The sequence below is a fragment of the Meles meles genome, chromosome 10 (assembly GCF_922984935.1).
Source record: "Meles meles chromosome 10, mMelMel3.1 paternal haplotype, whole genome shotgun sequence".
NCBI lineage: Eukaryota > Metazoa > Chordata > Mammalia > Carnivora > Mustelidae > Meles > Meles meles.
The window spans coordinates 74,823,011-74,967,189 of NC_060075.1; the positions used below are offsets into that span (position 1 = coordinate 74,823,011).

The 144,179-nt window shown below is 37.5% G+C and overlaps 1 pseudogene; it reads left to right on the forward strand.

Moving 5' to 3' along the window:
* Positions 1 to 34,810: 34,810 nt before the first annotated feature.
* LOC123951532 lies at positions 34,811 to 75,164 on the forward strand (annotated as a pseudogene).
* The last annotated feature ends 69,015 nt before the right edge of the window (positions 75,165 to 144,179 follow it).

The following is a 144,179-nucleotide window of genomic DNA, read 5'->3' on the forward strand; positions in this document are numbered from 1 at the left end:
GTGAGGGTGAATTGAATGTCAATATATGAGTGAAAACCTGAATTTTTGTTCTCATAGAAATGTAAAGTTTCCCTTCAGCGGTTCTGTTGAGCATTATTCGGAGAGGCCTATGCTCAGATCACCCTTCATTGGCCTAAAATCTTCCCAAACTCTCCAAACTGGGAATAAACAGTAATTTGGCAACAAATATTTATTGTTCATAATAAAGTCTTAAAATTGGGTTATTATCTGTGTGTGCATTCCCCAGAAAACAACATGTATTACCACAAACAGAACATGTAATTCTTATAAAATTCCTGTGAGAAATGCTGTTTGAGAAATTAGGGCTGGATGCTGTTTGATATTGCCACTGGAAAAGCAACACTTGTCCCTAGAAACTGCCCCAGTGAGGAAGTGAGTTAGAATTGGTTGTCATCCCTATTCCTAATTCTTCTCCAGAGTATATAATGAAATGATCAGAATAAATCCTGCCTTTGAAGTCCCTGTTCCACGTTCAGGTGAAACTATAGGTTGCAGACAGTTTCCTCTGTGTCTGCCTCCAAGACCAAGGAGGCCAGCTTAAGGTGGAGACTGGGGAAGGTCTTAGATTGCTCAGTATTTTCCTTTTTCAGCAAAAGGCTGAAATGCAATGTGAGATATATCATAATTGATTTTTTTAAAGCATTGCTTCAGGGGAAGGAGTAAAGGGAAGAATAGAGGGGCGCCTGGGTGGCTCAGTGGATTAAGCCGCTGCCTTCAGCTCAGGTCATGATCTCAGGGTCCTGGGATCGAGCCCCACATCGGGCTCTCTGCTCCGCAGGGAGCCTGCTTCCTCCTCTCTCTCTGCCTGCCTCTCTACCTACTTGTGATCTCTCTCTCTGTCAAATAAATAAATAAATAAATAAAATCTTAAAGAAAAAAAAAAAAAAAAGATTAAAAAAAAAAAAAAAAGGGAAGAATAGAATGTTCCTTTGACTTTTTTTTTTGGTCTCATGATGTGCTGAAACATCCGTCTTATTATTTATTAAAAAGACAATCAAAATAGGCCTAATCCTGAGAAGATATCATTTCTGATTTTGACAAAGGCCCTAAACAAAGTTGTTTTTAAATGCCATTATGCAAGTTTTCACAAAGCATGTGTTAGCAGCTTTGTCCTATTCTGTATTACTGGCAAAAGAAAATTTTCTTGATTTTGTTAATGAAATCTACAAATCAAGAACATTTGAATAGAGACCTAGGAGAGCACTTCTATTAATGTTTTATGATACTTATTTAAAAGAACATAAAGGAACCTGAGAGATTTTGTGTCAGGATGGAATTGAAATGCATTATTGCTTACCAATGAGAATATACAGGAGTTTCTTCATAAATTGGATTCCAGCTAACCTAATACTCTGCTATAAAAGGGCTTTTACCTTATGGATGTGTATTATTAGCAAACTTTATGGTGCTAAGTATATTGCATTTATATGTCTAGTGGGGCCTGATCCAGCTTTTGAAGATTGTGCTTAATTAAACACTTGCGCCTCACTGAACATGCTTACTCTGGAGCAAGGAAGAGAATGTGATCACACGAGCCAATACTGTGGGTGAGATATGGGTTAGGTACCAGTGTTGGCTTATCCTTCCTTTTGCAGAAAGAAACTGTACTGTGGCTAACCTTTTTCTTTTCTTCCACACTTGACAGATCTTGTTGTATGAAAAACCTAACTTTTTTCAGGAAAACAAACAAAAACAAAAACAAAATTCAAAGTGGTCCCAAACCACAGCTCTTAGGATAAATTCCATAGACATTTTAGAAAATGTAAATGCACAGTCAGCAACTTTAGATGGTCTAGCAAGTGTAAAATGAAGTGGAAGTCAAAACTTACCCTCCATTCCCATTCATATCCCAAACCTGAAGCTTGCCACTCTTGGAACTGCCTTGGTGTATACATTCACAAAAACATTGTGTACCTGAATACATCCTTATATACCAATAGGAAAATATGCTTTAGGAATTGATCGTGAAAGGCAAAATGCTATCACAGTGTGATAAACCAGACTTTTAAAATTTAGTTCATCCTGGAGAGCTTTTCTTAGCAATGAATATAACTCTACTTCAGTCTTTTCAGTCAACGTGTACTAATTCCATCATGTGGATGGACCATAATTTATTCAACCACTCTCTTATTAATGAATATTTAGATTTTTTCTTTTGCCAGGGCAAATAATGCTGTGTGATACACAAGCATATATCTTTCAGTGAGTATTACAGAGAATAAATTCTCAGAAGTTGAATTGCTGGGTTGAAGGGCAGCTACATTTTAAATTTTGGTGACTTCGCCCAATTCCACAATAAAAGGTTGTATGTGGTTTACAATTCCATGAGTCATAAGCTAGAGTGACTCTTCCCATAATTTTTTCAGAACTGGCTTTTAACTAGTCTTTTAGTTTCTGCTTAGGGGTTTGGACGAGTGTAAACTGCTGAGTGAAATATTTGCAAAGTAAATTAATAGAAAGGTACTCCTTCATATAACCATAGAGGATTTGAAAGCTGAGCTAAAGAGTTTGTCTCTTGGTCATTCAAAAACAGTAGATGCATACCAACCCAAGGTAGCCTGTCTGACACTGTATCCTGCTTGCTTTCTTGGAAACATGGAGAGACCCTTAAATGTGTCTTTAGTTAGTCTTGGAAGAAAACTTTCTTGATGTCTACTGTGATTTTTAAACTATTTTCTAGCCAACTCATTTTTATTCATGTATTACTTCTCTGAAACTTTTGCTGCAAATGAATTTGGTTATTATAGGTATTAATGCTTGATATATTTTCTAGTCTTGTCTTGATGAAAGATTTAGCAAAATAATAGTGATCTTTATACCAACAACTACAAAATAAAGAGTTTTATAAAAGTTTATTTTACTCCATGACTTTATTTTATCATTTCAAGCTAGGCATAAAATCTTCCCTTCAAAACTGGATGGTCTTTAAATTGTTCTGTTAGCCACATCTGCTTCAGTGGAGGAATCTGGTCCTGGTTGGTTGGTTGGTCTTAATGTGGTTCCTCATCTCAGGTAGGTTTTCTTTGTTATCAATATTATTATTTTTGTTTCAATTTATTTGTTGTTGTTTGTTGGAAAAAGATCAGCAAACTTTTTCTTTTCAAAGGTTCTCACTGAATCCTGGGAACTAGCAGAGTATTAAGCAATTTTCTCCTTAAGCCAAAATGAGTTTCAGGGTTCCTTTTATCTCTAAAAATGGTGATATTATGAAAAGTTTCATTTTGGATTTTCTGTCTACTTGGGGAGGACCGCTTTCATGCAAAGCATTTGCATTTCAATCACTTAGAGGGTTGGTCTGTGAGGACAACCTTTTGTCCATGGTTAATTTTAGTGGGTTCTTTCATTTGCTGTTATCTACACTGGCATTTCCACTTGGCTGACTTCTATCTCTTCTCTCATCTGGGCTTTCATTAGGCCTGGTTGACCTGAATTGGCTCTGTTCTCTGTCTTTTATTTCACATGTGCTCCTCTGACTCCCTCTGTCAGGTGGTCTTGGCGGTGGGCATTCATTTCGTTCTTGGCAGAGTTCCGTATGTGGGGTTGTGGTGCATGCTTGTGTCTTGTGATGACAATGCTCAGTCTCCTCCTTTATCTCTACACCTACCCTTCAGCCAACCTTCACTGCAGTCCAACATCTTTTATTTAGTGGTAACTGGGTCATTTTATAGCAGGAACTGCCTTTTCAAAATTTAGTTCTGAGAGTCAACTCAAGCATTGAAAAAGATAAAATAAGATAAAGCCTCAGCTGGTGAAATTTCCATATTTTCTGGCGTCTTTTGCCTACATTGTTAGACTTAGTCTTTGACAAAATAAAATGAAGCTACAAAATAACTTTCTTCTTTCCGGGGATAATATTTTTTCTAAATACCGGATATCTGGGTTTTTCCCTCCAGTTTTAGTGTTGCATAATTGACAAATAAGAATTGTATCAATTTAAGGTGTACCAATTGATGTTTTCACATATGTATACATTGTGAAATGGTCACCAGAATCAAGCTAATTAACATATCCTTCATCTCACACAGAATTAAATTTTTCTTGCTTTCTTTCTTTTTGTGGTGACAACACTTAAAATCTACTTTCTTAGCAAATTTCAGTTATACAATCCAGCATCGACTCTAGTCCCCACCTCTGGAACTTATTCATCCTGGATAACAAATTTTGTGCCCTTTGACCAACATCTATTTCTCCCTTCTGCCCCGGCAATGATTGTTCTACTCTCTACTTTTATGAGTTGGAGATTAGATTCTACGTATAAAGGAGATCATGCAATGTCTGTCTTTTTGTGTCTGGCTTATTTCACTTAATGTACTCTGGGCTCAACTGTGTTGTCACAAATGTCAGGATTTCCCTCTTTTTTCATGGCTGAATAATATTGCATGATGTGCATGTAGGTATATATCGCATTTTTAAAATGCACTTATTTGGGGCACCTGGGTGGCTCAGTGGATTAAGCCTCTGCCTTTGGCTCAGGTCATGATCTCAGGACCCTGGGATGGAGCCCTGCATGGGGCTCTCTGCTCAGCGGGGAGCCTGCTTCTTCCTCTCTCTCTGTCTGCCTCTCTGCCTGCTTGTGATCTCTCTCTCTCTGTCAAATAAATAAATAAAATCTTAAAAAAATAAATAAAATGCATTTATCTGTTAATGAACTTTTAGTTTGTTTCCGTATCTTGGCTATTGTGAATAATGCTGCAAATGGGAGTGCCAATATCTCTCAGAGATACTGGTTTTATTTGTTTTTTTAAGATATGTACCCAGAAGTAGAATTACTGGGTCATACAGTAGTTGTATTTTTAATTTTTGAGAATCTTCCACGTGCTTTTTATAATTGATATACCAATTTACATTCCCACCAATAATATGCAGGGGTTTCTTTTTCTCTGTATCCTGGTCAACTCTTGGTATCTTTTGTCTTTTTGATAATAGCCATTCTAACATGTGTGAAGTGTTACCTCACTGTGGTTTTCATTTGTGTTTTTCTGATGATTAGTAATGTTAAGTACCTTTTCATATATCTGTTAGCCATTATCATGTCTTCTTGGGAGAGATGTCTATTCAGGTCTTTTGTCCATTTTAAATCATTTAAATCCATTTTGTCATTTTAAGTCATTTTAAATCAGGATCTGTATATATATATGTATTATGTATGTATACATACATTATACATATACATATATGTATACATATATACATACAATATATATATTACTATTGAGTTGTATGAGTTCCTTATATATTTTGGATATTACCCTTTATTAGCTATATGGCTTGCAAATATTTTCTCCCATTCCATATATTGGCCTTTGACTGTGTTGATTGTTTTCTTTGTTGTACAAAAGTTTTTTAGTTTGAAGCAATTCCCCTTAACTATTATTTTTGTTGTTGTTGTTATTGTTGTGTGTGCCTTTGATGTTATATCCAAGAAATCATTGCCAAGACAAATGTTAAGAAATTTTTTCCCTACATTTTCTTCTAGGAGTTTTATAGTTTCAGGTCTTATGTTTAAGTACTTAATCCATTTTAAGTTGATTTTTAAAAAAAAAGATTTTATTTATTTACTTGACAGAGAGACAGCAAGAGAGGGAACACAAGCAGGGGGAGTGGGAGAGGGAGAAGCAGGCCTCCTGCCAAGCAAGGAGCCCAATCCCAGAACCCTGGGATCATGACCTGAGCCGAAGGCAGAAGCCTAACAACTGAGCCACCCAGGCACCCCTGATTTTTGAATATAGTGTGAGACAAGAGTCCAATTCATTTTTCTGTGTATGGACATTCAGTTTTTCCAAAACCATTTATTGAGGAGATTTAACTTTCCCCATTGTGTTTTCTTGGCATCCTTGTCAAAGATAAGTTGACCTTAATTGCGTGGATTTCTTTCTTGCTTGCTTTCTTTTCTTTCTTTCCTTCCTTCTTTCTTTCTTTTTTAAGATTTTATTTATTTGACAGAGAGACACAGCAAGAGAGGGTACACAAGCAGGGGAAGTCGGAGAGAGAGAAACAGGCTTCCCGTTGAGCAAGGAACCCGATGTGGGGCTCAATCCCAGGACCCTGGGATCATGACCTGAGCTGAAGGCAGACTCTTAATGACTGAGCCACCCAGGTCCCCCTGTATATTTATTTCTGAGCTCTCTACTTTGTTCTGTTGGTCTGTATGTCTTTCATTATGCCAGTATCCTACTGTTGATTTCTGTAGCTTTGTAATATATTTTGAAACTAGGAAATGTGATGCCTTCAACTTTTTAAAATTCTTGCTCAAAATTGCTCTGGCTGTAAGGAGCCTTTTATGTTTTCATATGAATTTTAAGCTTGTTTTTTCTATTTCTGAAAAGGATGCTATTGGGATTTTGATAGGGATTGCACTGAATCTGTAGATCATTTTGGATACTATGGACATCTTAGTGATATTAATTTTTGCAGTCCATAAATATGGGCTGTCTTTTCCTCTATCTATGTCTTCCTTAATTTCCTTCATCAGTGTGAAATTTCCAGTGTGAACATCTTTTACCTCTTTGTTTATTTCCTAAGTATTTTGTTATTTTTGTTACTATTGTGGATGGGATTTTTAAAAATACTCTTTTGGATAGTTTGTTGTTAGTATATAGAAAGGCCACTGATTTTTGTTTGTTGATTTTATATCCTGCAACCTTACCGAATGAGTTTTAGTTCTAACAGTTTCTTTCTTTCTTTCTTTCTTATTTTTATTTTTGTTGTTGAGTCTTTGGGTTTTGCATGTATATAATCATGTCATCCACCAACAGAAATAATTTTACTTTTTCCCTTCTGATTTGAATGGATTTTATTTCGTTTTCTTCTCTAAATGGTCTGAGAAGGATTTCCAATATTTTGTTGAATAGAAATGGTGACAGGGGGTATCCTTAACTTGTACTAGATCATAGAGGAAAAGCTTTCAATGTTCCATATTGATTATGATGGTAACTGTAGATTTTCATATAGGGTTCTCATTGTGTTGAGATAAGCTTCTTCTTTAGCTTTTTTGTTGAGAGTTTTGTTTTTTGGTTTTTAAATCATGAAGGGATGTCAAATGCTTTTGTTAGCAAAAGAGTTAAGGGTCTTCAGAAAAAGAAGTCACTTTGGGCCCCCAGCTGTTTTCCGTTTTCTATGCCTTACTGGCTCTTTTTGCCCTAGAGTACTTCTTGCGGAACTTCCCTGGTGGTGTCAGAGTTACAAAGAAATACAAAAACTTGAACCGTAAAGGATTTTAAGGGAACAAAGAGAATGCAAAAACTAACAGTCTCTACCAGGCCAGGAAACAGCCTAGCAATAAAATTAGTGGTAAAACTCCCAGTGCTATTTCAAAAGTAAGCAAAACCCTGCTGTATTCCTTACCTGAGATAAGGAGCCCCAGACCCCAGTTTACACGGGCTCGCTCTCAGGTCTGTCCATAGCCCCATCTCCTTGTCCCACAGTTAACCTCTGCCTCATGGTAACGTTAAAAACTCTGCCCAAGGAGGAGCACAAACTTCATTAACATAACATAGGATGCCTATAGGAGCCTGTTAGTGTTCTCTGCAACCTAATGTCTGCTTTTACGTTCCATGACAAAATTCCCTGTATTGCATGGAGCGCTGGGTGTTATAGTCAAACAATGAATCGTGGAACACTACATGAAAAATTCAAGATGTACTGTATGGGGACTAACATAACATAATAAAAAAACACACACAAAAAAACAAAAACAAAACTCCCTGTTCTGAATATTCATCCTAACCCTATATAAAAGCAACCCACTCAATCTGACTTAGGGAGTCCAGGCTCTGGAAATTATTCCCCATAATTTGCTGCGAATAAAGTTTCCTTTGTGTGACAACTCCACCTGGTATAGTCTCTTTAACTCATTATGTTAATGTGGTGTATGACACTGATTGATTTGCATGTATGTGTTCAGTCATTTTTTCATCCCAGGGATAAATCCCACTTGGCTGGTGGTTTACGATTCTTTCAAAGTACTGTTGATCAGATTTCTGTTTTTAAACATTTATTTTAATTCTATACTGGGATCTCTTTATAGACCTTTGTCTCTCTGTATGTCTGTCTGTCATCTATTTATCATCTATCTCAGTTTAACCTAAGATGATTCTGGCTTCAATCTTACTCTAAACTGTTTGTTGACTGAAACTCCAAAAAGATGCTTTTAAATCTCTTTATAAAGTAATTTAGTTTTATTTGAGTTTTGAGTATCAGGCTTGTCACTTAGAGATTATTGACCTTGAATAAACCACTTAACCCTGGGTTCTCCATCTCCTTATTCATAAAATGGAGATGATGATCCTTAAGTGTGATGAAGTTCTAGAACCTAGGTGAGGTTCCGTGGGCTGAGGTCGGGAGCCGATGACTGAAAAAGAATTCTTGAGACATCTTTGGTGCAAAATGGTGGTTTATTAAAGCACGGGGACAGGACCCATGGGCAGAAAGAGCTGCTGCCCCGGGTTGTGAGGGATGGCAGGTTATGTACCCTGCGGTTGGGGGAAGGTGAGAGGAAGGGAGGTTTCAACGGAGTTTTCATATGCTAAAGAGGGCCTAGGAGGTGCCCAGTGTGGAGGTCTTCTGGCTTGATCAATGTTGTCTTTTGGCAAGCTATTAACATCAAGATAGTTGGGAGATTCCTGGTGGAATGTCACATTTCGGCTATCAAGCATCTTTGTTAGTGAGATTTAGGTTCAGGAGAGATTTAACTATATTTACATTTCCTTCTACCTCAGCCTCCTTCAGTTTTGTGTATGGAGGGGAGGGCGACCTTAGGGCTTGAGGAACTGAGTTATTTGCCTCTGGAAATTATCAATAGCACAAGGTAACTTCTTTGTTTGTAGATCTCTAGGACATTTGTAAACCAAGGGGAACTATTTGTTTCTCATTTATGGTGGTCAGGGGGTGCCTGAGGAATGCTACACATATTACTGAGGGGAGCGGATGGAGAGGGGGTGCAAGGTGCCACCTTTTGCTTTGTCCTCAGCCAGCCTCCTGCTCCCTCATCAAAGTGCTTTTAAAAATAACAAGTGAAATTATATATATGGAGGTGCTTTGTAAATAGAAGTACAAAGCTTGCAATAGGGGAAGCCTTCACCTGTGTACATTCTTTAGTTCTTCTAAGCTTTTCTATTGTGTTAGACTTTCATCCAGGGAAAAATGATTAGCTGTTGAGACATGTTAAACCAGAGACTGACGTAATTAGACCTGTGCTTTTGAAAGGTCACTCGGGCTGCAGCCTGAGAAAGGCGTAGGTGGCAGTGGGAGTGGTGGCAGACAGAGTGAGGAGATCATGTAGGAGGCTGTTTGATGGATCACACAAGGAGATCATGACATTCTGTATTTGGCAGCGAAGACCAATGGAAGTGTCAGCTTTGCAAAATTCTGAGGAGGTGGAATTAACCAGATAGGAAGAAGAAGAGTTATAAACAACATACAGGTTTTTGGCTTGATTAGCTAGTGGGAACTTTATAGCTTTTGCCTGGAGTGGGAAACACAGGACAGTTCTTGTTAGCAGGATTTTTCTGCTTTGCATGAGGATAGGAACCACAGAATGAGGAACACATTTGTGGGAGCAGTTATTGGTTTATTTTTGTACAAGCAGAGACTGAGACATTGAAATGGTTAAATGTCATTGCAATTGCATAACTTTTCTGAAACTTAGGAGGGACACTGAACTACTGGTAGTCATTGTGGCCATAAGAATAAATGACATTCGGGTGCCTGGTGGCTCAGTGGGTTAAAGCCTCTGCCTTCGGCTCAGGTCATGATCCCAGGGTCCTGGGATCAAGCCCCGAATCAGGCTCTCTGATCAGCAGGGAGCCTGCTCTCCCCCGCCCCCACCTCTGCCTGCCTCTCTGCCTACTTGTGATTTCTCTCTCCATTGAATAAATGAATAAAATCTTAAAAAAAAAAAAAAAAAGAATAAATGAGATTGTTTAGGGAGAGAGTTTGTAGACCAGAAGAGGGCAAGGTCTAAGACTATGGACATTTAATCGATGAACAGAAGAGGTCCACCCCTGCCTATCCCATCAGAGAAAAAGTAGCTAAGATCATCAGGAAAGCATGGCACTTACCTACATCAAGAAATAATGGAGTTTCGTGTAAGATACCAGACATATGAGCATGTTAAAATTTTCTTAGGGTGAATGACTGAAGAGCAAAGATATCATAGGAAAAAGAGAGAGGGGATAAACAGAAAGAGGCCCCCAAAGAGGCAGCTGTGGATGGATCCAGAGCACTGGGGGAGGGAGGCATTAGTCATAGGAAGTTAATTTATGAGAAGGAATAGGAAATAGAGTAGGCACAGATGCAGAGAATTGAGGTAGTTTCCATCTGCTGGCTTCTGTTGTTCTCTGTAGAGGAGGAAGGCAGGCCATTTATTGAATGATGAGGGATTTGGTGGGGTTTGAGGGTTACGGAGAGATTTGAAATACGTATTTTGCAGAGTGAAGGAAAAAGCTGAAGAAGGAAACATGAAGACACTTGCCTGCAAGTAGGGCCTTGTCTGCTTGGAGACCTCCAGTGTGTCATGAGATCAGGGTGCCTGTTTGTGTCATTTTGCTTGAAATCCTACCAGTGTGTGTGCAGGCACAGGGAAGATGAGAAGTTGGCTGGATCATGTATTGGCATTTAGTTCGGAAAGACTTTCTAAGGAAAACAGAAAACAAGCATTACAGATCATGGCAAGAGAGTTACTGATGTGATTAAGTGTGATGTCTGGGAATAATGGAGAAGGAAGTCAAGGCTGAAGAGAAGAGGCCTCCATTGAGAGGATGGAGGACCAGCGGTCTCAGTAAGTCAAAAGAACAGATGCTGTGCAAGTTAATGGTGTGAGAGATCTTGGAGGAAAGAAGATTGTAGTCAGAGAGGTTAACATTTGGTCTTAGGTGGTTTGGAGTGGATCAGTGGCTTGTAAGAAAATCTGGACCAAGAAGGAGGTCCAGGATGTGGCTGTTGGAGTGAAGATGAATGGATGTCACTGGAAATGAGGATGTTAAAAACCAATGGGATTAATGGGATGCATGAGAAATTCTTTTCTTGTGGAAGCCACCAAGACTGATGGCCATGCTTGGGACATATGGGATGACTGTGATCCCAACCCTAAAGTTTTATTGTAGAAGAAAGGGTTGCCAGGTAGTTAAAAGATGCACAGAATTAGAGAGAGAAATGATAATCCAAAGTGGGGAACCCAAAGTGGGTGGTCTGGGGTCAAATTTGGACTATAAATTTCTTTTATTTGGCTCATATTATGTTTTTAAAATTTGGTTAATTTGCTATCATTTAAAGATGTGAGTTTTCATGCACAGGTACACACATGCACATGTATATACAGGCACACGTGTACACACAATATATTTCCAGCTTTGCTTATAAGTTAGAACAATCTGGAAACAACAGCACACATTTTCCTAAACAAGAACTGTATGAGGTAGGTGCTTAGCAAAAATGTGAATCAATAGCAATTTGGCATTTAAAGACTGGTTCCCCCCTTGCTCTCCCTTTGTCAGTAGGCATATATATTAAGCTTAATAAGATATAAAGAAATTACATAGATTTTTTTTTTAAGATTTTATTTATTTATTTGACAAAAAGAGAGAGAGATCACAAGTAGGCAGAGAGGCAGGCAGAGAGAAAGGGGAAACACGCTCCTTCCTGAGCAGAGAGCCCGATGTGGGGCTTGATCCCAGGACCCTGAGATCATGACCTGAGCCAAAGGCAGAGGCTTAACCCACTGAGCTACCCAGGCAAGCCAAAAATTACATAGATTTGCAACAAGATATGAAGTGAGGTCTGCTAAAATATAGTGAAATTTTAAAGATACAACGTTTAAATATTGTTATATTCTATATAATTTCATGATTTTAAAACAGATTATAGAGCTTGTATCAAAGTTTTGCTTTTTCTATTATGCCTTTGATAATATTAATCCAAAAGTGATTTTGTGTTCTTAGCTAGGTAATTTACTGTTCTATTTTTTTAAGTTTTTATGTAAATTCCATTTAGTTAACATACAGTGTTATATTTGTTTCTGGTGTAGGAGACAGTGATTTAACACTTCCATACATTGCCCAGGGCTCATTACTCTTCTATGTTTGAAAGGTCATAGACTTCTTAGCTCCTCCTGGCCTTGTTTTCTTCTGGACAAAGAATTGCAAGAGTTGTTTGTTATGTTTCTTCAAGATAGGCCCTCTTCCATCAAGAACTTTACTATAAAAAGAAATTTGGTATCTGACATAAGATTTAAAGATTCTACTTCTGTTCTTCTGACTTGTTTTCTTAGAAACATATGTTTCTGTACTCTCTGAATTCCAAATTTAATCATTTTCTCTTTCTACACCTGAAAAATCTTGTTCATAACTTCCCACAAGGAAAGCATTAATTTATGCATAAAATTTAAAACATCATATATATTTATTTGAAAAGATGTTGTGATGGTTATTTTTATGGGTCAGCTTGACTGGCCCACAGGGTGCTCAGACATTTGGTCAAATCTGGGTGTGTCTGTGAGGGTGCTTCTGGAGGAGATTACCATTTAAATTGATAGGCAGAGTAATGCAGGTTGCCCTCCCTAATGTAGAAGAATCTCATCCTATCCATTGAAGGCCTGAATTGAGCAAAAAGGCTGATCCTTCTTTGAAAAAGGAGGAGCTCCTTCTGCCTGGAAGTATAACTGGGAGATTGTTCTTTCCCTGGTTGCAAACTTGAGCTGAAAAATCGACCCTCGGGTCTGCAACCTGCTGATTTTTAGATTAGAACTTACACCATTGGCTCTCAGGGTTCCCAGACCTTTGTACTTGACTAAAACTACACCATTGGTTCTCCTGCGTCTCCAGCTCGCCGATTGCCGATCTTAGGACTTTTCAGCTTTCCTACAATGGGAGCCAATTCCTTATAATAAATCCCTCTCTGTATTGTTACATTGGTTTCATTTTTCTGGACAGTCCTGACTAATACAGATGTCAAATGGAGTTAAGAACTCTTCCAAAATTTGATTTTTTTGTTTGTTTTTTGTTTTTTTTTTTTGGAATGGAGAACAGGGGAAGGCAAGTATCTGTGCGGAGAGAGTCTGAACATAGCTGCTCTTTTATGTTTTACAGAACCAGTTCTCAGGAGATGTCTTGGGTAGTCAACATTACATGGAACTGTAGAGTAAATATGTTTTAAATTTGAACTTTGACTTGCTCATTTGAAAATGTAGAGATAACTAACTTTTATGTACTAAGGTTTACCATACTACTGATCTATTCAGTGTGCTTCCTTATAAATGATTGCTTCAGGTAAATGACTAGAAAATTATTCTGATAAAAAGCATATTTTATTTTTTCTAATCCATCAAATACTTATGTTTCTTCTTAGAATCATGACAAACATGAAATTCACTATTCAGGTTAAAGTGCTTCATTTCTTTTTGGATCAAGTGTCCATGAAGCTCTGATGTCTTCCCTAAAAAGTTTTCTTTTAACCTTTTAATCTCTTAATCTGGTGTTATTCTTAATACTTTCAATAAAGGCCTTGCAATATAACTTTTACTGGGAAATAAAGGTATTCATTGAGTAAATAGATAGTCTGACAGATAAGATATCTGATAATAAGATCAGAGATCTAAGGGTCAGTCCTAAATATATGCTTTTCTCAAGCAATAGTATTATCATTCATCTTTCAACAAGTCAAAATCATTTTGTTCTTGAACTGCTTTGCAAATTTCAAGTCTTATGAATTCTGTCAGGATTTTTTAGTACATTAAAGAGGTACATTAGCTAATGATATCCCTGTCACAAATATAAAGGGGATCATGGTCCTTTTGAGGACTTTAATTTTGTTTTATTTTTATTTCTGACCCTGCAGAAAGTTATATCCATTTGTTACTTGGTTAAAAAAAAAATAGTGCAGGAATACAGAAACTATATGTTCTAGGAATTTTAAACAAATTCATAAGTAAAGATTTCACTTTGGCTCTGTTCCTTTTTTCTGTAACTTTGTTTTTATTTATTTATTTATTTATTTATTGACAGAGACAGAGATCACAAGTAGGCAGGCAGAGAGAGAAGGAAGCAGGCTCCCTGCTGAGCAGAGAGCCCAATGTGGGACTCGATCCCAGGACCCTGAGATCATGACCTGAGGTGGAGGCAGAGGCTTAACCCACTAAGCCACCCAGGAGCCCCTGTGTTGTTGTTTTTTAATTCAGCTCTAATCATGAGCACTGAGTGGCATATTCGATCCTGAAGTTTTACTTCAGCATGTTTGTGTCCGAGTGTGCTCACACTTTGTGTAGCTCATTGCTGAATTGCTGGTGGAGATTGTTTTTAGCTTTCAAAATCATGGTATGGCTTGTTGTTCCATTGGCCTTTTAACTTAGAAAAAATATATTTTTTAATTGCCAGAAATACTCTGAAAATATTTCTATGACTGCCAAATTACAATTATTAGGTGGTAGTAAGATACCTTGATTTGATATAGGAGTGTTTTTAGCAAGACTGTCGCTAGGATGTGCAGAGCCCTAGGGGTCATGGACTGTGAATTGTGTAAGACTGATATTCACAGACCTATACCCCTGAAGCAAATAATACATCGTGTATTAATTAATTAAAAAAATAAATTTTAAAAATGAAATTGTATGATGTAGTTTTCTATTGTAGTTGTAACAGATTACTAGAAATTTGGTGAATTAAACCATACAGATTTATTATTTTATAGTTTTCTAGGTCAGAAATATGACACAGGACACAGTGGGCTAAAAGGAAGCTGTTGTGGGGCTGGTTCCTTTGAGAGACCTTGGGTTAGAATCCATTTCCTTGCTTTTTTTTTTTTTTTTTTAAAACTTCTAGAGGCTGCCTGCATTCCTTGGATGGCGGTGCCTTTCTCCATCCTCAAATATGACAACATTGCATCTCACTAACTGTTTTTCCTTAACCGCACCTCTCTCTAATTACAGTCTGGAAAGGTTATTTGCTCTTAAAGATCCATGTGAGGAGATTGGACCCTCTTGGATAATTCAGGACAATCTCTCCATCACAGTCCTCAACCTAAATTACTTTGCACAATTTCTTTTGCCATACATGGTAACATATTTTCACAGGTTCTAGATGATTATGGTGTGGGCATGCTTGGGAGGCTACTAGTATTTTGCCTACCACAACTCTTTTAACAATAAAATAGGCTGGCAGGATCTTTATGTTACTTAGAGTACTGCCCCTCTACTGACAGAAAAAATCGTGTTCAAATCCTTTGATCATTCACAGGTAAAGAAATTTCAAAAAGCACCCAGGCTATATGCTTACAGTTTTTTAAAGATGATTTTTAAAAATTTTTTTAAATATTTTATTTATTTATTTTGACAGGTAGAGATCACAAATAGGCAGAGAGACAGGCAGATAGAGGGGGAAGCAGGCTCCCTGCTGAGCAGAGAACCAACCCAATGTGGGGCTGGATCCCAGGACCCGAGATCATGACCTGCGCCGAAAGCAGAGGCTTTAACGCATTGAGCCACCCAGGCACCCCGATTTTTTTAATTTTTATTTTTAGGTAATCTCTACCTACAATATGGGGCTTGAACTTACGACCTCAAGGCCAAGAGTCACACGCTCTTCCGACTGAGCCAGTCAGGTGTCCCCCCCAACTTTTTTTTATTAAAAGATATGAATATGTCACAAATGGATAATTTTGTTTCATTTTTAGTGCCCTGCAGTGCAATTTAAATGATATAATATCAATAGTTATTACTGACAATTTTCTTTTCATTCTGTGAACTGGAAAAGGCCAGTGTTGACATTTATTTAATATTTAGTTATGTATACAGAAAAATTAGAGTCCTACATTTACCACAACCCCCAAAGCCAGAGGAAAATTTTAGCCTCTGACAAGCTAACTATTCATCACCTAAGGCATGTTGTTAATCTGAATTTGGGATCAAGGAAGAGAGTAATGATAGCCTCGAGTGCCTCAAAACAGGGCTTCCTGGGTCTGGTTGATTGGAAATGTAGCTCAAAAAATGTGGGAATTTTTAGCTAAGAAATAAAAAATATCTTTCAGCGTCTTGAAAACACATAGAGAAAATGATCTGATGTCATGAATGTTGGTACTATGATGGGATAGAATTAATAAAATGCCCTCAGCACTGGATTAGAAATCAAGATATTTTTATCTTGACACCATCACCAGCTTGTGTAAATAAGGTGTTTCACCTGAGCCTGTTTCTTCCTATGGGTAAATGAGGAACTTGAGATAGATTATCTCCAAGGTCTCGTTTAGTTGTTAAATTTTATAATTCCCTATGTTAAAAAATAAATTGCCTTGGAATATACTTTACACTGATTACCATTTTCAAAAAATTAGTCTCAACTCAAAATTCATCCTCCTTCAAATATAATGCTTGATATTCCCATTTGTGCCTTACCATATCAACTTGCACATATGTCTAGTGTAATAGTCATATCATTTAGTAGTCCGATTTATGGATATCACTGTCTTCCATTAGGTGATTTGTTTCTCTAGGGCAGCTACTCTGCTCATTATTCCTTATGTCCCTGGAAATCAGAATAAGGTTTGTAATGTGGTAGGTCCTAAATAAATATTTTTTTGGAATAAATGCATTAATGTACTATTTTTCAATGTATATTCTGCAAAAGGAATACTCTGCAAAAGATATGCTTTTGCAGAGAGAGTCTGAAAAAAGAATGCCATATTATAACGCTTGTTGAATGTGACTTCTCTTTCTCCGTATGAATATTTACAATTAACTAAGGGTTTGAGAAGTTCTGCAGAAAGGAAAATAATTTTGTACAAGCTGGAATTTTGCACACACTGGACTATGAAATCATTTAAAATAAAATCCATACAAGAATCTTTGTGAAGCAGTACATGGATTGATTAAGTATACAATGCGGATAAATGTGATCTATGATTTTGAAGGAATTCCGTACTCTTAAGAAGTGTATTATATCAATTTTAAATGATTTCTGGCTACCTCATCTCAAAATGTTCTCTCCAGACATTATTACTCTAGTTCCACAGGCCTTCTCAAATAATAATCGCAAAGAATTTCCTTTGCACCAACCTTCCCACATTCGCAGGTTGCAAAAATTCATGTTCTCTCTTACAGAAACTTGTTAGTGTCCTTCATGAAATTTATCACTATTGGTGGCTTCATTAGACTCCATGACAACATTGGTCATATACATTTTGCTCACCATTTTTACCTGGCTCCTAGTCCATAATGTGAGTTTAATAATACTTTTTGAATGGAGAGAATAATCTAGTTGTTTATGCTGCCAGTTCGAATAAACTATGCTGAATGATGAGCTTGTTTTTTTTTTCCTAGCTTCACAGGGAATAAGTGACAAATAAAATTGTAAGATATTTAAAATGTACAATGTGATGACTTGATATATGTATATGTTGTGAGAGGATTCCCCCCAACCAGTTGATACATGCATCACCTCACATATTTCCTTTTTTTTTTTTCTGGTGGGAACACTTAAGTTCTAGTCTCTTAGTAAACTTCGTTTATACAATACAGTGTTATCAGTTATAGTCATCAAGTTATGCATTAGATCCTCAGCCCTTATTTGTCTTTTAACAGAAAATTTGTACCCTTTTTCAACCTTTCCCTTTTTCCTTCACCCCCAAACTTCTGTACTTTGTTTCTCCGAGTTTGACTTTTTTTTTTTTTTTTTTTTAAAGATTCCTCATATACGTAATACCTTGTGGTATTTGTCTTTCTTTGGCTTGTTTCGCTAGCATGCTCCCCTCCAGTTTCATCCATGTTGTTGCAAAGGACAGGATTTCTTTCTTGGCTCTAAGATTTAATAATATTTCATTATTTTATATAAATATAAATTATATATATACACATATATATGTACACACACACACACACACACACATATATATATGTATATATCCATCCCATTGTCTTTATCCATTCATCTGTTGATGAACACTTAATTTGTTTCCTACCTTGGCTATTGTGAGTAATGCTGCTATGAACATGGGATTATAGATATCTCTTTAAGATAATGGTTTCATTTCCTTTTGGATATATACCCAGCAGTAGGATATCTGGATCACATGGTAGTTCTATTTTTAATTTCTTGAGGACTCTCCATACGGTTTTCCATAGTGGCTGCACCAGTTTGCGTTCCCAACAACAGGGCAAGAGGATACTCTTTTCTCCACACCCTCAGCAGCATTTGTTACCTCTGAAGATGAAATTTAAATGATGAACTTTTGGTTATTTTTTATTCTTTAAAATATGTATTTATTAGAACATTCTAACTGATAAGATACTAGAAAATGGAATTTTCATGGCAGCATGAGAAAAGTGAAGCAAAATGAATAGTTTGGTTTATAGCTTAGTAGAATGGAACTTCATCCCTGGAACAGAATATAAGAAGGAATCCAAATTTCAGAGGCCTCTTTTTATGCTATTCCTGTAATTAGAAGTTCCTACATGAAGTTGAATGTGCAGAAAGTTGAAAAGACTTCAAAACTTTGAGAACTTTATTACTTTATCAAATATTTATGGAGATAACCAGGAATTTTACAGAGTGTTCAGATAGATTGGGCATCAGAACTACAAAGCATCACTGTTTATTTTGTATGACTCACAGTGATGATGATAAAAACACCAAACTATCAAGAGACTGTGACCATTTTTTCAAATAGAAGTTTAACAATTCACTCTCTCTGAGGCAGGTGGAAATGAACAGTGGATTAGCTCCTTTGGGCAAGAGGAAAGCAAGGCTCAGTGGAATTGTGACTTTGATCTTGTCAGCAGTGCTTACGGGTTCAACTGGAAGCAGCCCTGTATTTGCTGATCTGTTCTGCCGGACTGATGAGTTTCTTTCTCTCTCTCTTTCTTTCTCATCAGCTTGATACTTTGGAAAACACATTAGCCTAATATTTTAGGCAGGGTAGAAAACTCAGGACCTCTTATTTCAAGATTTATTTCTTGGGAAAAAAATGGAATCAGGCATCAGTTTCTCTAAGAAAAGTCCTCTTGAGGCAGCTGAGAGTTGGTGGGTGGAGTGGATTCCATGCCATGTGCTTTAAAGCAGTCATTACAAATGAGTCCAATTCTATAATAATATGTTAAGCAGTTTCTAATCCCCAAGATGCGTGAATTACAAAGAAAATATCTACCTATCTATCTATCTATATGCAAGAGAAAGATTAATTCTAATCCATTCCCCACTTCTGATATGTATTTCTGTAAACTTTTACATGTCTGGCAGTCCTGAGAGCTCTGTGGGTTTCTCTAGGGGTTTCTTTTGTCTGAAGCATGAAGTGCAGAGAGCATATCATTATTTTGCTGCAAATTACACCTTTTCATCTGGGTTGTTTTCATTTAACCAGTTTTGGTTTAGAATGTACTTAATGCTTATGATCACAACTGGTATCTCATTATTGGCTGTTAGATGCTGACTCAAAGCTCTTTAGCAGGGTTTTCATTACTTGAAAACATCATTTGTTCACTTAATAAACATTTCTTGAGCTGTGTCTGTGTGCTAGGTAATCACTGTTCTATGAGTTGGGACATTACACTGAAGAAGCAGGCAGAAAGCCCTGTTCTGGCAGAGCAAGAGAAAGAAGGAATGTGTACTATGTGTCAGACAGTGATCACTGGTAAGAATATAAATCATTGAGGGGCGCCTGGGTGGCTCAGTGGGTTAAAGCCTCTGCCTTCAGCTCAGGTCATGATCCCAGAGTCCTGGGATCGAGCCCCACATCAGGCTCTCTGCTCTGCAGGGAGCCTGCTTCCTCCTCTCTCTCTGCCTGCCTCTCTGCCTAGTTGTGATTTCTCTCTGTCAAATAAATAAAAAAGTATTAAAAAAAAAAAAGAATATAAATCATTGAAAGGAGGTATAAAACGTCAGGGGTGGCCACTGAATGGGTCGCAGAGAAGACTTTTATGTAAAGACTTAAAGCAAGTGAAGGAGCTGGATATCTTGGAAGAACACTGAAGATGGCAGAGCAAGTGTAATGCCCAGAGGTAAACGCTTGCCCAGTGTCTTCGGGGATCAGAGAGGAGGCCAGTAGATCTGGGAAGGTGTGAACAAGGAAGCGGAGTGAGAGGTGAAATTAGAGAGGGAATGTGGGCCTCATGTTGGGCCTTGAGATCCCTGTAAGGCCTGGATGGCAGGATCATCTGGGAAGCTCAGGACACTCCCTGAACCAATGAAATCAAAATCTCGGGGGAGTAAACTCAGGCATCAATGGTTTTGAATCACTCAGTGTGCAGCCAAGGTTGAGAAACATCACTATTAACAGTGGAGTGATATGATCTGAATAACACGATGAGATAGATGTCCGTTTACAAATATTCACCTTAGCTGGCCCTTTGAGAACATTCTGAAGGGGGAAAAAGAGCAGGGATTATTAGTTGGGAGGTCACTGTAAAATTCTAAGCAAGAGAGAACTGCAGTGCGGGATGGCAAGAAGTGGTAGCATTCTGGATATGTTTTGATGTATGACTTATATCCTCTGAAAGTTCTGGATGCTAGTCTACAATAAGTAGCTTATATAACTCACGTACGCTGGCACTGACTCCTTTGTAACCAACCTCACGATCATGGTTCAGAAGAGGAAACCGGCATCCGAGGTGCTGGTGGTGTTCTGTTTCTTGATCTGGATAATGATCACTGGTGTATTCAGCTCGTGAGAATTCATCAAGTCATACCTTCATGATTTCAGCACTTTTCTGTATATATTGTAGTCTATGTAATAAGGCGGAAGAGCCCATTTTAGAATTAAAAAAAAAAACAAAAAACAACCCTGAAGAGACTTAAACATGCATTGGTAATGCCCCTCTCTTTTTGATAGCTGCAGGATGGTGCAGGTGATTATAACCATTTGGCATCTCTGATGAGCTGTACCATTCACGTGTGCCAGTTGTCTATAGAAGACTTTGTTGACCTTTGCCGTCATAATGAACTTGTAAGATGTCTGTCCTGTTGTGATGAGCGTAATTACTTGGATGAAGCTCTTTCCTTCTTCGTTAGGATCAGACCTGGTGGGATTGAGGCCCTTGTAGAAGTGAGATGGATCTTTGACTTGGTTGGGTGGTGGGGAAGAAGGGGCATGTCTAAGGTCACCAAAGAGCAGAGAAATCAGTTAATTTGAGAATCTTTCCTCCCTTTAATACTGACTTTGCAAAGTGACCTTGCACTTTACTAATCCTGCTACTTTAAAATCTGGCTCTGTACTTCGAGGGTGTTCGGCGAAAGTTAATATTTGAAAAGGTTGAATGGGCCCAAAAGACCAAGTAGCATAATTGGATCATAATCTAAAATGCACTAATGTCTTTTTTTTTAATAGACTTTAGCAAAGTTTACATTTATAAACAAAAGTGAGTAGAGTGAAAGATTCTTGTCTCGTAGGAAGGAATTGACATACCAGACATAATTCACTGAGATATTCATTTGTTGGTGAATCCAATGCATGAAAAGAGCCCATTTGCAAAGAGCCAAGTCACAGTAAATACGTTGGCACTATTTCATGGACCTATACCTAGAAGGAGTAAGCTTGGAGGGAGCTGCCAGCATTTGCTTGGCACTGTGAGTAGGACATTTGAAGGGACAAGTTGGATGCTAGTGCTTTTTGTGATATTAAGGAGAGACTTATCTGGATAACCATACTCAATTCTCTTCTCTATTCAAGTTGTTTGAGTTGGTTTTGAAGATAGAGTTTCTCAGGAACTGAAAAGGATGCCTATATGACTTTCCAGGGCAATATCTGATAATCCCTCTATGTCAGCTAATCAACTTAAAAGCAATCTCAAAGAGGATTTTTATGCAGTTGTTTTTTTGTTTTTTGTTTTTAAACTCTGCCTTTGAAAACTTGTGAGAAAGGAAAGAGGAAATCTTTTCTGTACTGAAAGAGACGCAAAGATACCAATCATTGGCTTTTGTTGGGCTGACGGTGCACTTAACTTCTGCTGCAAATGCATTTTATTGTAAGAGGATGATGTGAAAAAGGACGTTTTGCCACATACATACAGGCAAATATTGCACCACAGGGCTTGTATTAATTGCCATCTACACCATATGCTCTGCTTAATCAAATGCATCGCCTTGTGAAAATCGCTTTTCCTGATAAACTTGGTGTAGCCATCTTTCATTTATTTCCTTTTTAGGATTTAGTCTAGGCATTGAAGCTAGTCAGTAATACGAACACTTCATATATTGAAAACATGGTCATTTCTTTTCTTTATTTTTTCAAACGAAATGTTTTCTAGACCTGAAACATATAATAAAGAAAACATTGGAGATTTTGAATATTGTTTATATTTTTGCTCAATTAAATTTTGTGGGCTTTAAGAATATGTTCAGTATCTGTAATTTTGAAGTTAAATTAGTGTTTTCTTTTTTCTTTAACCTTTGACTACTGAGTAAAATAGATCTCTCTGGACAAAATTCAAAATAGAAGCAGGCTTTTCTCCTTTCTGGAAAAAGGGGAAAGTGGTGCCAAATGTGGCTTGTGCTTTTTTGAACTTCCATAGGAATAGAACCATGAGGATGTGTCTTTCTATTGGTTCTGGATTATCTGGAAGTATTTTTTTGATCTGATAAAATCTAGCAGCACGAATGACACTGTTGCCAAAAAGAAAGGGGATGCTGCAGTCCAAGACATGCTATGGGCAAAATGCTGATGCTCCATGCTCCCCATCCCCCATTCAGTCTTAAAAGAATGGGCCTTGGGCCTTGGATAGTTCCTTACCAGGAGTCCAAGAGCTCGCACAGCTTGTGCCAGGCTTATCATCCCATGGGTGATACCTTTCTCTATTGTGAGCCCAAAGTATTCTCTTTGTTCTGCTTAAGAGTCAGCATCATTTGGACCTTGGCTAACCTCACTGCTGTATCTGTCCTATGGGAGGAGGGGTTGGGATCCTTCCACTGGGGCACAAGAAGGACATATATGCCCTGTGTTGGCTACCAGGAGTCACCCGTGAGGCAGCAACATCCGCTATTGAAGCTGATCTTGCTCACTCTCTCTCTCCTATGTGTGAGGAAAGCATTGTTGCATCCAGTGCTTGACTGCATTGTGTTTTCCTGGTGACTCGTAACTTGGATGCCAAGATGCAGTGGGCAGAAGTGTTTGGGGTCCTCCCCTGCAACTGGTAACTCACTGTGTTCTGCTAAATACTAGGCTGTTTCTAAGTGGACAGGAAAGAAAGAAAGAAAATGGTGGTCTCAAGTCTCCAGTTGGACTAGAATGCATTTGACTAGCCTAAGTAAATTTTTATTTAACATAGACAGAGGGCTGAGATTTCCAAAACCAAACCTAAACCTTGCTAGTCCTGAAGTTGCCTGAATTTTAATATAAACTGGATTCATCACCTCACAGATTTTTTTTTTTTTATCTTGGTTACATGGATTTGGAAGAAGTAGAAACTAAAAAATCGAGATAGGGACATATAGAGAGATCCTGATAAAACTGAAGACATGGGATTTCTTAATTCCATTGAGCCTCCTTTGCTAGAAGTCTCTTCATCCATTTTGTGTGGAGGTTGGTTTCCACTCCTCTGAAGAACATAAAGTCTCTGAGGTAGAAGCCTTGCAAAACACTGCTGATCCTTCTCAAGACTTATCTACATTCAATATCTTTTAGATCTATAACCAGACTAAAATCCTGGGGCCAGCCCTGCGGGTTAGGTACAAAATGTGAAACATGAAATAGTGCCAACCACACAAAGATAACTGCAAGATTTTACCACTTTTTAATTTATTTTTAAAATATTTTATTTATTTGAGAGAGAGAGCAAGAAGACATGAGCAGGGAGGAGGGGCCAAGGGAGAGGGACAAACAGGCTCCCCATTGAGTGGGAAGTTCAATGTGGGACTTGATCCCAGGACCCTGGGATCATGACCTGAGCTGAAGGCAGCCACTTAACTAACTGAGCCACTCAGGCACCCTGATTTTACCAATTTTTATTGAAGAATCCTGGGGCACCTGTATGGGAATGAATCCTAAAGTAGAACAGTGTGAGAGAAATACAATCATGGATTGAACTGAATTTATCAATATGGATGAAATAAGCAGAGATTCTGGATTTCATGTTTTAGTTTAAGCAGCTGTTATGGCTCTAAGAGTACTTGGTTAGTTTACTGAAACATGGGTCCAAAGATGACCTATACCAATTGAAGCTGAAATTTCAGGAGTTCCTTGATGTACTGTAGAAAAGGCTTGGGAAATTGTAATGCAAGAGGTGGTATGCTATGTAAGATCAATGCAGCCAACACTGATCAATAGATCTCATAGAGAACACTCTATGCATTTATTTACTAATTTTTAAAAAAGATTTATTTTTTTATTTATTTGAGAGAGAGAGAGAAAGAGCAGGGGGTGGGTAGGGGCAGAGGGAGAGGGAGAGAGAAAAAGAGCAGGGGATGGATAGGGGCAGAGGGAGAGGGAGAGAGAGCATCTCAAGCAGACTCTCTGCGAAGCACGGGCCCCTTTGCGGGGCTCAGTCTCACAACCCTGAGATCATGACCTGAGTTGAAATCAAGGGTTAGATGCTTAACTGACTGAGCCACCCAGGCACCCCCACTCTTTGCATTTAAAGTATAAGAAATATATTTGTAAAGGAGCCCAGTTTCCTTGAAGACCTCTGTAGGAAGCTATTCTTTATAGATTAGAACTGACAGTGGGTATGCTGTCACCAAAATGGACTGTTAGAACTCAAAGCAGATGTTGAGATACTGGGTGGCAGGGACCAAAATGTGGCCCTTAATTGTCAAAAGCAAGGTTGGAATAGTTACCATATTAGACAGCAGAATTGAATCCGTAATCAGAAGTTGACCTGCAGAGAGAGAGAGAGAGAGAATGAGAGAGAGAGATGTCTTTGATAATTATCGTGTCTGTTGAACTGAAATATTTTTACAGCCTCTTATAGTCTTACTTGAACTGTTTAAGTGACAAACTCTAGGTCTGGGAATAAAAGTCTGACTTGAATAACAACAATAGAGTCATGTCCTTTTGATTAATTCCCATAAGCCAGTCTCCAGATCTACACAGAGTTCCTTGAATGAAGTCAAAGCCAAGTTCCCTTGAGGAGTCATCCTTTGACATAGCCAACATCTTTTCTGGAAATCTTGATGTTCCTTAAAGAGACCCATTGTTATTTACCAGGGTAGTGAATTGAAGAAGGGGAAACAACCAGTGTTTTTGGCAGTGACTGGATACTGGTCTCATAAGGACACTATTTCTAGAAACCCCAGATGCCATTGTGGTCCATAGTCAGAGGAAGGGCTTATGGATGCAAGGTAATCAGTGGGATTTTGATGTGGATATGAGTGGACCAATGGGTCCTTGAATCCATCTATGATTATTTTCCCAGTTTGGGAATGCATCATCGGAATATGCATCCTCACCTCAGCGACTGGCAGAGTCCCTACATTAGTTCCCCAACCAGAGGAATAGTGGTTATTTTAATAAGAAAGGCCATGTAGTAGCTCACAGAAGTTTTTCTTGTCTACTGAAAGAGTAAGTCAAAGGCAATAGTACACATTTGAAGCGATTATAGAGAATATGGCAACCACTGGGCTCTTGCAAAATGGTAACTCTCATCTTCACACAAGTTGCCTATTGACTTGTTCAGCAGATAGATGCATTTTGAGGATATCAGTGGATTAGCATACCATTAATTGGGTGTTAACTCCAATTCTAGCTGCTGTTCCAGATGTGGTTTCATTTTTGGAGAAACCTGTCATACCCTCATAACTAGGTATATTGCTATTTACCTGGAAAATGCTTTTTTAAATGATTTTTATTTAAACCCTCTAGCTGGTAGAGACCAGATAGAGTGGTGAATGATTTTTTGAAGATGTTATTATAGCACCAGCTATATGGCAACACACTGTAGGGTTGGGACAGTATTCTTTAGGATGTGGGGGTATATGATTTAAAGACTTATTTATTTGAGGGAGAGAGAGAGAGAGAGAGAGAGAGAGAGAGAGAGAGAGAAAGAAAGAAAGAAAGTGTGGGCAAAGGGGAAGAGGGAAAGGAAAGCAAAATCTTAAGAGACCTGGTGCTGAGATTGAGCCCTGTGTCCAGCTGAGCCTTGGGATCACTACCTAAGCCGAAATGGAGAGTTGGACACTTAACTGACTGTGACACCCAGGTGCCCCCATGGTGGTGTATGCTTTACATCAGTGTCTGATACATGATCCTGGTTCCCCCAGATCCAAGATTCATGGGTCCTGGGAATCAAGAACCGAAGATGGGAGGGGATCCTCTCACAGTTCCCCTAGTGATCCACTAGTGAAGTGTTGGCTCGCTGTCCCAGTGACTTTGGGCTCTGCCAATTTAGATGTCCAAGATCCAAGGGGGTAATGCTTCTACCAGGGACACCGTGCTTGGTCCCTTAATTTGGAATTTGAGACCGGCCACTTTGGGTTTCTCATGCTAGTGAATCAGAGGGCACAGAAGGAGGTGCTATGGTGGCTAGCTTGTTTATCTTGAGTGTTGCTATGATGCTGTGTGGTGTTGGGAAGAGTTGGAATACTGGCATGTTGGAATGCAGGTATCCTTGGAGTGCCTCTTAGAACTTCCATGACCTGTGATAAGAGTCAGTGAAAAAACACAATAATCTAATACAAATAGCCCAGACACTTTAAGAATGAAGGTGTGAGTCACCTTATCAGGCAAGGAAACTTGAGGAGCCAATGATTTCTGAGGCAAAGGGAACGTGTGCTGGGTCATGGAAGAAGGAAGGTACAAACACCAGCTACCACTGTATGAAAAATTAGAAATAAAACTGTGATAATTATGCTGATTTCTTAATTTGGTAAGAATTTGTTTGCATGTATGTTAGCAGTTGAAATATATATATTTAAAGATTTATTTATCTTAGAGAGAGAGGAAGTGAGCACAGGTGGTGGGGAGGGGCAGAGAGAAAAGAAGAGAGAAAATCTCCATGCTGAATGCAGAGCCTGATGTGGGGCTCAATTTCACAACCCTGAGATCACAACCTGGACTGAAACCAAGAGCCAACACTTAACCCACTATGCCACCCAGTTTATTTAATATATAAACACATGTATATGTGTTTGTGTGTGTATGTGTGTATATAAATATATATATACAAGTACATATACTTGCATGCATATATTTATAAATATGCAAGTATATATATTTGTGTATAATATATATTTATTTTATATATTTTATTATTATATTATTATAATGTAATAATATAAATTGTATTATTTTACTATATAATATAAATTATATAATATATATTTATTGTGTATTTATTATATATTTAATATTTATATATACATTTATATGTGTGTGCATATATATATTTTATCTAGATAAATATATATATATATATAAAAGTTCCTTTCAATTCCTTCCCCTTCTATTCCTTTACTCTCTAACATAAGATGTACTCATAGTGGTTAACCTCTACTGCAGAACAGCAAATAGGGAGTTTAGATGCTGGTCTGTTGGCTCATCTTGTTGGATGGAGGAGAGCATCATCTGTGCTTGCAGCTTCTCCGGATCACCCCTTTAGCTTTTCTGAGGCTCATGCCAGGCACACATGTTGTTCTGTGTGCCTGAGTAAAACATACATAAAGAACCAGCTTATGTAGGTCACCAGTGTGATGGAGGTGATAAGCGTTGAGAGCCATACACACATTCCAGTGGTTTCATTGATTTAGCTTCGTCTTTGAAGATTTCACTCTATCTTGTTCTAGTCCTTTTTATATCCAGCTTTTCTTCCTCACCAGAGGCCCCACTCACCTATAGCGACTTTGGGTTCACCAACAAACATGGAGTCAACAGTCATCCATAGATGTCTTCGTCAGGTCCTCTTCCCGTTCAATGGGGCTGATCCTCCAACCCTTGCCTTCTGGACTTAGACTTTGTCTTATACAGGACTTACACTCCCACCATTGGGTAAAGTCTAGTATCTATAATAAATGCCTTAGTCTGTAACACTCAGATTGCTGGGACCCTGATACAGTACTCATCCTCCTCATTAACATTTACTGTATTGCCAATATTGTTACAGTTTAATTTTTTCTAGGTCTGAAATTAAACTATAACAATGGATGTTTTGAGTATTATTATTAGGATTTTGCTTTAATTGAATAAAATACTGTTGGCTTCAAAAAAACATTTAACATTTGTAACTGTGAGGCTCAAATTGGATTTTTACTCTTTCTTCATCCCTCACCTGCTGAACCAAAACAGACCATTCTGAGCAAAACTTAAAATTCAAACAGGATTTTTCTACTTAATTCTCACTCCCTAGAGCCAACTGTGGGTCGTGATTTTCTTTTTTAGTTATATTATTGACTTCTCAGTGAACCTGTAACTCCTGTGTCTGTATTTTTTGAAGGTTGACATTAAGAGTCTACTGTTACAGGATTGTGGGGAGAAAGTGTCAGTTTTGCTGTGGTGGCTTTTTGTGCCTAAATTGTTATAACATATTTAGATGTTAGTAGTGCCCCTAAGCATGTGCATTTCGTTGTGCCTGGAGACCAGTATTCTTGCTAGGTCACAGACATATTAGAAAAGGAAATGGAGGGGCGCCTGGGTGGCTCAGTGGATTAAGCCGCTGCCTTCGGCTCGGGTCATGATCTCAGGGTCCTGGGATCGAGCCCCGCATCGGGCTCTCTGCTCAGCGGAGAGCCTGCTTCCCCCTCAATTTCTGCGACTCTCTGCCTACTTGTGATCTCTCTCTCTCTGTCAAATAAATAAATAAAATCTTAAAAAAAAAAAAAAAGAAAAGGAAATGGAGAGGATTTTTCTATGATTTTTATCCACTGTCAATTTGATGTTACATTACATGCTTCTTAAATTTAACAGAGAGTAATGTTCCCCCTCACTGTATTTTTCACCTAGGAAGAAACCTAATAAATAAAACTATCTGGGTCCTAGAGAGACAAGCCCAGGTAAATTCATCACAGCAGAATGCACTTTTGACTTAAGACTAAAAAAGAAAAGAAAAGACTAGTATATCCACATTACATTACAATGAAAGAATCAGGCTATGTAGAAGCAGTTAAATACACGTTATAACCCAAGCATCCCAATGGCGACCAAAGTTACATTAAAGAAGCATATTATAATGGTATATTTGCATAATACCCAGTGTTTCATGTTTTCTGATTATCCTTGTGCATCATCCTTGTTCATATGAAGTTTTCTAGAAATTGCATTGCATTGCACGGGGCTTTATGTAACATGGTTCCTTAGACTATAGAAAAAAAGATGAAAGCTTTCTTATTTCTTAAAAGGTAAAAATTGAGACAATTTCTAAGAGGTCAGAGAGTGTCTTATTTTTGCCGTCTCCTTTTCACATCCGGAATGGAAGTCATTCAGAAGTCAGAAGTAAAGAGGAAAACCATTTCTTGAGCTTTGGCCTGATTAGATGCAACTCTTATTTGGTATGGCATTCAACCATTTGCCAGTTGAACCTGGCTGGGATGTAACTCAGCTAGAAAACAAAAAGTTAAAAAAAAAAAAAAACACCACATAATAATAGTTGTCTGTAATGTTTATTAAATTGGTCAAGGACTTGAAAGTCATATCTTTGATAGGTCAGGTCATAATTCTCTAAATTTGACAGTCCACTCAAAGGGAAAATGCAGGCTTTCAGGCAGCTGCCAACTGTTAAAGAATTTTGATCACTGACTAATCTTACGTTGTGATTTAGGAGATGCTAGGGATTACATGAGGCTTAAGTTAGGCCAACTTCCATTACTTTATCTCCTGTATCCTCTTTTCAGTATTTTGCTGTCATCAAGAAGTTATATAAATATTCCCAGGGTATAATCAGTCAGGCAGCCCATCTTGTCCTTTCAGCTGCCTGTCAGGTCATTTTGGGGAAAATGAAAGCTTTAGAGGACAGGATAAGGTTATGCATTGTAGGAAGCATAAAAAAAGGTATCTGCTCATGTGCCCAAATAGACTTTACTAAAATGATAAAAATCATTTCTCAAATTGCAGATGTTGGACTCTATCCTATTTGGGCTTACTGAGATTTTGAAAACATAGTTGCATTTCTGGACAAATTCTTGCTTCTTATTCATCTTTGCAAGCTCCAAAAAGATGAGAGGAAAATGAAATTCTTGTTCCGTTTTCTTTCCATTGCAATCTTTTTTTAAAAAATAAAATTAAAATTCTATTATATTTAATCTATTGCAATCTTAATAGTATATGAATCCATTTCTTTTAACTATATTTGCTTTCAAGTAGCCTTTCTTTTTTTTTTCTTTTTTTTGTCCTTTATAACATGTCAACTGAGGAAGCCTGGGTGGATCAGTCAGTTAAGCTGATTTTGACCCTTGATTTTGACTCAGGCGGTGATCTCAGCGTCATGAGATAGAGTTCCACATCAGGCTCAGCTTGGCGTAGAGCCTGCTTAAGATTCTCTCTCACCCTCTGCCCCTCCCCCCCGGCTCGTGCACGCGCTCTCTCTTTCTCAAAAAAATAAATAAAGATAAAATAAAATTTCTGTAGTAGTCCAACTTATTATATAGCAACATTTACACCTGGATTTTCTTTGCTTCACACACACACACACACACACACACACCCCTACTTTTTCTCAAGAGCACACATTGGGAAATCTTCACATGTGCTCTGTTCTTGAATATAAAACCAAGTAACATGGATTGAAAGATAGTATTTTACCCTCTTTAAGGTGCAGCTCACTCACAGGTGGAAAGAAGTGTTAATCTAAGCATGGAGAATCTATCTTTATTTCCTGAAGAAAGGGAGAACACAGAGGAGGAAACTGACAGGAAGTTGAGAGAGGAAAGGGAGAGTTTTGGAGCTGGAAAGCCGTGGACAGTATGAGTCATTAAAGTAAATGTAATAGGGGATTAGTGTATAATTTTTGGTATTTGTTTCTGTAATGGATTATATTAAATATTGTGTTTTAGTAATACTATAACTGGAACTTTGAGATTTATCTATAATGCCCTTTAAAATTTGAGATCTAACACAATGTTTTCTAGAAATTTAGACAACTCATAAATAGACATGACTAGCCAGGTAGATGATACACCCCATTGATCTATGAAGATAGGATAAGGTTGTTCATTATAGTCCCAATAACTACTAGAAGCATGGCAGGTGCTCAATAATTATTCACTGATTTATGGATGTTATTAGATAAGGGGCCCTTATTTATATTCAGGGTCACTATCATTTGCTGTTTCATTCTTAGGAGGTCCTAAGAGGTATGACCTACTCAGGTAACCTAGAAGAGTCAAAATCTAGGTTTTTGAAATAAATTTATAAATATTCACTTAATGTCTCCTTTCTACTATCATCCCCATCTTGCAACAGCAAATTTATGACTGAGAAGTACATTAGACAATGTTATAAAATTACATTTAAATTTCTTTAATTTACAAAGTATGAAGGGACTAGTATGACATTTGTTACTGGCCATCAGGAGGAAAGAAATGTAATGGTAATAGTATGAGTTCATGTGTTGTATATTCTTGTATGTAGTAGGCGGGTCAAGCAAATGTTGTGCTCTATTTTCCAAGTTCCATTTTCCTCTCAGTCCTATAGTTCCCTTGGATTTTATTACAGTGACAGTATCAAGTAATTTTTTTAGATTAAAAATTGTGGTATATCTTCCAGTACAAGGAAACCAAAATAATCTGAACCATCATAAAAAGAAAGTGTCTCTAAAGGTAATCTTTCTTTTTACTTTTTGAGACCTACGATTTTGGTCAAAATTGTAGTGAGAGTAAAAGTGTGGCCTAAAATGGCTGGCTGTATCATTCTTTTCTGTATGCTGCAGATTGAATTTTGTTGGGGCCAGAGCTCAAGGAGCACATTTGCTTTATTTAGCCCACAGGGAAGCCAACCACTAGTCCCTAGACAGGTATGCCATTCTGAATTTACTTACATTTCACCTTTTGCTAGGTAGCAATAATATAAAATAGCAGATGAATTGAATTAACGAGAGTAAGAAAAATGAGTCCTAGTAAAAAATAAAGGAAGGAAAGTAAAGTGACTACAGGTAGCTTAGTTCATGAAACATATCCTCTGAAATCCTGTATACACAATTACCAATACTGAGCTAGACTCGTCTTTGAGATTTCTAGCAGTGAGGGAAAAAATATGGCAGTAGGGTCAGTCTTAGTTTCTGGGTCATAAATGTTGACCAAGAGAGACACAATGGTATATTATACCGAGAAAAGAGATAGACACTGTGCACCCAAGTGAATAATCTCCTTGATAAAAGTGAGTTTCATTGAGCTCTTTCTTATTACCTTCTTCAGTCTAGATCTTTTTTTTTTTTTTTAAAGATTTTTATTTATTTATTTGACAGACAGAGATCACAAGTAGGCAGAGAGGCAGGCAGAGAGAGAGAGGAGGAAGCAGGCTGTCCGCAGAGCAGAGAGCCTGATGCGGGGCTTGATCCCAGAACCCTGGGATCATGACCTGAGCTGAAGGCAGAGGCTTTAACCCACTGAGCCACCCAGGCGCCCCCAGTCTAGATCTTTAATGGCAATTCAATCCCAGCAATTTGTAGAGGCCACCACAGTGTTGTGCAGGTAGGCTGCTCTCTTGAATGGTCTAATTTAACCTAGGGATGAATTTTAAAGAATCCAGAGGAGAGACTAGATGGCACATGCTTTAAGCAATCCTCCGTAAATATTGTTTTCCACTTAGGTCTTTTGCTAGGTTTTGGGCTGCAGTGAATTTGGCCTTATGGTTCAGATAGGAAATGGTGTGATGTTCTTTAGCATTGCTGGTCCTGTGCGTGGACGCATGCTCTAGCCCTCAGCCACACTGGGGGCAAGATAGGGATCTTATTGCAAAAAGTGACATGCTTGCCTAGGGTGTATTCCTGAAGAGAAGGCCACACACCATTTGGGGGGTGTTGGCTGAGATGAGATTATGCCAGTTAGGTTTTTCTCCAGGGGGTGCCTTGGGACTTTCTACAAAACAAATAGTCAAGCAGTAGAAGCCTAACATCATCTGTCATTAACAATGGCCAGAGCAATTTAATCTTAATACAGTTTAAATAGGTATAATTAAAATTCTGCTTTATAAAAACAGTCTTAATAAAATGCATTAAAATAAACTTTCTGGCATACTGTCAAGTTCCAGTCAGGAGATAGATATGATACCAGTAATTTGGGGAAATTGACAATTTCTTTTCCTTTTATTTTAAATTAAGATATAATGTATATGCAGTAAGATAAATTACTCTTAGCATGAAGTTCTATGAGTTTTGATAAATGTATTCAGGCAAGTAGCCACTCCACAATCAATACATAGAACAGTTTTACCATCTTAAAAAAATTCCCATGCCCCCATCGCAGTCATTCCCTCTTCCTATCCTTTTTTTTTTTTTTTAAGATTTTATTTATTTATTTGACAGACAGAGATCACAAGTAGATAGAGAGGCAGGCAGAGAGGAGGAAGCAGGCTCCCTGCTGAGCAGAGAGCCTGATGCGGGGCTGATCCCAGGACCCTGGGATCATGACCTGAGCTGAAGGCAGAGGCTTTAACCCACTGAGCCACCCAGGCGCTCCCCCCTCCCTATCCTTAGCCGGGCAACCACTGACTTGCTTTCAGTCCCCATGATTTTGCCTTTTCTAGGATGTTATGGAAATGGTATCCCAGTATATATCTTTTGAGACTGGCATCTTCGCTTAGCATAATGCATTTGAGATGCATCCATTTTGTTGCATGTATCAGAAGTTTGTTTTTCTTTATTGTTCAATAGTATCTCATGGTATGGACATGCCAGTTTGTTTAACCATTCTGCAGGTGAGGAGCGTTTAAGTTGCTCTTATATTTTGAAGAGTGTGAATAAAGCTACAAAAAGTATTTGTGTGCAGTCTTTGGTGTGAACAAAAGTTTTTATTTCTCTCTCTATGAAGTTTGTCATAGAGACTTTTTTTTAAAATTTTATTTATTTATTTATTTTTATTTGTTTATTTACAGCATAACAGTGTTCATTGTTTTGGCATCACACCCAGTGCTCCATGCAGTACGTGCCCTCCCTATTACCCACCACCTGGTTCCTCAACCTCCCACCACCCACCCCCTCCCCCCCGCCACCCCTTCATAACCGTCTGGTTGTTTTTCAGAGTCCATAGTCTCTCATGGTTCATCTCCCCTTCCAGTTTCCCTCAACTCCCTCTCCTCTCCATCTCCCCATGTCCTCCATGTTATTTGTTATGCTCCACAAATAAGTGATAGAGACTGTTTTTTAAACTAATTATGCTCTACCTTGAAATAATATTATACCACTTCATGTGCAATGTAGGAATCTTCCAACGTGTCTACCATCTTCCCTCCCATCTTTCATACCAGCTTTGCTACACATTATACTTTTACCTAAGTTATAATCCCATGAAACACTGCTTCCAGTTTTTGCTTTAGACAGTCAATAGACTATGAGAACACTTAAAACTTGACTTTTTATTAACTTTATTTATGCCATTTTTGGTGGTTTTCATTTCCTTGTGTAGATCAAAGTTTCTGGTATTATTATTTTTATGTGAAGATTTTTTTTAATCTTTCTTATTATGCAGGTCTGCTAGTAACAAACGCTGTTTTTGTTTATTTGAAGTATTTCTCCTTCATTTTGTAAGTTATATTCATTGCATATACAATTTTGTGTTGACAGTATTTTTTTCCCTTCAGCACTTTAAAGATGTCACTCCACTAAGGAATATTTAATACAAAAACACATTAATTTGTAAAAGTAGTTAGTGGTTAAAATGCGTAGAAAAAGACCCTAAGGAATATGGGAGTTGCTCCTATAGGACTAAGGGAGCATAGCCAAGGAAGGAACAGAGTTTGGAAGATGTCCCTTCCTACAACAAAAGATTCCAACGTCATGGGACAGGGTGTGACTATGGATTGCTGGATGGTGGAGAAGTTCTTTGTGGCATTGAGGGATGAAGCTGGTCTGCAGAAAGTTGCCCTCTGGAGAGTCACAGAAACTGGGTGGAGAGTGAGCACCCCTGGGAGTCTTGCATACCACCTGCTGCCATCCCACAGGAAGGGGAAAAAATCACCCCAGAACTGGGAAAAGGAGCCCCCTTTTGCACTGTTTCTTTCAGTGTCCCTCTAACCCTCTCCACTGACAAAGCCTCAAATCGTGTCAGCTAACAAAGGAGAGGTACTTATGGGGTTTTGCTTTACTCTAAGAATGCAGAACAAAAAATTGTAGATTTGGAGCTAAGAAGCAATAAATTGACAACCAGCCCATGTGCCAAAACAAATGAGATGCAAAATGTACAAGGAGTCGTATGAGACTTGCCCACATAAATGGCTAGAAAACTGTATGTAGAATAACCTACCTTGATGGCCTCAGCAAGGAATCTTTACTCGCCTCTTCCCGTGTTTTCCAGTGTCTGGTGGTCCAGGGCATAACTCAAGCCTCTGTCTCTATGTTTATATGGGCTTCTCTGTGTGTGTCTCTTTCTGCGTCCTTTCCTCTTCTTATAAGGGTACCTGTCGTTGTATGGACCTACCTAAATCCATAATGATTCTATTGTTGGATCCTTACTGGATCATATCTGCAAAGATCCTATATTCAAATGAGATCACATTCTGAAGTTCTGAGCAGAAACAGATTTTGGGGAAATAGTTTTTGACCTAGCACAATCATACAAAACTCAGTTGTATTTATGTAATCCTAACAATAAACACTTGGGAAATAAAATTTAGAAAACCATTTACAGTCACAATTAAGGATAAATTCAGTAGCAGATATGCAAGTCCTATATACAAACCTACCATGCGTTGCTGGGAGAAAGTAAAGAAGACCTACATAAATGGAGAAATACACCATATTCTTCGGCTGAATAACTCATTAAGATGGCAACTTTCCCTACATTGATCTATAGATTTAATTCAATGTCAGTGGAAATTCTGGCAGGCTTTCGGGCAGAAATTAACAAGGTGATTCTTCAACTTATTTAAAATGAGCAAAGAGTTTGAAGAGATACTTAACAAAAGAAGATATGAATGGCCAGTATGTACATGAAAGGATGCTCAACATCTTTAATTATTATGGAAATACAAATTAAAATGAGATACTGTAAGACACCAGGTAGAATGACTGAACTGAAAAACATTAAAATATTAAGTGTTGGTGAGGATGTGAAACAATTGGAACTTTCATGTACTATTGGTAGGACTGTAAAGTGGAACAGCTTTAGAAAGCCATTTAAGTGGTTTTTAAATGTTAACATACATTCATCGTATGAAATTTCACTCTTAGGTGTTGATGAAAGAAAAATTAAAATGTATGTCCATATAATATGCATAAGAATATGCACAATTGTGCATAAGAATGGCAAGAGCAGTTTTATTCATAAACTCCAAAAGTAGAAAACCAACCACATGTCCCTCATCATGTAAATTGGTAAAGAAACTATAGTACATCCATATAATGCAAAACTACTCAGCAATGAAAATAAGTGAAATATTGATAATAGATAATAGATAACAAATGATTCACAAACAGTATGCTAAATTAAAGAAGTCAGGCATACAGCAATGCCTACTATATGATTTCCTTTTATATGATAGTCCAGAGGAGGTAAAATTAATATATAGAGATAGAAGTCCAGTCAACCGTTGTTTGCGGTGGTGAGCTCTTCAGTAGCTGGTAGGAGCATGAGGGAATTTTTGGGGGTGGTGGTAAGGTTCCACAGTCTGTAGTTTGATGAATATGGTAGTAACACATGTAATAACCATTTTCATTATTCCGTGCACTTTAAAGGAGTACATTTTAAGTAAATTATATGTCTGAGCATTTTGTTGAAAAAAAAATCCAAACAACTTGGAAATAATTTCCACCCCATGTTGAGAATGAGTGCCAGATTGCATATTCTTCACAAGAGCATGGAACCTGAGAAAGTGAAGAAAGAGACATTTTAAATTCCTGATTAGTGGAGTGTGGCTTGAGGTAAATAGGGCCCCAGCCTGGGTGATGCCTGTTTGAATTTGGTGATGGTAGGAAAGAAGCTCAAAGGCAAGGCATAGATAGCTCCCAACCCTTCAGTCTTGCCTCTTCAATTCAGTTTAAATTTTCTTGAAAAAATTTTAAGCAGGGCAGTTGAGCCCCGGTCCACGGTGCCTAAACCTGGAGCTTCCTACACTCCAGGACAGTCTGACCTACTCTCTTCTGGCTGGGTGGGAGGGGGTTGGGGGGTGGGAAGGAGGAAGTGGGATGAAAATGGACAGATGTGTGGGGCATTGTTCCAGACACTTCACATTTGCCATCTCATTTCGTTCTTAAAACCTTCCTGTTATGTAGTAATAACACATTTTCCTGAATTTTAGAGAGAGAAAGCTATGCACGCACCGTCATACAGCATGTAAGTGGTCCAGTCTGGATCTGAACCACTTTCCTGTCAGCCTCCAAAGCCTATCTAAAGCACACAGCATCGCAGGTTATGCTCCCTCTTTTTCAGGTGGTTTCTTTCCTGCACATCACCTTATAATTGTTCACATCTGTGTCCTTAATAGGCTGTAAGGAACTTTTTCATTTATCTCTTTTTTTAGGCACCTGAAATGGTTGGCCCTAGGTCAATGTCTGGGAATGAATTAGTTCACAGTACAGAAGGATCAGAATTGTGCTTAGAATTTCTGATTTACAACTGCAGGAGCGGCTGGATGTAATACCACTGTGTTTTCATCATAGGGTTTGCAGCGGACTATTCCAGTCAAGTTTGAAATTAAAAAAAAAAAATCAGTAACAAAGGGAAATTGTTTAAATCTCAAGCTGAGTTATTTCTGGTTCAGTTTCGAGTTCTAGGGAATGACGTTTATTAGTTCTTTGATATAACCTAGACGGGCCGTTCCATTTTGGGGAACGAATGGTGTTTAACTCGTCAGCCTGGAAATTCTTCCCCGCAGCCGGCCTCACCTTTGATACCCCTTGATCAGATTATAGCAACGGGATACACTTAAACTGGGAAACGGCTCAGAAGTAGAAGTAGTAACATGCATTTATTCTGGTTAGCTGTGTTTCCCCCTGGAACTCTGTGTTCTAAAGTTTGCAGTAATTGCTTAATCTCACGTAGGGGAGGTCAGTGGGCTGACTTGAAGCTACGGAGTTTCACGTGACTGGGATATAAACACCTGGGACGTACACAGGCATCTATCTCGTGGTGCTTTATTATGTCAGCGTGGAGGTCAGCAGGCAACCGGACTGTAAAGTTGAAACTATGCAGAGAAACTACTTTTCTTGAAACATCCAGTGGAACCAAATGTTTCGACCTGTAGTATAAAAAGCAGGGTCCTGGCACACGCCATGGCCTACCAACATCTTCTCTTCTCGGTTACCCGTATCCTGATTCTATTCAGGCTGCAACGAAACGAACCCCACGTGAAGCTGGCTTGTCTAATCCAACGTGGCGATCACGACCCCTTGGCCATTGATTGGCCTAAGTGTGAGCATGTGGGTGACTTCTAACCAATGAGAAGTCAAGGGGAATCCACCGGGGAGGGTTTAAGGAGCCCGCTTTTTCGTGCCGCGCGAGATTCTTGTGTAGGCGTGAGTTTTCGGCAGCTCTGTTTTTTTTGGGCGCCCTCAACTGAAGCACATTCCCGGTCTTGTGCTTCTTTAGGGATCCCACTTACACCTCAACTCTCCATGGGATGTACTGCTTGGAGCTGGGAATCAGCACCTTGAAGGCTGCGAGGAGAAGGGTGAGCAAGTTAGTCTCTCAGACCCTGTGATCTGACATATTTGTGCTATTGAATCGGTCCTAGAATAGCTACTTCAGACTTTTTGTTACCTAAAGAACTGGGATAACTCTATCGCTTAAGTTTCCAATGATCAGGTATTCTGTCCCTTGCTGTGGAAGTGACATTCTGACACAGTGTCATTCTGACACTGGTTAATACAGTTAATTGGTTTCCTTTTCTCTCTTCCAAAATCTTTTCAACAGAACCTCAGTGTCGCTGTACTGTTCTCTTACAACTGAGTTTCAGTAAACAGTTAAAATTGCCGTGTTTTTCATAAGAGAGTCTTAATCTCACGAAACAAACTGAGGGGGTGGAGGGTGGGTAGGGACAGGGTGGCTGGGTTATGGACATTGGGGAGGGTATGTGCTATGGTGAGTGCTGTGAAATATGTAAGCCTGGTGATTCACAGACCTGTACCCCTAGGGCTAATAATACATTATATGTTAATTTAAAAAATTGCTGCGTTTTTGCTCTTTTAAAGTTTTTAATATTCTTGAGAGTCTTTAAAAGATGGAGTCAATCAGTGCAAAGTAATTATCTAATTATGCATTTTTTGGGTATCTGTTATCACTCAGTGAAGATATGTTAAAATGATGAAGCCTAAAGCCATTGTCTGTTTTCAGCACTTCCATTTATAGATTGCTATTTGCCGTCCTTAGTCTAAAGTGACAAGAGTACTGAGGAATTAGAATCAGATGTTTCATTTGGTGTTGGCAAGCCTTCACTGCCACATGCACGTGTGTGTGTGTGGGTTTTCCAATCAAGGCAACCTTTGCTACTTAGAATATGTATACTTTTCCTAAGCCCCTCTTTCATGTAATAATTGTTTCAGGATTTCTTTTTTTTTTCTTTTATTGTTAAGAAAACACAGTAACTTTTCAAAGCATTTGGAAAGCACTGTAAATAATTTACACCCTGATAAATGCCTGCCCAGTGAACAGAGCAGAGTACGTGTGAGGTCCAGCTGCTCATTACTCTGACTTGCTGGCAACCCAACTGCACCTGAAAGTCCAGGGAAAAATTTTTTCTCTCCCACCATGTATTCTTAAAACAGGACATAGACCTTTTGAATATTCTGAAGACTTATTTTTCTGCCAGGTGTAGATAGCGTCCACTGATATCTGAAACCTTAGTCGGAAAGCTACTGGCCGTTGGTATTGCTATTAAGGCAGAGTTATTTATATAGAAATGCATTCTGTTTTATTTTTCTTCTCTTTGGTATGCATGCCCTTTGTCCAGGTAGCTGGAGTATTTCTGTGATATGTAGTGTATTTATAAATACTCGTTTACTGCAAACAGAAATACCCAGTGCTCTTTTTGTGGGTCAGGTTACCAGTGACTTTGGATTTCCCAAACCTCCCAAGGATCATTGGTATATGAGGGAGCCCAAATTGATGCTCCTTGGCTCAGGTTTTGTTTGGGGAGAGTACACCTAGAATCATTTAATGTGTATTTTAGTCCTACTTTCTGACCACATAAACTTCTATATTAATTATCACTTGGAGGCATATGCTTATAGATCTCATATAGATGAAAAATACACCACATTTTTCTCTTGAGATAATTTTATTATTCAGTAAAAAATTCAGAGTAATGTTCCACACACACTTTGTTATATTTTATTTTTAGTCCCTTATCTTTAATGAGTAGCTTATTATATTGAGTGTTTGCAATTGAATTATCAGTCTTGTAAAGCTTTCATTGACTGTATATCTGAATATTACTTCTTTAGGGTAAAATAGATTGGTAGTCTTTATTTCTGATGTCTAAGAATCTTTGATGATCAGTTTTTCTTAAGGAAGGGCCATCAGTTTCCAAGTGAAGTGGCAGTAGAGACTGAGATTATGCGGGAGGATCCCCAGTGACCTAAACGTGATGAATAATGTCGTTTCTAATGAAGTTGGAGAGGCTGTGCCAGTGATTTTTTGGAAGGAAACCAGAGAGTTAGGTTATACCAGGAAGCACGAAAGAGTGTAGTAAAATGAGAAAGTTTCAGAGGTGAGATGATGACTTAAGAATTTGTATGAGTAGTTTTATTCTTTTAATTAATTTGGTGCTTAAAACAACACCCTGTCGGGAGGTGTTGGAATAGAGGCTATTTACTAAGTAGAACAGAAATATTTCAGTACTTCCGAAGTGGATGTGATCATTCCAGTGAATGCCAAGTAAATAGTTGACTTGCCTTCTTGTAGTAAGTATCCCTCAATGCTGAGAGCTCAGAACTTGGTGCCTGACAGAGAGGTGTTGATGCCTCTGCTTTGCTTTCATTTCTTTTGATTCCTGAGCCAGTGAATGTTTGCCCCCACTATTATTGTAGGTTTCTGTTGACCTTTTCTTCTACACAAGAATGTATCATGTTTTGTTCTAGTTAAAATTAATTTAAAAAAAAAAATCTATTGAGGTAGTGTTGGGAAAGTGTGCATTCAAAAATACCAAATGAAATGGAAATCTTGACTGTATCTTTTTATTGTATCAAAAAATGCTTTTTCTATCTGTGCTTGGTGCTTGGGGCAAAAGGTTTCCCAGGCTTGTGGCAGCTTAGCCTGAAGTCTCATTCTGTCCTCAGACAACTCCTGTTTTACTTCCCTTCTCACCACTCCCCCAATATGGCAGATCACCCAAGACTCTGTCTCCAAATCAGCCACCAATTTGAAATCCTCTTTCTTGTACTCCCAGCAGCATTTTGCCCATTGACCATCATGCATCCTCCAAATGTTGTTTTCTGTTGGCTTATGGACACCATGTTCACACTTTTCTAAGTACAGCTCTAAGCACTCCTTCTTAGCATTCATTGTTTTGTCTTGTGTTCTTGACTTTAAATTTTGGAAAGCCTCATGACTCCTCTTTTACTGCTCACTCTACTTTTTTTTCTGTAGGTGATTCTAATTACTTCCTCAAGACTGTAGCTTTCAACACTATATTCTGATACTTCCCAAATTCAGAGAGAAGTCTTAGCTTCCTACCTTAAACCTACCCCTGTCTGAGACATCTTTGTTTAGGTAATTCCAAATAATTTTGATCTTAACATACCTGAAATTGAACTTGTAATCTTTTAGTTTTGGATTTCCTCTTTTTCCAGTCTCCATGAATTGCACCAATATCTGTACATTTGCTCTGCTAGAAATTAAGGAATCAACCTCAATGCCAGTTTTCCCAAACTCTCACTTAAATCTGTCACCAAGTTCATGAAGTTTTGCTGCCAAAGTATATCTGGAATCTCCCCCCTCAATCTACCCTTACTGTTAGGATACTGTGAACCAGAAGCCTGGCTTCTTAAGCCACTGTATGAGCTTCCTGTTTGATCTTTCTTCTTAAAGTCTTACCAAATTTGAATCCATTCTCCACAAACCAGGTACAGAAATCCACTTAAAATAGAAATCAGATTTTGTAATTCCCTTCTGGATTTCTCTGAGTTTTGCAAAGGGTAGATATCAAGCTACAGTTAAATGTGTGTGGGTTTTATTAGGAGAATTCGGGGTGGAGGGGGAGGGAACGAACGTTGGAGAGCCAGGAGACCAGCATACGAGACTGACTATAAGAGAAGGAGAGAGGGAATGAAGGTTGTGTGTCGGTGTCCGAGACTGGTCAGTCTAAGGACATGTGGCAGGCCTGTGGAACAGTCTTTAAGACAACGTTGCTCATCAAAGGAGTGTGCGTCTCATAGGAGTTGGTCTGCTTTGCATGTCTGCTGCTGTAGGTCACTGGTTTGGATAGCTTATGAGAAGTGTGACCTTGGGGCAGATTCCACTGTGGATATCAGAATGAAGTAGTTGAATATTGGGACAGTTATGCCACCTGTAGTTGAAATGTGAGGCATATTCTCATGGTCATCTGTATTAGTTTCCTAAGGCTGCTGTAACAAATTACCACAACCTGGGTGTCTTGAAACTGCAAAAATTTATTCTCTCATGGTTCAGGAGGCTGAAAGTCCAAGATCAAGATGTTGGCAAAGTTGGTTCCTTCTGGAGGCTCTGATGGGAAAACCATTCCATACCTCTCCTAACTTCTGGTGGTTGCTGTCAATATTTTGCATTTCTTGGCTTGTAGGTGCCTGATTCTAATCTGTGGCCCTATTTTCACACTGACTCTTCCTGTGTCTCTGTGTGCCCTCTCATCTTAAAAGGACAAAAGTCATGATTTAGGCCTCACTCTACTACAGGATGACCTCAACTAACGACATCTGCAAAGATCCTATTTCCAAATAGGTCTTATTCTGAGATTCAGGATAGATGTGAATTTCTGGAGGAAGTTGTCCAATGCACTATATTGCCATACCTCCTTAAGTCTTCAATAAATAGAACACAAATAGGTTAAAATGAATGAGGTTTAACGAAAATGAATAGTACATAGAAATGCAGTTGGAATGGTGTTAGGAAGGAAAAGGAATGCTTCTGGTTGGCGGAACATCACATAAGAGGGTCTGGGAGTCTGAGAGATGGTGTGAAATTTTATAAATGGAGTGGAAGGGAAAGTGGAAGAAGTGTTTCAAAATGAAAATACAGAGAACCTGACAACTGACTAACATAGAGGAAGTGAGGGAAAGAAGGTATAAATGGTTGATCTGACTGGCAGATAATAGTGGAAGAAGATAGGCTATTGAGAAAGACCACCACTCTTGGTCAACATTTAATTCATCTGTTTGCTGTTACAAATTTGTGGAGGTGGGAAGATGGGAGGAAATATCTAAGAACAGATACCATGGGTTAAGATGAAAGATGCTGAAATCCTAATGAAGGAGCTCCCCAAGTTAGAAAGGTTGGGGGGAATACCAAGCATTATGAATCCTATCATACTTGGATTAGAGAACAGTGTCCCTCTTCTCTAGACATAGAGGTGCATCTTTTAAACAGTGTGAAGTCATCTTTGACTGTTCGTGGTAGGCTATGAAACAAGGCAAAGCAGCAAATGTGAACCAGTCACTCAGCTGGGGACAGTGAAATGGTGTTCCCATTCTGGAAGAGCAAGATCTCTAGGCAGGAATCAGAGAAAGTAGAAACACAGGCATTGCACTTCCTTAAATTTCTGCATTACAGAAAATGCAGACTGTGTATAATACAAGATCCTAAAATAGATCTGGTTAGTAGATTGCAAGTGAAGAAGAGCTCCGTTCCCTTCGTATATGTGTTTTACACAAAACTGAGCTGTTTTCCAGCATTTTCTTCCACAGTACTTCTATATGCTCAGCCAGAGCAAGGTCTAGGAGTTTCTCCACCTTGACGCTATTAATATTTTGTTGTGTGGTGTGACTGGGGGGAGCTGTCCTGTGCAGTGTCAGGTGGCTAGAGTCATTTCTGACCTCTCCCCACTAGATGGCATTAGCACAGTCCCCTCCCTGCTGGTTGTGATAGCATTATCTCCACACCTTGCCAAATGTCCCAGGGAGATGAAGTCTCTCCTGGTTGAGAACCACTGGTTTAAATCACGGCTGTCACAGGCAAGATGGGCTTGGTCTGTAGAGTAAGAACTCTGAACATGATCACATAACAAAGAAAATGTGCTAAACGAATTAGGTATCAGGAAAAGAGGATTTGATTGAAAAGCTCTGAGCATTGCCAGCTTGGCTGACAGTTGCCTTGCAGCCAGAGTGCTGAACGTACACTTGGGAAGTTTCTCTGTCAGCCCCCAAGTTTTGGAACAAAGATAGATACTGCCTTATCTGCTGGCCCTAAGATCCCATTGCAAAACTTTGCATAGGGAGATGACCTGAGTACTACTGAAGACTGCAAATGAATGCCTAAGAATTGTCTGTCAAGTTAGGACTATTTCACATATCACCTTGTTTGTAGTTCGTTAAATGTCTTGGATAAAATCTCTGAAGGTTGGAAAGGCTTTTTGATTTACTCAGCTCGTGATGCTCAGTCTCATTAATGTAACTGTAATTGATGTCTTCTACTTGTTATCTGTACAGAAGGTCGGGTTTTGAAAGCTTTTCTGAGATGCGGTTGGGATTTCTTGATGAGATTTGTTGATCCTTCTTTTCTCTAACTAAGAGTCTCCTCAGCCCAGCAGGTCCTCTCTTCCTCCATTGTGAGTTCAGTGGAGTTTGCACCCTGCCAAAGCAGGCTTTCTCCTTCCTAATTCTCTTTAGCTTTTATTTGTAGCTTTGTTCTGTGGGGATCCTGAACCTATAGTGAATAAAATGTGGCAGATATCAAAACTGCTGACACTCTTTCAAAGCAGACTGAGCGAGCAGCCAGATTCAGGGTTGGGCTTAATTTGAAAAATTGGTTAGGAAGTCTTGCATGCAGGGAAGCATCTGGGATGTTTGAAAAATGGCATTGGTGTTCCTAGCTGGAGAGAGGAGGTTGTTGACCAGTGTGGAATGAAATGAGCACGCTGCTCTGCATTCCAGCACGTAAAACATTTTCCTCCTTTTAAAGTATGCATCTTTGCTCCTTTTATCATTGAGGGGCTTTAAGCCCACCATGCACCTTCCTGTCTTTCTGGACGTGATGGAAGAAGAGTGGCTAGAGTGGATCAGATGTGAGGGGACCTGGCACGAGGTACCAGTCGTCCATCATGCTTGTTCCCCACCGCTGTTAAAATGCTAAATGGAAGCCTCAGAAGAATTCTTTCCTTGGTGTCTCCAGCAGGAGTTTCCTTGCCTGTTTGATAATCAGGTCTGACCAGATGGTGATGAGTCTGGGAATGTTTTCTGAATGGATACTTTTGAATCATTCCTGCTAGGCTTCCTAATTCTGAGTGGACCAATCAGCTTCAGGCTTTGCAAGTTATAAGAAGTCTCAGAATTTGGACTAAAAGTTTGTTACCAGTTGTGATTTCCCATAGTTCAGTGGGAGGGCAATTTTCTCAGTCTACAGTAATTTTAAGTGACTGAAGGGCCAGATTGTGACAGATTGACAGTCGCCACGGAGAGACCTGATGACCTAGGCTTGGGTCCTGTCAGTGCCTTTTTATATATTTAGCCTGTAAGAAAGATCATTACTGTGGTCTCAGGTCTGTGTGTTACTCTCCTACAATCTGAGGTCTGAGCTTCTGAGTGTCTGGTGGTGGGGGCTGTGGGACATCACTTAGTTCCCTCTTCAGAGTCATCTACTCTGCAAAGTTTTGGCTGCTAGTGGCTCGCAGCTGGGTCCCTCTCTAGAAGAGAGCCGCTTCAACCAAGATCTCTTCATTCCCTTTCTCTCCCAGAGGAACCTATGTCCAGTGATCGGAATGGGGCACAAGGTGGTTTTGCCTCAATCCTGGGCACATGTAAAGTACCATTCCCCACTCCAGAGTTCTGTGTGGGTTCAGCCAAGGCCCCTTCTCCTGCCCATTCCTGCTATCATAGTTAATGCTCATCAGGTAAGTTTCTGCATTCAGAACTCCATCTCTGAATCTGCTTCTGCAGCCCAACTAAGGCAGCCACTTGGGAGTGGGGAGAACAAAAAACAACAAAATCCAACCAAACAAAAAAAAAAGCAGTGAATGTCCTGTCCTCTATTCAAGGACCTTTTTCATTTGCAGGCTAAGAATGATTTATTAGAGCATGATAATGTCTCTCTTAATGCTGGAAGTAATATAATTTTTTCCCCATCAAGTGACAAGCTATGGTAATCATGCAACAGACATTCGTTGAGAATCTTACCTAGCCTAGGTACTGGGCCAGTTGCAGGTGACAAAGATGATAGAGTATCTGTTCCTGAGGAGCTTGTGGTCTAGGAAAAGGTTTGTATAATCCTTTCCTCCCCTTCAGAACCTGTAATGGACTGTGACAAGGAGCAGCTGTAAGGCAGGGAAGACAGTACAGGAATACATCTGTAGGAAACGAGCACAGATGACCAAGTCCAGCTTAAAGCCTGGCCCCTCCTGCCCACTGACATCTTAGCCTCTCTCCTCTGTCTCAGAGCTGTTCAGCATAGTGGTGCTTCCCGTACTCTTCTAGTTGTTTCATTACTTAAAAACACACTACCCTTTGTGCTTGTTGGTCTTAATTTACTTTAGATTACAAAAACGCCAATAGATGTTCTACAGCTTCTTAGAAATTCTGCTCTATGGTGGAATGAGCATTCCATTTCAGTACAAATGTTCCCTGTACTTGGGTCCTTTTATTGTAGTTTGGTAGAACAGAAATTCTTACAATTGTTATTTCTTGTTGATTATGCACAATGTTCAAGTCTTTATGAAAATACTTGTCTAAATTTGTGTTTAAGTTTTAAATTGGGTTTGGACATTTGGAAGATGTAATGTTTTTGCAAAATTCTAGTTCTGTTCACATCTGTTTATCATCTATTCTATATCATTAACATGAGTATGTTTTTAGTGGGAGTGAGGCTTAAAAATACTAAAGTCTATTTAGGATGAAAACTGTAGAATCGAAGAAGTTAAAACTCCCCTCAGATTTAACACACGTCTATTCCTAAACTAGTTTCATAACTACATTTGAAAGGAAATTGTGTATTTAGACGTTTAATGTAGGTGACACATACGGTCTAATGGATTTGGCAATAAAGAAAAGTGGAAAAATATCATTATGTCAGAGATTAGCAAGAAAAGAAATGCAAATGAAGTCCTTTATATTTGCTAAAGTATTTTTTTTGCCAAATGTTTTGTTGATCACATAGTAGAATAAAAATAATTTTTGACCCCTTATTAAAAGGAGTCGGGTATGCAAAACTGATGGGATGGAAGATGATCAGTCTCTTTTGGAACAGTGAAGGAAACTAACATTTTTTATGCAAATGAATTCTCTGAGCAGAATCTGCATGGTAATCTAAGGCACTCAATTTTTATCTGAAACTAAGCAGAGCCCCGCGGAGTCATAGTAAGTTAAAGCATAAGTGCACATGCGCGCGAGCGTGTGTGTGTGTGTGTGTGTGTGTGTGTGTGTGTGTGTTTCCCCCCCATGAGTTTTCATTGACTGCCACATCTCTTCCTGTTTGGCTTTTGGCTTCTTATGACTGGGACATGGAGCCTTTGATCGCAATAAACACTGGTGATGGGGAGAATGTGGTCAGTTGCAGATCGTCCCAGAAGGAAGGGGTCTGAGCCCACACACTCACAGTGCATTACTTTACTAGAGCATTAAGTACAGCCAGAGTATGGTGGGGTCAGGGCAGGGGACAGGAAGAGTGGATTTAATGTTGGAGAGGAGAGAATTCTAAGTCCAGGCTCAAATTAGTCACCTGCTGGGCAGCAACAATTGTGAGATTTTTTTTTTAAGATTTTTTAAATTTTTAATTTATTTATTTGACAGAGAGAGAGATCACAAGTAGACAGAGAGGCAGGCAGAGAGAGAGAGGGAAGCAGGCTCCCTGCTGAGCAGAGAGCCCGACGCGGGACTCGATCCCAGGACCCTGAGATCATGACCTGAGCCTAAGGCAGCGGCTTAACCCACTGAGCCACCCAGGTGCCCCCAATTGTGAGATCTTTAAACTTCACTCAGTCCCTTTAGCTGTAACTCAGGAACAAGGGACTCTTCTTCCTTTGATAATCTGTACTCTTCAGGACGATCCTGAATGTGCATGTTAAAACCCCACACTAATCTTTTTATACTATTTGACACTTTTCTGTGTAATTTCACACTGTGAATTCTGTGTCCACAGATTCCATTCTCCTCCTTTACCACAGTTCACCTGGGAACAAATATCTGAACCACTTCCTTTGACTCTCCTTTTAATGAATTTTCCCAAATCTTGGGCCAACAGCAGCACATGAGATGACATTAGGTGACTCAAAGGGAATTAAGTAATAACCTATCACACTGTGAAAATTCATTTCTATCTCCTTTCAAATTACCTTTAATTGGTATTATTTTAGATTGTGACAAGTTTGTCTTCCCAGTATTGCTGGAAAAAAAATATTTTGACAGAGAACAGCTTTCAGGAGCTGAAGCACATGCTTAAGTTTCCTAAGTAATACTGGATTAAGTACAAACACTTAAAGTTGAATTTGTTTTAAAGACTTTATTTTTTTTAGAGCAGTGTCAGATGTCTAGCAAAATGGAGAGAAAAGTAGAGAGATTTTCCTTCTATCACTTGCTTGCCCATGTGCACAACCTCCCCCACTGTCAACATCCCCACCAGAGTGGCCCATTTTTTTTTTTATAATTACTGAACTTACATAAACACAGCATTAAAATGTATCTGTCTGGTATTTTCCCATTTATTATAACAAAGAATACTAGGTTTTTTATAGTAGAGATCACATTTAAATATGCCAGTTCAAGAAACAGTGTTACACAGTAGTACAGGTGATATACACTAACATGGGAACAATTCTGGAGGTGATTCTTGAATAACTGAAGTTTCAAAAACACCGATCTTTTGTTTTCTTTTTGCTTTTGTTGATTTTCTTCATAGGGTTCTTGAGTGAGTCTCATTTGTTTCAGTGGCTTTAAGTACTGCTGGTATATTGAAGTCTCCCAAATACATGTCTGTCTTCTGAGATTCTGCGTCATTATGGGGCTGTTAAGAGGGTCCACAGGCTTGCCTAGCCAAATGTGAACTCATTTTTTAAACTATAAAACTGCTTTCTCTCATGTTCCCAGTCATGATAATAACATCCCTCTTCCCCCACCCCCAAGTTAGCAGCCCGAGAGAGATCCTTATCTCACCCTCTCCTGTCCCATTTCTCCCCATACAGAATCCATCTCCAATTTCTGTGGCTTCTTTTTCTTCAGTCTCCTTTGAGTCTCTTCTTTTATGTATATCAACAGTGCTGAACTCCAGCTCTCACCATCGGTCTCTTGGACCCATCTTCTTGATTCTTAACTGAATTCTCTGTCTCCTTTATTGATTCCCCCCCCCCCGTCCATTGTGCTCACCACTGCCTAAGTTATTTTTGTACCATATATAAATCAATACATGCCATTCCATTGTTTAAAACCCTTTGGTGGTTTGTACTTGCTTACTTGAAATGATAGAAACTCCTTTGCTTGATATGTGAAGCCCTTCATGGTCTGCCTTTTGACTGCTCATCCATTTTTCATTTCCTGACATCCCATTCGGATTTCCGCCTCACACCGTATATTATGGTAGCATTTGCAGTTTCCTAGTGTAGTGATTGTATTAGACTTCTCTGCCTCCATACACATGATTCTGTCTCCTAAAAAGGAAATCCAGGTAGTGTTTAAAAGCCAAGTATTTGGGTTCGATGTCTATTATTGTTACTTATGATTATGTGATTTTGGTCAGATTACCTTACCTTCTTCTACCTCAGGTGCTTTATGGAAAATGGGAGTGTGTACTAAGAACAATGCACATCTCACAGGTTTGTTTTGAGGCTACAGTGATTAAATATGTGAGGTTCCTAGAGCAGTGCTGGAAACCCTGGAAGTGCTGTAGGAATTACTGCTGTCACTCTGAATGCCTTTTCTTCCATGTCTGCTGAGTGAACTCCTACAAATTCTTTTTTTTATTTTTGAAATTCCTTATTTTTATTGATTTTCTATAATGTAATGTACAAAAATGTCAAATACAATGTTGAATAAAGGGCTAATAATGTATAAGCAGATGTTCATGTTAATGAAGAAAGCATAATTCAAATACAGCAAACTTGAGAGGAAATGAAGCAAAATGTATTTAACATTTTGATAAGTTATAATTAAATAGCAGTGTTAATTTTTTTAGAAAGTATTTCTCTTAAATGATTGTCTTCTTCAATTAGTTAAAAATTCATGAACTATTTTTGGAGTTACTGCTGGAATGAGACAGATTTCATCCTAAATCCCATTTTCTTTTCTGTAAATATAAATCATAAACTTATTTTACAAGAATGAACAGGTAAAATAAATTGGGTAAGTATATAACATGGAATGAAAATTTTCTTTACTTCTCCAGGCTCTATTAGTCAACTTTAAGTACAAATATTTTTAAATTACATGATCATTTAATTTTCTTCATTACCTCATATATTTGTTTAGATGATTTTCAGATACTTGTTTCAGATATTTGTTTAGATGATTTTCATTTTGGATTATCTGCTTTTACAGACTAGTTTTACTCTATTAAGCCATATTTTTGTATGTTATTGTAAAAAATAGTTCTGTTTAAGTGATTAAAAGTCTATCATTTTATAATTGCCATCTTAGTTTTTGCCAGCTGGTCTCATCTTTTTACTACAAATAGAGTATGGTGTGATTATGTTAATTCCAGTTAACATAAAGTATATTAGTTTCAGGTGTAGAATTGAGTGATTCATCACTTAATACAATACCCAGTTCTCATCCCAACAAGTGACCTCTTTCATCTCCATCACCTATTTAATCCACCCCTAGTCCAACAACCCTCAGTTTGTTTTTTTATAGTTGAAAGTCTGTTTTATGGTTTGCCTCTCTTCGCCCTACTCCCATCTTCTTTTGTTTGTTATTCCACATGTGAATGAGATCATATGGTATTTGTCTTTCTCTGACTGACTTATTCCACTTAGCATTATACTCTCTAACTCCATCCACATTATTGGAAATAGCAAGATTTATTCCTTTTTATGGCTGAGTAATATTCCATTGTATATGTGTATGTCTATATACATGTATGCACATATATAACATATATACGTATATACCATATCTTATTTATCCATTCATCCATTTAGCAGTTGACATTTTGGCTCTTTCCATTGTTTGGCTATTGTTGATAATGCTAAAACATTGGGTTCATGTACCCTTCTAAATCAGTATTCTTTTTATCCTTTGGGAAAACCTTTAGTAGTGGAATTGCTGGATTGTGGGGTAGTTCTATTTTTAACTTCTTGAGGAACCTCCATACTGTTTTCCAGAGTGGCTGTACCAGTTTGCATTCCCCTGCAACAGTGTTAAGAGGGTTCCCCTTTTTCTACCTCCTTACCAACATCTGATGTTTCCTTTTGTTAATTTTTGTTATTCTTACCGGTGTGAGGTGATACCTCATTGTAGTTTTAATTTATATTTGCCTGATGATGAGTGATGTTGAGCATCATTTCATTTGTCTGTAGTATCTGGATGTCTTCTTTGGAAAAGTCTATGCCCATTTTTTTTATGCCCATTTTTTAACTGGAATATTTGTTTTCTCAGGTGTTGAGTTTGATAAGTTCTTTATATATCTTAAGTACTAACCTTTTATGAGAAAGGTCATTTGCAAATATCTTCTCCTGTTCTGAAGGTTGCCTTTTAGTTTTGTTGATTATTTCCTTTACTGTGAAGGTTTTTTTATCTTGAAGTCCCAGTAGTTCGTGTTTTTTTTTTTTTTTTTTTTTTTTTTTTTTTTTTTTTTTTGCTTTTGTTTTCCTTGCCTCAGGAGATGTGTCTTGGAAGACGTTGCTGTGGCCAAGGTCAAAAAGGTTACTAGCTGTGTTCTCTAGAATTTTGATGGTTTCCTGTCTCAAATTTAGGTCTTTAATCCATTTTGAATTTATTTTTGTGTATGGTATAAGAAAGTGATCCAGTTTCATTCTTTTGCATGTTGCTGTCCGGTTTTCTCAACAACATTTGTTGAAGAGAGTATCTTTTTCCCATTGGATATTCTTTCTTGCTTTGTTAAACACTGATTGACCGTGTGGTTGTGGGTCCTTTTTTGGGTTTCTATTCTGTTCCATTGATCTATGTGTTCTTGTGCTAGTAGCATACTGTCTTCATCACTGCAGCTTTGTATGTAACTTGAAGTCTGGAATTGTGATGTTGCTGCTTTAGCTTTTCTTTTTGAAGACTGCTTTGGCTATTCAGGGTCTTTTGTAGTTCCATACAAATTTTAGGGTGGGTTGTTCTAGTTCTGTGAAAAACACTGGTGGTATTTAGATAGGTATTACATTAAATGTATTAAATGATTGCTTTGTGTAGTACAGACATTTTTTTTTCTTTTTTTAAAATTTATTTATTTATTTGACAGAGATCACAAGTGGGCAGAGAAGCAGGCAGAGAGAGAGGAGGAAGCAGGCTCCCCGCTGAGCAGAGAGCCCAATGCAGGGCTCGATCCCAGGACCCTGAGATCATGACCTGAGCCGAAGGCAGAGGCTTTAACCCACTGAGCCACCCAGGCACCCCTGTAGTACAGACATTTTAACAATGTTTTTCCAGCCCATTAGCTTAGAATGTTTTTCCATTTCTTTGTCTCTTCCTCAACCTCTTTAATAAGTGTTCATAGTTTTTGAAGTACCGATCTTTATGCCTTTGGTTAGGTTTATTCTTAGAAACCTAAAAGGTTAGGTTTATATTTTAGGGTTTTTGGTGTATTGTAAATGGGACTGATTCTGTGATTTTTTTTTTTTTCCTTTTTCTGCTGTTTCATTATTGGTATATAGAGATGCATATTTTTCTATGTTGGTTTTTTTTTTTTTTTTAATCCTGCGACTTTATTGAATTTGTGTATCACTTCTAACATTTTTTTCCCCCTTTGGTGGAGTCTTTCAGTTTTCTACATGGTATCATGTTATCTGAAATGGTGAAAGTTTGACTTCCTTGCTGATTTAGATGTCTTTTACTTCTTTTTGTTGTATGAGTGCTGAGGCTGAACTCCTATAAATTCTTAAAGACAGGTGCAGTATCACCTCCTCTGCGAAATCTCTACTCATGTCGCTGGGGACATACTGTTTCCCTTCCAGTGTGCCTTCAGTGGAACTACAGTGTACTCATTTGAGCAAATCTAATATTCCACTGTACTTCTTTTGTTCTCTATATTTCCCACTACTAGATTTTGAGCTTCTTTATAGAAAGGATTGTATTTTACTTATTTTGGTCTGCAAAGAGTATGTACTCAATTTGTCAAATGAATGACTAAATACAGAAAATTACATGACCTTTAAAAAATGTTTCTTATCCTGGAAAACTTCAAAAACACAAAGTAAAAAATAAAACAAAAAACCAAAACCACAAAAAAGTAGAGAACTTCATACAATAAACTGTCATATACCCCAAATGTAGCTTCAACCATCAACATAGTACCAGTCTTGTTTTTTCTGTTCTTTTTTTTTGATAGAATATTTTAAAGCAAATCTTACTCATATTTTTATTTATAAATCCATCGATAACGTTAGTAGGTAAGGACTTAGTTCAACCAAAATCACAGTGAACAAACTGGCAGTAACTCCTTTATTATCTAATACCTATTTTGTATTTAGTTTTCCACAGTTGTCTCCAAAATGTCTTTGAATTGTTGATTTGGTTGCATGAGAGTCCTTCCTGCCAAAGTCTGTGAATAGTATTTATTCTGTGTCTCTAAACTCTTAATGGGAAAGAGCATTCCCTCTTATACAATTTAATTTTGAAATAAAATAGATCATTTTTCCTTGAGCATTTCCCACAATTTGGATTTGGCTGACTTAACACGTTCCCCTAAAAAAAAAAGTTCCTCATCCTCCTTTAGCTTAGTATTTTAGTAGCTCATGAATGACCATTGCCTTGACCCATTATTTCATTATGAGTTGCAAAATGGTGATTTTTTTTTTCTAATTCTACTATGTCTTCTGAATGTCTTAGCTGTGATTCTTATACAAAGAAGGTTGTCCCTCATTGATTTTTTTTTTTTTTAGTTACCTTAAACAGTTTATAAAGGAAAATAAAGATAAATACATCAGCTTTCCTTTGTAAATTTTACAATGATGGGATGTATGCTAATAATGTCTAAAGGTGATCAGTACAATTTTTTTTCAACCCTGATTTTGACCTTATGGGTTTTATATATTTACTATGTTTTATTCAATTGCAGTCAGTATTCTTTATGATACTCAGATTGTTTTAGCTTTGGACTATGGGAGCTCTTCAAGGTACTCCCAAGTCCTTTTTTGATATGTCTTTAGAAGTTTTACCTAGCAGCCTTGCTTTTAGGTACAGCAACATATCCTCTTGTTCATTTCTTGCAAAGATCTGGAATCAATCAATTGTCCATTGTACTTACTTCCATTATGTATGAAATGGTATTTCGATATAATAATCTGAGCCTACAGTGAGATAGCATTTCTTCCAGGCTCTTTTAATGGATGGAAGTAGGATATGCAAATATTATTGAATGAGAAAAATAAATCATAAATCATGAGATCATACTTGTATTTCTAATTTAAACAAAAAATTACAGGATTTTTATTTAACCATTTTACTTTTGTTAATAACTCTTGTTCAAAAAACTATGGTTCTTCACTATATTAATGTAATTATGTATATGCTTTAATTTAATAATAAATAATAATAATAATAATAATAAATAATAATAAAATGCCTCTAGTACTACTCCCATCCAAGTACTAACCAGGCCCGACCCTGCTTAGCTTCCGAGATCAGATGAGATTGGGCGCGTTCAGGGTGGTATGGCCGTAGACGCCTCTAGTACTACTAATAAAAAAACAAATACATTCTGTTTACCTTTCTGTATGTGTGCATGTGTGTTTTTGGTCTTCAGGATATTCAATCAAAATTATGTGTCTTAAAGCCATTTGCAGTTATTCATCTACTTCTGGTTATGCCATAAACATCATAAAAAGCTAGATTTTTCTTCAGGTGATTTTTTTTTTCCCACTTTTGATGACCATTGTTTTTCTAAACTTTCTAGAAAAAATTACAAAGATAGTTTCATGGTTTGAATTTATGAAGCAAGGAACATTTAAAGATACCTAGGTTTTATCTTTGCCTTTCTCCTCCCCTCATCTTTCTCTTTTTCTATTTAGAGTAATTTTGAAAATATAGGCAAATCTTTTAATGTATTTGTCTACCCTTTCTTTCACAAAAGTAGCATTATATACTTTTTCAAAAAGTATTTATGCCTTTATTTTTCCTGTTTTAAAATTTACACTCAATTAACCTATAGTGTGTTATTAGTTTCAGAGGTAGAGTTCAGAGATTGGTCAGTCTTATGTAACACCCGGTGCTCATTACATCACATGCCCTCCTTATTGCCCATCTCTCAGTTACCCCATCCCATGACCCTCTTCCCCTCCAGCAACCCTCATCTTATTGCCTGTGATTAAGAGTCTCTTACAGTTTGTCTCCCTCTGATTTCGTCTTGTTTTATTCCCCCCCTTCCCCTATGCGCCTCTGTTTTGTTTCTTAAATGCTACATATGAGTAAGATTATATGATAATTGTTTTTCTCTGATTGACTTATTTCTTTCAACATAATACCCTCTAGTTCCATTCACATCATTGCAAATGGCAAGATTTCATTTTTGATGGCAGAGTAGTATTCCATTCTGTGTGTCCAAATCTTTATCCATTCATGTGTTGATGGACATCTGGGCTCTTTCCATAGTTGGGCTATTATGGACATTGTTGCTATGAACATTGGGGTGCAGATGCCCCTTTGGATCATTACATTTGTATCTTTGGGGTAAATAACCAAGATTGCAATTGCCAGGTCATAGGGTAGCTCTATTTTTAGCATTTTGAGGAACCTCCATACTTTTTCCAGAGTGGCTGTACCAGCTTGCATTCCCACTAACAGTGTAAGAGGGTTCCTTTTTTCCCACATCCTTACCAACGTTTGTTGTTTCATGACTTGATAATATTAGCCACTCTGACTCATGTGAGGAGTTATCTCATTGTGGTTTTGAAATGTGTTTCCCTGGTGCCAAGTGATGTCAAACATTTTTTTCATGTGTTTGTTGGCCATTTGGATGTCTTCTTTGGAGAAATATCTGTTCATGTTCTGCACATTTCTTGACTGGATTATTCTTCAGGTGTTGAGTTTGAGAAATTCTTTGCAGATTTTGGATACTAGCCCTTTATCTGATAAGATATTTGCAAATATCTTCTCCCGTTTGGTGGGTTATCTTCTGGTTTTGTTGACTCCTTCCTTTGTTGTGCAAAAAGCTTTTTATCCTGATGAAGTCCCAATAGTTCATTTTTGCCTTTGTATCCCTTGCCTTTGGAGACATGTCGAGCAAGAAGTTGCTGTGGCTGAGGTCCTAGAGGTTGCTGCCTGTGTTCTTTTCTAGGATTTTGTTGCATTTCTGTCTTACATTGAGATCTTTGATCCATTTTGAGTCTACTTTTGTGTATGGTGTAAGGAAATGGTCCAGTTTCATCCTTCTGCATGTGACTATCCAATGTTCCCAGCACCATTTGTTGAAAGAGACTGTCTTTTTTTCCATTGGATATTCTTTCCTGCTTTGTCAAAGATTAGTTGAGATAGAGTTGAGGGTCCATTTCAGGATTCTCTGTTCTGTTCCATTGACTTATGGTTCATGTGCGGGTACCATACTGTCTTGATGATTACAGCTTTGTAATGTAGCTTGAAGTCTGGAATTGTGATGCCATTACACTTTTTATTTTAAGACAATAGTTGATTCACATATATTTGTAAGAAAGCATAAAAAGAGATCCCATGTATCCTTTATTCAGTTTCTACCAATGGGAGCACCTAGTAAAACTATGTGACAAAATGACAACCAGGGTACTGACATTAGTACAGAATGTTCTCTTCAATACAAAAATTCTTCAAGTTGCCCTTTTATAGCCACACTTACTTCCTTCCCGCCCCTACCTTCATCCTCATCCTCTGGCAGTAATTTATCTCTTTTATATTTGTATAATTTTGTCATTTAAGTTAAAAATGTTATCTAAAGGAAAACCAATGATATGCCAACTTTTGGGATTGGTACTTTTCCACTCAGCACAATTCTCTGGCAATTCATCTTAGTTTTTGAATGTATCAATTGTTCATTCCTTTTTATTGGTGAGTAGTAGTCTGTGATAGGGATGTACTGTAGTTTGTTTAACCATTCACCCATTGGAGAATATCTAGGTTATTCTCCAGTTGTTCATGAATAAAGCTTCTATAAACATTTATGTACTAGTTTTTATGTGAACCTAAATTTTCATTTCTCTAGGATCAATTTCCAGGAGTGCAACTGGTTGACCAAACTATAGTTGCATATTTAGTTCTTAAAGAACCAAAATGTTTTCCAGGGTGGTTGTGCCATTATATATTCCCACCAGCAATATAAGAATAATCCAGTTTCTCTGTTTCCTCATTAGCATTTGGTGTTATCACTATTTTTTTTTTGAAGCCATTTTGTGACCTCTCATTGTAGTGTCAACTTGTATTTCCCTAATGGCTAATGAATGTAAACATCTTTTCATGTGTGTACTTGGTGTGTTAGTGTGTTCCATCTGCTATAACAAAATACCATAGATTAGGTAGCTTCTAAACAACAAAAATTTATTTCTTATAATTCTGGAAGCTGGGAGTTGTAAGTCAAGGAGCCTTCTTCCTGGTTCATAGCTGGTACCTTATCATGGTGCACTCATATGGTAGAAAGGCTACAGTGCTCTGTGGGGTCTCTGTAATAATAACATGAATTATGTTCTTGTGGGCTCCACCTTCATGATCTAAGCACACCCAAAGTCTTCACTTTCTAATACCATCACACTGGGCATTAGGATTCCAACTTTTGAGTTGAGGGGAAGACACAAACATTCAGATCATAGCACTTGCTATCTGTTTCTATAATGATCAGTTTATGTTTTTTTGCCCATTTTCTAATTAGATTGTTTTTCACTATTCAGTTTTGAGTGTTCTTTGTATATTGCAGATACTGGTTCTTTTATTTTACAAGTATTTTATCCCACTCTGTAGCTTGTTTTTCCATCCTTTTTTTTTTTTTTCCATTTTATTTATTTTTTCAGCGTAACAGTATTCATTCTTTTTGCACAACACCCAGTGCTCCATGCAAAACGTGCCCTCCCCATTACCCACCACCTGTTCCCCCAACCTCCCACCCTTGACCCTTCAAAACCCTCAGGTTGCCCCAACCTCCCACCCCTGACCCTTCAAAACCCTCAGGTTGTTTTTCAGAGTCCATAGTCTCTTATGGTTCGCCTCCCCTCCCCAATGTCCATAGCCCACTCCCCCTCTCCCAATCCCACCTCCCCCCAGGAACCCCCAGTTTGTTTTGTGAGATTAAGTGTCATTTATGGTTTGTCTCCCTCCCAATCCCATCTTGTTTCATTTATTCTTCTCCTATCCCCCTACCCCCCCATGTTGCTTCTCCATGTCCTCATATCAGGGAGATCATATGATAGTTGTCTTTCTCTGATTGACTTATTTCACTAAGCATGATACGCTCTAGTTCCATCCACGTCGTCGCAAATGGCAAGATTTCATTTCTTTTGATGGCTGCATAGTATTCCATTGTGTATATATACCACATCTTCTTTATCCATTCATCTGTTGATGGACATCTAGGTTCTTTCCATAGTCTGGCTATTGTAGACATTGCTGCTGTAAACATTCGGGTACACGTGCCCCTTTGGATCACTATGTTTGTATCTTTAGGGTAAATACCCAGTAGTGCAATTGCTGGGTCATAGGGTAGTTCTATTTTCAACATTTTGAGGAACCTCCATGTTGTTTTCCAGAGTGGTTGCACCAGCTTGCATTCCCACCAACAGTGGAGGAGGGTTCCCCTTTCTCCACATCCTCTCCAGCATCTGTCATTTCCTGACTTGTTAATTTTAGCCATTCTGACTGGTGTGAGGTGATATCTCATTGTGGTTTTGATTTGTATTTCCCTGATGCCGAGTGACGTGGAGCACTTTTTCATGTGTCTGTTGGCCATCTGGATGTCTTCTTTGCAGAAATGTCTGTTCATGTCCTGTTTTTCCATCCTTTTAACAGAACATTTTTCAGAATAAAAGTTAACCTTGATGAAGGCAAATTTATTAGCTTTTTCTTTTATGGATTGTACTTTTACTAACCTATCAGAGAAGCCCTTGTCTAACCCTAGATTATCCCCTCCCCCATTTTCTCCTCTTCTTAAACATTTTTATAGTTTTATAACTAGATTTAAGTTTATGATCCATTTTTAGTTTTTGTTTGTTGAAGGTGTGAGACTTAGGTAAAGGGTTGTTTTATGTAGATGTCTAATTGTTCCAGAACCATTTGTTGACAAGGCTGTCTTTGCTGAATCATGGCTGCATTTTTCTCAAAATCATTGGTTGGTGTTTGTTTGCATCTATTTCTGGATTCTTCTGTTGCATTGGTGTAAATGTTTATCCTTTGGTTAATACCATAACATCTTGGTTTCTTGTTTTAAAATCAGACCTGCTCCTACCACTTCATTATTTCTCAGAATTGTGTTAGGTATTCTAATTTTTTGTCTTCCTGTATAAAATTTAAAACTAATTTTGTCTGTTGCCAAAAACCCTTAGATTCTCATGTAAGTTACATTAAAGCATATATAAATTTGAGGAAGAATTCCTATCTATGCTAAGTTGTGTCTTTCAATGCATAAACACATATGCTTCTCCATTTATGTAGCTCTTGTTGTTTTACAGTTTATGACATACAAGTCCCATATATTTGGTTGTAATTAAATATATTGTTATATTTAAATCTATTTTTTAAATAGAGCATACATGAGACAAGAGAGCATGAGTGCGTCGTGCGGTGCAGAGGGAGAGAAAGAATGACAATCTTAAGCAGGCTTCATGCCCAGCATGGAGCCCTACACCAGGCTCAATCTCATGACCCTAAGATCATGATGTGAGTCAGTCAAGTTGAATGCTTAACCAACGGAGCCACCCATGTATCCCTCTGCTTCATTTTTTTGGAAGGGGATGATTATAAATGCTATGGAATTAAAAAAAAAAAGATTTTATTTATTTATTTGACAGAGAAAGAGGCAGTGAGAGCAGGAACACGAGCAGGGGGAATGGGAGAGGAAGAAGCAGGCTTCCTGCCAAGCAGAGAGTCCCATGTGGGGCTTGATCCCAGAACTCTGGGATCAAGACTTGAGCTGAAGGCAGACGCTTAATGACTGAGCCACCCAGAGGCTCCAATGCTATCATATTTTTATTTTACTTTTTTTTTGTTCATTATTAATAGAACTACAACTGATTTTTGTACTTTGATCTTGTATCATTTGACCTTACTGAAGTCACTTATTAGTGCTAGAAGTTTTTGTTTTGATCTTTTGGGATTTTCTTTATGTAGATGATTGTGACATTTGCCAGGAAAGATAGTTTCCCCCATTGCACCCTTTCTGATTTGTTATTTCATTTTCTTGACTTCCTAGGATTGACTAGGATTTCCACTACAGTGTTAAATAAGAGTGGTGAGAGCATACATTCTTTCATTGTTTGCAATGGGAACAAGGGAGAAAATATTCAGTCTATCACTATTGAGTATACTGTTAGCAGTAGGATTTTATATATATTCCTCATCACATTGAGGGAGTTCCCCTTTGTTTGTCCTTTTCAGAGCACTGTTGTCATGAATAGAAGTTGAAATTTGTTAAATGCCTTTTCTGCATTGACATTTTTTTTTTCACCCTCTAACTTGGTGAATTTCTGTTTATGGAGAATCTGTACATCCCATAACAGTTGTTAATTGAGTAAAGAAAGTCATGAAATTGTTGAGCTTAGATTTCCACTAATTAATGTATGTGATGGGATTCTTGTGGTGGATCTCTGCTGAAAATAGAGGACTATAGGTTTAAGGATTAGAATCAGATCTTATTCTTCTTAAAGTATGTACATATTTAGACAGTCCGGTATGTAGGAGTATGTCTATTTCTGTCTTTATTTTTGTGTAAGTAAAGCACAGGAACATGTAATAACAAACTTTTAATGCCTGCCTCATCCTTTTTTTTTCTTCCTTCTCTCCCTCATCCAGTTATTTCTTTAATGGGTAAGTGATACCTGCTCTAAAGCATTCCAGACCCTCACCCTACCTGCACTGTTGCCGCTTTCTCCACTAGAACATGAAATTTTCCCCATCTTCCCATTTACACTACTTTATTGAAGGTGCTAAAAAGAATTCTCATTCTTAGTAAACAGATTTTTTTTTTAAGATTTTATTTATTTATTTGATAGACAGAGATTGCAACTAGTCAGAGAGGCAGGCAGGGAGAGAGAGGAGGAGGCAGGCTCCCCGCTGAGCAGAGAGCCCGATGTGGGGCTTGATCCCAGGACCCTGGGATCATGACCTGAGCTGAAGGCAGAGGCTTTAACCCACTGAGCCACCCAGGAGCCCCTAGTAAACAGATGTTTTGTAAGAACTATTATCTGTACTCTTGTCTATTTTGTTCACTGTTGTATTATGAAATAATAGCTTAGTATTTGCTATATAATAAGTGCTTAATACTTGGTGAATCCAGTGGTAGCTAGATAGGAAGCACTGTGCTAGCCCCTAAAGGACACTTATTATCAGAAATAGGAACTTATGATTTTGTTTTCTAGGAGCTTATGATTTTGTAATAGAGATAAAGTGCATTTTTCTTAGATAGTTTAATGGGTTATAAAAAACACAATCATTGTGCTAATGAGTGGGCTGGAATTCGAAGATGGGCCAGAGCCTGCAGGTTGTTTCATAGAGGGATGAATGGGAGAGAAAAAGGAAAAATGTGGCGCAAGAGCAATAGTTATGTGCAGCTCAGCTCAGTAGGTTCATGCCAAAAAATAGTGATAAGAAAATTTGGATTGGAGAGTTGACTTCTACCCCCTCCCACCCCCAAATATTGAACCAGACTTGCATACCTGGAACAAACCCCACTTGGTCATGGTATATAATAAGTTTGATATTTTGCTGAATCCTATACATTAACAAAAACATTTTTTTTTTTTTTTTGGGTGTATATTCTCGAGAGGTTTTGGATTATAGTTTTCTTAGTACTGTCTTTCTCTGGTTTTGGTTTTAGAGTAATGCTAACTTCATAAAATTAATTGAAGTATACCTTCCGTTATCTGGAAGAGATTGTATAGAATTGATGCCAATTCTTTTCATTTTTCTTTAATTCTAGAAAAAAACAACAACAACAGATGGACCAGAATATAATCTTCTGGAAAGTTTTTGAAATGTAGATTCAACTACCAATTCTTTTTAGGGTAGGTATGCTGGTAACAAGTTCTTTTAGTTTTCCTTCATCTGAGAATGTTTATTTCCCCTTAATTGCTGAGAGCTATTTTCATTTGATGTAGGATTCTGGGCTGACAGTTCATTTCTTTAAGCATGAAAATGTTGTGCCATTAATTTCTGGACTCCATGTTTTCTCATAGGAAATATGAGAAATGTCATCCAAATGTTTTTCTCCTATAGGTAGGTGTTACTTTTCTCATGCAGCTTCCAGATCTCTTCTTTATTTTTATTTTTCAAAAGTTTCACCATGATGCTTTTTGGTTGGATTTCCTTGAGTCCAACTTTTAGACTGCTTAGCTTCTTGAATATATAGGTTTATGTTTTTTGCCAACTCAGGAAACTTTTCAGCCATATTTTTTTTCAAATAATTTTATTTTACTTTTTGAAAGCTTTTATTTAAAATTTTTTTTTTAGATTTTATTTATCAGAGAGAGAGAGAGAGAGAGATAGAAAGCACAAGCAGGCGGGAACAGCAGGCAGAGGGAGAAGCAGGCTTCCTGCTGAGCAAGGAGTCCGATGCCGGGCTCAATCCCAGGACTCTGGGATCATGATCTGAGCTGAAGGCAGACGCTTAACTGGCTGAGCCACCCAGGTGTCCCTCAAATAATTTTAATATTTTCTTTCTTTAAGTTTAAAGTCAATTAACATGTAATGTATTATGAGTTTCAGAGGTAGGGTTCAATGATTCATCAGTTGTTCAGCCATTATTTGACTACTTTTTGAGCCTTTTTTTTCCCTCTTCTGATTGTGGAACTACTTGAATATTAAATATTTTGTTATAGTCCCACAGATCCCTGAATATAATTTTTGTATTTCCTTATTGATTAAAGTTGACAGTTGCAGACAACAGAATCTATTTGAGTTCCTGAAAGAGAATCGTCTTTTTTTTTTTTTTTCCCCTTCTCCATCTCACAGAAGAATTGGCAGGACTAGAGAAAGAGCTCTAGAATAAGCTTCCAGAACCACTCCCAGATCCACACTGCAGATTTGTCCCATTCATGAAAGTGTGGTTGTTCCTGACATGAGAAAACACAGAGCCTTTGCTGCCCCTGGACTAGCAAAATGGATGCCCCATATCCAGTCTGTGTCCCTACATATCTTACTCCTGAATCAAAGTCTCATATTAGTGTATTAGACTAGTATACCCATGCATCTATCTGCCCCCCAAGCAGATAGTGCCCAAACAGCAAGGGGAGCTCAGAAATGTAGGCTTTCCTCCCCTGCAATGAGCTTTATTGAGATATAGTTGTATGTAACAATGTAAGTTTAAGGTGTACAACATGTTGATTTCATAGACTTAGATCTTGTGAAATATTACCATAGTAAGGTCAGTTAACATCTCTATAACCTCATGAATTATCACTTCATTTTTGTGGTGAAAATGTTTAAGATTTACTCTATTAACTATAATTACCATGAGTAAGTTACCAACTTATTCATATCTTAACTGAAAGTTTGGAGTATTTGACCAACATTTCCCTATTTTCCTCACACACACCCTGCCACAGCATATGGAAACAATCATTTTACTCTAAGTTCAGCTTTGCTTTCTTAGATTTCACATATAAGTGATAGCATACAAAATTTGCTTGTCTCTTTCTGACTTACTTCACTTAGGATAATGCCCTCAAGTACCATCCATGTTGTTGCAAATGGCAGAAGTACCTTCTTTCTCTTGCCTCAGTAACCTACCTTTGTACCACATTGTACTACCTCCTTTTTAATCATTCATCCATATTCGGATACTTAGGTTATTTCCATATCTTGGTTATTGTGGATAATGCTGCAATGAGCTTGGGAGTGCACATATTTCTTGAAGGTCCTTTGAAGATTTCCTTTGGATATATATCCAAAAGTGGGACTGTTAGATCATATGGTAATTCTGTTTTAAACTTTCTGAGGAACTTTCATACTGTTTCATAGTGAGTGTATCCATTTAAACTCCAACCAGGGGTGCACAAAAGTTCCTTTTTTTCCACATCCTTGCCAACACTTAACCTTTTGTCTTTTCTATGATAGCCATTCTGACAGGTGTGAGTTTATATCTCTTATCACTGTGGTTTTAATTTGAATTTAACTGATGATTAGTGATGTTGAGAGTATTTTCATATGCTTGTTGGCCAATGTCATCTTTGGAAAAAATATCTATTTCCTCTGCTCATTTATTAATCAGATTGTGTTTTGCTTGTTTTTCCTCTAAGCTATAGCAGTTCTTTATGTATTATGAATATTAGCTTTTTATCAGGTAGATAGTTGGCAAATATAGTCTTCCATTCCTCAGGTTGTTTTCCCATTTTGTTAATTTTTTTCTGTGTAGAATTTTTAATTTGATATAGTGTCACTTACTAAATTTTAATTTTTATTGCCTTTGCTGTGGTTTCTTATCCAAAAAATCAATTCCAAGGCCAGTTTTAATGCATCTGAATTGGAAAGGCAGAAGTAAAATAGTCTGTTTGCAGATAAGATCTTCTATAGAAAATCCTAAGGATTCCACCAAAAAAATCAACAAATTGAGTAAAGTTGCAGGATTCAGCCTGAACATAGAGAAATCCATTATGTTTCTCATGTACTAACAATGAAATATCTTAAAGAAAAACAATCCCATTCACAAATGGCTCAAAAACAATGAAATATTTAGGAATAAACTTGACCAAGTTGGTGAAAGATCTGTATACTGAAAACTACAAGAAACTGAAGACACCGAAAAGTGGAAGAGTTTCTCCTGTTTGCGGATTTGAAGAATAAATATGGTTTCCATCTTAGATCTTGTTAAATTGACCATGCTCTCAAAAGTCATTTATAGATTCAACACAGTCCTTATAAAAATTCCAAAAGCATTTTTCAGAGAAAGAACAAAAAATAAATTCTAATATTTGTATAGAACCACACTTTGACTAACCAAATCAATCCTAACAAAGAAAAACAAGGCGTAGAGGTGCTATGCTTCATCTCAAACTATATAAAGCTATAGTAATCAAATCTGTATGATCCTGGCATAAAATAGACGCATGGACCAGTGGAACAGAATTAAGAGCCTTGAAACAAGTCCTTGCATATATGGCCAACTAATATTTGACTAAGGATACAAGAAAGCTGAATGGGAAATGGATAAATAAATGTGTTGGGAAAACTGGATAATTAAATGCAGAATAATGAAATAGGGCCCTTACTTGACACCACTCAAAAAAATTAATTTGGAATAGTTTAAAGACTTAAATATTTCTTTTTAAGTATTCTGTCTGTTCAGACTGAATAATTTCTTTTGCTCTATATTTCAGTTTACTGATTGTTCTTTTCCCTCCATCCTACTGTGGGATCCAACCATCAAGTCTTTTTTTTTTTTTTTAATTTTTTAAACTTTTTTTAGTTTTGGGGATTGTGTTTTTCAGTTCAGGTGTTGTTTGTTTTTTTAATTTTAAAGGAGGCTCCATGCTGGGTATGGAGCCCAGTGTGGGGCTTGAACTCATGACCCTGAGATCAAGACCTGAGCTAAAATCAAGAGTCGGTTGCTTGACTGACTGAGCTACTCAGGCACCCCAGTTTGAAAAATTATATTTGATTCCTGTTAAATGTTTTTTAATATGTGAGTTTGTTCTCTTTATTCCAGGGAAGTTTCCTTCCATTATAGTTGTCATATTTTTTTTCCACTGAGTGGGTTTTCTTTTAAATACTTCTTACATATCTATGTTGCATGTTTTTTGCCTGTCTTCTGTAGTAATTACTTTCTCCAGTTTCTAAAATTCTTTCCTTTTTTTATGTTCTTATTTTTTCCTCTTTATTTCTACAGAGGTTCATTCTGTGGTATCTGTTTCTTCTTGTATGCCTTCTGGTTTAATCTACATGTCTCTCTATACATCTACATCTGTGGCTTAACCATCCTTAAATGCCTCAACATTTTTTTTATATCATTTATATCATTTTATGATGATATAAAATTCAGATTTATGTTTCATTTGACAGCTTCTACAGTTTGCTTTTTTTTTTTTTGGTAGTAATAGGATCCAACTTTTTGTTCTCCAGCCATATTTTCTGATGTGATTTCATTTTCATAAGTGTGTAAGTTAGATTCCATCTTAGATTTTGCAGTATTTTTAATTGGGTTTAACTACAATTTTTTTCGTTGTTCATATTAGGAAAGACAGTTTCCTGTATTTTAGGAGGAAGTGCCTGTTTAGCAGAAATGAAGGTCAAGACTAGTTTTCTAGCTTCAAAACTAGGTTTCTTCTTTGGTTTAACTGTAATAAATTTTAGAAAATATTTATCTGCAGGGCTATATCTTTTTGGGATAACATTTGTAGCTTTTTTCTTTGGTTAGAGTACAAGTCTCTTTCATATACCCCATATTTTTTTTACCTTGAACAAATGGTGATCTGCTCTGACCGGTTTTGTTCATTGTAGGGTTTTCACTGTTTTGACATTCTGGATGGTTCAGGCTGCCCCAACACCTTCAGAGCTGTGTGTTCTCCTGATAACACATCTGCAGATGGGAACCAGTGAAGCTTCCCAGTGCTTATGAACATCCTGTGTGTGGCCATTTGAGTCCTCCTCCACTTTGAGTGGTGACCTTCTCTTTGAGAAAGAATACCTATTGGCAATTCCTGCCTTTCTTGACTTTTAGAGCACCCCAGGATTCCCTTCGTATTCCCTTTTGCTTATTCCAGCATAGCTGCTGTTTTCCCTAGGATCTTGCTGCTGTTGTAAGGGCGTATTTAGCCAGAGCGATTCCATCTTGGATTAAACAGTCATTTTGCTGTTTATGCAGTAAAACTTAAACTGACCCTGCCCCCCCCCCCCCCCAAAACAAGTCCCAGAAACCAGTCCCAGGTAACAAAGCCCAAATACAAGGGTGGGTCAGGCCAGGTGGAGACATCCAATCATTGGGGGTGGGGGGAGGAGCAGCACACTGTCTCCCTAGCTACCAAGGAGTATGGGCCCCGCCTTTTGGGCGCCAATTCTGACCAAGGTGATAGGCTAGTTCGAATATCTACTAGGGTAAATTGTAATTCAATTGGTCACTTATGTGTGACCTAGCATGACTGTGCAGCTTTCTCTGTGTGTTACAATTTCATTGGCCACCTGTGCGTGGCCAGTCCCAACCACATGGCCTTTGCCCTTAAAAGCTAGTCTGTAAAGCAGAGGGGGGTCGCCCTCTCTGTGAGAGGGGCAGCCCCAGCCAGTCGGTTAGATTCTTGATGCTTGGTGCGGAATAAAGCTTTGCTTGACCTTCGCTTTGTATCAGTCTTGCTCCTTTAATCACAGACCCATTATTGGGGGACCTTTCACTGTCAGTGTTTTAAATATACTTGCTCTTTTACTGGGATTTATGGGATAAATTATCATCCTGTTTTGCAGTCTTTTCTGTTTCTTGCTACCTAACAAATACGTACAATTGACTTCTATTTTTAGGTCATGGATTGAGGTGTGGCACAGGGTGGGTGTTCTGTTTCTATTTCAGTATTGTAACTCCAGGTGAGATGAGTGGAACGGTTGAGAGTTGGGCCATCAAGGGGTGGGGCGGGGGCGGGGCTTCCCGAGACTCTTTCCCTCCCCCAGATGGCTCATGTAGGCTTCCTCAAACTAGAGTGACCTCTGGGTATTTGAAGTTCTTGCATAGCAGCTGAAGTCTCCAGGAGCTCAAGATCAAAGCATCCAGATCTCTTAAAAGCTAGGCCTGGAAATGGCATAGTGTCTTTTTTGCCTACTGTTGCTCAAAGCACTCACAGGCCTCAGTAAACTCAAGGGCAAGCAAGGCAAATAGATCTGTCTCTTGATGGCAGGAATGCCTAAGAGCTGTGTCTTCCTTTAACTCACCATAATAACCTAGTTAGCCTTTTAGTATATGTGCTGCCGAAGCGAGCACCCTAGTTAGCCTTTTAAAAACAACAGCTTTATTGAGATCTAATTCACATATCCTGTAATTAATCCGTTTAAAATGCACAGTGTAGGGGCGCCTGGGTGGCTCAGTGGGTTAAAATGCAGTGTGATGATTTTTGGTATGTGAATGGAGTTGTACAACTTTTGCACAATTTTAGAACATTTTCATCACCCCAAAAAGAAACCCTGAACCAATTAAAAGTAACTCACATTTCTTTTGTTTTTTTAAAAAGGGATTGGGAGATTTAAAAAATACAACACATGCCCGCCACCATTTTGTTCAAACTTGTGATATGGTTTTATTTAAAGAGAATATTTCTGGTTTGAGATATGTATTATTGAGACCAAGGCACAGATGCAATTTTAAAAATACATCAGTAATAGGAGATTTTATCTTTTCATATTTTCTACCAGATGTTATAGGGAACAAATGAACTGATGAAAATAAAAACAGTTTTAAAAAGTTAAATACACTTAGAATGTATTATTTATTATTCCTTAAATATTAAACAGAGGAAAATGAAGTATTTTGAGAACATATTACCATAGATTTTGTATATTTCTCGGTAGTTATAGTATTAATCTTCCTGTATTAAATTATGAATATACATATTCCTCACAGTTAAAGTAGTGAATGCTAAAAATTTTTCCGATGTAGTGAATGTTCACCTATATAATTCTTTTTTTTTTTTTTTTTGAGAACCAATTTTAAAACAACTTAAAAATGGAGAAAACAGATAGGAACAGATGTGAAGTGTGGGTCTGTATAGCCGAGCCTGGGTAATAAGAACCTGGTCCTCCAGGGCGGCTGCTCCTACCCTGCCCTTCTCTTTATCCCAGCCTGGACCTCTGCGGCAAGACTGGGTCCCAGGCAAGGATGATGGTATGAATGACAACTTTACTAAATGGCAGGAGGTGGGAGTGGTGGGGGTGGGCGGTTCCTAAAAGGAACAAACTGGTTCTTCTCTCACTTATGATTGAGGTGATCATACAATAGATACTACCAAATTAGGATGCTTTTGTCTTGGAGAGATGTTAAATAGGACAGGCCATTGGGATAGCAGGTGTGTATTGGGTTAATCCCGATGAGCCATCAAGGTGTATGGTCTCTGCCTAAAGATACATCTTACTTTGTCTTTTAAATTTTCTCTCAGTCACTTGGTGACCAAAGAATTGGGGGCTTTTCTCTCTGGGTGTAGTCTTTCAACAGACTAGTCTAGTTGAGCAATGGCTGCTGGGAGGAAGATGGATTTATAGGGAGGTTCGCCTCCACCAGTACGTGATATAAATATAACATGCTCATTTGAAGAGAAAAGATCAGTGATATGCACCTTCCAAATGTGACTAATTGAAGGACTCTTTATTCTTTTCTTTTTTTAACTTAAGTTACTCAGTTTTCCATTAAATTATGCATGAAAAATCCCTAATAAAACACGAGAGAGTGTCTATTATGAGCAGGCAACTTAAATTCTCTCCCCAAACTTGATTCTCCATTTCTCTATTGCTGGAGATTATCTTGGGCTCCGTACTTGTCTAACCTTAGTTTCTCTTCTTAAACAGTAAGGATAATACTAGTCCCTATCCCACAGGGTTGTTTGAGGGCATACCAAGGTGAGATACACGAATGCCTTCTGCATACTTAGTCTTATTTGAAGTTTATATAAATAGTGTAGCAGGTGTTACTATTCACGGGTAAACGCATTTGGGCTCTGAAATGAAGATTCTTGGTTCTAAATTGCTGTTTCATTACTAGTGTGTAGCATTTATACTAACCTCACTAAACCTTGTTCCATCTATAAGAGGATAAAACCAATACCTACTTTGCAGTATTGTTTTAAGAACTGAAGGATATAATATATATAAATATTGCAGGGTAGCACCTAGAAAGTGCTCAGTAATTATAGATGTTATTATTAATAGGATCATTGTTCATATTAATGCTGGCAATAGAAAACTGGATAAGAACATTTACTTCAAGGTTTAATTGAGATTGTTCCTTATTCCTTTTTTTCCTATGGAAGTCTGATGAGGATTTGAGGTCCCACCCCCTAGGCTCTGTGTCTGTTCTTTTCATGTATAAATATGGTTTTCTTTGCTACATTAGCATCTTAAATTCTGAAGTCCTTAGAGACCAGTTGGTGAGGAAAGGATTTTCTATTCATTCTTCCATCATCCTGCACATGAAGCCCTGCTGTGTCAGGGGACATGGGCTTGTTGGATGGACTGGCTGTGATTCTCTTTGCTTACTAGCCTGCATGCTCTGCTGGTAAAATGCTAGGCCCAGCTAGTTATTCCATCAATTACCAGACCTCTTATCAGTTAACTTCCACAACCCTCCCTAGGGCAGGTGAGAATTTCTGGATTCCTTCCATGACCTTATAGCCAAATTGGAGATCTCCACTCGGGCCCTTTCTCTGCCCTACCCTGCCATGTCTCTGACTTGAGACTGAGACAGCTTTCCTGGGTTGGCTGCTCTCCATCCCAATTGCCAAAGAAAATGTGGAGAAAAACCCCCCAAGTTACTGAGAATGGAAGAAAAGTAGGACTTTCCTTAGCTACTCCTTTTTAAAAAAAATTTTTTTATTTATTAATTTTTTAAAAAGATTTTATTTATTTATTTGACAGAGATCACAAGTAGGCAGAGAGGCAGGCAGAAAGGGAGGAGGAAGCAGGCTCCCTGATGACTAGAGAGCCCGATGCGGGGCTTGATCCCAGAACCCCGGGATCATGACCTGAGTGGAAGGCAGAGGCTTTAACCCACTGAGCCACCCAGGCACCCCTTCTTTTTTTTTTTTTTTTAAGATTTTATTTATTTATTTGAAAGACAGAGCACAAGTAGGCAGAGAGAGAGAGGGGAAGCAGGCTCCCTGCTGAGAAGAGAGCCTGATGCCTGATGCGGGGCTGGATTCCAGGACCCTGGGATCAGGGCCTGAGCTGAAGGCAGAGGCTTAACCCACTAAGCCACCCAGGCGCCCCCTCCTTAGCTACTTCTTGATGAATACATACTATTTTCCTTCTTTCCTAGCTAAAAAAAGGAACTGCAAGTTTTGAATCTCCTGTTACACATTTTACCACTTACTAATTCTGTTTATTTTTTAAAAAGATTTTATTTATTTATTTGACGTAGATTACAAGTAGACAGGCAGGTGGAGGGTGGGTGGGGGGGAGCAGATTCCTTGCTAAGCAGAGAGCCCGATGTAGGGCTCGATCCCAGGACCCTGGGATCATGAGCCGAGCTGAAAGCAGAGGCTTTAACCCACTGAGCCACCCAAGTGCCCCTAATTCTGCTTTTTAAAAAGTCATCTACCTATATTTCGTTTCTCTTTTCCTGAAAAATTCAGCTCCTGTGTATCAGTTTCTTCCTCCAACACCACAGTTGTCCTAAATATCGGTGATGCCAACATCACCAAGAACCTCCAGTGTCTTTGCCCTCAGATCCTTCAGTGATACTGGCCTTACTTCTGCTACTCACTCCTGTTTATAGCCTAGATTTTTTGGTCATTATTATTAATGACATCTCTTCAGTCATTTCAGTTTCTAGCTTCTTCTCTGATCATCACTTTTTATCTCTCCAGCTGACTTCCTTTTATGGTCCAGCTCCAACAATCCTTTTACTCTCAGGGACTTGAAACTAGCTCATCTCCCACTTTTTCCATGTCCTTAAAACATGTCCTCACACTCTTTCTTCTGTTACAGTTCCATGTTTCATCTTACAATCATTCCTTTGCTACGACACTACTACTCCCTTGTGTCTCTCTTGTTCCATTATACTGGCTGGCTATAGTTAAATAAGGCTCTTTGTAGCACCCATGTCCATGCATGGAAAGTTGAAGATGGTTGGAGAAAATCTTGCCCTCCTGCTGATGGGTCTCATTTTAAATTTAGGGCCCACTTGAGGGTGTCATAACGATACCCAACAATCTTTTATATTTCTCTTGTGTATTCACTCCCTCAGTCCTTAGATAACTTTTCAGCCCTTTTCTTTCCTCGAGAATCCTTTTTTTTTTTTTTTTTTTTTTTTAAGATTTTATTTATTTGACAGACAGATCGCAAGTGGGCAGAGGGGCAGGCAGAGACAGAGAGAGGAGGAAGCAGGCTTTCCGCCAAGCAGAGAGCCCGATGTAGGGCTCGATCCCAGGACCCTGGGACCACGACCCGAGCTGAAGGCAGAGGCTTTAACCCACTGAGCCACCCAGGCACCCCTTTCCTTGAGAATCTTTATCACTTCTTCTCTTACTCTTATTCTCTCCTAATGATAATAAAACAAAAGCATCATGAGACAGTTTGCCTTGGTTTACACCTTCTCATGTTTCTACCCGTGTATATCAGAGCTCATGTGTTCTTCCTTAACTCCTTTATATGAATGAACTGTTGAAATTCCTAACAAAGGAAATGCCTCTGTGCACAAGGTCTCATGCCCTTATCCTTTTAAGAACTTTATGGTGATTTTCCTTTCTCATTCTTGCATCATCCGTTCTTTCTGTTGGACTTCTGCATGAGCATATAGTGATTTCTCTTAACAAAACAAGCTGCCTCTACTATTTTTCTCAGCTACTCCCCTCATTTCTCTCATTTATAGCAAAGCTCCTAAAGATTTGGCTCCGTGCATTTACTGCAATTCTTTCTTCTCTTCTGGACTGAACCTACTCAACTCAGATTTCACACCTCATAACTCTTAAGAATGCTTGTGGTGTTCATCAGTGTTCTCCAAATTGGCTAAATCCAATGCATTTATTTGGATATCTTGATGTCTTAACGATGATTCAGAACTAACATGTCACATCCTGAACTCTTCATCTTGTCATTGCCACCTCAGAATCAACATCCTCCTTTACTTCTTCAAAACAACTTTTCTGTGTGGTACTGGAGTGGTGGTTACATGACCTATACTATTTGTTAAAATCTATACAAAATGATTGTTTTTTAATTTCATAGGATAAAATACAAAGCAGTAAAAATTGAATGATGGCACTTTTTTATTCAAACGTTCCAAAGTTTGAGCCAAAGCCCTTATAATGTCCTACAAGTCCATTCTGCTTTAGTCATACGGCACCCTCTGTACCTCAAACAGAAGATACACTCTTGTTTCAGGATCATTATACCATAGTCAAAGAATGTAGACTCTAATATTTCAATTTCAAAACAATTTATATTTTCATAATTAGTCTAATATGTGGCCAGTTTTTTTAAATGGCCAAGGGGCATTTTATTTTTTTTATTTTTTTTTTTCTTAAAGATTTTATTTATTAATTTTGACAGAGAGAGATCACAAGTAGGCAGAGAGGCAGGCAGAGAGAGTGAGAGGGAAGCAGGCTCCCTTCAGTGCAGAGAGCCCGACGTGGGACTCGATCCGAGGACCCCGAGATCATGACCTGAGCCGAAGGCAGCGGCTTAAACCACTGAGCCACCAAGGCGCCCCCCCAAGGGGCATTTTTTTTTTTTTTTAAAGATTTATTTATTTGACAGAGATTACAAGTAGGCAGAGAGGCAGGCAGAGAGAGAGAGAGGAGGAAGCAGGCTCCCAGCCAAGCAGAGAGCCCGATGCGGGGCTCGATCCCAGGACCCTGGGATCATGACCTGAGCTGAAGGCAGAGGCTTTAACCCGCTGAGCCACCCAGGCGCCCCCCAAGGGGCATTTTAAAAGGAATATTATCTCTAGCATAAATTTCCAAAACCAAATTTATTATTAGTCATTTTCTCTATAGCATCATTTTACTTTTGACTACTTAATCTGTCAAATAATGAGAAAGGATATTAAAATATGTCACCACAGTGGAAGCTTATTATCTAACATGATCAGGACTGGAGTGAACCAATTAATCCAAAAGATCTGTTAAGGCTGGGGATAGAGTTTGATTGGTAGCAGAAGCAGAAAGCAGACCCCAGAGAGCCCTGAGCAGCCCTACCAACCCCCACTGGCCTAGTTACCCTCACACCTGGGGAGGCAGCCACAGCTGCCATGGACTCACATCCTGCCCTGCCACTGGGGATAAGAAGGTCATCACAAGGAAGGTTTTGGGAACAGTAAAATGGTTGAGTGTGAGAAATGGATATGGCTTCATCAACAGGAATGACACCAAGGAAGATATGTTTGTATACCAGACTGCCATAAAGAACAATAATCCTGGGAGGCGCTGTCCCAGTGGAGGAGATGGAGAGATGGTGGAGTTGGATGTTGTTGAAGGAGGAAAGGGTGTGGAGTGTGGAGGCAGCAAATGTGACAGGCTGTAGTTGAGTTCCAGTGCAAGGCAGTAAATATGCAGCAGACAGGAACCATCATAGACATTCTCCACGATGCAGGGGTCCTCCACACCATTACCAGCAGAATTACAGAACAGTGAGAGTGGGGAAAAGGAGGGTTGGGAAAGTGCTCGTGAAGGCCAGGCCCCAACAGCACCAGCCCTACCACTGGTGACGGTTCCCACCTTACCGCCTGTGCAGACCCTCTGGGTCAACCACATTCTTCCAACCCTCCTTTGCGGGGAGAAGTGATGGAAGGTGCTGACAACCAGGATGCAGGAGAACAAGACTGATCAGTGTAATAGAGTACGCGTCAGGCTTGTAGAGACCACAATTCCACAGAGGTCCTCCTCTCCAAGGATAGCCTAGAGAGAATGGCAAGGAGGAAGATAAGGAAAATCAAGGAGATGAGACCCAAGGTCAACAGCCACCTCGATGTTGGTGCTGCCACAGATTCACTTGCCAACACAGATGCCCAGAAAACCCTGCACGGCAAGATGCCAAAGAGACAAAAGCAGCTGATCCACCAGCTGAGAATTCCTCTACTTCTGAGGCTGAGCAGGGCCTGGCTGAGTAAATGCCGGCGTACCATCTCTACCATCATTTGGTTTAGTCATCCAGCATGAAGGAATGAAGATGAAGTTCCAGCAATAAGATACTAACCAAAGATTGGTACTGAAGACCTTAAGTGCTGCTTTTTGCCCATTGACCAGATAATGCAGATAGTTCTATTTCTCTATGTAGCATGGTTTCTTTTTTTTTTTTTCTTTTTCTTTCTTTCTTTCTTTCTTTCTTTCTTTCTTTTTTTTTTTACCTAAAGACATCTCTTTTTGGTAATGACAAATGTGTTTTTTAAAAAGGCCTGGTTTTTCTCCACACACCTTTAAAAGTTTTAAGTTTTATCATATTTGGTCAAGTTGAGATTTTTAAGAACCTGATTTTAAATTCATGATAAAAGTTTACAATTTTTTTTTTTTTTCAAAAAAGTCAACAAATGACAATCACCTATTAATAAAGGTCTTAAATAATAGAAAAGACTGGGGACTGGGGCACCTGGGTGGCTCAGTCTGTTAAGCTTCTGTCTTTGCCTCAGGTCATGATCTCAGGGTCCTGGGATAGAGTCCCGCATTGGGCTCTCTGCTCAGCGGGGAGTCTTCCTCTGCCTGCTGCTACCCTTGCTTAAACTCTCTCTGTGTCAAATAAGTGAATAAAACTCACTTTAGAAAAAAAAAGACTGGGGATAAAGAGAAATAAATGTATACATATTGAAAACATTTTTCATTTCTTTCTTTCTTTCTTGGTTGAAAACATCACCTATATTTACTCGTTAATCTTTTGGTGCAAGACCAAAGCCTTAGAGCATGGACCCTAAATTGGAGTTCTGTTACTTGTGTGGCTTAACCACAGCTATTCTGTAAGTTCTGTCATTTTAATTGGATTTTTAAAGTGGAGAGTTGAGAGACATTTTTGAAAGTGACCTGAGAATAGAATAATATGTCTAGGTTTTTACAATTAGTATTTGATCTCCTAATAATTTACATTTGTGTCCCCACACCTAATTTGGCCAGAGTGTTGAGAGTCACACTGAGGCTTTATAAACTCATTAAGTTTTCATTAAGTATTAACTTTTTACATATTTTTTAATATGCAGTATTTAATATACTACAGCAGTTTCAGTATCTGGTACTACAGATGTATGCATGTCTGGGAACAAATATGACTGACCCTTGGTAAACATACAGTTCAGTTTGTGGGACTAGAAGGATAGGAGCATGCAGTGGGAGCAACCCATCAGTGGTTCGTGTTCGCAATGCTGTGGATATGTCAGCATGTTTGATAGAGGAACAGAAATTGTCTGTTAATCTAGAGAGTTAAGAGAGCTCTTACTGCATTACTGTGTTTCTGTTAATGTCAGCTTTTATTTTCAACACATTGTTTTGCTTTGTTTTGTCCTTTATTTGATGCATAAAAGTTGATGACAGTTACAGCCTTTGAGCTTTGCTATTTGATACGTAAAAGTAACATTCTTTGTTCCTTTGAAGCTTTCACCTCAAATTTGAATTTGTCTCTTACTGTTACTGTAACCTTTATTTAATGCTCCTTATCTCTTTGTTTTCTGTTAGAGCTAGAGTTTCTTTGATATTTTTCCCTTTTGTAATTTGGGAGGCCTCCAAATTGCTAGAGATCAATTTGGAGAATTTAAAAAACTTTCTGGATTCTGTATTACTCAAAAGTATCAGCTTCAGTAACTGTCAACTTTCCTTATTTAGATGAAGTGTTGGCAAACTTCCAGTTTTTTTCACTCTCCTAACATATTTTGTAATATATTTCCCATAATCATGACTCTTCACAAATATTTATATACACATGCACACATACATGTATATGCACACTTAAACAAACATGCACACCCTCAAACATACTTAATGCTCACTAACAAATTCCTCTTTTATTGGCTACTAATTTGGATTGATTTACTTGTGTATGACTTCAAATAGCTTCCTCCACTTGCAGTGGCATTTAAACAATGTACTATTCACACCATGTTTTTATCCAGAAAATTTTCTATATTGCTTATTTTCCAGAATGGTAGTTTATTAGACTGTAGATTTCACGAATCAGAATCCTTTCCTGTTAGTATTAACAAATATTAGTAGACATTAAATAGCATTTAATGTAATCAAGGAGAAAAAAACAACTGCGAGCAAATAGCTTTCTTTGTAGGCGAATCTTCCTCCTCCCCACTACCCCAAACACTGGAGGCTTTTTTAAATTTGCACTCAACAATGACTACTTTCATTAGGTGAGGAGTGAATACTTTCTAGCTGTAGATTTGATCATAAATATGTTCTTTTAGTACACTTGTGGTTATTCCATCCCATCTGCTCTGTTTTCTCCTGTAGGAAATCTTTTTCCCAAGTGCTTGATTTCTGCTCTGTGTTCTTAATGTCTCTCATTTTTTCCTTAGACTATATTCTGGGTGATTATTAAAGCCTCTCATCCAAAGCAGGGATTGGACATTTAATATTATTTGATTGTACTTTGCCTTTCCATAGCTTTTAAGCATATACATCTTCAAATACCTTTTAAAACTCTTCGGAAATTAAAAAAAAATTTAGTGTGACCCACATCATCATCTTCATCTTGATGTAAGACATTTGCTTATCATTCATAGTCTGTTTTATTTAATTTTTTTGAAAGGGCAAAGCACTTTTTAAAGTTTTCTTTTGTAGGCTGCCTGGGTGGCTCAGTTGATTAAGCATCCGTTGCCTTCAACTGAAGTCATGATTCCAGGGTCCTGGGATCCAGCCCGATATCGAGTTCCTTACTCAGTGGGGAGCCTACTTCTCCCTCTGCCTGCCACTCTTCCAGGTTGTGCTCATTCACATTCTCTCTCTCTCTGACAAATACATAAAATCTTAAAATAAAGTTTTCTTTTGCTATTTTAATACAACTTCAAAAGCATACTTTTGCATCTGTACTTTGCATGTTACAGTTTCATTTTTCTGTGGCAGATCTTTTTCATGAGTTTTTATAGGACTGAGTGCATTGGGGCGATTCTGAGTAGTTTTGCCATTTGTTCCAAAATAGTAGAGGTGGATTCTCCTTGGTTCTCCTCTTTGTCTACCAAGGTGTCGTAATTATGCTCTTCAGAATTTAACTAAGATGCTGGTAAATATTACGAGTTTAGTCCTTAATTAGCCCGAGAAAGTATGGTCATGTTCACCTTTGTGGTGATTTTATTTCTGTAAAGTTTATTCTTAGTATCTGTTAAAACTATGAAACTAAGGGCTTATTTTTCCTATTTAGTTTTCTTTTCAGTCTACCTTGAGATCTAGAAAGTTTGACTGTATACAATCCTTTTAGTTTTCAGCTTGCTCAGTTGAGGGCATGCTGTATCTCTCATTCCTCCGGGAATTTGACTGAAAGTCCTCATTATAAATCCTCCTTCACAGCTTTAGAGTGGAGGTAGGAAAGAAACAGTGGAGCATTTCTCATCTTTCCTATGGCAACAAAATTTCTTGTTTTACTTCAGGCAACACTACTCTGATTTCTTGTTGAAGGGAATTTTGTAGCCGCCCATATTGTCTTTTATTCACTCTGTATTAGAACTTTCAGGCATTCCTGTGTTTGGTACCATCCCTTGTATTCAGTGTTCTGGAATCTCTGGTTATCACAGTTGGTTTCTGGCATGGAGTATTGGAATATACCCATTGATTCCAAGTGTGTTATCATCCAGAGAATACACTGAATATGACTGTTGGTGCTGTCTCTCTATAAATCATTTTATCCAGCTCTTCCTCCTTCACCCATTTCATGAAGTAATTAGTCTAAATGTTCTTTTTTTTCTTTAATACTAAACTTCCCAGATCTTTTCTAGTCTTGTAGAGAGCCACTCAAGCAGCTGATGACTTTCTTTTTATTATTATTTTTTAAAAAAAGATTTTATGTATTTATTTGAGAGAGAGACTGAGAAGAGTGAGCCCAGGTGGGGAAAGGAGCAGAGGGAGAGGGAGAAATAGGCTCCTCACGAAGCAGGGAGCCCAATGCTGGTCTCAGTACCAGGACCCTGGGATCATGACCTGAGCTGAAAGCAGATGCTTAACTGACTGAGCCACCCAGGCACCCCAAGCTGATGACTTTCTATCTTTGTTTGCTTTTGAACATATCATGACTTCCAATCCATTGAATTACTACTATTAAGGGAAATTAAGTCCTATAACTAAAGCATGAAACACAGTGCTTACCATGTGGGACTTAATAGATGTGAATTCCAGTCCCTTTGCCCTCCCAGGTGCTTTTATTGTCTAGTTCCTCTTCTGTTCTCTACATCCTGAAAATAATTGCTGAATAATTCTCTTTAAAAGATAGCTCTCTTGGTACTTGAATCTCATATCGGTTACAAAACCACTAACAAACTCTGTAGTCAGCAATTGTTTTACGTTTCATAAGCATTTGCTTGGGTTCTTTGTACATTCCTAGATGATATATAGCTAGATCAGTTACAAGAACAGAATAGATAATCAGGAATAGAATTCCCTAATAAATTGGGAATATTCTTTTTTTTCCCATATTCTTTTTCCCCCCTTTTTTAAAATTCTTTATCTTTATTTTTTATTACTTTTATTACTTTACTTTTGGATTCCTTACACTCATTGGCACTTGCTTTTCTTCCACTCTTCCTCAAGTCTCAGTGGGGGTTGAGTTGTAAGCAATATCGAAACTGTTATTTATTTATTTATGGAAAGAAAATCACATGGAAAATAATACTTGCTTGACATTTTTTGGTTTCAGTGAGGGTTTTGTTTTTGTTTAAATCTGAATAAAATATTTTCTGCCATTTTTGAGTTACATGGAAAATACATTTATTTTTTCTTTAAAATGTGTACTGAGTCTTCTAAAAATTCTGTATTTATGCTGAAGGCAATTAATTCTATATTTCAAATTTGTTTCAGGAAAGAATCTAGAGCTAAAGCAAAATGATGCATTATCTTATAAATCATTAAGTAATAATATCTGTTACTAAATACATCTTAGTTTAACGTAATCTCAGTGCCTTAGTTAATCTTGAAAGCGTTGAAAGAACTCTTAGGTTCAAATTAGATTAGAACAAATTACATAATGAGTCAGAAAAGAGATCTTGTTTTTCTAGTGAAAAACGTATGTACACCAAAATGTTCTTCCTTCCAAAGTCTTCCTTTCAAAAGTTTTCAGTTTAGAAGATTATCTTTTTTAATGATTACTTTGCAACCTAAGCTTAACTACTCTTATTGCAATTCAAACTTTTTCCTTCCTCATTATATTTCTGTGGTATTGGAAGCCTCATTTGACTCAAGTAGATTCTGTCTTCCCAATAAATGGGTTCATTTAAAGGACCTGAGAAGAATACTTCACATAATGCCTTTCTGTAAGACTTACCCTCTTTTATACTGGTTACAATTGGATATTTTATTTGTTCCTGTACTTCCTCCCTTTTATATTAGAGTCTTGTTTCTTATGTAGCTTAAGATAGATAATCAAAGTATATCTAAGGGAAAAGTTCAAGTTAAAGAATAACTTTTGTTAGAGATATGGACTTTGCAAAATCATTACTGGAAATTGATCATAATTTTCATTTATTTTGAAGTATGCCTTTAGGTTTTTGTTTTTTTTTTGCTTTTTTTTGTGCTTTGTTGCCTCCCCCTCCCCCGCAAAAGCATCTGTATGGACATGCTGGTAAAATTCTACACACTAATCTTCTGTCCCTGCATTATGAAGCATTTTAGAAAAGTATAAGAAAAAAATAAGATCAAAAAAAGTTAAAATCACTTCAGTGTTCCTTAATAAATATTGCTGTTTCTGATTCTGGAAACTTCAGCTGCTAGATAGTGAACTAACAGGGACTGGTGATGGCAGTCAGAAGCAAATCTAAATTTCTGTTTATTGCATTTATATAATCATAGAAAATATTAAAATATGTCTATGGGTTTTGTGTAAAATACATTTGACAATATTGAAATATGTTCAGAAAATTTAGTTATAGGATACAAAAGAACATATATTTTATTTATTTTTTTAAAGATTTTATTTATTTATTTGACAGACAGAGATCACAAGTAGGCTGAGAGGCAGGCAGAGAGAGAGGAGGAAACAGGCTCCCCACAGAGCAGAGAGCCTGATGCGGGGCTCGATCCCAGGACCCTGTAATCATGACCGAGCCAAAGGCAGAGGCTTTAACCCACGGAGCCACCCAGGCGCCCCAAGAATATATATATATATATAATTTAAAGTAGTTTGTATGGTTGGTACATTTGCTGCAATCTTTCTAATGAAAGAAACCTTCACTCCTATATCCTGCATGAATTCTTCCTGCCTAGCATCCTTTCTGAATTCTTATGGTAAAATAATCTCTTTCCTTGGGAGACGTTCCGTATAATTCAGGTGAAGGTCACTGACAAAAGCCCCAAGTTGCCGACCAGAGCATGGTATTCTGCCCTCCTTACCAGCTACCCTTTTTTTTTTTTTTTTTTAATTTTTTAAGTTAGCTCTATCCCCAACATGGAGCTCAAACAGATAACCCTGAGATCAAGAGTCTCATGTTCAACTGACTGAGCCAGCCAGGCACACCTTTCAAAAAAAAAAAAAAAAAGTTTTCATTATGTAATTTTTAGAGCCATCTTTGCTACCCATTGAATGAGGAAAGTAAAGTTATTGTTCTAGGGGTATTGTTTGAAACCTGGATCAAATCTGCCCAATAATCCATGGACTTTATGGTTCCATATACTGGTAAATCTCTTGCTTCTTCTTAAAGTTGTTGCTGTGTTCTGCTTGAATTAGTGAAAATTTGGTTTTATTTTTTCACTTGCATTAATAAGGTTGTGAATAGTGCAAGAAATGATCAGTACAGCATTGCACTTAAAGGATTCAGACTCTGAAACAGCTGACCTTTGTCTGAATTCTAGCTCTGCACTTGGAGCTCTGTGATCTTGGCCAAGTGACTTAACCTCTCTTCCTCTGTTTACTCACCTGTAACAGATCACTGTAGTATTCACCTCGGAGGGTTGATTGAGTTATTAATAAAGTGCCTGTAAGAACTGGTGCATAGTATATACTATACAATGTTAAATGGGAATAACGACTGAATAGAAAGTAGGTTTTTCATATTACGGAGGAAGGATTGATGTTAAATTATCATTGATTATATGATTCATTTAAAAGGTTCAGAGAATATGCCCAGAATGCTGCATTTTTTCCCTGTTGTTAGCCAAATTACTCTTCATCATGACAAAGTTTAGGCTCAGCACAATCTTTGATTTTCTGATTCACCAAGTATTCTAGTTTAGAAATAACATTTCATGTTACTTTAGTGGACTATTTGGGTGTAAGGCTTTGGGTACCAGCTAATTTGGGTACTGTTAATTCTCATCAATGGTGGATCTTTTTCAGTCTTTGGAATTACAGCACATTTCTTACAAATTTAAAATATGGTATAGATAAGCTTAAAAATTAAATGTCCGGCCTTTGACACATGCCATATACTTACTACAAAAAGGCACGACCTCTATCATTAGTCCACCGTTGTCTATTTTATCCCCTCTGCCACAAAAAATTCTCTAAGCCCTTTATTTTTATTTTTTATTTTTTTTTAAAGATTCTGTTTATATGACAGAGATCACAAGTAGGCAGAGAGGCAGGCAGAGAGAGAGGAGGGGAAGCTGGCCCCCCCCCCCCCGCTTAGCAAAGCGCCCATGCGATCCCAGTGCCCTGGGATTATGACCTTAGCCGAAGGCAGAGGTTTTAACCCACTGAGCCACCCAGGCATCCCTCTCTAAAGCATTTTAAAGAGAAGTATATAGTGACAAGGACTTGAAATGTAAAATCCCCCTTTTTCAGTATTCAGTGTACTTTGTGGAGTTACAGCCATAAATTCGTAATATTTTACATAGCCTTTGACTTTATAACATTCATAATAACAAGAAAAATGTGTTTTTAAATATGTAATTTTCAAAATTGAGAACTCAGTTTTTTAGCCTGCTGTTTTTCATCAAGGCTTCTGTTGAAGTAGCTAAAATCTAGTTAGTAAAACTTGTGAAATCACACCCCAACATTTAAAAAAATTAATCATTTTATGTCCACAGGTAGAAGCAGTGTAGCTTTGGAGATATAAATCATTTGCATTTCATATCATGAATAATACATTTATGTTCTTTGCTGGACTTAAGCTGATAATATACATATGTGGCATGTTTACCCTTGGCAAGCATATTGTAGCTCTTATGATGTATTATGTATATACAGGCAGTTCTGTTTATTAGAGCCAATGTGCAAATCTTGCAGCAGTGAAGTGAGAAAGTTGTAGTCACATTCAAAGGTATTGGGGTCCTCACTAAAACATAAGCCTGGTCCTGGTCCTCACATTTGCTGGGTTGGAGGTACAACTATAAATAGTGATTAATATGCCATATGCATAAGATTTTAAAGGTATAAATCAAACTAACAAAATTAAAATATGTGCTATCCTCCTACCTTGATGAAGGCCTATTCATAATAGATTGCAGGATCAGTTAGAATTTGAAACCTTCGAATACCTGGAGCTTCCCAGAAGGAGCCAGGCATGTGGCCTATGGCAGCTTATGCAGCCCACCAAGCTCTGCCCACATCACAGGCACCTGGTGCCTTATGAACACATGTGTGCATCCTCTAGTCCCACCCAGGCAAGCCTCATCTATAGTTGCCTCATTGAACAAAAGTCTTTTTTGGCCACTTTTCAGCTTTGCAGTGGTGGTTCAGCTCACCCTTTGGAAGATGTAGCTAGTTAGAGACTTATGTAAGCCCCATGAAGGCTATTGAGGTAGCTAATTTCAGGGCCCCAAGTTCTTAGAGCCTTGGTCTTCCGGGCCCTCATCTGCGTAGAGTAACATACCTGCAGGAAGGTGCGCGTAGACTGCTCATACCCTGGCTCAGGACAGGAGGCTTCTTGTCTAGGTGGTACTCCTGAGAGTCCAACCCAGAAAGTTAGTCTTCCTTTACTTCACTTGATGACTGCGTTGTTTTGAGAGTTGAATTTCTGCTGTTTCTGTGATCCAAAGAGAAAGGAGAAGCTCTGTTTATTTACATGCGGGTATTTTAAAAATAAGGGTGGGTTACCCAAGAAATTATCAGTGAGATTAATATATATTACAAATCCTGGCACTTAAAGAAACTTCTAGCATGATAATAAATATACTGCTGTGATTTTGTACAATGTAGGTTTTACTTACAACTTGAAATAGCAAAATCCAGCAATTTCCTGTTATCTGTAAGTCATCTGACATTTGTAGAAACCAGAAGAATAAGTAACCAGAAGAATTCTATGACTGTACTTTAAATTAGATTTGTGATTCATTTGTCTTAATACCTAAACACTCTAAAGTAACTAAAAATGATTTTTCAACTGCCAGTAATTCTGAAATAGAAATAATAGTCCTTGTGGAATTACAATGTAGGAAGAAGCCACATCATTTTTTTTTTTCTCTCTGCTTTGCTGGAATATACTATCACTGCTGTTACCTAATCAGTCTGAGAGAATATTTACCCAGATCAATTGTAGATTATTATATTCCACATCAAACTGAAAGTTTTATTACAAGTACACAGTTAAGGATTTAGTTTTCCTTCACTCCTCATGCTTTATCAAACCAGATTTAATACATTCATCTGAAAGACTATCCCTTGTCAAATAACAAGTTGTTTTATGCTTTACAAATGACAAAGACAAAATCAACTTTCTGTCAGGTCAGCCAAAGGCTGCTGTGCTAAGTAAGAAGGCAGAGCAGTTTCCTTAACCAAAGGCAGGTTGTAGTTCCATCTTTACTTGTTACATATTTACATACATACATGTATGATGCAAAACTGGAGATACAAAGGCATAGGACCCTTTGTATAAATTATTTCAGATGAGGTATTGTCATTTCTCCTGTTTGGTTTTGCTGTACACTTGTGCTTACTGACTGCTTGCTCTGCCCGCGGCATGCCAAAATCTGTTGCCAAAAGTGCACTGTTTGGTGCTGCTGTCTTGGTTTTAAAGAGCCACTAAGGGACACGTGCACCCCAATGTTTATAGCAGCAATGCCCACAAGAACCAAAATATGCAAAGAGCTCAGATATTCATCTACCAATGAATGGATAAAGACATGTGATGTATATATGTATGCACACAGGAATATTACTTAGCCATCAAAAGAATGAAATATGACCATTTGCTACAGTGTGGATGAAACTAGAGCATAGTATGCTAAGCAGATAAGTCAGAGAAAGCTAAATACTATATGATTTCACTCATGTGGAATTTAATAAATAAAACATGAATATAGGGGAAGGGAAGGAAAAATAAGATAAAAATTGAGAGGGAGGCAAATCAGAAGAGACGCTAAACTCTAGAAAACAAAACAGGGTTGCTGGAGGGGAAGGGAGTAGGGAGATGTGGTAACTAGGTGTTGAGCATTAAGGAGGGAAGTTGGTGTAATGAGCACTGGGTATTATATGCAACGGATGAATCACTAGGTTCTACCTCTGAAACTAAGAAAAAAGATATATACGATTTGCAAAAAAAAAAAAAAAAAACCACTTACATAATTTGTGGAGGTATCACAGAGATCATGTTAGGACAGGAACTTGGTTCGCATAGTCCTGGTCTCCTCTCTCTGATTAGGGATCTAATGGGGGAAATTCCTTATGAACAATATATACCACTCGGTGTCTCAGTCCACACATGTGCTGCAAGAGAGATTTTGACTTGGGAGGAAAAATCCTCCCTTGAAGAGTAAACTCATCTGTCATTAACTTCATTGACAGTGCAGTGACATTTATATGCACACATTTCCATCATTGAAAATAAAATAAATTATATGATGTAACTTCAATTACTTTATCAAACACATTTTCAGGATTTCATGACTTTTAAATAATTACACATGGGCAATAGTAAGGAACATGTGTCTGAAATGTGATTCAGTCCTAAGGGAGTAGCACAATTTTTCCTCTGAAGAGTTCCTGTACTGAGAATGAAGATAAGTGTTCAGTCTTTTTGAATCTTAAGTGCCATTACATTTCAGAAATAGGCCAAAAATCATGGATTACAGTTTTTTTGCATAGGGCCTAACCATAATTTGAGTATTAGCAGATCAAGTGACGAGTCCTCTGATTGCAAGCTCTTAACGTTTCTTTTCCCATTTAAGAAGTTCAAGAAATAACTAGAAATTCTCAATCAGATTTTTGGTATATGAGGCCAGATTTGGTTTAATTTTCTGGGCAATAAAGGTGTTGGGATAGGAGTGCCAGAGTCAGCCATCAGGAGTTTGGGGTCTTCTTTTTTTTTTTTTTTTTTTTAAAGATTTTATTTATTTATTCGACAGAGAATAGCAGGCAGAGAGGCAGGCACAGAGAGAGAGGAGGAAGCAGGCTCCCCGCGGAACAGAGAGCCCAACATGGGGCTCGATCCCAAGACCCCGGGACCATGACATGAGCTGAAGGCAGAGGCTTTAACCCACTGAGCCACCCAGGTGTCCCAGTTTGGGGTCTTCTTAAACTCCTTTCCTTCTATCAAATCCAAATTGAAATGGACACAGGAGATATTTTGAAGTGGCTGAAGTCAGAGCAGCTGTTTGGGAGGGTATGGTCATAGTGGTGATGTGAGGTCGTAAGTTGATTCTGACCTTTTAAGCATTACTACAAAGATTATATATTATTTCTCCCAACTCCAGGAGCTGAAAATCAAGCCCTGCCCCAAGCCACAATCTCCTATGCCCATCTGAAAGCCCACTTGTCCCACTACTTATACTCTTTTCCACTAATGACTGTTTCCTTTGAATGTTGTAATGATGTTATACAGAGGTAGTGTTTTTAAATACCCAGTTACAGTAAGTAATGGTGAGGAAAGGGGGTTTGTAAAGACAACCTGAGGAGAAGACCTGGGTAACCATTCATGAAAAATTGGACCTTGCAAGGGCTCTGGATTCAAGACAGGTCAGAGTCCAAACTCCTTCATTCACTAGTTTTTATGTAAATTAAGAAAGTCCCTTTATTTGAACCTCAGTTCCCTTCAAAGTAGAACGAGACTAATGGCATCTATCATAATGTTTGGGAAGTTTGAAAATAACATATACAGAACTATTGTTTTTTCATATAAGTATTTAATAAGTTGGGTCCTCAGATGAAAAAAAATGCAGATAAGTTACAACTCAGAAGAGGTGAGCATTTACAATGAAAAACCCAGATAGCTATTAAATTTGGGAAGTCAGGGTATACATAGGAGTGTGAAGATTTGGGAGAGAGGTATTATGAGGAAGGTAGGTAAGGATGTAATCCAGATTACTTGTTTTCAAATCTTAATGCTACCATTTAACAGCTGTATTTTATTAGACAAGTGACTTATGCACTTTAGATTTCAGTTTACTCATCTGTAAAATGGGACTAGTGATAATCCTATGTGCCTGATTGTGTTTGAGGGATTGAATGAGTTCAGTCGATATTTGTAAATCTTAAGTCCCAGCACATAGCAAACATGGAGTAAACATTCGTTTTCATTACGATTGCTTGGACTCCTGGGCACTATTTTGATATCTTTTTGTTGTTTCAGAGAGTGAAAGGGAAGATTGGTGATACTTTTTTTGAATAGTTGGAAGACCGCTGATTTTTATTTTGGATATAAAACAGCACAGGAGACCATCAGTCTTAAATTTGCAATTAGAAAAACTATAAAAATCATAGTTGATCATAAAGCAAAGCTTATAAAGAAATCGAAGCAAACCAAACATCAGAGTGCTAGAAGATCGTTATTGGATAGAAAGCACTTAGCACTGCTTTGTATTACTGAGGAAATGCTTACCACAGATAAGAGGGAAAAACCACCTGAACTGCTAACACATGTCCAATAGCTGTGTCTGAGCTCTTGTAATAGATTAGAACTCCAAGGGACCCCAGCCATAGAGCAAGTCTCCACTCACCACCAGTTGGAACATTAAAAAATCAGATAAGAAAACATAAATCTAATGAAAGATGCCAAAGAGCTCCACACTGAAAACTATAAAATATTACTGAGAGAAATTAAATAGGACCTAAAACATGAATCTAGCAGGTTTCTCGTTTAAAAAATGAGATGTTGAAATGTCTATACTTCCTAAATTGATATATACATTCGATGTAATCTTCATCAAAATGTCAAAGGCTGTTGTGAAGAAGTAGACAAGATGGTTCTAGGTTATATATAGAAATGCAAAGAAAATGGAATAGCTAAAACTGTTGAAAAGGAGCAAAGTTGGGGGACTTGAACGAGCTGGTTTCAGAATTTACTATACATGTACAGCAATCACGGCAGGATGGTATTGGCCTAAGCAGAGACAAATAGAATAATGAAATAAAGTCTAAAAGCAGACCCATACATATTTGGTTAACTGATTTTTAACAAAGAGTGTCAAAGCTATTCTTTGGGGAAAGACCTTTCCACAAATGTTGCTGGAACAAGTAGGTATCTATATGGAAGAAAGTACATTTGACTCTGATCTCATGCCGTAAACAAAAAGTAACTCCAGATGGATCATAGATCCAAATGTAAAACCAACTCCGAGTTCTACAAGAAAACAGAAAAAGATTGTCATTTCCTCGGGTTAGGCAGGATGTCCTGTACAGGACAGAAAAACACAAACTGAGCACTTTTAAAGTGTACTTTTTTTTTTTTTTTTTTGGGTGAAGTGTCTGCTCTACGGCACATATTATAATGGAGTTACTTGTGTTGATTTCTTTATATAGTCTTAAATATCTTCTGTCAAATGCACTGTAAATTTTATTTTACAGTTTGTGGTTTATTTATTCATTTTTAATGGATTCTCTTAATGAGCAGAATTATAAAGAACACAAAATATTTTTGTAGAGACCATAAATACTCATTTGTTCTCTTTGTTTGTTGGCAGAATAGAATCCTCCCTCAGCGCCAAATCCTTTTGTCCTGAAACATGTCACAGTGCCTAAGTGCAGCCATCCTGATGGCTTAGAGCCATGTCTCTAATCCCCGGTGTATTCTAATCTCTAGTGCACCTGATTTCCTATATCTAAATTGACCAACATTCCTGTTCTCTTTGTGATAAATAAAACAGCAGTGCAACTTTGTTGTGCTGCAACAAAGCAAGATTTTATTTGTTTTAGATTTTCATCAGAAAGCAATTCCTTGCAGCGCAACCCATCATGTTTTCATTATTTGGCACCCTATTTTGCCAAATATGTGATGAGGAGGATCTCTGTGGAGGTGTTCGGGGGTAGAAAGTTAGGGTATATTGAGCTTCCTGCAATGGGTTTGGGTGAAGGATATTTTAGTCCACGAATAAGGAAAAGCTCAATAGAATGAAATTCTTTATCTAGTGGAACATGATAAATTCTGAGTCTGTAAATGTCCTATTGTGGGTTGACAAATTTATGAAATTTATGTACGCCTCTTAGAAACACAGTTACCAGCTTTCTTTTAAAGAGCTGTAAGTCCTACTTGCAAAATATGTGCATCCTTAGTAGTCAACTTGTTTTAAGAGCATGTAATTGCTCGAATGCTTTGGAAACATTTTATTACCATCTTGTTATAATTACACCAAGAGCTGATGAGGAGTGACCACTTTTGAGGTGCCTCAGTGAATTTATTATTCCGCTGTCAATCCAGTCGAACTTTGAGCCAGATGGAAAGATAGCTCCCTCTCTTGGCAGAGCTGAAAAGTGTCTAAATACATAATTTGTGGTGGTGTGCTCATTTTAATCAGATCACCTTGGAATTCAGGTTACATGTAACTCTTAGCAAGTTTTTCCTTGCTACAACTTCTGAGGAAAAAAAGCATAATGAGGTCTGAAGCTGTTGTTGAGCTCCTACATTGACTTAGGATGCATCCAGTAGATATTAGTCGCTACAACTATTCTGAGGGAAAATTCTTGATCTGGGAGAGTATTCTGTCTTGGAATGATCATGGCATTGGGTCAGAAGGCATGAGAGATACCACTTTTTTTTTTTTTTTTTTTTTTTTTTTACTTTTTTCTTCACTACACCCCCGACGGGGATCTCTTTTCCCTTCTTTGAGAGCCCAATGATCCTAACCTTGGGTGGGTTAAGACAAGGGCATCACTGGTATTTTTCCTAATTCGTATAACTGATTTTGAGTGGCCTTCCATACACCAGAAATAATATAAAAAGTGTGTGCTGTATGTTTCTCATGCATTTTAAAAAGTGTATATACACATGCACATTTAATGTGCATGCATAACACACACATACACACATAGCTGTTTGATCAGGTAAAAATAATTCTGCAGCATTAATTGGCCAGTTCATAAAGCGCTTTTTGGAGCACAAATTAGCAGGCTCAATTGACCAAATTGTAAATGTGTATAACCTTTGACCAAATTTCACTTCTAAAAATCTAACCTACAGAAGTCTTTGCCCATTCTTAAGGGCATGTATCCACTGCAACCTTTTTGTAGTACTAAAAATTTGAACACAACCTAAATGTTCATCAGTTCATGTGTGCACAAAATACTCCAAAAGGAATTTTATATATTTTTTTAAAGATTTTATTTATTTGACAGAGATCACAAGTAGACAGACAGGCAGAGAGAGAGGAGGACTGAGCAGAGAGCCCGATGTGGGACTCGATCCCAGGATCCTGGGATCATGACCCGAGCCAAAGGCAGAGGCTTTAACCCACTGAGCCACCCAGGCACCCCTCCAAAGGGAATTTTAAACTGCTAGTTGAGAAGAAAGGAACTACACAAAGAGTACTGAAGAGGAATTTTTCTCTTACTTGTGAATTTTAAGATGGTATACAGGTATTACTTGTTAAGCTAAATAGTAAGAAAAAAGTCATGTGTAAGATTTTTTTTCAATAGTGATCTATTAATGAAATAGTACATGCTCACATTAGAATACCATTAACAATAATGTGAAAATTGCATGATATAGAACATTGATTGAAAATATTGCTATTTAAATTGGTAGCTTCACAAGATATATTGAAACATGAAGGAAAGTGCTACCTTTTGTCAGTAGTTGAAAAATTTGCTGTTTGACTCTTTCCTTTTCAGTGTGTGAGATGTCTGGCCTGCATGTATTCTATAAGGAAGTGATTGTTTATGTAGCTGTCTATAGTGTGTTCAAGAGTGTCTTTCCAAAAGATTGATCTAAGTCCTCGTCCCTGGAACCTGTGAAAGTGATCTTATTTGGAAATAGTCTTTGCAGATGTAAAGTTAAGGATCTTGAGATGAGATCATTGTGGATTATCTAATCTGGTGACAAGTATCCTAAACAGATGCGGTGACAAGTATCCTAAACAGAGTTGGACGGAGGCAGATTTTGACAAAAGAAGAAAAGACAGGCAGAGATTGCCATGATGTGGCCACAAGCCAAGTTAAGACCTGAAGCCACCAGAGCTGGCAAAGGCAAAGAATGCTTCTGCCCTGGAGCCTTCAGAGGGAATAGAGTCCCACAGATGACTTGATTTTAGACTTTTGGAGTCCAGAGATGTGAAAGAATAAATTTGTTGTTTGAGCTACCAGGTTTGTGGTATTTTGTTATAGAAGCACAGGAAACTAATATACCATACATCTAAGTAAAAAAATATGATAGGCTTAACATGCAGAAGAGATTGGAGAATTTTAAAGCTTCGATTATTTCATATTTTCTTAGTGTGTTGTTTTTTCCTTTGTTCCAAAATTTAAGTCCATAGAATATTGACTACTGGAAGAATGAATGTTATTCCATGTGTTACCCTAGAACCACTGAATGTAGGACTCAGTCAAGTTAGGGATCATCTGGTCCAGTGGACAGACACAGAAGAACCCATAGATGTCAGGAATGAGTCATGAATGTTGGAGTTGGGCTAGGTTAAGACAGAAGTGCGTGGCGAAGGTAGAAAAGTAAAATGTCCAATCTACCCAAAGGAATTACAAATCAAATGGTTAAAAGCCCTGTGAAGGCATAAGACCTATAGCTCTCTCTTCCTGTGTACCCAGGGAGATCCACTACCAAAATGGAGAGGTAAATGGAATCGGGAAGATGTTGTCTTTCCCTGCCACAATATCTAACCAGCTACGGAGCTAGGATCGTAATCCCTGTTTCCTCCCTCTGAATCGAGTGTTGTTTTGCCTCTGATTTGCTCTTCATTGCTGCTAAACAGAATGGAAAGAAACTAAAATGTCTTGACCAGCATGTGTTGTGCACCATGCCAGGTTTTTTCAGATATGTACTCTCATTTAGTTTGCACAACACCCTGGTGAGACTGGTAGGTTTCCTTAAGGATTGGTAGATTTCCTTACGGTTGGGTAAGTTGCCTAAGGTCACTCAACTAGTAATGCAGGTCTCTCTGGCTGTGAAAACTCATGCTGTTCCCAAGATATAATACTGCTTCCAAAGAGGGTGCTCAACAGCCATGAGACATGGGGGAAATACAAATATGTTCTCCTTCCAAAGACAGGTTATGGGTATTTTTAATAGTCCTAGTAATTTTTTAATATGCTTGAATTGGAAAAAAATAGCGTTTCTATAGTGATACAATCACTTTCACTATTTTTTTTTTCTGTTACATATCCTGTAGATTTTCCTGTTATCTTTTTGGTTTTAAAAGAATTTCTTTTCCCTTAATAAATCCAAGGCAACAGCCTTACTGCCTTCCCCCCCAATTATTCTATAACTGCCAAAATTATCAAATTACTTTTGAAATGTGATCTGATTTCCTCTGTACTTGGTAAATGAGGCAATAATTCTATATATCTGGCTTTATTTAAATAGTTGTACTTTAACAATTCTGTCTTTTGGATTTTACGCATGCTTTAAGAACTAAGTTTGGCTATGCTAGAAGACAGTCATTTTTTTCATTGACACATGGAGAAAATGCACTTTTAGAAAATAAATTTTGGGAAGGAGTCTTTGCCTGTAGTCATTCTACCAAATGATATGGGAGTTTTCTAGTTATTTTCCTTATTTAGTTAACCAATAAATATTTGTTCATGGCCTATTATGTGCTAAGCACATTGCATGTTACTTATGGACTATGTTAGGTGTTTTAAAGGAAATAAGAAATGTAAGATATGACTCCAATCTTCAGAAGCTTGCAACTTAGCTCTAGAACACATGAAGAAAAAAAAGTATGGATGCTTAATCAAGCACTGGGAACTCAAAAATCAAATAGCACAGTATGAACCAAAGTAGTTAGAAAAGAAGCTTGCAACTTAGCTCTAAACACATGAAGAAAAAAAGGTATGGATACCTAATCAAGCATTAGGAACTCAAAAATCAAATAGCCCAGTATGAACTAAAGTAATTAGAAAAGATTTCATTGAGACTGTAGAATTTGAGGTAGGCCTACAAAAATTAGGAGGATGGAAGCAATGAATAAGAACATTGTGTGTGTGTTTTGGGGGAGAATAGAATTAAAAAGGCAAATATGGAATTTGCATATTTGACAGTGAATGAATCAACCTTATGGAAGAGAAATAAGGGGAATGAGAAATAAGGTATGGTAGCAAAATGGGAAAATAATAAATGCTTTAAAACTCAGTCTAAGGAGTTTAGATTTAAAAGCAGTTGATGATAATGAATCCTCTTGTGCTGGAAAATGAAGAAATAAAAGGAATTTCTCAGAGATTTAGAATCAAAACATAACGACGGTTGGATTCGAGGAGAAGCAGGGTCAGTGTTAGAGTCAAGTAAGTATAGCAGCAAAAATATTGCTGTTTTAATTGGGTTGTGTTGTAGGGAAGACCTAGACTAGGGTAATGGTAGTTGGAGTAATAGAATAAGGCAACTTCTTCCAAGAGGCATTAAAAAGGGAACAAAGATGTTGAGAGATTAGAGAATGGATGTCTGTAGGCAACTAGAAAGGACATAGTATGACTAAGTTGGGAAGGAAATGCAGATTTACTAGTGGCCACGACGTAGCTGAAGTAATGAATATCAGCCCACTTGTACTTAGATAGAAAACCAGAAGGATGAGCTTAAAGAACATTCCACATTTAAGAACCTAGTAAGGAATTGGAGAGGAGAAACTGAATTAGAAAGATGGGAAAAGTTCTTAAATATGTCACATAATGAGAGAATTTCATGATGGGTAGTTTGTAACACCAAACGTTACAAGATACTGAAGGAAACGTCTGAGTAAAGGTCAGGGTCATTAATTTAGCAGGAGGACATCACTGGTAATCTTCAAGGAAATAGCTTCTATGGAGTGGTATGCAGTGGAATAGGTGGTAAAGGGAATAAGAAGGAATTAGAATAGTGAAAAAGAAGAAGGAAAGATGTAGATCAAGTGTTGGAGTAGTCTGGGGGCAAAACCAGAGAGGGATACTGATGAGTAAGTAGAAGAGATGAGAGTTAAAAGAAGGATATTAGGATGGCTGGCATCGAAACGGGCCCCCAGTGAGCTTCACCTCCTGCTCTTCACAGCTGTGTATAGTTACCTCGTATATGGCATAGTGTTGACCTGTGTAACCAATAGTGTATTGCAAAAATACTGGTGTGTGAATTCTGAGGATAGGTCATAAAAGATACTGTGCCTCTGTCATGTTTTCTCTTAGATTGCTCATGCTTGAAGAAGCCAGCCCTCATTTCATGATGACACTCAAGCAACTTGTGAAGAGGAGCTGAGGCTTCCTTCCAGCACTTGGCACCAGGTTAGTGAACTGTCTTGGAAACCAATCCTCCGGGTTCAGGTAAGCTTCCACATACCTGCTGACATCCTGGCTACAGCCTCATAAGAGATCCTCAGTCAAAACCAACCAGGTAAGCCACACCTGAATTTGTGACCCACAGAAATGGTGAGATGATAAATGTTTGTTTTAAGCCACTAAGTTTTAGAGTACAGTTGACTCTTGAACAACGTGAGAGTTGGGGATGACAACTCCTGAGGAAGTAAAAAGTCAAATAGCTTTTGACTCCTCCAAAATTTAAATACTAATAATCTGCTGTTGACCAGAAGCCTACTGATGAAATAAAAGGAGGAGTAACATATTTTGTATGTGATAAAAATTATATATGTATTCTTAAAATACAGTGAACTTCAGAAAAGAAAATCACGAGAATACATTTGCAGTGCCGTCCTGTATTTATATTAAAAAAAAAAAAAATCCATGTTTAAGTGGATCTGTGCAGTTCAAACCCATGTTAAAGGGTCAACTATAATTTCTTGTATGTATTTGATAGCTAATATTTCTTTAGATATTCTCTTCCATATGTGTTTATCTCTTTTTGACTAGTAGAACTGTGAATTTTTTTTTTTTTTTTGGCTTGGCTACTCTGAATATGTTTAAGGTGCTTGCAAATATCCGAATGATTCAAGATGCTAATATGGGTAGGAGTGTTTATCGAACTAAGCTCTGAGTGGTTGGAAAATTCAGGGATCTGAAATTAATCTGGGGAGTTGGTTTTCAAAAAGAAGTCACCTGTGTTATGTAAGTAATGTGAAGTTCAACATAGATGTATTCTCTATTCTGTCTTGAGATGGGAGACAGGAGTGCCAGGAATAACTCACTTCGCATCAGTTCAATTTACTCAATCCTCTGTGTGTGTGTAACTCTGTAAGCTTATATTTTTGCCTAGCTAGACTAGTGGATGCAATCCTTATCCATGAGAAGACATATTCCACAGCAGTATAGTTGGTAAGATAAATAGCGAACATGTTAACTTCATTCCTCACAAAGGTCAGGAATCTGCTAAGTGATTCATTAAATGTACATGTAATACTTCATAAGGAAACAAGTAGTTTTGCTTTTGGTTATCTCCATATTCTTCCTGAAGAGATTGCTTGTTATTTTTTTTAAACCCACCTACATTTACCCTGGCATCAGGGAGTCATGGGCATGAACTCTGTAGGTTCTCTTTGCTGTCCAAAGGTCAGATGGACTTGTGGCAGTGTTCCGAAAGCTGTACTTAGTTGGCTTTTAGTCTAACAAAAGGGGTAGAAATGGAGTAGAGCTGAGATTACGTAGATGGGGTTTGTGACCCTGAATAGATTCTCAGGGTCTGTTGTAGCCTCTTCGATATGTATCTTCAGGGAGGGTATGTTCACTTTTTCATTGCATTCATCATTATTGTTTGAACATAATCCATTTGTAGGGTCCTGTGCAAAGACCTGAAGGCTGAAAAGATCAATGGAAAAAGAGTCTCTCCTAAGGAACTTATAGTCAAATACCATTTTTATAGGCAGAGGTAGTCTTGCATATCACAAGAAAGGTAGGGGAACAAGAGTGCTTGTTCGTCCTGAATGTCTCACAGGATTATCGACTATCCCAGGGCCAGTTAACAGTTCTTTGCAGAGTGCTCTCTGGGAGGAGTTGGGGAAGTGAGAGTGGGTGTCCGCATGGGAAAGCGCATTCACAAGCAGCAGCCGAGCATGTGGAATATTGTGACTGGTGATATGGCCTTAACATTTCCCTCCACTGGACTAGACCAGGGCAGTTAATGCATATGAATCCCTGCCTTTTTTCCCCCCAAATGCTTTCCTTAGAGCATTTACTTTAGAAAACTTGAAATTGTACACTCTCTCTCTGCCTCCTTGAAATGTATGTAAATCTTCTCCCAGATTCTTGCCAGTTTTACAACCCAGGAGAAGCCTTCCTTAAGGATTTGGGAACCATCTCTTTGAAATGAAAACAAAAAAACATCCGTTATCTCCTAGTCTCTGCAGGAGGGTAAGAGCCTAACTTTGATGGGCACCAACTAGCAAACTTAGATGGCATAAACACAGAGAGAAACATCTGGAAACTCAGAAATAACCCGGTGTCCTCCACACATTCTATTAATGAACCTCCTCTCTAATGTCCCCCAGTACTTTTCTCTAGCTCACCCCATCACTTAAACATCCTCTTGCCTTTTTTCAGCAGAGCCGAGTTCAGGCTTTGTCTCCTACTGTAATAGTCTGAGTGATGTTGTCTTTACCTGCTTAGCTTCGGTGCAGATTTTGCTTGGCACTGGAAATCCCTGTTGTCATCTGGCCTTAGCACACCAGTGTCCGTGAAGGCAGAATTGAGATGGAATCGTTTAAGTCTACATCTTTGGTGTTTAGAGAAATCCAAATAAAATGCTCAGATAAATATTTAGGTGTAAAAATTTACAGGGATCTGGAAATTGAACGCTGGACATAATTTCAAATGATAGAGTGATAATTTGGTCAAAAAAAGAAAACACAGGAAGGTACTCAGTGAAGAATCAATGTGCCCCTTATTTGTCTTCTCTAGTTTCACTTCTCAGATGCAGCCACTTTTAACTGTTTGTTTTTAACTCTTGGTATTATAATGCTAATAATACACTTCCATCAATATTGTTAATTTATTAACTCCTGGTATCGTTAACTATCTCCTGAAAACCAAGGCAATTAATGCATATAAATCCCTGCCTTTTTTCTCCCCAACAAGCTCTACTTTTGGTTTTCTTACATATATTATCATATAAAGAAGCTCTTCTTATAGTTATTCTTTTTAAAATACGTAGACCTCTGTTTCTTGATCTGGTAAGACTAATGCTTGTCCAACTTGAGCATGCATCAAAATCACCCGAAGGGCTTGTTAAAACACAGATTCTTGGGCACTGTCGCTAGAATATGATTCAGCAGGTGTTGTGACTTCATTAAATTAACATTGCTACTTATAGCCCTGGACTGGGCTGTCAGGCTGTCATATGGTGAGTCACCGGTCAACAGAAAACTACAAATGAATTAACTTATTACTCATAAGTCCTGGAGGATACACATGGTATATGCGAAGGGACCCATGAAAGGGGGTCAAGGCAGGATGCAGGCAGAGAGAGCAGCAGAAAGGGACATGGGCCACAGGACTTTACTAGGATCTGAGGGTGGAGTGCTTTGAAATGTCTGGGCTAAAGCGAGATTGGTCAGTTGAAACCAAAAAAAGCAGTGTTTTGCTAAGCTTCATTGGGGGTGGGGGGAGGGGGGTTAGGGGTGCCCAAAGGGAAGGCCCTGGAACGAAGGGGAGAGTGCCTAACACAATGGTGGCTAGAGGAGTCCTGTCAGGAATGTATTTACTCATGACTCCGCGGACTGTAACCTAGGGCATGCACTCAGGGAGGCCCAGTGCAAATTCAAGGCCTCTGTAGGCCACAGAAGATGAATGCCAAAGCAGCACTATCATGGAGCAGCTTAGCTAAACTCTTAACAAGAGGTGTAGGATGAGACCTGAGAATTTGCTTTTCTAATAAGTTCCCAGGCGATGCTGATTGTGCTTGTCGCAGGGTGCACACTTTGAGAACTACCCCTTCAGATAGTATCTATTAGATGAAGAAATTTGTGAATCTACCCTTCTCTTTATTCTTCATTGCTTTCACCTCAACTTTTGTTAACTGTACCATTACTCTTATGTTGTTAATATTTTTAAAACCTTGTTATTTCTGGTTATTATGGTTATGCTTTCTGTCCTTTGCCTGCAGTTAAGTTTGGAAAACTGATGAAGTTATATGGTGATCCATGACCTGTGGAGAAGAAAACGTATGCCTGTGTAACAGGACCAAAATCATTAACATTGTGAAAATCTTTCTCCCGCCTTCATCTGCAAATGCTGGTTCCAGCTTTGCCCACTGAGCATGCTCTCTTCCTTTACTCTCTGAGGATATTCCAGGGTTGCTATACCGGGTTTGAGGGCTTTGTGATGCAGAAACTAGAGGAGAGAAGATCAAAGGATGCGTTAAGGCTGGGGAGGAGTTTTGGAGGAAGTTTAGAGAGAAGGAATAGAAAGAATGTCATGTGTAAGGGAATTGGATGGGAGAGTTCATAGGAATTTGAAGTATTCTTGTCTGTGTAAGTCTTTAATGGTGTAAAAAATGCAAAGACAGGTTCTGACCATGGCTTTTTTCTTTTCTTTTTAAGGTCTATATTTCTGTTTTTCCTTATCTTTTGTTCATTGAAAAGTCGAATGATTTTATTATTATTAAGTTCTGGACCTTTAGTAAACACAATTTATATACTGAAATTTAGCTTCTTTGTAAAAACACTCCTCACAGAGAATTCTGAATTCCTTTTCTTCTTTATCCTAAGAAAGTTTTTTAAATTCATAGAAATAAAGAATTTTTTTTCTCAGATACCACGGTTATGAAAACATAAAACAGGAAATTTTAACCATAATTTATTGGTGACAGTAAAATTATCATTGTAGTCTCAGGACTCTTGTATACTCCTTAAAATTATTAAGGATCTCAAAGAACTTCTGTTTTTTTTTTTTTTTTTTTTTTTTTTAAGATTTTATTTATTTATTTGACAGACAGAAATCACAAGTAGGCAGAGAGGCAGGCAGAGGGGGTGGGGGGAAGCAGGCTCCCTGCTGAGCAGAGAGCCTGATGCAGGGCTTGATCCCAGCACCCTGGGATCATGACCTGACCTGAAGGCAGAGGTCTTAACCCACTGAGTTACGCTGGCACTCCAGAACTTGTTTATGTGAGTTTCATCTATCAGTATTTACCATGTTAAAAATTACAAGTGAGAAAATTTAAAAATATATGTTAATTTAAAAATAGCTATACTAAAAAAAAAAAATAGCTATACTGAAACCATTATTAATATAAATGCACTTTTAAAAGTTAACTATTTTTTTCAGAATAAAAAATAGCTATTAGAGTAGCATTGTTTTACAATTGTATAAATTGCTTTAGTGTCCAGCTTAATAGAAGACAGCTATATTCTCATATCTGCTTTTGCATCAGTCTGCTGCCATATATGGTGTTGGTGGAAATATATGAAGAAAATCTGTTTTCACACATGTAACTGGAAAAGAGTGGGATATTTTAATAGCTTTTTAGATAATTGTGAATATTCCTTTTTTAACACTACACTGAAACTTACTAAATGGCAGTTTCTTAAACGTTAGTTGCAATGTGGAATGTGAAACTATATTAGTTTCCTATTGCTGCTGTAGCAAATTACTATAAATGGAGTGATTGATAACAGAAATGTATTACCTGGAGACCGGAAGTCTGAAATTGGGGTGCCAGCTGAGTTGTACTTCTCTAGAGGCTCAAGGAGAAAATCTGTTCTGTGCCTCTTGGATATTCTATTGGCTATTGGCATTCCTTGATTAGTGACCTCATCCCTCCAATCTCTGCCTCTGGGTCACATTTGCCTTTGCCTAATTCTTTTTTTTTTTTTTTTAAGATTTTATTATTTATTTGACAGACAGAGACCACAAGTAGGCAGAGAGGTAGGCAGAGACAGAGAGAGGAGGAAGGAGGCTCTCCGCTGAGCAGAGAGCCCAATGCGAGGCTTGATCCCAGGACCCTGTGACCACGACCTGAGCCAAAGGCAGAGGCCTCAACCCACTGAGCCACCCAGGCGCCCCGCCTTTGCCTAATTCTTACGACTAACTTCATTGGATTTAGGGCCCACCCACATAATGCAGGATAAGCTTCCCTCAAAATCCTTATTACAGTTATATCTTTGAGAGGTTGCATGGGTGGCTCAGTCGTTAGATGTCTGCCTTCGGCTCAGGTCATGATCCCAGGACCTGGGAACGAGCCCTGCATCGGGCTCCCTGCTCTGCAGGAAGCCTGCTTCTCCTCTCCCACTCTCCCTGCTTGTGTTCCCTCTCTTACTGTGTCTCTCTCTGTCAAATAAATAAAATCTTTAAAATAACAATAATAATAATAATTTTATCTTTGACATGTAATTCACTCTTTTATCACATAAGGTCCAGGTTCTGGAGATAAAGACAAGGACCTTTTGGGCGGCCACCATTCAGCCAATGAGACATGTCAATAACCTTGTCCTACTCTATTTCATTAAAATTTATTGTTTTATCTTACTATCTGAATTGTCTTTTATCACACATGATACTGTTACATCATACATTAGTCATTTGGCATAAACTCATTTACCAAATTACGAGGATTTTCCAAACATTGATAAATTTTGTTATATAGTATAAAAAATCCACTTACTACTATCACCATAGAACTTATCAGTAAATTCTTTGAAGATTGAGAATATGCATGGTGGCAGATAGTTTTCCTAAAATTATCATTTTCACTTGAAAGTTCCAGTTTTATCATTGAAAGCAATCTAGTCAGTTTTCTTTTTTTTTTTTTAAGTTGACAGCCTCACTTTGTTCATTGTTAAGAAATGTTCTACCAAATATCCCCAGTCTGAATAACTATCATTTGTTTGTCTGTCATTACAAGTAAAAATAGTGTTTTGTAAAAATGCAGCTAGTTCAGCTCACAAGTCAAACAGTTGCATGGGAGCTTTTCCCAAAGGCAACCATCCTACTTCAGTATGCAGAAAAGTACTTTCTGTATAATTCTCCCTTGTCAAACAGAGTATTTAAAAGATGCATACCAAAGAATTGAGACTTAATAATATTAATGATTTCTACTGCTTCAAGGATATTTTTAAGTGAAATTGGATTTTTCCCCTTATTTTTTTCCCCTTTTTCTTTCTTTTTTCTTTTTTTTTACTTTGAGTGTGTGGGAGTGGAAAATATGAATACTAGTACAGCTTGGTACCACTTGATTCATGTGGAAGAGTCAGCAATTTTATCCATGATTGCTCTTGAACCACCAGTGCAAATGTCAACGTGGTGAAGGAAGACAAATAACATACTAAAAATGATTAAAATAGTTTTGACCTTGCATACCCCTAAAAGGTCTTGGGAACCCTTGAGGACTTCTGTGTTGAGGTATTCGAAAATAGCCTTGCATCTAGAGTCCAGCTCTTTCAGATTTAAGGTTTGTGATGCCTGTCTTTTTTGTACAGAATTACACTCTGTATCACCAGCAGCATCAATGATAGAGCATTTCTTTAAAGGAGGCTCCGCTGTATAATCTGTAGTTTCCTTCTAAGTTTGGTAGCCATCCAGTATGTTTTGATGTTGAACTTTTCATGTTATTTCCAGAAAGTGTCAACAGAAGGATTTCAGACAAAAAAGCAGGATGCACATTACTTAAATATTTCCAAACTTGTTTATGACTGAATAGTAAGGGGTTGCAGTTGTCTAGTCATGCCACTGGGACTAAAAACTGAGGTCATGTTTTGCAAGCAATGATTAAGATCCTTGTGATAGTGAATTGTGTATGCATGTATATGGTATAGCTCCCCTTTTGTTCTAGCTGCTTTTGTGCCTTCCAGGAGTATGTTATGGCTTTCCTCATATAACTTTTGAACATTTGAAGCTTGGAAACAAATACTATTATAATGGTTTTGTATTGTGTGTTTACATACTACGTTTCTTCAGAGAAAGACTTAACATCACATAGATACCAATATTTTCTAAATTAATAAACTTAATGCATTCTCAGTGGAATTACCAGAATTATCGTATAGTTTGCTCTCTTTGGGTGTAAACATGTTGACTATTACTTTCATTTGAAAAAGCAAATAAGCAAGTACAGCCATGAATGTCCTGTTAAGAAGAATAATGGTATGTGGGGTGAACTAGCTCTATCAGATATTAAAACATATAAAGATTAAAGTAGTGTGTTATTGAAAGCTAAAGAGATATTCAGACCAAGCGAAGAGAATAAGAAAATCTATGTATACATCCTAATCCTTGTGAAAATTTTTTGTAAGTTTCAGTGTATCAAGTCAGTGGGGAGGGAAAAGATGTTTTTAAATAAGGGATGTTGGGATAACTGACTAGACATAAAGGAAAAGATAAAATTTAATTCATTCTCACACTGTATGTCAAAAGATAAATTTCAAATGGACCAGAAATGCAAATTTAAAGAACAAAATGTACAAATGTACTGGAAGGAAATCTGAATATATTACTCTGTAAATGGGGAGCAAAGAGAACTTTATTGCTTCTGCATTTAATTATAGTTCAAGGAAAAACTGGTATAGTTGATTACTTTTAAAAATGGAATGGCGGGGCGCTTGGGTGGCTCAGTGGGTTAAAGCCTCTGCCTTTCGCTCAGGTCATGATCCCAGGGTCCTGGGATCGAGCCCCGCATCGGGCTCTCTGCTTGGCAGGGAGCCTGCTTCCTCCTCTCTCTCTCTCTCTGCCTACCTCTCTCCCTACTTGTGATCTCTATCTGTCAAATAAATAAATAAAATCTTAAAAAAAAATGGAATGGCAAAAGAATTATAAACAAAATCAAAGATAAATGATAAACTAGAAACAATTTCAGAAATAAAGTTACTATGACAGATTTTTTTGTAAAAATAGAAAAGGAAAAATATTATAACTTTAGAGAAAAATGAGCAGTTCATTGAAAGAAAGAGGCAGGACCACAGGGGAAGGGAGGAAAACTGAATGGGAAGAAATCAGAGAGGGAGACAAACCATGGGAGATGCTGGACTCCGGGAAACAAACTGAGTGTTATAGAAAGGAGGGGGGTGAAAGCATGGGGTAACGAGGTAATGGGTATTAAGTAGGGCACATGTTGTGATGAGCAATTGGTGTTACAGTGTTCAATGATTCATTATTTGCATATATCAAAAAGGGATGATGTACTATATGTTGGTTAACTGAACATAATATAATAATAATAATAATAGAGATAGGCAAATGACTCAAACATGAAAGAGTCTCAACTTTGTACCCAGTAAGTAAAAGGCAAATTGAAATTACAATGAAATTCCACTTCTATTAGATTGGCAAAAATTCCAGTTTGTCAGTATACTCTTGGATCAAGCCTGTAGGGAAACAGGTGCTCTCATATGTCGCTAGTGGAGCTACAAAATGACACAACTATTACAAAGAGAAAGTTTGCAATATGTAGTAAGATTATGGAAGACGTTAATTTTTGACTTGGCAAGTCCTCTGAAATCTGTCTCACAGTTACTCAGGCAAAAATGCTAAAAGGATATTTGCATAGGACTGTCTATTTTTCCAGTCCTCTTTGATGGGCTATTTGAGTTTGAGACTATAAAAAACCATTAAATCCACAAAATGAAGTTTTATTTTTTTTTTCACAGAATGAAGTTTTAAATAAAAGTTTTATAAAATGAGGAACTTCTCTAAATACTACTATGGAGTAAAATAATATGTTAGAAAAAACCGTATAGTGTATTAGCACTTATAGCTAAGTAAATATATAAATATATTTAGATTCCTAAATATAATATACATGTAAGCCTATATATGATACGTACATCTATATATATACATACACATACATATGCATAATATGAATATATAATATGTAAACATATATGTACATTATATAAAACGTATAAATATATGCATAGATAAATATTTATATATTTTTCCTTATATTAGAAGGATGGATGAATAAATCAGAACATTTGTCAAAGATGAACAATATGTGGAGGCAAATAAATAGAAGATGAACTGCTTGAACCACATTTTATGGGTTTGACTTTGAATCCATTTAAATGTGTTTACTTTTACATAAGCTTAGAAATTTAATACAGATAAACACAAAAGCAGTACATAAACTGAAAACAGAATAAACTAATAAACCTAACTAACTTTAACTCACTGTAATAGTATAAATCACATGGAGAAGAATTAGAAGTGATTTAAAATTCTGGTAAATTTACTACAGACACAGGATTATATTCTAAGGAACAAATTATATAAGAATTATTACTTTTTTAATCAATTGTGCTATTTATTATAATATTGGAGTTGTTATTCTCATATTAGCAGAATAAAAGAACTAAGGGGTAATTAATATCACAAGGAAGTCAAAATTTTCAGATTGAGGGAAAAGTAGAATAAATTTGACTAGGAATTACTGGTATGAGTTAACACTTTTTGCTGTATTTTATCTTTTAAGAAATACATATTTCCGGGGCGCCTGGGTGGCTCAGTGGGTTAAGCCGCTGCCTTCAGCTCAGGTCATGATCTCGGTGTCCTGGGATCGAGTCCCACATCAGGCTCTCTGCTCACCAGGGGGCCTGCTTCCCTCTCTCTATCTCTCTGCCTGCCTCTCTATCTACTTGTGATCTCTCTCTGTCAAATAAATAAATAAAATCTTTAAAAAAAAAAAAGAAATACATATTTCCAAAAAAAAAGAAAAGAAAAAGAATTGCATATTTCCTTGCTTCATCTACTGAAAGACCTAGTAATTGTAACTAACTCTCTAGCAATAAGCACCCATATTACTTAGATTACCATCTCTAAATACCATTCTCTGTCCTTTTAGGAACCAAAATATCTTGGAGAAATGAGAAACTCGAGTTTAAAGAAGGAAATCTAGCAAAGACTGGTGTTCCTGTTTTATTCTCCTTAGGATGCACTGTTTTTTGATTGTGTTGATTTATATTTTTCTTCCATTTCAGAAAATCCTCTGGATTTAGCTCTTTGAATAGTGCCCCTTCACCATTCTTAGCTTTTGTAATTCCAGCAGACAAACATTTGATTTCCTCATTCTGTCCTCCATGTTTCCCAAATTTGTTTTATATGTCTTATCTCTTGATCTCTCTGTGGTTTCATTCTAGATAAATTATTCATATGTGTCTTCTAGCACACTAATTGTCTTTTCTACTCTATCTTTCCTGCTATTTTAAACATGCTTTGAATTATTTATTTTAAATTGATTTTCTGTAATTTCTATTTTTTTAAATTTTGTTGTATTCATTTCTGTTAGTTTCTTGATTTTATGCTGATCTTTGCTATTGCCCAGTTCGTTCATGTAAATATTTCATTCATGGTTCTTCTAAATGTTGGGACTGACAATTTCAAAATCTGTAAGGCTTGCAGGTATTACTTTTTTGCTTGATTGTTATTTTTTTGGTTTTGCTAGATTTAATTAAAAGTGGTTTACTTTCTTAACGTGTGTGTGACACTCTTTGTAAAGTTATGCATGTTTTTTATATCTGGAAATTTTGCAAGACGACTATATGCAGTCTTGTGCTTCTTAAGGGTTTGTATTCAGAGCAAATGGTTAAGACTCTGCTTCTTTCCCAAGAGTTAGTATTCCTAAAACTGTGTTGCTGGAAGACTTGGCCTCTGAGGTTCTGAGCTGCTTCCTGCTGCTGTACATCTAGGCCAACTGCCTCTTCTTTACTTCCTGCCTCTCTGACTCTAAAGTACTGACCCCACTTTTCTGTCATTGCCCTCTGGGGTGTGGCTGCTCCAGTTCCCACCTACCAAAGCCTTGGCTTTAGAATTTTAAGGCAATAGAACGCTTGAGTTTTGATCTCTTTTTCATCCCTTACATACTATTGTTCGTATTCACTATTTTCTTCAGCTCCACAAATGTAACACTCTAATTATAATTATTAATTTATCTAGACATTTTAACTTTTTTTTCCTCATTTTTTTTCTTGTGTCTGTTCTGACTGGAAGAATGACTAACTTGGGGTCTGCAAAACACTTAAAAAAATTTTTTTTGAAACATCTTGGGGTTCTCATGGTGGTTATTTTCACTTAAAAGATTAGTGGATATTTCTCTAGTCTATTTTAGTATGTAAACACAGTAAAATATTGTAGTGAGTGTGCAAGGGACAGAAAAATTGTGTGCTCAGTAGAGTATTTTGCTTTGTGCCAGGGGTCTCTCCTATAGACTTAATTTCAATGAGGAAATCCTGGCCAGTAGCTTGAGCCAGCAATTTACAGATTATTAGACAAGAAGATTTATTGAACTAAACAGTAAAAAGGAAAAGCCATTTTATAATGTGTGATAGAATAATCTAACCAAAAAATTATTGTCTTCTCTGGTCTACACATAAATCAGTGCCTTATCATTGCTGGGCAGTCATGTCTAACATTTTTTACCCTGGAATTATAAGTAAAATCTTTGTAATACAGGCCTTAGAATACATTTTTTTAATGTCACATCTAATAAGCATTTTTAAAATGCCATTTCCCCTCTTCACTTTCTGACTTTCTCCATTAGAAACTCCCAGTCTAGTAACTTGTTCTTTCCATGGATCCTAAGCAGCCCTGTGCAGGTGGCTGACACTCCAATGAGACACATTACTTTGTATGGAGAAAATAGGAAATTCAAAATAAATACTTCAGCCTTAATGTTACCAGAGTTTGTTTCCTGTTACAGGAAATGTTATTATAGTGGTTAGTATTACTAAGGACAGATATGAGCTATTTGAGGCTGGTTTGGTTTTGCTATTCTCAGTTTGACCCTTAAGGGGTAAATGTTTTTCTCTTGCTCATAATTCCATTCTTCATTTTCTTCTCAGTCCTTTCTTTATTTCTGCTGCTCCCCCAGCCTCATTTCAGAAATTGCTGTTGACAAGAGATGTGTGCAACAGGAATGACCTGTTGGGGTCAGATTGCGTCAGCATTGTCTTGGATGTTGTTTTGTATCAGCTTTAAACATTGCTTTGTAATTGTAAAAAAAGTGAAAATGGGAGAAAGCTAATATCCAGGACTCTCATATCTTGTTTTTTTTTAGGCATGGAAAAATAATCCTGTGTTTGGGAGATTTCAAAAGGATGTGGTTTTTGAGAAAGAAAATCATTTTCTTGTTTCTAAGGAAATTATAAATAAAGCAATTAATTTAAAAGTGAAAGCAAATAAGTCATGTTTATGCCCCAAGTTTGTGGAGTATTTTATACAAAAAAAGCTTTAGTAAAGTAGAGAAGGTAAAGTGTTAAGAGGTATATTCATTTCGGAGGTAAAATGGAGGTACAAACACAGACATGGAACTGCTGGATAAGTAGGGTTTGCTCATGATCTGCTTTATTTGGTAATGCCGAACTCTCCCCTAGGGCAGTTCTAATTTCCCTCCTCCTAGCACTGGATGAGAATTTTCATGAATATACAACATTGCCAATACTTGGTATTATCTGACTACCTAAGTCTTACAAATCTTGGGGGTATGAATGAGTATTTGAAAGTGATTTTCATTTTCATTTGTTGATTATTAGTGAAGCTGAATATTTTTTGTACATTTATATAGGGATTTTGTGTTCCCTGTGAAAAGTCCTTTATTTTTTGTCAACTTTTTCCTATTTGAATTTTTGTCTTTTCCTTAATGATTGATAGGGTATTTATAGTTTTTGTGGTTTAGGTATGTTGATAATATCTTCACCTAGTTTGTGACTTGTTTAACTTTGAACAAGGGTTCTTAATTTTACTATAGTCAAATTTATAAATGCCTTTAGGATATGTACTTTTTGTATCTCAGAGTAATGAACATTTTTCTTCATATTCTAATTTTTAAATTTTCCTCTCAATTGTTTTTAAACTGTATTTTTTCTTTGTGATGATCCACTTTTTTTTTCTGTATGAAAACCTTGTACCATGTTTGAAGAATCCATCTTTTTTTGTGGATGAGTAATATTCCATTACACACACACACACACACACACACACACACACACACACACAGTCCATTCATTAGTCAGTGGACATTTGGGCTCTTTCCATAATTTGACTATTGTTGATAATGCTGCTATGAACATTGTGGTGTATGTATCCATTTGAATTAGTATTTTTGTATCCTTTGGGTAAATACCTAGAACTGCAGTTGTTGGATAGTATAGTAGTTCTATATTTATGTTTTGGAGGAATCTCCATACTGTTTTCCAGAGTGGCTGCACCAGTTTGCATTCTCACCAACAGCACTGTAAGAGGGTTCCTCTTTCTCCCCATACTTGCTAACACCTGTTGTTTCCTGTGTTGTTAATTTTAGCCTTTCTGATTGGTTTGAGGGCATATCCCACTGTAGTTTTGGTTTGTGTTTCCCTAATGAAGAGTGATGTTGAATATCTTTTCATATGTCTGTTGGCAATCTGGATTTTTTTTTTTTTAAGATTTTATTTACTTATTTGACATAGAGAGAGAGATCACAAATAGAGCAGCAGGCAGAGAGAGAGGGGGAAGCAGGCTCCCTGCTAAGCAGAGAGCCTGACGTGGGGCTCAATCCCAGGACCCTGAGACCATGATCTGAGCCAAAGGCAGAGGCTTAAGCCACTGGGCCCCAGGCTCCCCTGGATGTCTTCTTGAAAGAAATGTCTATACATGTCTTCTGCCCATTTTTAAACTGGATATTTGTTTTTTGGGTGTTGAGTTTGGTAAGTTCTTTATAGATTTTGGATACTAACCCTTTATCAGATATGCCATTTGCAAATACCTTCTCCCATTTAGTAGTTTGCCTTTTAGTCTTGTGGATTGTTTCCTTTGCTCTGCTGAAGATTTTTATCTTGATGAAGTTCCAGTGGTTCATTTTTGCTTTTGTTTCCCGTCTCAGGAGACATATCTGGTAAGAAGTTGGTATTACCAATGTCAAAGAGGTTACTATCTGTTCCCTAGGATTTTGATGGTTTCTTGCTTCGCATTTAGGCCTTTCATCCATTTTGCATTTATTTTTGTGTATGGTGTAAGAAAGTGGTCCGTTTTCATTCTTCTGTATGCTACTGTCCAGTTTTCCCAGTACCGTTTGTTGAAGAGATTGTCTTTTTCCCATTGGATATTCTTCCCTATTTTGTTAAAGATTAATTAACCATATAGTTGTCAGTTTATTTCTGGGTTTTCTCTTCTGTTCCATTAATCTATGTGTCTATTTATGTGCCAGTACCATACTGTCTTGATGAATAAAGTTTTGTCATAGAGCTTGAAGTCCAGAATTGTGATGTTTCTAGCTTTGACCCTCTTCCTCGAGACTGCTTTGGCTATTCAGGGTCTTTTGTGGTTCCATGCAGATTTTAGGATTGTTTGTTCTAGCTCTGTGAAAAACTGGTGGTATCTGGATAGAGACAGCATTAAATGTGTAGATTTCTTGGGGTAGTGTAGACATTTTAACAATATTTGTTCTTCTGATCCATGAGCATGGAATGTTTTTTCATTTCTTTGTGTCATCTTCATTTTTTTCCATCAGTGTTCTATAGTTTTCAGAGTATAGATCTTTTACTTCTGGTTAGGTTTATTCTTAGGTATCTTACAGTGTTTGGTGCACTTATAAATGGGATTGGTTCCTTGATTTCTCTTTTCACTGCTTCATTATTGGTAGATAGAAATGCAACAGATTTCTGTACATTGATTTGTATCCTGCAACTTAATTAATGTGTTACTTCTAGCAAATTTTTGGTGAAATCTTTCAGGTTTTCTGTATAGAATATCATGTCATCTGCAAATAGTGAAAATTTGACTTCTTCCTTGCCAGTTTTACTTGTTTTGTTGTCTGATTACTCTGGGAAGGCCTTCCAGTACTATGTTAAATAACAGTGGTGGGAGGGGACATCCTGTTTGGTTCCTGACTACAGAGGAAAATCTCTGTTTTTCCCCATTGAGGATGATTTGAGCTGTGGATTTTTTGTATATGGCCTTTATTACGTTGAGGTATGTTCCCTCTAAACCTACTTTGTTGAAGGTTTTTTATCATGAATGGATGTTGTACTCTGTCAAATGCTTTTTCTGCATCTGTGGGAAGGATCATACGGTTCTTATCTTTTCTTTTAATAATATGGTGTATCTCATCGATTGATGTACGAATGTTGAACCACTCTTGCAACCTGGGAATAAATCCTACTTGGTTGTGGTGAATGATTCCTTAGTGTACGGTTGAATTTAATTTGCTAGCATTTTAGTGAGGATTTTTGCATCCATGTTCATCCAGGGATATTGGCCTGATGTTCCCTTTTTCAGTGAAGTCTTTATCTGGATTCAGTATTATGGTAATACTGGCCTCATATGATGAATTTGGGAATTTTCCTTCCATTTGTATTTTTTGGAAAAGCTTGAGAAGAATAGGTATTAACTTTTCTTTAAATGTGTGGTAGAATTTACCTGTGGAGCCATCTGGACCTGGACTTCCGTGTGTGTGTTGGGAGATTTTGATTGCTGATTGAATTTCTCTGATGGTTACCAGTCTGTTCGAGTTTTCTATTTCTTCTGGTTTCCATAAAAAAACAAACAAAACAAAACAAAAAAATCTCCTCTTGCTTGAAATAATGATGTGGATGGAGCTAGAGAGTATTATGCTAAGCAAAATAAGTCAGAGAAAAAAAAATACCATATGATTTCAGTCATATGGGTAATTTAAGGAACAAAAGCAAACTAACAAAGGGGAAAAAGAGAGGAAAATGGAGTAATAGACTTAATTATAGAGAACAAACTCACTGTTACCAAAGGGGAGGTGGGAGGGTGGAAAGAATGGGTTAAATAGGTGATGGGGATTAAGGAAAGCGCTTGTGATGAACACTGGGTGGTGGTGTATGTAAGTGATGAATAACTAAATTCAGCACCTCAAACTAATATTATACGAGAACTAATTGGAGTTTAAGTAAAAACTTGAAAAAAAGAAGAAACCCTTTCTCACTAAACAGAAGCTTTTGTTCTGTTACTAAGAATCACGTGTGTTTATGTGATTGTGTGTGCATACATGGGATGTATGTTCCTGGATTCAGGGCTTATCTTTCCCTTCAGTATTTTCTTTATTTATGTTACAAAAATTAATAATTTTCCTTATAATAACTTTCCTGTTTTTGTTTTATTTCTAGGTATTTTGTATATTTTTGTGCTATATAGAAAAATGATATTAAAAACTATTTTCCATTGATACATAGAAATAAAACCATTTATAATTGTATTTAAAAATACTTGTTTTGAGGGGGCGCCTGGGTGGCTCAGTGGATTAAGCCGCTGCCTTCGGCTCAGGTCATGATCTCAGGGTCCTGGGATCGAGCCCCGCATCGGGCTCTCTGCTCCGCAGGTGAGCCTGCTTCCCCCTCTCTCTCTGCCTGCTTCTCTGCCTACTTGTGATTTCTCTCTCTCTGTGAAATAAATAAATAAAAAAAATACTTGTTTTGAGGGGCGCCTGGGTGGCTCAGTCGTTAAGCGTCTGCCTTCGGCTCAGGTCATGATCCCGGGGTCCTGGGATCAAGCCCCATATCGGCTCCCTGCTCCATAGGAGGCCTGCTTCTCCCTCTCCTACTCCCTCTGCTGTGTTCCCTCTCTCGCTGTGTCTCTGCCAAATAAATAAATAAAATCTTAAAAAAAAATTTGTTTTGATTTCCAGCAACATTGTTACACTCTTATTAAAAATTGCCTATAGATTGTTGTTTTTTAAGTAGTAATTATATTTTCTGAGAATAATGACTTGTTTTCTAGTTGTGATCACTTTTAATTTTCTTTTTTACTCTTATTCTAATGGTCAGAACTTCCAATACAATATTGAATAGAAGTAGTGTAGCAACCATTCTTATGTCATTTCTAAATATAAAGCAAATGATTTCATGTTATCAGTAAATATGGCATTTACTAAGGATTTCCCTAATCCTTTAGTCAGATTAAAAACAATGTCCATTTTGTTTTCATTTTGGAGTTTATCATTAGTGGCTATTGAATTTTATGGACTGATTTTTCTGTATTTACTGAAATTGTCATATTTTTCTTTTCAGTCTGTAAATGTAAGTTACTTTGATTGATTTTTAGAATAGTATACTTACAGGTCATTCTTAATATTTATATATTCTTCCCTCCAGGATAGTTCATATAGGGTTATATAGGGTTCATATAGGGTTACCATATAAAATGTAAGGCACCCAGTTAAATTTGAGTTTTACATAAGCAATGTATAAAAATAGATTTTTATTTTCTAAGTTTGGCAAGTCTAAATTCATGAACATAAGACATAAACTCATAATTCTCTTAACTATATAAAGCTTATTTTATTTTGAGCCTATTCCCACTCACATGCACATGGGACATTCTTATTTTATATTCAGTGTTTCTTTAGATTTACTCACATATTTACCAGAATTGTTTTCCATCATTCTTTATTTTATCTTTTTCTCTATCTACGATCATTGTCTTTCTGAAGTATAGCTTTAATAAATTATTTGTGGCAGCTCTCTTGGTCTGAAAATATCCTTTTATCTATCCTCATTTTTGGGATGATATTTTTGCTAAGTATAAAATTTTAGGCTGATAATTATTTTATCTCAGTACACAGAGATAACTGTCATGACATCTGTTTTTTTTTTTTCTTTTTCCTGTTAAGAGGACAGCTACTGATATAATTGCTTTCCCTCTGTGAGTGATTTTTTTCTCCTTAAACTTTTTTCCTTTTTTGACTCCTTAGTTGTTTTTCTATTACCTGTTTTCTTTGCTATAAGGTCTGTTCCAGTTCACAGTTTATATCTGCAGCTAAATTTATATATTGACTTCTTAGCTTTAGTTAGGATAGAATTTATTTATTGGAGCTTTATTTGGTTCCTTTCAAATCTGCATGTTCTTGCTTACAGTTTCTTACACTGGTCAAATTATCAACTTTTTATTTCTTTAAACATGTAAAGTACAGTTACTTTTTAGGTTGTTTCTTTTTTAAAACCATTTTATTGAGGTATAGTTGACCTACAAAAAGCATACATATTCAATACACACAACTTTAGAGATAATGTACACATCTGTAAAATCTTTGGAATAATCTATGCCATAAACATATGCATCACCTTTAAAGTTTCCTCCTGCCTTATTTGTTGATTCATTATTATTTAGTGAGAGAAGGTAGGAGAGGGGGCAGAGAAAATTTCAAGCAGGCTCTATGCCTACTGCAGAACCCAATATGGATCTCTGTCCCACAATCCTAAGATCACTTACCTGAACTGAAATCAAGAGTCAGACAATTAGGGCCACTGGGGTGGCTCAGTCAGTTGAATGTCTGACTCTTGGTTTTGGCTTGGGTCATGATAATACGGTGTGAAATCAAGCCCCAAGTCAAGGTCCATGCTCAGTGTGAGAAGTCGGCTTTCGATTCTCTCTCTTTGCCCCTCTACCTGCTTGTATGCATGTTCTCTTTCTCTCCTAAATAAATAAAATCTTAAAAAAAAAGTCAGAAATTTAACTAACTGAATTACCCAGGTGCCCTGATTTATTATTTTTTGATAACACTTAACATGATACCTATTTTGAGCAAATTTTTAAAGTATACAATATGATATTATGAACTATAGGCACTATTGTTATCTTTCTTGCATAAATGAAACTTTTTTTTTTTTTAAGATTTTATTTATTTATTTGACAGCCAGAGATCACAAGTAGGCAGAGAGGCAGGCAGAGAGAGAGGAGGAAGCAGGCTCCCTGCTGAGCAGAGAGCCCAATGTGGGGCTTGATCCCAGGACCCTGAGACCATGACCTGAGCCGAAGGCAGAGGATTTAACCCTCTGAACCACCCAGGCGCCCCAACTGAAACTTTTTGTTTTTATTTTGTTATTTTTTTTTTTAAAGATTTTATTTATTTATTTTACAGACAGAGATCAAAGGGAGGCAGAGAGGCAGGCAGAGAGAGAGGAAGGGAAGCAGGCTCCCTGCCAAGCAGAGAGCCTGATGCGGGGCTCGATCCCAGGACCCTGGGATCATGACCTGAACTGAAGGCAGAGGCTTTAACCCACTGAGCCACCCAGGCACCCCCAACTGAAACTTTTTAACAATTGACTAATACTTCCCTGTTTTCCTTTTCCCCAAGCCCATGAGCACTGCTGTTTTAATCTTTACTTCCATACATTTGACTATGTTAGATTCATCATATAAGTAGTGTTTCTATTTGACCTGCATAGTATTTGACGTGTATCTGGTTTATTTCACTTACCATAATGTCCTATGGGTTTATCTATGTTGTCACAAATAGTAGGATTTCCTTCTTACAGCTGAAAAATATTCTATTGTAGGTATATATCACATTAAAAATCCTATTCATGTATTGATATTTAGGTTGCTTCCATGTCTTGGCTATTATGAATAATGCTGCAGTAAATTTGGGAATGCAAATAGTGCTTTGAGATCCTGATTCTTTCCTTTGGATGTATACCCAGAAATGGGTTGCTGGATCATATGGTAGTTCTAATTTTTTGAGGAACTTCTATACTGTTTTCCATAGTGACTGCATCAGTTTATATTCCCATCTTCAGTGTAAAAGTGTTTTCTCTGTATCCATACCAATACTAGTTATCTTTTCCTACTTGATAATAGCCATCTTAATTGCTATGAGATAATAGCTCATTATGGTTTTGATTTGCATTTCTTTGATGATTAGTGATATTCAGTACCTTTCATATACCAGTTGGCAATTTATATGTTATCCTTGGAGACATATCTATTCAGTTCTATGTCAGTCTTTAAAATAGATTTTTTTTTTTTTTTTTTTTTTTATGAGTTGTTGAAGGTTTCTGTATAGCTTGGAAGTTAACCCTTTATAAGATGAATGGTTTGTCAATATTTTCTCCCACTCTGTAGTTTGCTCTTTGGTTTGGTTGATTGCTTGCTTTGCAGGAGTTTTTTAGTTTGATGTAGTCCCATGTGTCTATTTTTCTTTTGTTGCCTTTACTTTTGATATCATATTGAAGAAACCATTGCCACCATCAATGTTCAGAAAATTTTCCTTATGTTTTCTTCTAGGATTTTTATGCTTTCTGGTCTTATGTTTATTTACTTTTTTTTTTTTAAAGATTTTATTTATTTATTTGACAGAGAGAGATCACAAGTAGGCAGAGAGGCAAGCAGAGAGAGTGAGAGGGAAGCAGGCTCCCTGCTGAGCAGAGAGCCTGATGCGGGACTCGATCCCAGGACCCTGAGATCATGACCTGAGCTGAAGACAGAGGCTTTAACCCACTGAGCCACCCAGGCGCCCCTGTTTATTTACTTTTTATTTTTTATAAAATATTTCCTTATTTGAGAGAGTGAGTGAGTGCAAGGCAGGGCGAGGCAGAGGGATAGAGCCCGACCCAGGGCTTCGTCTTAGGATCCATGAGATCGTGACCTGTGTCAAAATCATGAGTCAGGTGATTAACCTACTGAGCCACACAGGCACCCTGCTGGTCTTACATTTAAATCTTTAATTCATTTTGTATAAATTTTGTATAATGTGAGATCAGGGTCAAATTTTACTCTTTTGCATATAGGTACATGGGGTTTTCTCAGCACTCTTATTAAAGTTGTTATCTTTTTTCCATTGTGTATACTCAGGATCTTTGTGGAAGACTGGTTGACTATACGTGTGTATGTTGGTTTCTGGGTGTTTTGTTCTCTTGATTTGTATGTCCGTTTTTGTGCTGGCACCATACTGTTGTGAATACTATAGTTTTGTAACTTATTTTGAAATCAGGAAATAGACTTCAGGAAATAGACTTTCAGTTTTGTTCTTTTTGTTCAGAATTCTTTGGTTCTTTTAGGGTTTTTTGTGGTTCCATATGAATTTTTCTTCAGTTTTATTAAAGTATAATTAAGAAAATTACATATATTTAGTGTCTATAACTTGAAATTTTGATATTACATAGAGGATATAATGATTTATCTTTTTTCTTGATAAGCTCCTTCGATAGAGAATCAGCCAACAGATTATTCAAAGGTTGAATTAGAGCTTTTTCTCTTGCTGAAAAAAATCCTTATATACCAAGAATTTGTTTATGTAAATAGGTTTTTAATTCTTTTCTACTTTAGACATCAACTTTTTGTTTCAAATTAAAAAAAAATGATTGTATATTGTTGTGTTTTCTAACCATCAGTGATAAGGTACTTGATGTGAGAAGAAGCTATGATGGTCCTGGCAGTTCTGGGTTAACCAATTAGCATGTGATACTTGGGATTAAAATGGTAGTTAACAAGTCCAGACCACACGTACCTTTCTCACATCTGTAACCAGACACAGTTAAAGAATCAGCCATCCAGTGATAATGATTTTCTATCACTGTTGGCCTAGCTTGAGTCCAAATTGCTGTCCTGGAATGGACTCTGCTGTGCATTACATACTGCCTCTCCATTGCTCCATTTCCCCTCAGTCCTGTGGTTTCTGTGCCAATGGCTGCTGTGTCTGTCTCTAGGAATCTCCTAAATAAATAATTATGTTCACTCTTAGATAGTCCTTTATTGATGCTTCTAAAATGTTTTGCTTCCTATCCCTTTAAGCTTTAGCTTTTAATAATTACAAAGAAATCTCTTTACTGGTGAAGCTTCCATTGAAAGGTGTATTATTATATTAAAGGTGTATTATTATTATTATGTTGCTTTTTTCTTGTAGGGCCACTTATCATTTAGTCAAATCATTAGTAAACTCTGCAGTTGAATGTGGAATGAGCATTTTTAAAGGTCCTCAACAGGCTTTTAAATATTTATTTATGAAGAAATTTTCCCACCCCATTTTATTAAACATATGACCTCTGGCTTTGAAGTAAATAATCATTCATACTGTCGTGCTGTTCTGAGGAGAAACAAGTGGTACTCCTACATACTTTTCTGAAAGGTACACATGGGTATAGTTATTTATAGAAAAATGATTGGAAAAAAATAGACTGTTAAAGCAAAAATGTTTTAGACTTCTTAAACCTTGAGTCCTAAATTTTAGCATATATTTTATGTGTTGTACCTGTGATGAGGGTTCTGTTTTACAGAATAATTATAAAGGGAAGTGAGATTCTGGAAAGAACTATTCACCATTGTAGAATTTCTGTGGGGTCAGCCTTAATTGGGTGGCTTAAAACTAACTGTCATGGATTTTCTCTGAGTGTAGCCAAGAAAGGGAAAATAAATCAACATTTTAGATTTTGTACTAACTTTTTAAATTTATTTTTATTTGGCTGTTGTTGACATACAATATTATGTTAGTTTTAGGTGTATAGCTTACTAATTTGACAAGTTCATACCTTATGCTTTGTTCACCACAAGTATAGCTAGCATCTGTCCCATTCAGTCGCTTTTAAAATATCATCGACTATATTCCTTATGCTTTGCTTTATTTCCTGTGACTTATCCATTCCATAACAGGAGGCCTGTATCTCCCTTTCCCCATGTCCCATTTTGCCCAATCTCCCACCTCCCTTCCCTCTGACAACCATAAGATTGTTCTTAGTGTTTATAGTTCTGATTCTGCTTTTTGTTCACTTATACTTTTTATTAGATTCCATTTATGAGTGGGATCCTACAGTATTTGTCTTTCTCAGTCTGACTTATTTAACCTAGTGTAATACCCTCTAGGCCCATTCATGTTGTATCAAATGGCATTATCTCATCTCCTTTTATGGCTGTGTAATAGTCCATTAATAGGTATACCACATTTTCCTTATCCATTAATTTATTGGTGGACACTTAGGTAGCTTCCTTGTCTTGGCTTGTAAATAATGCCACAGTAAACATAGTGGTGCATAAATCTTTTTGAGTTACTGTTTTCCCTGAGTAAATACCCAATAGTGGGATTATTGGGCTATATGGTATTTCTATTTTTACTTTTTTTTTTGTACAAATAACAATTTTATTCACATATCTTTTTTTTTCTAAGTTCTTTTTTTTTTATTTGTTTATTTTCAGCGTAACAGTGTTCATTGTTTTTGCACCACACCCAGTGCTCCATGCAGTACCTGCCCTCCCTATTACCCACCACCTGGTTCCTCAACCTCCCACCCCCCCCCCCCACCCCTTCAAAACCCTCAGGTTGTTTTTCAGAGTCCATAGTCTCTCATGGTTCATCTCCCCTTCCAGTTTCCCTCAACTCCCTCTCCTCTCCATCTCCCCATGTCCTCCGTGTTCTTTGTTATGCTCCATAAATAAGTGAGACCATATGATACTTGACTTTCTCTGCTTGACTTATTTCACACAGCATAATCTCTTCCAGTCCCATCCATGTTGCTACAAAAGTTGGGTATTCATCCTTTCTGATGGAGGCATAATACTCCATTGTGTATATGTACCACATCTTCCTTATCCATTCGTCCGTTGAAGGGCATCTTGGTTCTTTCCACAGTTTGGTGACCGTGGCCATTGCTGGGGTACAGATGGCTCTTTCACTACATATGTATCTTTGGGGTAAATACCCAGCAGTGCAATTGCAGGGTCATAGGGAAGCTCTATTCTTAATTTCTTGAGGAATCCCCACACTGTTCTCCAAAGTGGCTGCACCAACTTGCATTCCCACCAACAGTGTAAGAGGGTTCCCCTTTCTCCACATCCTCTCCAACACACGTTGTTTCCTGTCTTGCTAAGTTTGGCCATTCTAACTGGTGTCAGGTGGTATCTCAATGTAGTTTTAATTTGAATCTCCCTGATGGCTAGTGATGATGAACATTTTTTCATGTGTCTGATAGCCATTTGTATGTCTTCACTGGAGAAGTGTCTGTTCATATCTTCTGCCCATTTTTTGATATGATTATCTGTTTTGTGTGTGTTGAATTTGAGGAGTTCTTTATAGATCCTGGATATCAACCTTTTGTCTGTACTGTCATTTGCAAATATCTTCTCCCATTCTGTGGGTTGCCTTTTTGTTTTGTTGACTGTTTCCTTTGCTGTGCAGAAGCTTTTGATCTTGGTGAAGTCCCAGAAGTTCATTTTCGCTTTTGTTTCCTTGGCCTTTGGAGACATATCTTGAAAGAAGTTGCTGTGGCTGATATCGAAGAGGTTACTGCCTATGTTCTCCTCTAGAATTCTGATGGATTCCTGTCTCACGTTGAGGTCTTTTATCCATTTCGAGTTTATCTTTGTGTACGGTGTAAGAGAATGGTCGAGTTCCATTCTTTTACATATTGCTGTCCAGTTTTCCCAGCACCATTTATTGAAGAGACTGTCTTTTTTCCATTGTATATTTTTTCCTGTTTTGTCGAAGATTATTTCACCATAGAGTTGAGGGTCCATATCTGGGCTCTCCACTCTGTTCCACTGGTCAATGTGTCTGTTTTTATGCCAGTACCATGCTGTCTTGGTGATCACAGCTTTGTAGTAAAGCTTGAAATCGGGTAACGTGATGCTGCCAGTTTTGCTTTTGTTTTTCAACATTTCCTTAGCAATTCGGGGTCTCTTTTGATTCCATACAAATTTTAGGATTATTTGCTCCAGCTCTTTGGAAAATACTCGTGGAATTTTGATCAGAATGGCATTAAAAGTATAGATTGCTCTAGGCAGTATAAACATTTTAACAATGTTTATTCTTCCAATCCAAGAGCATGGAATGGTCTTCCATCTTTTTGTGTCTTCTTCAGTTTCTTTCATGAGTGTTCTGTAGTTTCTCGAGTACAGGTCCTTTACCTCTCTGGTTAGGTTTATTCCCAGATATCTTATGGTTCTTGGTGCTATAGTAAATGGAATCGATTCTCTAATTTCCCTTTCTGTATTTTCATTGTTAGTGTATAAAAAAGCCACTGATTTCTGTACATTGACTTTGTATCCTGTCACGTTACTGAATTGCTGTATGAGTTCTGGTAGTTTGGGGGTGGAGTCTTTGGGGTTTTCCATATAAAGAATCATGTCATCTGTGAAGAGAGTTTGACTTCTTCCTTGCCAATTTGGATAACTTTTATTTCTCTTTGTTGTCTGATTGCCGTTGCTAGGACTTCTAATACTATGTTGAACAAGAGTGGTGAGAGTGGGCATCCTTGTCGTGTTCCTGATCTCAACGGGAAGTCTGTGAGCTTTTTCCCATTGAGGATGATATTTGCCGTGGGTCTTTCATAGATAGATTTTATGAAGTTCAGGAATGTTCCCTCTATCCCTATACTTTGAAGCATTTTAATCAGGAACAGATGCTGGATTTTGTCAAATGCTTTTTCTGCATCAATTGAGAGGACCATGTGGTTCTTCTCTCTTCTCTTATTGATTTGTTCTATCACATTGATTGATTTTCAAATGTTGAAACAACCTTGCAACCCAGGGATGAATCCCACCTGGTCATGGTGGATAATCTTTTTAATGTGCTACTGGATCCTGTTTGCTAGGATCTTGTTGAGAATCTTAGCATCCCTATTCATCAGTGATACTGGTCTGAAATTCTCCTTTTTGGTAGGGTCTTTGCCTCGTTTGGGGATCAGGGTAATGCTGGCTTCATAAAAAGAGTCTGGAAGTTTTCCTTCTGCTTCAATTTTTTGGAACAGCTTCAGGAGAATTGGTGTTATTTCTTCTTTGAAAGTTTGGTAGAATTCCCCAGGGAATCCGTCAGGTCCTGGGCTCTTGTTTTTTGGAAGGTTTTTGATCACTGCTTCAATCTTATTACTAGATATTGGTCTATTCAGGTTGTCAGTTTCTTCCTGGTTCAATTTTGGGAGTTTATAGTTTCCATTTCATCTAGGTTGCATAGCTTATTGGCATATAACTGTTGGTAATAATTTCTGATGATTGTTTCTATTTCCTTGGTGTTAGTTGTGATCTCTCCCTTTTCATTCATAATTTTATTAATTTGGGCTTTCTCTCTTTTCTTTTGGATTAGTGTGGCCAATCGTTTGTCAATCTTATTGATTCTTTCAAAAAACCAGCTTCTAGTTTCATTGATACGTTCACTGTATCTCTGGTGTCTACCTCATTGATCTCTGCTCTAATCTTGATATTTCCCTTCTCGTGTGTGGAGTTGGTTTGATTTGTTGTTGATTCTCCAGTTCTTTAAGGTATAAAGAGAGCTGGTGTATTCTGGATCTTTCCATTTTTTGGAGGGAGGCTTGGATTTCCCCCTTAGAACCACCTTTGCTGTATCCCATAGGTTTTGGACCGAAGTGTCTTCATTCTCATTGGTTTCCATGAATTGTTTAAGTTCATCTTTGATCTCCTGGTTGATCCAAGCATTCTTAAGCAAGGTGGTCTTTAGCTTCCAGGTGTTTGAGTTCCTTCTGAACTTTTCCTTGTGATTGAGTTCCAGTTTCAAAGCATTGTGAGAATGCATCGGAGAATATGCAGGGAATAATGTCAGTCTTTTGGTATCGGTTGAGTCCTGCTTTGTGACCCAGTATGTGGTCTATTCTGGAGAAGGTTCCATGTGCACTTGAGAAGAATGAGTATTCTGTTGTTTTAGGGTGGAATGTTCTGTATATGTCCATGAGGTCCACTTGGTCCAATGTTTCATTCAATTGCTTATTTCTTTATTAATTTTCTGCTTCGATGATCTGTCCATTTCTGAGAGAGGTGTATTAAGATCTCCTACTATTATTGTATTCATATCGATATGACTCTTTATCTTGATTAATAGTTTTCTTATGTAATTGGGTGCTCCCATATTGGGGGCATAGATATTTACAATTGTTAGATCATCTTGTTGGATAGTCCCTTTAAGAATGATGTAGTGTCCTTCTGTATCTCTGACTACAGTCTTTAGTTTAAAATCTAATTTATCTGATATGAGAATTGCTACCCCGGCCTTCTTTTGAGGCCCATTGGCATGAAAGATGCTTCTCCATCCCCCCTTCACTTTCAGTCTGGGTGTATCCTTAGGTTCAAAATGCGTCTCTTGTAGACAACATATGGAGGGGTCCTGTCGTTTTATCCAATCTGCAACCCTGTATCATTTTATGGGTGCATTTAGGCCATTCACATTGATAGTGATTATTGATAGATACGTTTTTATTGACATCGTGTTACCGTTGAAGTCTTTCTGTCCGTAGATTGTCTCTGTATTTCTGTTCAGTGATATTCTTAGGATTTTTTCTCTTTTATAGGATCCCCCCTTAATATTTCCTGCAGTGTCAACTTGGTGGTTGCATAGTCTTTTAAGCCTTGCCGGTCTTGGAAACTCTTTATCTCTCCATCCATTTTGAATGTCAGTCTTGCTGGATAAAGTATTCTTGGCTGCATGTTCTTCTCATTTAGTACTCTGAATATATTTTTCCAGCCCTTCCTGGCTTGCCAGGTCTCTGTGGACAGGTCTGACGTTATTCGATTGGGCTTTCCTCTGTATGTAAGGAGCTTCTTTGTCCTAGCTGTTTTCCAGAGGGTCTGTCTAGAATTGTAATTCTTCATTCTAACTATCAGGTGTCACGAGGACTTTCGAGAATCTAAAATCTTGGGGGGAAACCTTTCTGCCTCTAGTACATGAACGTTGTTTCCATTCGTGAGATTGGGAAAATTTTCCTAGACAACTTGTTCCACTATATCTTCTACGACTTCTTTCTTTTTCCTCCCCTTCAGGGATTCCAATAATTCTGACGTTGGAACGTTTCATGGCATCATTTATTTCCCTGATTCTGTTTTCGTGGCTTCTGAGCTGTTTGTTCCAGGCTTCCTCCTGATCCTTTTTCTTTATCTGTTTGTCCTCCAGATCACTAATTCTATCTTCTGTCTCAGTTACCCTAGATTTTAGAGAATTTAGATTAGATTGGAACTCATTGAGAGCATTGTGAACATCATCCCTGGTGGCTTTCAGTTCTGCCCTAATCAATTCTGTTTGGTCATCCATGGCTTTCTCCAACCTAGCTATTGCCTGGATAATTGTTAGTCTGAATTCCTTTTCTGACATATTGTCTATGTCGATAGCCATTAGCTCTGTTACAGAAGGTCCATCCTCCGTATTTTTCTTCTGTTGGGTATTCCTCCTCCTAGTCATTTTGGTAAGAGATGACTGAACAGATGCAGCTGGACTTAATCGATTGTGGTGCAGTCAAGGTGCACCCTGGAATGCTTCTGTGCAATCAGGGATCCCCACCCAAATAAGAGAAAAAAGAAAAGAAAAAGAAATAGAGAAGTGGAAAGAAAAAAAAAAAAGGAAAAGAAAAAAGGAAAAAAAAAAGAGAGAGAGAGAGAGACAGGAAAAAAAGGGAAGGTAAAAGAGAAGGCTCAGCCCAAATGGGCCCCAAGGTAATATTTATGAACTATACAAACAAAAACAGACAAAAAGACTGATAAATGTATATGACAAGAGAAAAAATATATATATATAAAAGCAAAAAAAAAAAAAAAAAGGAAGAACCTCAGTGTGTGTGAGGAAGGTTATTTTGATTCTTCCTGGATGTATCTTGATGTTTTTGTTAAGGGACTCAACTTTCCTAAGATAAAGGGGGATTAAAAATGGATTTACCTATAGGGGTAGCATGATTGGGGAAAGGGGATTACCTTGAAGTTTAACTGTATATGTATATTAGAAAATAAAAATTAAAAAAGAATAAACTAGACTAAACTAAATTAAGATTTAAAAAAATTTAAAAAATAGAAAAGCAAAAGAAAAACACGGGTGTATGTAACAAAAAGTTCAGGTTAGAAGGTTATTAAGGAATTTGATGTACTGGACATCTCACTGTGATGGTAAATAGGTTAAAAAAATTTATATGTATAAAAAAAAAGAACCAGAATATTGGTAAAGAGTTAAAAATAAAAGTTGTATTTATGTAGTAGTGGTGGTTTTTCTCTTGTCATCTTTTTTTTTTTTTCTTCCTTCCTGGTTGGTTTTCTGGGGGAGGGACCTGCCACGTGGGTTTTCAGACAATGATGTTCCCTGAGTTAGGTCCTCCTGCCCCCCTAAGGGGGTGGGCTCTGAGGAAACGGTTTTTTTTTTTTCAGGCTTTTGTTCTCTGGAGGTTTTTATGTTCTTTCATCTGTTTTCTCTCGTCTTGACAGCTTTTAATGGTTTTTGGAGGTTTAGAGGAGAGCAAACTGCACCCCGACCTCCCTCTCAGAGAGAAGCCTCAGAATGCTCTGCAGAGCTGCTGGCAGAGTCGGTTCTGAGTCACTGTCCCTGGGGATGCAGGATCTCCTCCTTGTACCCAAAACCATGGCAGTGGCGGCTGTCTGGGCAGCTCCAGACTGCCAGAGAGGTTCCAAGCAGCGATCACACACTGAGATTTTCCCGCTGGCCCAGGCTGGGAATGCCTGGTTTTTCAGGATGCCAGAGCTCCAGGCTAGTACCTGTGCGCACCTCTTCCAGGGGAGGGTGTGGGACGCACGCGTTTTGGGAATGCCGTCTGGCCAGGCTCCCAGCCCCTCTCGGGAGCCAGACCCCACTCGTTCTCGGGCACGCTGGTGGCTTTCTCCGCCACACTCTCTCTGGCTCAGCACCAGGGGAGGCTGTCCTGGGTCCGGGGACTTAAGCCCCTGTCCCTAACCGCCCCGACTCCCACAATATCCCCCCGCAATCTTTTGCTCTTTTTTTTTTTTTTTTTTTTTTTTTTTTGAGTGCTTTCAACCAGACTCCAAGCTAGCTGGTCCCCAGACACAGGGCACTCTCGTATTGGGGTATTACTTTCCAATTGGTCACCTCTGGTGGCTCCCTCCCCCTTTTGTTTATCTTCCGATATCAGTCCAATGTTCCCACTCTGCTTTACCTGCCACTGGCGTCTTCTGCCCCTGTAGAGATCCAGACGTGTATAATTCTGAACTCAGGCTGATTTCATGGGTGATCGGAGTTCTTTGGTAGGTAATCAGCTCACTTTAGGGTACAGGTTGAAACGGCACCTCCTCCTACTTCCCTCCAATCTTGACCCCCCCCCCCCCATTTTTACTTTTTTGAGGAACCTCCATACTGTTCTCCGCAGTGGCTGTACCAATTTACATTCCTACCCAGAATGCATGAGGAGGGTTCCTTTTCCTCCACATCCTCACCAACACTTGTTTCTTATCCTCTTGATTTTAATCATTCTAACAGGTGTGAGGTGATTTCATTGTGGTTTTGATTTGTATTTCCCTAATGAGTGATTTTGAGCATCTTTTCATGTGTCTGTTAGTCATCTGTATGTCTTCTTTGGGGAATTGTCTGTTCATGTCTTCTATCCATTTTTAAATTGTATTATTTGTTTTTTGAGTGTTGAGTTTGTAAGTTCTTACATATTTTGGATATTAACTCCTTATCAGGTAAATCATTTGAAAACATCTTCTCCCATTCATTGGATTGTCTTTTGGTTTGTTGACGCCTTCCTTCATTGTGCAAAAGTTTTTTAGTTTGGCTTAGTCCCAGTAATTTAATTTTGCTTATCTTTCTCCTGCCATAGGAGATACAGAGAAATGTGACTATGACTGATGTCAGAGAAATTACTGCCTGTATTCTCTTCTAGGATGTTTATGGTTTCAGGTCTCCCGGTTAGGTCTTGAATCCATTTTATTTTTGTATATTGTGTTAGAAAGTAGTCCAGTTTCGTTCTTTTACATGTACTGTCCAGTTTTCCCAGCACCGTTTATTGGAAAAACTCTTTTCCTTGTTGTATGTTCTTGTCTCCTTTGTCATAGAGAACTGAAAATACAAATGTGTGTTTATTTCTAGGCTCTCTCTTCTGTTCCATTGGTCTATGTGTCAGTTTTTATGCCACGACCATGCTGTTTTGATTACTATGGCTTTAAAATCTGGCACTGTGATACCTCCACCTTGTTCTTTTTCTCTCAAGATTACTTTGACTATTCAGGGTCTTCTGTCTTTCCATACAAATTCTAGTATTCTTCTGGTTTTATGAAAAATCCTGTTGGTACTTTGATAAAGATTGCCTTGAATCTGTAGATTGCTCTGGGCAGTAGGGATATTTTGACAATATTAATTGTTTCAGTCCATGAGCATGGAATATCTTTTCATTGTTTTGTGTCCTCTTGAATTTATTTCATCAGTGCTTTATGGTTTTTAGAGTATGGGTCTTTTACATTTTTGGTTAAATTTATTCCCAGGTGTATTTTATTATTTATCGTGCAATTGTAAATCTTGTGGCTTTTTGTTCTGGTGTGGGGTTTTTTTGTTTTTGTTTTTTGTTTTTTGTTTTGCTGCTGTTGTTTTTTTGTTTTTGTTTTGTTTTTTAAATTTCTCTGACTTTACTGTTAGCGTTTAGAAATACTACCAATTTCCAGGTATCAGTTTGTATCCTGCCACTTTACTGAACTCATTTATTACTTCTAATAGATTTTGGTGGAATCTTTAGGATTTCCCTCCAAACAGTATCATGCCATGTGCTCATATTGACAGTTTAACTTCTACTTTACCAATGTGGTTGCCTCTTCTTTCTTGTGTGATTGCTGTTGCTAGGGCTTCTAGTGTTACTTTGAATGAAAGTGGTGAAAATGAATGTCCTTGTCATGTTCCTGACCTTCTGAGGAAAGCACTCATTTTTTCACCATTGAGTATGGTTTAGCTGTGGGTTTTTCATAAATGGCCTTTTATGTTGAGGTATATTCCCTCTAATTCCATTTTGTTGAGGATTTTTATCATGAACAGATGTTATACTTTATCAAATGATCATTTGATCATGTGATATTTATCCTTTGTTGATGTTGTGTATGATGTGGATTGATTTACAAATATTGAACAATCCTTGCACCCCAGGAATAAATCCCACCTGATCATGGTGAACGATCTTTTTAATATGGGTCGTTTGCTAATACTGTATTGAGGATTTTTGCATCTATGCTCATCAAGGATATTGGCTTATACTTTTGTTTTTTTGTGTTGTCTTTGGTTTTGGTATCAGAGTAATGCTGTTCTTTTTTTTTTTTTTAAAGATTTTATTTATTTATTTGACAGACAGAGATTTCAAGTAGGCAGAGAGGCAGGCAGAGAGAGAGAGAAGGAAGCAGGCTCCCCGCCGAGCAGAGAACCCGATGCAGGGCTCGATCCCAGGACCCCGGGATCATGACCTGAGCCGAAGGCAGAGGCCTTAACACACTGAGCCACCCAGGCGCCCCTGGAGTAATGCTGTTCTTATAGAGTGTATCTGGAAGCTTTGCTTCATCTTCTATTTTTTTTTTTTTTTTTTGAATAGTTTAGATATTAACTCTTTAAATGTCTGGTAGAATTCACTTGTGAATCCTTTTGGTCCTGAACTTTTATTTTTTGGTAGTTTTTTGATTGCTGATTCAGTTTTGTTACTTAAAATTGGTTTGTGGAGATTTTCTGTTTCTTCCTGGTTGAGTGTAGAAGATTGTAAAGTTCTAAGAACTTATCCATTTCTTCTAGGTTGTCCAGTTTGTTGGTATATACTTTTTCATAGTATTATAACCCATTTTATTTCTCTATTGTCAGTTATTTCTTCTTTTGTTATTTCTGATTTTATTTGGGTTTTTTCTTTTTTTTTCTTTTAGTCTAGCTAAGGCTTTTTCAGTATTGTTTATCTTTCCAAAGAATCAGCTCTTGGTTTCATTTTTTTTTGTCTCTAGGTCATTCATTTCTGCTCTAGTATTTATTATTTCCTTTCCTCTACTCATTTTTAGGCTTTGTTAGTTCTTTTTATGGTTCCTTTAGTATAGGTTTAGATTGTTGAGGTAGGCCTGTATTACTGTATGTCCTTAGAACTGCTTTTGCTGTGTCCCAGAGAATTTAGACCATTATGTTTTCATTTTTATTTGTCTCCATGGAATTTTTTTTTCCAATTTACTTCATTTAATGAAGTAATGATTACTTCATTGAACCATTGATTGTTTGGTATCATGTTACTTAGTGTCGATGTCTTTGTGTTTTTTTCCTGTTGTTTCTTGTGATTAAATATTTCTAGTTTCACCTTGTGTGCTATTACCCTGTCTTTCAGATCATTGACATCTTCACTTGCATCCCCTAATCTCCTGTTGATTCCTTCTACTGTGTTTTTTAAATTTCAGTTATTGTATTATTCAACTCTGATTTGTTCTTTTTAATGTTTTATATCTCTTTTTTGAAGGTCTCACTGAATTCCTCCATTGTTTTTTCAGCCCACTAAGTATGTTTACAATCATTACTTTAATTCTTTATCAGGCATATTGCTTATCTCTGTTTCATGTAGTCCTTTTTCTGAGGTTTTCTTTCTATTCTTTTCTTTGGAGGTTTTCTTCCTCTGTCTCCCCATTTTGCTTGACTTGCTGTGCTTATTCTATGCATTATGCAAATGGCTTCTTCTCTTAAAGTTTAAGGAGTAGTCTTGTGTATGGTGTCCACTATGAAAATTATGTGTGCTTGGTGACCTTTACTGGTTGGCTGGCGTTGTGGCTGTATATGCTAGTTACTCTTTAACAATTGCTTTTTACAGAAAGAATAATTTTTAAAATAATAATTTTAATCTAATAATTAATAAAAAGAAAAAAGAAAATGATGAAAAAAGAAAAAAAAGGAGAAAGGAAAAAGAACAAGAGAACAAAACCAAAAAGAGAAAAAATAAAAACAAGAGAAGACAAATTTTAAAAAATAAAAATATAAATAGTAAAAAGAAAATAAAAACACAAAACCAGAGTTTGCTTTTTTTTCCTTGAGCACAAAAGGACGCTGAGGCATTTCTGAGTTTGCTGAGGTCCCATGCTCACCATGAGCCTGGACCCTGCTGCACTTTGGCCTTTTAATGTGATGGAGGAGAAGGTGCCTGGGTGGCTCAGTTGGTTAAGTGACTGCCTTCAGCTCAGGTCATGTTGTTGGGGTCCTAGATTGAGTCCCACATTGGGCTCCCTGCTCAGTAGAGTTTGCTTCTCCCTCTGACTCTCCCCTCTCTCATGCTCTCTCTCTCATTCTCAAATAAATAAATAAAAAATCTTAAAAAAAAAAATGTGGAGGAGGAGAGAACATATGTTCCTAAAGTACCTCGGCCCTTTTAAACCATGGCTTTTTTTCTGTCCTGGTGCAACTGGGGCTGGTATGGAGTTGAGGACCCTGGATTTGCTGAGATCACAAGCTCCCTGTGATGACCAGACCCACTGGTTACGACATCTGAAACTGTGTGCTGTGGCGTAGGGACTCTCCAGTTAGAGTGTCTGAACCTGTCCCTTACAGCATCCATGTCAGCTTTTAAGGTTGAGGGGAAGCGTGTCCTTCTGTAGTTCCTCAGCCCTTTTAAACCTTGGCTTTTTTTCTCAGCCCCCTGGTGTGGGTGCATAAACCCTGGGTTTTCAAATTTGCAAGCTCACTAAGTAGACTAGATCCACTCATTCTGGTGTAGGGACTCTGCTCTGATCCAGGCTTGTTAAGGTGGGCTGGGAGCATAAGCCATGTAGTTTTCCAGTCCCTCTGACCTCATGAGCTTTCCCACAGTTCCTCCACCACTTGGCAGAGTTCTGGTGCTCTCTCTTCTATATGCTAATCGTTTTTTTAAGCTGTGAATTTTTCTCTGTGCCCAAGAACCGAGGAATCTGTTCCCAGTCTCTGAGTATTCTCTCCCTGCTGCCATTCGCAGCATTGGGAATGGGAATTCCCTTTATTACCATGTCTCTCTTGCTGTTCTTCTGCTATTTTATCTTTGGTTGCTCAGTAGCTCTTCAGTCAGCCCTCAGTTCTTTTTCGGGAGGACTTGTCCTATTCATAAGTATAATTTGATGTGTTCCATGGACGAGGTGATTTCACAGTCTTCCTACATAGCCATCCTGAACCAGAACCCTGTAATATTGCTTTTAGTGAAAGAGAAATACTTCCCTTGACAGATTGCTCCTTTATCCTTAACTCAAAATGAGAATAGTGTTTTATTAATTTAGAACAATGGGGCACAAAGTGCAGTGCTGATCTTTGACAGTAAGAATTGTGACTTGCAACTAGTAAACTATATAACTTGACTTTTTTTTTTTTTTTTGAGTTACGCGGTCATTTTTTCCATGAGCATAATTACATAGGAAGAGTATTAATTCATCTTTGCTGCCAAGGGGACTCCCTTCTGTTGTAGAGTGGAGAGGCTCCTTAAGTATGGTGGAAATGCAAGTGTATACCATTTGTTTCATTTTTGGCATTTTATTTCCTTGAGTCAGTGAGAGGTGGTAAGCTAGTGATTTAATGTAGAAGAACGGATTCTCAATACACATATTAAAAGAAACATCTTAACGATAGTTACAATGAAGAGGAAATAGAGTCTGTAAGAAATTCCAACACTGTTGAACTTCTTTATGCCCCTTCTATAGCTGGCAGGAAAAAAAATGAACAAACAAACAAAACAAAACAAAAAAACCCAAAAAACAAACAAAAAACCTATCACTGATATTTTTTTCCTTTGAGAAGAATTAGGAAACCGAATGCTTTTGAAATATAACATGACAAAAATATGGTTCTACTCTATCTTATCATATTATTCTAGGCAAATATTTTACCACATCACAGGAATTGTCAACAGGGCCTATAAAGATTAGACAGACACCAGGATTATTGGCTAAGAAGCAGAAATAGAAATGATGAAAATCCTACAGAGTGGATGTATTAGAGTTGTTGTTATTTTTTTCTATAAGGACTTCTGAAGGTGAATGGATTTTGTTAGTGGTAGTTAAGGTTTAAAAGAAAACCAAAGACCAGAATTAGATACACAAGTCAAAAGAAGTTAGGAAGGAGCCAGTGTTCTGGAAAGAAATAGCAAAATGTAAATTAACAAAAGAGAGAGACCTAAAAATGACGCTAGGTGACTTTGGCTTGTGTTTTCTGGGTCTCCAATTTCTTCATTTGAATAAATAGAGCTGTAGTGATCAATGGGGGAAGGGAGGGTGATTGGAAGGTCTCACTGGACACAGGTTATAGGGGGCATGTCTTCTTTTTAGGAGACTTAAACTAAATTCAGGTTTTTTTTTCTTCTTTTCCTTCTTCTCCATTTTTTAAAAGTACCATGCACAGGTGATTCTAGGTAATGTTAGTGATAAGATAACCCTTACCACAGGGGAAGGTTATTTCCACTGATCCCCATCTTGGTATGCCATTCCAGTCTTAATATCTACTTACATTGGTCTTAACAGTGGAAGTAGTGCTGAATAATCATAATTTTACTGCTACATTCAAAGACATGGGAGCTAATGCCTTTCTATATTAATGAAAAAAAACTACATGACAGGGAGTGTTTATTGAACAATTTTGACATCCTAGGCACTATACCTAAATAATTGCAGTTTTTTCCACCACAATCGTGAAGCTATTGTTACTATATTTTTCAGTTTTGAAGTTTTAGAACTTAAGAAAATTTGCCTACGACATACTGATGTAGGAGCTAAAATTTGTGTCCAGGTTTGTGTGACTTTAAATTCCGCATTGCTCTCCATTATAAATACATTGCTTCCTACTAACTCACTTGGTTGTCTTTGGAGAATTATTTTTAAAGAGACTTTGGTAATGATGATAGTCTTTGTCTTCTAGCTCCTTATTCCCCTTTCATTTTTCCATTCTCTTAACAGGGCTTTCATACTATTTTTACCTTTCCTTTATTGCCTTGGCAAGTCTTTACGACTTGTGCTAAGTCAGCTGTGGCTTTCTTGACAGATCCTTTGAGACATTTGTGTAAGCTTGGGGAATACCCATGCAGTGCTAGCCTGTTGGTTATGGAAGCTAATGATGAAAATGGTTCTATGGGTAACTTCTAAACTAGTTTCCTCTGTTAATTGTGACAGGATTGGTGTTAATTTAGCCACCAAAAGTGCTTTAATGCTAAATTCCAATGTCACTTGTTATGGACTACATATTTATGTCCTCTCGAAATTCATATGTTGAAAATCTGATCCCCCATGTTACAGTATTTGGAGTGGGGCCTTAGGGAGGTAATTGGGTCATAAGGGTGGGGACCTCATGGGATTAGTGCCCTCATAAGAAGAGAGACGAGAGCTCTGCTCTCTGCTATGTGAGGACATAGGAAGAAGATGACCATCTGTAAATCAGGAACAGGGCTCTAATCTGAAATCTTCCATGTTGGCTCCCTGACAGTAGACGTTCCAGCCTATGACATTCTATTATGGCAGCCCATACTATCTAAGACACAACCTGTTAAGATTCTACTTGATGGAGAATCAGGATCACAGAAGATGGAGAAAGAGTCATCACTGTTTATTTAAGACTTTTTTTTTTTTTTTAGAGGAGTTTTAGGTTTACAAGGAAATTGAGAGGAAGTTTATGGATTTTCCCATATACCTCCTGCCCCCATACATTTGTAGCCTCCTCATTATTAACATCCCCCGTAAGAGTCATACGTTTGTTATAATAATATATAACATATATAAATATGTAAATAAGTAATGTAAACTTAAGCTATATATATATATATATATAACTTAGGGTTTGCCTTTGGTACTATGCATTCTATGGGTTTAGACAAGTGTATAATGCCATGTATCCATCATTACAGTATCATACACAGTATTTCACTGCCCTAAAAATCCCCTGTGCTCCACTTACTCATCTCTTTCCTGAATCCAGCTCTTGATGACTCCTGATCTTTTACTATATCCATAGTTTCATCTTTTCCACAATGTCATATGTCTGACATTACAGTTCATAGCCTTTTCAGACTGGCTAATTTCACTTGGTAATATGCATTGAAACTTCCTCCATGGCTTTTCACAGCTTGATAGCTCATTCCTTTTAAGTGCTGAAGAATAATTCATTGTCTGGATGAAAGTTTATTCACTCACCTACTATAGGACATCCTGGTGGTCCCACGATTTGGCAATCAGGAATAAAGCTGCTGCAAACATCCATGTGCAGGTTTTTGTGTAGACATAAGTTTTCAGCTCCTTGGGTAAGTACCAAGGATCATAGATGGCTAGATCTTATGTTAAGAGTATGTTTATTTTTATCATAAATGACTCTTAATCTCACAAAACAAACTGGGGGTTGCTGGGGGAAGGTGGGGTTGGGAGAGGGGGAGGGGGTTATGGACATTGGGGAGGGTATGTGCTATCGTGAGTGCTGTGAAGTGTGTAAACCTAGTGATTCACAGACCTGTACCCCTGGGGATAAAAATACATTATATGTTTATAAAAAAAAAAAGAAAAAAGAAAAAAGAAAGGATGAATACCCAACTTTTGTAACAACATGGACGGGACTGGAAGTGATTATGCTGAGTGAAATAAGTCAAGCAGAGACAGTCAAGTATCATATGGTTTCACTTATTTGTGGAGCATAACAAATGACATGGAGGACATTGGGAGATGGAGAGGAGAAGGAAATTGAGGGAAACTGGAAGGGGAGGCGAACCATAAGAGACTATGGACTCTGAAAAACAACCTGAGGGTTTTGAAGGGGCAGGGGTGGGAGGTTGGGGGAACCAGGTGGTGGGTAATAGGGAGGGCACGTACTGCATGGAGCACTGGGTGTTGTGCAAAAACAATGAATACTGTTACGCTGAAAAAATAAATTAATTAAAAAAAAGTATGTTTATTTTTGTAACAAAGTGACAAACTATCTTCCCACGTAGTTGCACTATTTTGCATTACCATGAGCAAAGAATATGAGTTCCTGTTGTTCTCATTCCTTGTCAACATTTAGTATTTTAAGTGTTGAAGATTTTAACCATTCTCATAGGTGTGTATTAATAACCCATTGCTGTTGCAATTTGTATTTCCCTGATGACATATGACAGGGAGCATCTTTTTATATGCTTATTTTCCATCTGTGTATCTTCTTGGGTGATGTGTTTTTAAGATCTTTGACCCATCTTTAATCAGGTTATTTCTCATTAATGAATTTTAAGCCTTCTTAGCGTATTTTGGATAACAGTTCTTCATGTCATTACTTTTTTAGGAATATTAAGAGAAGTAGACTGCAAAATCCAAATACAGATTTTATTTTTTCTGATTATTTTTTGGACCATAATATAGAAGAATGTAAAAGGCTAACCTGCAAATCTAGCTTATTCTTTTAACTTCAACTTAAATTATAATGGATTAGCAACTATGAACAGTAATTACGTGGTTAATGAATATTTGATATCACCGAATAATCATTTAAAATTTAATTTTGAATATTTAAAATATTCTACATAATTAAGGAGATTAGATAATTTATTTTGCATTTCCCATAACTGGTAGGATAAAGCCCCTCCTCTTATTGAAATAATGGTTACTTCAAACTAGTTTTAATGCCTCCCAAATACTTAATCATGACTATTTTAGATCTTGACAAATGCAAAATTCAAATCCCTATGCTATCAGTTTCATGTGACCCTACTTACTCACAATGATGTAATGATCCAAATGCCTGAACAGATAAAATTGGGAGGAAACATTTTCTAGAAATGGAATACAAATTATTTGTATGTACTAGGTGCAGGAAAAGACATACGTACATTTAATAAGTGGAGAATGAAGACAAACTATTAACCCATAAGCCACGTGTCCTTATTGATTCCTTAGGATTCCATTGTCACTTTGGAGGCAGCGCACGTTACTTTACCATGCAGAGGGTCTATGCTAGCATAGTGCTACTGACTCTTTTGCTGACACATCAGTCACCCTTCCTCACTGATGAAAGGTTGCGGGGAAAGAATGGGATGAGCTCACTCAGCCCTTGGCTTTCTGTTTTTAGGAGTACCTTCATACACTTTTGTTCTTTCTCCTGTACTCAGATGAACTCCCAGGGATGGCGCAAGCCTGCATTGCTGCCTGTCACTGGGCTGTGTGACCCTTTCTACATAAGGGATGGAATTTGGGGAAGTTCTTTAGGTGCAGGTTCAAAGTCACATTCTCTAATCTGCTTTATCAGCAATAAATCTGTTTTAAACCTCCATCTGTCTGTCTTCTGTGCTTTATTTTTAATTGGTTCTGAACCTAAGATGGGAAGAAAGGGGTATTATCTATTGACCCCGTAAGACCCCGAAGGTAATACTAAAATCCTTGGAGCATATGTTTCTGTGAAATGTGGAAAACAAGGCCATCCTGTCCTAAATTCAAATGAAAATATAGCTGAATTACATCCACGTGAAAATAAAATCCTTTTAGAATTTCTAAAAAATGAACGAATTGAACATAAAACCAAAACCTAAAAAAAGTTCATTTTGGTTTTCTTTATGCAGATCAGATAGAAAAAAATCATTCAGTTTTAATGTATAAACGCCATGACTTATTACTTCAAAGCTAGTGATATAGACTTTTGCTGTGTTGTGGTTCATTTACACCTCAATCATTCAAAAAATGCATTCTATGAGAGGTCTTTCCCGTTGGTTCAGCCTTGTTGGCTTTCTGTAATACCCAGTTAATCTAAGAATTAGTGCCTGATATTTACATAAGAAAAATTCCAAATAGAGAAATATTTGTGCTAGTGATTTCATGAGTTTTTACATTGACTTAAAGTCACAAAGGATTGAAACTCTTCAGAGGACATTTTACAATACAGGTTTCAATACTTAGGGAGCTTAAAACAACTTTACTAGTGTTCTTCCTCTCATTAAATCTCTTCTTAAATTTTGAGTTACCTATTCTTTACAGTCTGATAACAAATTAAAACTTTCACTTTTGTTGTCAAATAACGGAGGAAGGTGAGGAATAGGCTTGCCTTACTTTTCAGTTTGTTGTGTATTCAGTATTGCTCTTAGTGAAGGAGTGTCCTTAAGATGCCAGATTTTTCAGTTCAGTTTACCAGATTACATATGCATTATTGCAAATGAGTTCTGCCACAAAGGAAACTATAATGAAAATATCAGAGGGAATTAAAGTGCTCTTTATACGCATGAGCTTGCTTCATTAATTTGAGGGCAAAAAAGATTGAGCTGTTATGTTCCCAGATGGCATCAGGCAGTGAATGGACAGTCTTTGCTGAAGTGTTTTTAAGTTTTTTTTTTTTTTTTGTCCCCCCCCCAACCCCTGAAGGTTGGGTTTAGTAGCAACAAATTGATGCTTGTTAAAGTCCCTGAGAAGCATCTTAACTCAAGTTTCAATTTTTACTCCCCCGCAAGTCAGCAGGTGCCTGTTAACTAGTGAGAGAGCTTAAAGTTTTAAAGAGATACATCCTCAATTGTCTCTGGGGGTAAAAATAAGAGTTGAACTAACTATTTTAAAAAAAAAAAAAGAGTTAAACTGCAGTTACTCTGCAGATTTTGGGGGAAGAATTTATTTTTCCTGAGTTTTTAGGCTCTCAAATGTGTATTTTGTGAGATAAATATATGATTGTGATTATTACAAATGTCATATTTTCATAGAATAATAATATGGCTCCTGGCCGAAAGAAATTGGTGATTGTGATTATGCAATAGGAACTTCCTTTTGTTAATCCCTCTGAGTGCTTTTAGCATCTGTTTTCTTACAGTGATTAATTTATCCTCAGAATATACTATCTTACCACCCTCCTTGTGTAGCAGAAAGAGTGAAAGCATCAGAACCAGATACACCCAGGTCATATCTAGCTTTAGCCGGCTATCGGACTTGAACTATTTCCTCTTACCTGCTCTGAATCTCAGTTGTCTTAGCTGTAAAATATCATCATAGGCAAGTTGCAAGGATTTAATAAATTTCCTGAGGTCTTAAGCAAAGTCCCTGGTATGATACGTGCTCAATACACTTTACAAATAATAAGTCTTATATTTCTAACGAAGGCATCATGTGCTCCAAGGAAGGAATTGTGCTGGGGTATGTTTGTGTGTAGGAATAAATCTTTGTGTTCTTAGGTTGTCTTCATGAAGATATCTTTCCTGGCAAAGGCACAGCTCTTACAAGGGTTGTGGGTGTCTGAAAAGACAGTGTGCATGAGACTTTACACTAGATGGAACTGCTCTGTGTTGTTGGATTTGGCTCCTTTGGCTCAAGATGGAGAAGAGAGAATAAGATGAAGTGTGAATGATGTTTCCTGTTTTATGGGCACCCTGGGCAGCCTGGAGACCACACTTTCAGGACTCCACTGCCTGCAGGATTCTGGTTATGTTCTGTGAATTAGAGGCTTTCATGAAGATTCAAAATGGTGCAGAGGAGAAACTTAATCTGCAGATGGACCAGGTCAGGCACATGGGTATCAGCAGCTGGCTGAGGCAAGTTTTGCCTGCAATTTGGGGGTGTCTTCCTCAAAATCCCTCCTTTGATGATGCAGGCAGATGAGAACACTGGTGGTAGCTTCCTTTTAACCCCGAGACTCTGAATTTCCTGGAGAGTTCAAAATATCTAGAGTGGCTTCCATTTTTTGGATCAAACTTTAATGGAAGACTAGTACAACAGTCTTTCAGTTTAACTGCTGCCTCAGGAAACTTTCATCCATTTTTATGAGCCAAAAGACTAAAGCTTAGCCTGATGTCTATGTCTAAATTCATTTGAAAGAAAAAAGCTAACAACTCATTACCTTCATTTTGAATAGATTATTTTGATAATAGAACTAAGTGAAATTTTGAATATATTATTGAAAATAATCGGTTTCAGTTTAATAAGGCATTTGACTTCAATATCCTCCACATTCCCACAAACTAATTTTCAGTGAAAAGGAGAAAGAGGAAAAAAAAGACACTAATAATTAATTAGAAAAACTTCTTTTGATAAGAAGAAAGAGAAAATATTCAGGCTTCTCTTTTTTGTTTTCATTTTTTAAATTTAAGTTTTTAAAAATTTTAATTTTAGGTAGTTAACATACAATGCAATATTTGGTTTCTGGAGTAGAATTGAGTGATTCATCACTTAAATACAATACCCAGTGTTCATCACAACAAATGCCCTCCTTAATATCCTCCCCCCCACCCCGCCTTTCTCCAGAAGACTCTTTTATGGGTTCTTACCCTCTCTCCTTTTTTTCTTTTCCCCCTTTTCCCCCTTCCCATATGTTCATCTCTTTTCTCTCTTAAATTCCACATATGAGTGAGATCATAAGTTATTTGTCTTTCTCTGACTATTTCACTTAGCATAATATACTCTTGCTCCATCCGTGTTATTGCAGATGGCAAGGTTTCATTATTTTTGATGGCTGAGTAATATTTTTTTTTTCATTAGGAGATATTCCAATGTATTTTTGGATGTTGTAGCTTGCGAATGCATACATAAAACATTCTAGGATGTTTTCTGGGAAATACACACAGGATTTAAAAAGAATAGACAAGGTGATTTCAACAATTGTTTCTCAGAGTCAGATACAATTAGAAATTGGTTCAGGTAAGGAAATCCATAAGAATTGTACTTCGAATTGGGTATCCATGTTAAATAGCCGGGCCATTTCAGACTGACTTTCAGAGTTGAGGGTATAGAAATCGTAAAAAATCTCTGATTCTGGAAACTACAGTTTGATTGGGGGGAAAAAAAGCCTAATTCAGATTCTAGTATCATATTTATGAGACTGTGTTTAGGATCTATTTTTTGAGATGATAATGATTGATTTGATGGTACCACAAACTAAAAAATGTTTTATTTTTTGAAAATAATACCATCTAATTTCCTAAATTATTCACATTATGCAAGAATTTTTATATCAGTCCAAGATTTGAGCAGATTTTAAAGGATTGTGGAATTAATATGGTTCTAAGGTATGCTGCTGAGTTCTTAAGTGCCTTGTTCCATGATGCCTGCTGTCCTCCAGTCCTGCTCCAAGTCTCACAGTAGCCATCCGGAGGGGTGAGAGTAGGTACCTGTATAAACCCACGTTCATTTAAGAATTCATACCTGCTTATGGTAGGTCCTTATGGTGGGTCCTTACAGTATTCTTAACACTAAAACTTTATAACATTTTATAATACTTTACATAACCACTATACATTTATTATTCTATATGTTTCTCAAAATCACTGTTTGAAATCAAGAAAGATATTTTCATCTCTATTTTAAAAGGTGAAAAATCGGATGGTCAAAGTACATCAATATCTTGTCTCAGATTACCCAGCAAATTTAAAGGGGGGAATGAGGGTAGGATCTGGATGCAGTGATCATCAGCCCAGTGTTTTTTCCACTGTCATCTAAGTGGTATTACTGAGTTTAACTCCAGGCAATGGGGATCTGAAGTGAAAGAATGACATGGCTCTAACACAATGTTAATAAAAAAGATATTCCTAATAGAAAATAATTGCAGGCTCCATAAAAGATAGAGAAGCCCATATTCCAAATTTGCTCTCAAACTTCAGTTTATATCTTTTTGTTTGGCCAAGGCTATGCTATTAGCCATCCATTGTTGCCAGAATGAACAACTTCAAAGAACCCATCAGCCGTCTGGCAAGGTTTTTCTCCTAACACTGATCCAGTGAATCTGTGCCAGGCTATTTGCACCATCTGTTGGGCATGAGTTAGTGGAGGGAGGAACTGTGGACAGCTGGAGCTGTCGGCTTTGAAATGCCACTTACTGGGGAAATAGGAGAATTCACATCAAAAGGCATCAATACAAAGTACCCTGCCAGTCCAAAAAGAAGACTGGTTAAATATGGTGGTATTTCCGATGAAGTTCTTTTCTTTCCAGAAACTCAGGCCCCTTTTTCATCTTTCGCAGCCTTTTTCGAGGGAGGGTTTTGCTGTGCCATGCGAAGGAGACATGAGCAGAGATGCTTCAGGTGAGAGTAAAGTAAGGAATTCGGAGGAAATAATATTATATTACACCATGTCTTCCTGGTCTAAGGGCCTGAAAGCAGAGCATCTGGAAACTTTTGCCGGATTTTACATTAGAGGTAGAGTTATGCATCCATAACTGTGTTCATCTACTCATTCCCGCCCTCATTCATTGAATGCTTACTCTATCCCAAGTGCTGGGGGATGAAAGAGAATAGTAATAACTACCATTTATCGAGTGCTTACCATCTGCAATATGCTTTAAATAGGATGTTTTACTTCGTATTGGCAAGAATCCAAAGGTACAAAAATTACTCATTTTTCCACAAGGAGACTGAAGAACATCAAGAAGTAATTTACCCCAAATCATCAGATAGTAAGTGAAAGGGACTTGACAGGGATCTGAATCCTGGGATATTCTTTAAATTGGTTAAGAACACATGATCTATGAATGTCTTCTTTTCTCTTCCTCCTTCCATGAAATTCATAGAAAAGGTTATTTATTATTGTACAAATCTCTAAGGAGAGGAATGAAGTCAGTGTTAATCAGAATATAGGGTGATCCTATCAGTGCCGAAAGTCGGATGGGAAAAAAGTTCCAGAAAAAACTACTAGGGGATGGTTCCACTTCTTCAAATTTCAGAAGTTTCCCTGATTGACCATTTCCATGCATTAGCTTTACTTTAAAATGTAGAGAACTGTAGGGAGGGAATGAAGTCTAAAAAATGCCAAAAAGATTTGTTTTTTCGTGTTTTGTTAGTTGGTTTTCTTTTGATGTACATTCAAACATGTGAAGATGAATTTTACCCTCTGTGATAGTGGCCTGAAAGAACTTCTAATAAATTTAATCTGGGATACAATTAGTACTGACATTGTGTTATAGATTGGACAAGTATTATAAAAATTGTTTGTAAATTAACATTTCTCCCTCTGATCTCTCTTGTAAAGTTGAACAAGATCAATTTGGAGGAAAAACTTTAGCCAAAACCATGAATTTACTAGGGCAGATGTGGGATAGTAGATGGTCTCATAGATTGCTGTTACAGATTGGTACAAACTTTCTGGAAATAGATCCTAGTTTGGAAATAGATCATAATACCCTAAATTCTTCATGATCTAGGATACAGTATTTTGCTTCTACAAAATTTCCCAGAGGAAATAGGGATTTTTGATATGAGAAGTCTTATTTCAGAATTATTTGTGGTAATAAAAATAGAATACACATGTTCACATAAAAATGATAAGTTGTGGTTTATTTGCATGAAATGACTAAGCAATGCAAATATTTTCAAGAAATTTTAATATCATAGGGGATATTCATAATGTAATATTAATAGAATAACTCAAAATATATGATTGTCAAATAGAAACTGTTTCTAAAATATCAAATAATAGCTATCAAAGTGTAGTGTTCAGGCCGGCAACATTAGCATTACCTAGGATCTTGTTAGAAGCACAAAATCTGGGGGCCTCAGACCTAATGTATCAGAAACTCTGGGGATGCAGGCGAGCAACCTGTGTGTTACCAAGCCCTCTAGTTCTGATGCTTATGGAAGTTTGAGACCACAGATAAAAATTATGAAAAAATTGTCAAAAAGTACTAGAAGATAATGAAACAAATTACTCACTTTGGTGATTTCTTGGTTATGTACTTAAAAGTAATTTCAGAAGGGCGCCTGGGTGGCTCAGTGGGTTGAGCCGCTGCCTTCGGCTCAGGTCATGATCTCAGGGTCCTGGGATCGAGTCCCACATCGGGCTCTCTGCTCAGCGGGGAGCCTGCTTCCCTCTCTCTCTCTCTGCCTGCCTCTCTGCCTACTTGTGATCTCTCTCTGTCAAATAAATAAATAAAAAATCTAAAAAAAAAAAAAAGTAATTTCAGAATATTTTGTGTTTGTCAAGGTTTTCTCTAATATAAATTTCATTATTAGAAAACTGTAATTTTAGGAGATTAAGGCAAAAAAAGTAGAAATTGCCTATAATTCTATTATGTTGGGAATTCTAAAAACTAAGAATTGAACATTTCTTTACATCTCAAACTTCACTCTTCAGAAGTATAACCACAATTAATGACCTATCCTACAGCACCTTTTGAAAATTAAAATGGAATCTTGCCAAAAATAATGAACTAGATAAAGGTTACATTTATTAAAAATAATATTATCATGGGCATTTTTCTCAGTAGATTATATTTACTCATTCTTTTTTCTGCACACTTAATATTCCGTAGTAAGGCTCTGCCATAATTAAAATCACCATTTCATTTTTGACCACTTAAACTATTTACAGCTTATTGCTTTCACAGAATAATGCTATGATGAAAATCCTATTTTATGGCATCAATAGTAATAGATTGAAATATAACTGATTAGAAATACCAAGTATTTGGGGCACTCGGCTCTCTCAGTTGGTAGAGCATGTGATTTTTTTTTTTTTTAAGATTTTATTTATTTATTTGACAGAGAGAGATCACAAGCAGATAGAGAGGCAGGCAGAGAGAGAGAGAGAGGGAAGCAGGCTCCCTGCTGAGCAGAGAGCTGGATGCGGGACTCGACCCCAGGACCCCGAGATCATGACCTGAGCCGAAGGCAGCGGCTTAACCCACTGAGCCACCCAGGCACCCCGAGCATGTGATTCTTAATCTAAGGGATGAGTTTGAGCTCCATGTTGGGTGTAGAGATTACTTAAAAATAAAAAACTAAAAAATGCCAAATATTCTATTGTAGGAAATTAATCACTTATTTAAATTTTTAATCATTACTGTGACAGGTTTGTTCCTTCATTTTGCTTTTGTAGAATTTTGCCAAAGTCTTATGGAGGAAAAATTGGATTGATTTGCATTTACAAGGGGGTTCTGTACAGTGATGGTGCCTCTTATAACAAATTCTTGAAATATGAGCCTCTTTCATATATGAAAGTAAATCACTTAATTTTTTTTTCCATTTTATTTATTTTTTCAGCGTAACAGTATTCATTGTTTTTGCACAACACCCAGTGCTCCATGCAAAACGTGCCCTCCCCATTACCCACCACCTGTTCCCCCAACCTCCCACCCCTGACCCTTGAAGGGTCAACCTTCCTGTTCCCCCAACCTGTTGGGGTTCCCCAACCTGTTCCCCAACCTGTTCCCCCAACCTCCCACCCCTGACCCTTGAAGGGTCAACAACCCTCAGGTTGTTTTTCAGAGTCCATAGTCTCTTATGGTTCGCCTCCCCTTCCAAATTTAGTTGTATTTACCATACCTATATTAAAATGGAAGCTAGTCATGAGGGAAGAGTAAACAGAAAGACTGTACAATCCTGTTAGCATTCCTGTATTTGTTTATATCACTGAGATGGAAATTGTTGAGTTCAGTCACACAGGAAAATCAAATTCCAGACAAAAGCCTCTTACTGTACTCATTTAAACAATTACTTTTAAAAAGAATTTCATTGGAAAGATTCATGTCTGAGGAAATAGAGTAATTTTTAATGGAAAGTATTATTTTAGAAAACAAAGTATATGATATTTAGGTGAAAATATTTTTGTTAACTCAGTATATAAATGTCTAGTCAGACAGATCTAAACTACATCCTTTAAAATCTCATCCAAATCAACTGCTTTTTTCCCTCCCAACACTCAGTAATTTTGCCTGTTAAGTACTTACTTAAAGTAGATACAATATATATGGTGGTTTATAACATAGCTCATAATTTGTAGCTTATTATATTCTATATGACCTCACCATAACACAATTATGGTAAGGTCATATAGAATATATGGTATAATATATGATATAATATATGATATATATTATATATAATATATGATATAATATATATGATATAACATAATGCATATTATATTCTATATGACCTCACCATAATACAACACCACTTGTAAAATCAGTGCACAAAGATACACTTGTCATTCAAAAATCTTTTAAGCCAAAGTCTCTTATATTTCATTTAGTGTAATGAAAATCTCTACTGAAGTATTTAAGCCATCTTAATTCAATCATCTCAAGGTGTATTTATGTAAGATTTTAGGTTAAACAAAATGCTTTCATCCTTGGGTTATACTGAAATAATGGTTTTTTTTTTTTATTTTGGTTCTAAAAGCTAAGCAAATTTTAAGGGTTCCTCGGTGACTAAGTTGATTAAGCATCAGATTCTTGGTTTCAGCTCAGGTCATGATCCCAGGGTCATGAGATCAAGTCCCGCAGATTCCAGTACTCAATAGGGAGTCTTCTTCCCCTCTCCCTCTGCTTTTGCCCCCCTCAACCCCCTGCTCATACACTCTTTCTAAAATAAATAAATAAAATCTTAAAAAAAAATCTAAGCAAAGTTTTCACACCGTTTTTGTTTTTCAGTCTCACTGTTTGAAAAATTTGGGATCCCAGTTTTTTTATCTTGATTGTGTAAATTGCCTTTCATGTTGGTTCATGGTACTCATAAGCATAATTCCTAATTATTACAAATATTCTACTAAATGTTTATCTTACTAAGTAATTTCTTGT